The 141095-nt window shown below is 48.5% G+C and overlaps 4 protein-coding genes and 1 pseudogene across 17 annotated transcripts; 1 reads left to right on the top strand and 4 right to left on the bottom strand.

Annotated features, from left to right (window-relative positions):
• Positions 1 to 6088: 6088 nt before the first annotated feature.
• On the bottom strand, positions 6089 to 17713 carry CD40 (CD40 molecule). 10 transcript variants are annotated; one of them, XM_016938026.4, is made up of 9 exons: positions 17225 to 17713; positions 13718 to 13796; positions 13258 to 13383; positions 12860 to 13006; positions 12397 to 12490; positions 8906 to 8967; positions 7379 to 7465; positions 7249 to 7277; positions 6089 to 6728 (listed from the first exon to the last, which is right to left on the bottom strand). In XM_016938026.4, the coding sequence occupies exons 1-9, from the start codon at positions 17273 to 17275 to the stop codon at positions 6570 to 6572; spliced, it is 834 nt and encodes a 277-aa protein (XP_016793515.1). In that variant the 5' UTR covers positions 17276 to 17713; the 3' UTR covers positions 6089 to 6569. The 10 variants fall into 10 exon arrangements, with proteins under 10 accessions (XP_016793515.1, XP_016793517.1, XP_016793516.1 ...); XM_016938028.3 differs by having other exon boundaries at positions 7367 to 7465; positions 8866 to 8967; positions 17225 to 17373; XM_016938027.3 differs by having other exon boundaries at positions 8866 to 8967; positions 17225 to 17373.
• Positions 17714 to 35450: 17737 nt separating this feature from the next.
• Positions 35451 to 36131, bottom strand: LOC469959 (large ribosomal subunit protein eL13-like; annotated as a pseudogene).
• A 9562-nt stretch (positions 36132 to 45693) lies between these two features.
• Positions 45694 to 74809, top strand: NCOA5 (nuclear receptor coactivator 5). 4 transcript variants are annotated; one of them, XM_514691.8, is made up of 8 exons: positions 45771 to 45959; positions 56343 to 56409; positions 65260 to 65586; positions 67155 to 67291; positions 68603 to 68729; positions 70556 to 70755; positions 72104 to 72424; positions 72895 to 74809. In XM_514691.8, the coding sequence occupies exons 2-8, from the start codon at positions 56372 to 56374 to the stop codon at positions 73482 to 73484; spliced, it is 1740 nt and encodes a 579-aa protein (XP_514691.3). In that variant the 5' UTR covers positions 45771 to 45959; positions 56343 to 56371; the 3' UTR covers positions 73485 to 74809. The 4 variants fall into 4 exon arrangements, with proteins under 4 accessions (XP_009435601.1, XP_514691.3, XP_024207936.1 ...); XM_024352168.3 differs by having other exon boundaries at positions 45795 to 45959; positions 72104 to 72447; XM_009437326.5 differs by lacking the exon at positions 56343 to 56409 and having other exon boundaries at positions 45694 to 45959.
• Positions 74810 to 75646: 837 nt separating this feature from the next.
• SLC12A5 (solute carrier family 12 member 5) lies at positions 75647 to 114076 on the bottom strand. 2 transcript variants are annotated; one of them, XM_016938021.2, is made up of 26 exons: positions 113956 to 114076; positions 100781 to 100875; positions 100286 to 100417; positions 99898 to 100044; positions 99026 to 99080; positions 98436 to 98566; positions 95199 to 95440; positions 94272 to 94483; positions 92488 to 92658; positions 92080 to 92178; positions 91878 to 91935; positions 90671 to 90845; positions 89815 to 89933; positions 89375 to 89473; positions 88239 to 88358; positions 87727 to 87831; positions 86021 to 86189; positions 83918 to 84113; positions 82661 to 82830; positions 82078 to 82209; positions 80774 to 80881; positions 79525 to 79647; positions 79233 to 79432; positions 78886 to 78900; positions 78494 to 78627; positions 75647 to 78283 (listed from the first exon to the last, which is right to left on the bottom strand). In XM_016938021.2, exons 1-26 carry the CDS (start codon positions 114074 to 114076, stop codon positions 78192 to 78194), a joined length of 3420 nt encoding a protein of 1139 aa, XP_016793510.2. In that variant the 3' UTR covers positions 75647 to 78191. The 2 variants fall into 2 exon arrangements, with proteins under 2 accessions (XP_016793510.2, XP_016793511.2); XM_016938022.4 differs by lacking the exon at positions 113956 to 114076 and adding an exon at positions 106408 to 106804.
• Positions 114077 to 119232: 5156 nt separating this feature from the next.
• Positions 119233 to 126934, bottom strand: MMP9 (matrix metallopeptidase 9). Its single transcript, XM_003316973.5, has 13 exons — positions 126713 to 126934; positions 125679 to 125911; positions 125158 to 125306; positions 124739 to 124867; positions 124473 to 124646; positions 124042 to 124215; positions 123476 to 123652; positions 123207 to 123362; positions 122255 to 122534; positions 121995 to 122134; positions 121517 to 121667; positions 121317 to 121420; positions 119233 to 119538 (listed from the first exon to the last, which is right to left on the bottom strand). Exons 1-13 carry the CDS (start codon positions 126848 to 126850, stop codon positions 119420 to 119422), a joined length of 2124 nt encoding a protein of 707 aa, XP_003317021.2. The 5' UTR covers positions 126851 to 126934; the 3' UTR covers positions 119233 to 119419.
• Between the last annotated feature and the right edge of the window lie 14161 nt (positions 126935 to 141095).

Genomic DNA, 141095 nt, shown 5'->3' with positions numbered 1-141095 from the left:
GGGCAACCTGGCGAAATGCCATCTCTACAAAGAAACACAAAACTTAGCCAGGTGTGGTGTTGCATCCCTGTAGTCCCAGCTACTCAGGGGCCTGAGGCGGGAGGATCACCTGAGCCCGCGAGGTTGAGGCTGCAGTGAGCCATGATCGTGCCACTCCAGCCTGGGTGACAGAGTGAGACCAAAAAAAAAAAAAAGCCATGCTGTCCATTTCTATGTAATTGGCATGGAGAGACGTCTGCCATACACTGCTAAGCAAAGAAGGCTGCTTACAAAACAATGCATATAATAATAGCCCAAGTTTTTTAAAAAAAATGTTTATCTCAGAGAAAACAAGTCTAGAAGGACCCATATCTTGTGGTTAGCAGGGGGTTGGAGGTTTACAAGTGGTCTTACTTCCCTGGTCCTGTTTATTGCTTGGATGGGGGGTGTGGTGCATGAGCATGACTTTTATAATTAGGCAGAATAATAACACTTGTTCAAAAGAGAACAAGGTGAGTCGGAATAGCTGGAGATGGGAAAGGAGGTAGTTAGAAAGCATTGGAGAAAGCAGGAAGGAGGGTGCGGGCAGATGCTGCAGAGGATGGGAAGGAGCACTGGAGTGAGCGGGAGGCAGGGAACTAGCTGGGCACCAAGGCCCAGAGGGATGTGCCAGTCAGCAGGGAGCCCCAGGGACAGGGAGGGAGGGCGAGCATAGGAAGAGAGAGGCGCCCTCACCCCCTGCCCACTGGCTGTAGCTGGCTGGGCCCAAGCTGCTCATCGACCTTGCTGGGCTTCTCCTGGAGCACCCACGGTAACAATACTGCTCATCCCAGGAGGAGCCCCCTCAGGAGCTTCCTCCATTTCCCCAACTCCAGGACCACAGCATAGATTTCTTTTTTTTCTTTCTTTTTTTTTACAAATTAAAACTGCATCTCCCCACCCCTACAGATGGGTTTGTAATTTGCTGTGCCAGAATCAGTCAGTGGGAGAGAAGTCCTTGGGGGCAGGGTCTTTAATAACTTCTGCTGCCCGAGGAATTGACTGCAGGGCCTGAAGGCTTAAGTGGGAGAGCTGGTGTGTGTTCCTGCCTGTGGCTGGGGCTGCACGGGTGGGAGTGTCGGGGGACTGTTCATAGAATGAGGAGGACATCTACACACAACTAGGCCTCTCCCAAGGGAAGTCCCTCAGTCCCAGAGCATCAATGCCTTAGGCCCTGGTTACCTGGGGTGCACAGGGTGGATCCTAAGCCTTCAGGGGCTCTTCAACTCCTGGCTGGGCGCAGAGAGAGACAAGCTGCCTAGGACATGTTGCCTGAGCCAGCTCTGGACTTTCTCAGTGCCTCTGTTTCCCCACGTATAAAAACAAAAGGATAGGACACAGGGAAGTTTCCAGTCTCTTTTAATCCCAGCCGTCTGTGACATGCTTTCCCGTGCTCTCACCAAGCTTTTGTGGGTTTTTTTGTTTTTTTTTTTTTTTGGTTTTTTTTTAGACAGAGTTTCGCTCTTGTTGCCCAGGCTGGACTGCAGTGGTGCAATCTCGGCTCACTGCAACCTCCACCTCCAGGGTTCAAGCAATTCTCCTGCCTCAGCTTCCTGAGTAGCAGGGATTACAGGCACGCACCACCATGACCACAAATTTTGTTGTATTTTTAGCAGAGATGGGGTTTCACCATGTTGGCCAGGCTGGTCTTGAACTCCTGACCACAGGTGATCTGCCTGCCTCAGCCTCCCAAAGTGCTGGGATTACAAGTGTGAGCACAACGCCCGGCCACTTTTGTAGATTTTTTGACCAATTTTTGGAATTTAAAAATAGTAAGAGTTCACATAAAAATCCAGATTCCAGGCCTGGCATGGTGTCTCATGCCTGTAATCCCAGCACTTTCAGAGGCCGAGGTGGGCAGATCACGAGGTCACGAGATCGAGACCAACCTGGCTAACATGGTGAAACTCCATCGCCACTAAAAATACAAAAAATTAACCAGGCATGGTGGTGGGCGCCTGTAGTCCCAGCTACTCGGGAGGCTGAGGCAGGAGAATGGCATGAACCTGGAAGGCGGAGCTTGCAGTGAGCCGAGATCACGCCACTGCACTCCAGCCTGGGCGACGACACAGCGAGACTCTGTCTCAAAAAAAAAAAAAAAAAAAAAAAAAATCCAGATTCCAGACAATCTGCAACCCTCATTCCTGCTGGGCAACCATTGGAAGGAGCCAATGGAGGCTGTCCCCCAAAGATGGGCAGAGCCTCTCCATTTTGCCTAGCGTCTGCCACCTGACTTGCCTCCCAGCCCTTTCTCCAGCCCCTGCGGGCATGAGTTTATATCACCCCGCAACATGTGCCTACTTTCCTACTCACTGAATGAGCAAAAACCACAGGCTTTTGAGTCAACCTAGTTAGGTCCAAATTCCAGCTCTAACTCTCGAGACTTTAGCGAGTCATTTGACTTCTGCATCTCATCTGTAAAAAGTGTATTGTAAGAGACTACGTCTTACGCAGGGCTGTCATAAAGATTAAGGCAATGCATGCAAAGTCCTTAGCGCTGTGTCTAGCACACAGTGAGCACTCAATCAGTGTCTTAGCAGTGTCACTGTGCACAACCCTAGCTCCGGATGGGGCACACAGTGGGACCGCAGCTGATATTTGTTAAGGAAGGAAGTATTCATGACAAGGATGAGACCTGGGAATGGATGAAGTTGCAGAGTAGAAGCTTCAGGAGGCTTAGGCTGATGGGGCCAAGGGAAGAAAGGTCTCCTCTTCCAAGTGTGGGCGGGTGTGGGGCGAGTCAGCAAACCCAACTTTACTCAGGGCGTCCAAGCCGCCGCCAGGGTCTTCGGGCGTTACCTTGGCGCCACCTTCTGGCTGATGCGCGCCTCACAGCCACCCCCTTCGTCCACGCACCGGGCAGGACCCTACACCCTGAAGAGGTTGGTCCTCTCCGCTATTTTCAGAACTGGAAGGATCCTTAGAACTCCTAGGGACCCATCATGCATCCGGGGACAAAAGCCCAGAACTGAGTAACTTTCCTGAGGCCATATAGAAAGCTCCTGGCCAATCTCTATTTAGAACCAGAACGTGCTAACGCTGCCAAGAATAACCACCTCTTCCCTTCATTAGGGACGCTAAGAAAAACAAAATTGCACATTGTTGTGCATGGGCTCTGCTGATTCTCAGGGGGAACTTCTCCCAGAAGCAGATCCTGAGACTAGGGATGAATGCAGGTCGTTTATTTGGGAGTTGAACCCGGGAAGCACCAGTGGTGGAGAGGGGATGTGAGACAGGGAAAGGATGGGAATCAGTGCAGAGTGCCCACTGGAGGTTCCATAGCTCAGTCCCTCCAGGGAGCCTCGGAGACACTGTAGAACACAGCTCACATTTGTCCCTCCCAAGGGCAAGGAAGCTTGAGTATTTATCCTCCCACTTTCAACCTTGGCTGGCTGAGAGTACTTCGGGGAATTAACTCCCCCATCTACAGCTTACCTGGCCTGCCTCTGCACCAAGCATGTTTTCAAGACCTGGAAAAGCCCTGAGGCAAGTGATCCTCAGTGCTTGCAGTCAGAAACTGGCTGCTTACACAGTATAGGAATATGAATGCTGGCTGGGCGCGGTGGCTCACCCTGTAATCCCAGCATTTTGGGAGGCCGAGGCGGGAGGATCACTTGAGGTGAGGAGTTCAAGACCAGCCTGGACAACATGGTGAAACCCCTGTCTCTACTAAAAATACAAAAAATTAACTAGGCATGGTGGCGCACACCTATAGTCCCAGGTACTTCGGAGGCTGAGGCAGGAGAGTCACTTGAACCTGGGAGATGGAGGTTGCAGTGAGCTGGGGTGGCACCACTGCACTCCAGCCTGGGCAACATAGCAAGACAACACCTCAAAAAACAAAAAAGAAAGAAAGAAAGAAATATGAAGGCAGTAGTTCCCCAAGTATAAACCCTGGGCCAGCAGCATCAATACCACTTGGGAAACTTGTTAGAATGCAAATTCTTGATCTCCATCCCAGACCCACAGAATCAGAAACACAGAAGGTGGGGCCCCATGATCTTTAACAAGAAGAGGTGGTTATTCTTGGCAGCGTTAGCACGTTCTGGTTCTAAATAGAGATTGGCCAGGAGCTTTCTATGTGGCCTCAGGAAAGTTACTCAGTTCTGGGCTTTTGTTCCTGGATGCATGATGGGTCCCTAGGAGTTCTAAGGATCCTTCCAGTTCTGAAAATAGTGGAGAGGACCACCTTGCAGGTGGTCCAGATACACGCTCAAGTTTTGTTGTTGTTGTTGCTATTGTTGTTGTTGTTATTTTAGATGGAGTTTCACTCTGTTGCCCAGGCTGGAGTACAGTGGCATGATCTCGGCTCACTGCAACCTCCGCCTCCCGGGTTCAAGTGATTCTTCTGCCTCAGCCTCCCAAGTAGCTGGGATTACAGGCACCCGCCATCAGGCCTGGCTAATTTTTGTATTTTTAGTAGAGACGGGGTTTTGCCCTGTTGGTCAGGCTGGTCTCGAACTCCTGACCTTAGGTTATCTGCCCACCTAAGCCTCCCAGAGTGCTGGGATTACAGACGTGAGCCACCGCGCCTGACCCACACTCTGAGAAGCTCTGACCTAGAAGAGAACACAGGAGGCATCAATAGCGTCTGCTGCAGATATTGTCACCATTTGTCAGATAGGGAATCTGAGAAGTGAAGCAGTGAAAGTGACTCATCCAAGGCCACACAGATGATCTGTGGCAGGCGTGGGTCTTTGGTCTCTGTCCACCATACCACCAAAGAAGTGAACAACACTCACTCTTAGGCTCTAGATAAGAGACAAGAATTAGGTCCCAAAGTTCCCCTTCCCCGCCACCACCACTTTGCTCCACTTTCTAAACCAAAGGCCTCCACCTGGTGTATCCAAATGGTTCTTGAAGCTCTTCTGGGAAGCCTGCCAAGCCAGGTGCCCCTCTCTTGGCTCCCAGCTGCCCTCACAGCCTCCACTGGGATAAGCCCTCTCCACATCTCCCCTTGCCCCCCATTGCCCCACACCCTCCAGCCAGCAGGATGTGTTGGGGAAATCCAAAGCAGGTTCTTTCCTGGGAAAGGCTGAGACCCCTGGGTTAAACCTCACCTCGAACCTTTGTGCCAGGGTTCTGCATGGCACTTTGCATTGCTCTTCCTTCTCCTCCTTGTCCTCCAACCTTCCTCCCCTCCCCTCCCCTCTGCTCCCACTCCATCTGCCGCTCCTCCTGGCTAGGCTCCCCCTCAGTTGGCTCAGCAGGAAAAGAGAACAGGATGGTTTATTTTTATCCTGAGATACTGCTGGGGGGAAGGGGATACCATCTGACCGAGAAGCAGTAGCTCCTGCAGCCACAGGGAGGTCAGAAGGCGGTGAGAGACCCAGGATCTCCCTGGGAAGGAGCTACAGATGTCGCTTCCAGACAGCAGGCAGATCTGGGAGGAGCTCAGGACCCAGAGTGAGGAGCTCTGAGCATGGCACCACCAGACACCGCTGTGTGACCGCAGGCAAGTCACTTCGCCTCTCTGGACCTCATTTCCACCTCTGTAAAAGAGGGAGGGATGCAGACCCACCCTGCTGGGGAACGCTATTTTTGTGAACATGAATCAAATGGGAAGAGCACTTTGCAATCTCAATACCACATGTGAGCACACATGGAAACCACCCTGGAGGGGCAGCAGCCTGGGGACATTCTTATTTATCTACAGAAAATGCCCTCATTCCGTGAGCCTGACAGCAGGTTAAACAGCTCATGTCACCCAGCATGTTCGCCCCCGTTTTTCTTTTTACATGTTTGATGATTTTTTAATTACATAAGCATTATGTGAATTCACTCTCCTTTTGGGAAAAATGATGAAGCATTATGGGAAAGCCAAATCTCCCTTTAACCAACCCTCCCCCAGACCCTTCTTCCCCACCCCAGACGTCACCACTCTTCGAGCTGTGGGTTTTCTGTGTACCCTTCCAGAACCCTTGTTATACATCAATATATGATGCATATTGTATTTATACATATATCCATAGGCAATATACATACATAAAAGCATGTACTTTTTAAAAAAGTTCCATACCCGTCATTCAGCAGCATGCTTTTTTTTCCTTACTCGACAGTGTTTTTGAGATTCTGTTGTATAAATATATTCTAATTTTATTTAGCCAGTCTCCTGCTGATGGACAGTTAAGCAGCTTCCAGTTGTTCACTATCACAAACAATGCTGCAATGGGCATCTGCGTATATGGCTTCCTGGGTGCAGGGAAGCCACCATGATGCCTCTCTGGGCACCAAACTGCTGGATCGGAAGGTCTGGTGGATATTACTAAACCATACCCCCCAACCACCACCACCAAACTTCTGCCTCTGTCTTTAATACAAGTTGGGAGACTGGATGGGCTCCAGGGTGAAGTGAGAGGTTCTTCAAGGTGAACTGTTCCTGCATCCAGTGCCAGGTCTCCTGTCTCAAACTGCAGGGGTGCAGGCAGAAGCGGGGAGCTATGCCCAGTCAGTGCCAGCCCCTCACCCTCACGCCACAGCAGCAGCAGCACCAGGCTCTCTGGCCAACTGCCTGTTTGCCCACGTGGCCACACTCCTGGGTGGGTGCAGCCTCACTGTCTCTCCTGCACTGAGATGCGACTCTCTTTGCCATCCTCCTGGGTGACCGGTTGGCATCCATGTAAAGTCTCCTGCACTGGAGCGGCAGTGTTGGAGCCAGGAAGATCGTCGGGAAAATTGATCTCCTGGGGTTCCTGCTTGGGGTGGGGGGCCTGGAGAGGCAAGGTGTTAGGTCACCCCCAGCAGCAGGGGCAGCTGTGCCTCTGAGGAGCCCCTCCCTGGGAAGCGGATCCCTTCCCCAAGCACTCGCCCTTCCCAGACGGCGGGTCAGTGCTGATTCCTCGGGTGCCTCCTGCCCCCTGCTGGCCACACCACGGGCGACGAAGAGCTTCCAGAGTGGGAGCCAGTGGGCTTAAGGGGCTGCCACATTTGCTCCCACCCATTTGACCCAGCCCCAAGGCCCAAAGATGCAGCTCCCCACGCGTTGAATGCCAGGAAAGGAGTGAAGAACAGCCAGTGTTAGGCTCTGCCAGTGGTGCCAGGGGCAGTTCTGTGGGGGATTGAGCTCTGGATGGAAGGAGCATGGTGGGTGGGGATGACAGTCCCCGATTCTGCTGCCACCCCACTGGCTGCAGAGACAGACTCTGAATCAGTTTTACTGCCCCATAGGCAACCGTGAGGCCATCTTCCCAGTTTGTCAAAACTCTGTCCCGGTTCTCAGGGGTGACCTACCTTATTGGTTGGCTTCTTGGCCACCTTTTCTAGAGAAAAAAAAAAAAAAAGGATGGGGAGTTGGAGAGGCCAGATAAGAAACAGGTGGTCTCCCCTCCCTCCCCCATCACCTCCCCACCTGAGGACTCACTGATAAAGACCAGCACCAAGAGGATGGCAAACAGGATCCCGAAGATGATGGGGATCACCACCAGGGCTCTCAGCCGATCCTGGGGACCTGGAGAAATCAGGACTTCAGCATGCACCCCTCACCTGCAGTTTCTCCCTACCCTCAACCTGCTGTGACTTGTCAGACTCCAGAATCTTCCAATGTCAGAGCTCATCTACATCAGAAGGTTCAAACCGCGGTCCTTGGGGAAATGTGGCTGGCAGATGTCTTTAAAGGAGCCAGAACATTTTCTTAACGTTTGGAAATATTTGCTGACATTTTTAAACTGGGAGATCACATATTCAAACCTAGACATCTGATTTCTCTTACAAACTGGGAAGACTGGGTTCCAGTTGGCAGCCTCCCCACCTGGGAACCATCTAGAAGCGAGTGGTGGCAGTGGCTGTCACCACCTGCTCACCATGCTCCCCGCCACTCCCTGCTCTCTGCCCAATGCCGAGGTCTAGCATGATTCATGTCTGCATGTTGCTTTTGGTATAGAAGAGTGGAGGGGAAAGGTAAAGTATTTCTCATGCCGAATTTTTTTTTCAAAGTGGGAAAATAAAAGAAAGACCAAAAGGCAAGGCGGAGACTAGCGTGAGGCAAGGGATGAAATTGTTTCAGGACAAAATTGAAAAGGATGTCCAAAACACTCAGTCATCAAGGTAAACATTCTTTTAATGCCATATTTTGAAAATCATCAGGCGGACACCAAGTCAGCAAACTACGGCCTGCAGGCTGGCTGCCTATTCGTTTTACTGGAACCAGGGCCAGGATTAGGGTGAGGTGAGTGAGGCAGGGTCATGCAAACACAGGGTCGGATCCTATTCTTTATTTAAAATGTTGCTATCTTGCTCATCATGGATTTCTTTGCATTAATTTTTATTTTTAAAAATATTGCATCAAAAAAATGAATTTACCTTGATTACTACACTTTTATGGCACCTTCTTAAATATTGCGCCCGAGGGCAAGTGCCTTGCTCACCTCATTCTAGTCCCAGCCCTACAAAGAGGAAAGTACATTTTGAGAAAAAGCAAAGAGAATGTATTTTTCTTTTTTTTTAAATTTTATTATTATTATACTTTAAGCTTTAGGGTACATGTGCATAATGTGCAGGTTTGTTACATATGTATACATGTACCATGTTGGTGTGCTGCACCCATTAACTGGTCATTTAGCATTAGGTAAAGAGAATGTAATTTTCTTACCCCTGACCTTTTTCACTGATTTACATTATCTGATCTTTACTGTAGGCCAACCTTCTCACTCTAAAATCAAAACCTACTAAGGAAGTGCTGTTATCATCCCATTTTACAGATGAAGAAACTGAGGCTAACAGAGGGGAAGTGATTTGCCCAGACTCCCAAGATAAGTGGCAGAGCTGTGATACCACACCCACAAACTGCCTCCCCTCCCCCTTTTCCCATCCAGTGTTCCTGTGTGCCTCATCTCCCCCTTCAGTTCCCACCTTCCTAGGCTTTCTCCAGGGCCCATTGTCCACGACTCACCACAGACAACATCAGTCTTGTTTGTGCCTGCCTGTTGCACAACCAGGTCTTTGGTCTCACAGCTATGCACAGACACGTGCACAAATGCACACACACAGAGAAAGAAAGAGATATTAAGTTTCCCCAAGCATAAGATTTCCAACTCTAGAGTGAGTCAGTCAACAATCAACAAATCCAGGTTCACTGAGCACACAACACGTGCAACGTCCTATGCTGGTTATTATAGGAACGACACAGACTCTTCTTACAGAACTTAAAAGTGCAGAGAAAAGATTCTTGCACATCTTGAAGGAGTAATAAATAGGGGAGTCTATAATGAGTGCCAAGCTTTGTGATCTAGGTAGGCTAAAGTGAGATGGGAATGGTTCAGAGGAGACAGAATCCACCAAGGCTGGAATGGAGAGATGATGAGTTCAGCTTAAGATAGGGTTACTCAACGTCAGCACCAGTGACACTTGGGCTGGATCATTATTTACTGGGGGTGTGGGGGTGGGGGTGGGCTGTCCTATGCATTGCAGATGTTCAGCAGCATCCCTGGCCTCTATCTGCCAGATCCCTGTAGCATCCCCCTCTCCATTTGTGACGAATGAAATGTGTCCAGACATTGGCAAACATTCCACAGGGAGCAAAACTGCCCCCTGTTGAGAACCTCTGCTTTAAGGGTCTTCCAGAAAGACTTCCCTGAGGACATACAACCTGAGTGGGCCCTAAAGGATGTAAAATTTGGATCAGCAGTGCAGTCCCGCTAAGTGGGACGATGTGATGTGGGGAAATAAGGCAGGTGGCATGCAGGATGGTGTTAGGAAACTATGGAAAATTGTGTCTTTAGAACCAGATCACTGCCAAGTGTGAAGTTTTCAACTGGATTCAGCTGGTCAGTCTCATCAGCATCCAACCAGGCGACTTCACTAGTGAGAAGATTCAGCTGCCCAGAGAGCTCAGAGGAGGAGAAATTACAGAAGAGTGGCCAGCCAGGAGACACAGCAAACATATAGATATGAGATGATGAAGACCTGGTCCAGGTGGCCCCAGGAGGAGTGGGGCGGAATGGACACAGGACATTGCAAAGGAAAAATCATCTAAGGTGGGAGAAAGAGAGAGAAGCTTTGAAGAAACCATGTACTTTAGTCTTTTTTTTTTTTTTTTTTTTTTTTTTGAGACAGAGTCTCGCTCTTTCGCCAGACTGGCTGGAATGCAGTGGCGCGATCTCAGCTCACTGCAACCTCCACCTCCCAGGTTCAAGCGATTCTCCTGCCTCCGCCTCCCAAGTAGCTGGGACTAAAGACGTGCGTCACCACGCCCAGCTAATTTTTGTATTTTTAGTAGAGACAGGGTTTTACCATATTAGCCAGGATGGTCTCGATCTCTTGACCTCATGATCCGCCCACCTCGGCCTCCCAAAGTGCTGCAATTACAGGTGTGAGCCACCACGCCCGGCCTACTTTAGTCTTACATGAGTAGAGCATTCAGGAATTTACAATACACTTTACATGTTTTTAGCTCAAGTCTTGTGAAATGAAGGTCATTCCCATTTTTCAGATGAGGAGATTGAGGCTCAGTGAGGGTCACACACTTACTGAGCTGTAATCAGATACGTAAGCTAATGCACTGATTCCATTAATACTATACCACTGGTGGCAGGGCACGGTGGCTCACGCCTGTAATCCCAGCACTTTGGGAGGCCAAGGCAGGCGGATCACAAGGTCAGGAGATCGAGACCATCCTGGCTAACACGGTGAAACGCCGTCTCTACTAAAAATACAAAAAAATTAGCCGGGTGTGTTGGTGGGCGCCTATAGTCCCAGCTACTCAGGAGGCTGAGGCAGGAGAATGGCGTGAACCTGGGAGGCAGAGCTTGCAGTGAGCCGAGATTGCGCCACTGCACTCCAGCCTGGGCGACAGAGCGAGACTCTGTCTCAAAAAAAAAAAAAAAAAACTATACCAGTGGTGCCTCCAGTTATCAGTCAACATTTATCAGTAAAAATGTAAGCACCTACCATGCGTCAGGTACTGTTCCAGGTATAGGGGATGTATCAATGGAAGAAAAAAAAAAGGCCAAGTATCTACATTTAAGGAATTTTCAATCTATTAGGGAAAGGCAGACAGTTAACAAATAAAATGTATATGGTATACTCCTATTTGTGCAAAAGTAAAAGGAGGGAAATTTTGTGTGTGTTTGTGTGTGTGTGTGTGTGTGTGTTGGTTTGTTTATATGTAGAATCTCTGGAAGGATATGCAAGGAACAATGGCTCCCTCCCGAAAGAACTGGGAGGCTAAGGGGCAGGGATGGGAGAAAGACATCGCTTTGGCTCTTTTGTGCCTTCTGTCCCATGTGCCCATCTTGCCCAGTTTTAAAAATCAAATGCAAAAAGTTAATGGGGCAGGTGTTTGTTTTTTGAGACAGAATGTCGCTCTGTTGCCCAGGCTGGAGTGCAGTGGCGCTATCTTGGCTCACTGCAACCTCCACCTTCCGGGTTCAAGTGATTCTCCTGCCTCAGCCTCAGCCTCAGCCTCAGCCTCCCGAGGAGCTGGGATTACAGGCGCCCACCACCACACCCAGCTAATTTTTTGGTAGAGATGGGTTTTCACCATGTTGTGCTGGCTGGTCTTGAACTCCTGACCTCAAGTGATCCACCCGCCTTGGCCTCCAAAGTGCTGGGATTACAGGCAAGAGCCACCGCGCCTGGCCTGGGGCCCATGTTTAAGGTATTCCGGGCAGATGAGTTTGATGGAAGAGAATGAACAGTGTGTTCAGAGGATTGCAAGTAGCATGAAGCTATGCGATGCAGGAAAGAGAGCAGGAAATGCAACAGGAAGGTTGGGTGCCATGCTAAGGAGGCTTAGTTCCAACAGAGAGACAGGAAGCATCTCAAATAGGAGAGTGTCATGATTTGAAAGAAACTGTCGAACGCTCATGTTGGCAAGAGGATAGAGACAGAACCAGCAGGAGGGGAGAGACCAGAGGCAGGGAGGCCAGGAGGCAGAAAAGGCATCACCCAGACCACAGTGATGAGGCCCAAACTAAAGTGACAACAGTGGAGACAGTGAGTAAATTCCCAAAACACGTAGACAGCCAGTGGCAGGACCTGGTGTGGGTTTGGAGTTGGAGGTAAGAGAGGAAGGCCCTCAGAGTGAGCACCCAGAGCCCAGAAAGCCCTAGAAAGCCAGGTAAGGTGAAAGCAAGACGAGGAAAACTGAGGAGAAGCAGGAGGGGCAGAAGGAAAGCTAAAATAAGTGTCCCAATACCCCCAAGATAGGAGGCTCTCATGAAGCGAGAGATCAACAGTGTCTATTACCTCAAAGAGACAGCAGGCAAAAAAAATGTGGAAATGTGCCTGTCTGGTCGGCCATGAGGTCACTCTGCAGATGCTTCACAAGTACATGAGTGTGTGTGGACCTCTGGGAGCAGGGACAGGACAGGTGGCTGGAGAGAATGGAGGCAGCTCCATGCCACTCTTAGAGCAGGAAACACAAGGGATGAGTGCTTATACCTTGTCCAAGGGTGACATTTTTCGAAAGCAGATGACACATTGGAGAAGAAGCCGACTGGGCAGGGCTCGCAGATGGTATCAGAAACCCCTGTAGCTGGGAGTGGGTGGGGAGGGGGACATTAACCATCACAGTGGACCACCTGTCCGGCTCACAAGGCAGCCAGTGGCCAGGCAGGACGGGAAGAGCTCCTGCCTTGAGCACTCTTCCCCCGATGTGGTACTGCCCCCGAGAGCTGCAGTCCCCAGGAGGACTTCTCCCATTGCCCTTCAAAGGCAGATCCCCATGGCAGAAGGCAGAATGAACAAGGTCCCGTCTGCAGCTCACTCCAGTGGGGATACCGACATAGGTTGGAGCCTCTGCTTCCTCTGCCTCTGGGGCTAAGTGCCCACTGCCCAGCCCCTCACCTTGGGCCCTAAGCTCCTCTGTCCCCCTCCAAAACTGATTCCCAGATGAGCCACTTACCAATCTGCTTGACCCCAAAGCCGGGCGAGCATGAGCGGTGCAGGACACAGCTCTCACAGGCCTCACTCGTACAGTGCCGGCCTTCTTCACAGGTGCAGATGGTGTCTGTTTCTGAGGTGCCCTTCTGCTGGACCCGAAGCCCTAGGTCTGAGAAGAGAAGGGCAGGAAGGATGGGAACCCCCTGCTGGGCCATGCTCTGAGCCTCACTCCCCACATTGCCTGCTCTTCCTTCCTCAGACCCTCTTCCAAGTAGAGATGGCAATCAAATCATTTAATGATCAGTACAGCCCGGACTCCAACCAATCAGAGCAGACCCTGGCTACATAAAATTAGAATGGCTGCATTGTCGGGAATATCAGCCCGGTTCCCAAGCGTCCCTTTCCCAACAGCGCACGCACTGGGGTCGCAGTATTTGTGCTGGTGGCAGTGTGTCTCTCTGTTCCAGGTGTCTAGGAATTCGCTTTCACCGCAAGGAAGGCATTCCGTTTCAGTGAACTCTGTGCAGTCACTCACCAGTTTCTGTCCTGGAAAACATCAGGAAATGAGGGAGGGCTCTGGCCAACTCCATGAGTCAGACACTAACCACACAATGATCAGGCCAGGCTTTAGGGTAGGGGATTCAAAGATGAAGGTCTTGGATCCTTCATAGTCAGGCGAGGAAGATGGAGAAGCTGGGATCCCTAGTTCAGGGTAGACAGAGGTTTACCTGGTAGAGAGGGAACCAGAACATTCTGACAGTGAAGCAGGGCTGGGAAGTGGGTCGTTTCAGATTTGAGTTTACAGTTAACATATGGGGTCTGCGTCTGCCACCAAAGCAAAGGGGGACTCCATGATGGGGCTAGAGGGTTGGCATCTCACCTGGCTGGCACAAAGAACAGCACTGACTGTTTATTAGGTACTGTTTTTCTCTGCATGCAGTGGGTGGTTCTGGATGGACCTAAAAACAGAATTGTGCAATTTGAAGGGATCTTGAAATCTCCGTTGCAACTTCTTCAGCAGAAAGGTAAAAGTCATCCAGGACAGAGGCTGCAAACTGAAGTGCAAGTCAAAACAGAAAGTGGAACCTGCATGATATTTGCCATGTCTGTTTTCAAGTAAATTGTCAACTGAGCTGATTATAATCGCACCCAGAGAATCATTCTGGTATTTTTACAAAGCAATGGTACTGTCAACTCACAATATTCTCTGAACTGAACAGAATTCCTTGGGGCTTGATGCCTGAGTCATTCCTCTTCCCAAAGATCCCATAGGATATGGGGACTCCAGCAGCTCCCCTGGAGTCCTGAAGCTGGCTGACTTCAGCTGGTCCCAGTGCTGTTTGGGGCTATGTTTAGCACTTGGCCTCTTCCTCCTATTCTTCTGCTTCCCTTCCTGCTCCTTTCCAAAGCCCATCATGTTTTCTTCCTCCAACTCCTCATCATCTGTTCATCCAGCCCTTCCCTCATAAAATGCTAGAATGTAAAGCTGGAAGGGTAAACTCACACTTTCATTTTACAGATAGTTGAGACTGAGCACCAAAGAGGAGGGTCACTTGCCCAGAGTCTCACAGTGACAGAGTCCAAATGAGAACTCAGGTCTCAATGCTCCCTCTCTCCATCAACTTGTGTTTCATCTTCACCATTTTACTACATCCAGGTACCACCCATGCTATTAATTACTTATTGTTAATTTCAATACTTTTATTTTATTTTTTGAGGCAGAGTCTCGCTCCATCGCCCAGGCTGGAGTGCAGTGGCATCATCTCAGCCCACTGCAACCTCTATCTCCTGGGTTCAAGCAATTCTCCAGCCTCAGCCTCCTGAGTAGCTGGGATTACAGGTGTGTACCACTATGCTCAGCTAATTTATGTATTTTTAGTAGAGACAGGGTTTCACCATGTTGGCCAGGCTGATCTAAAACTCCTGACCTCAAGTGATCTGACTGCCTTGGCCTCCCAAAGTGCTGGGATTACAGGCACGAGCCACCGTGCCTGGCCGGTACATTTACTTTAAATGTAAACCTCACATCATTGCCAAGAGACAAGAACCAGTATCACTTCTCATAAATAAAAGGTAACCCTAAAAATAAATTCTGGGGAAACAAAACAAGGTTATTAAAACCCAGCTGGTTGTTTGCTTGTTGAAGGCCCTCCCAGGCCTGCTCTTGATTTTTGTTTTAAAAGGAGGATTAGCAAGCCTTTGAGAGGCATTAACTCTATTCTAGCTCCAGAGACTTCCTCTTTGAAAAAATGAGAAGGATTTTTAAAAGAACTGTAAAGTAAGTGTATGTTTAATTCTATGTCCATGTGCTCCTTAAAACTGTCCCACAGTTTGGGAACAGCCAGTGAAAAGAACACAAGTTTGAGAGTCAGACAGCTTTAGACTCCAGTCCTGACTTTGTAACACTTACTAGTTATTTTGCTTCTCTTAGCCTCAGTTTCTCTATCTCTAAAATGGGAATAATAATGCCTGCCCTGCAGGTTGGATTGTGAAGATAAGAAAGAATACATGTATATGGCCTAGCACAGTGTCAGGAACATAGTAGGTGCTCATTAAACGGCAATTTTAATTATCATTCATTTGTTTCTGCTTGCATGATATATGGCAAGCAGCCCGGCTACCTGGCTGGCTGTCCAGAATCCTACCTAACTGGTGGCTCTCATTCAACCTGGGTATCTCAGCAAATTACTTACAGAAATGTGTCTTACCCAAAATGGGAAAGGAAGTAGAAAAGGCTACTGCCCCCCAGCAGCTCATTGCAAGACACCATCCTGTGAACGTGGAGCTCCCACACTCCCAAAGATAGGAAAGTCCTTGATACCATCTTCAAACACATGAGAAATAAAACGCTCCCCTAAAAGTCTGTCAATCTCCAGTTCTCACTCCCCATAGTTCTGGTCCTTCTGCCACAAAACAGCTCAGGACCAGAGCTTGGAGACTCTCACTATCTGAGAGGCAGGCTCTGGAATCATGCAGATGTAGATTCACAACCAGGTTCTTCCATTAGCTAGCTATGAGACCTTTGGCAAGACAATCCCCCTTTCTGAGCCTCAATTTGCCCATCTGTATAATGGAGGAGTTGTGAGAAATCAGACAAAGAAAACAGGCAGTGTTTGGCTCAGAGCCTGACACACAAGACGCCCTCAATAGATAGCTTCTGACATTGTTGTCACAGCCCAGCCTCTACCTGGAGCCAAAGTTGGGAGTTATGAGGGCAAACTCTGCTCTTGAGAAGCCTGGATCACACCCTTCACCCCACCTCCTCTGGCTCTTTCTCCACTCCTACCACAAGGGCCCCCCTTTACCTCTTTCCAGCTCCGCCCTCCCCCTGCCTCCCTGTTCCCTAAGAGCCATTGCTTCGGGTGAAAGTGAAAGCTCTGGGACCAAAGCAGCCTCCCCACTCCCTCTCTTCCCTTGCTGCTTCCCTTGCTTTCCTTGATACCATGGGTCATTCCTGCCCAGGCTTCAGGCCGGAATCTACAGCCCTCTAAAGTAGGGGGAGGCCAGAGGGGCTGGGATGAAGGAGCCAGGTACTTGGGGGATTCCCAGCCTCCAGAATGAGGAACTACAAAAATACATTTAAACAAAAAGTGAGTCAAGTGTAGGCTTCTGAAAATCCCGGAGATATGCTTGGTTGGCTCTGAGCCCCTCTGGTGCCTGGAGAAACCCCTGGTTTCTCCAGCCCTCTGATCACCAGCCCTGGTCAGAGCCAACCAGAACTCTGGTCTCCTAACCCTTTATTGTGTCCCATAAACTGTTCATCTCCCCCAGGGGTCTCCTATGTCATCTTAAATTCAGGAGAAAAAGGCAAAGCCCTGGGGATTCCTCCTAGGTTGGAACACCCAAGATACGGTTCGGGGTGGAGGGCGATGTTAAAAGCTCCTTGCCTTCTCACAAAAGTACCTGGGCCTCTGCACCCATCTCTTGTTCCCACAAGATGCCCTGGAAGAAGGCAGCCCCAGCTGGCAAGGAGATGATAACTACTTACAGAGGCTGGCATCTGTCCACAATAAGAAGGGGACAGGAAACGGGCCAGACCCGCCCCTTCCCTTGGTCCGCCTCACTTCCCGCCCTCCGAACCCCCTACCAGTCTCTGTGTGGCCAGCCTCTGAGGCTCCCTAAACCCGTCCAGGCCGTCTAGGCACGCTTGGGCAGCCAGTGCCTTCCCTGAGCGGCCCCTGTAGGCCGCTCCCGGGACCCCAGCCCGGGAGAAGAGAGAGGCAGCCCACCCCATTCAGCCAGGTGCGGGGGCACCTTGCCCAGCTCCTACCCACCCTCCTGCCCCCACAAAAATCAGCCAGGAAGGCCTCTTCCCCGAAGTCTTCCTTCCCTTTCCTTCTCATTCCCCACTCCCAACTCCCGTCTGGTCGGGGCAAAAACAACTCACAGCGGTCAGCAAGCAGCCCCAGAGGACGCACTGCAGAGGCAGACGAACCATGGCGAGGTGAGACCAGGCGGCAGGACCACTGGGCGCCCGAGCGAGGCCTCTGCTGACTCCCCTGCCCCAGCCTTGGCCCCGCCCAGGAAAGGGGCGGGGTCTTCAAAGACCAATCGCGGTCCACCTATCGGGGGGGCGGAGCCCCCAGCAATTCACCGCGCAGGGGTTTCCCCAGAACATTCCCACAAGTCTAATTCCCCCGGGAGTTTAGGGACGCATCTTGCTGGGTACGGGAGGAGGCATGGTCCCAGAGACAGCCCTTCTTCTTTGCCCCCAGGTCCCACAAAGGCCAAGCCGAGGCGGGCTAGGAGCTAGCCTGCTTCCTGCGACCGGAGAGAGATCCCATGGGTGCTGGGGCCTGCCACAGGGACCCTCACGGTTTTCCCCTCCCTGCCCCGCTCTCCGCTGCCTCTAGGTATCCTGGCAGAACCGAAAGAGGCTCCACTGCGGAGAGTCCTGAGGAAGTTCCCCCCACACCACCACGCAGAAAACGGGAAGGCCACAGCTGGGGTATGGGGAGGCGTTTCAAGGAAGAGTTTCCCAACTCAGAATTTCGCTCTCTTTCAAAGGAAATTCCCTCGTGTGGGCGCGTCGTCTCAACTTCCCATCCATTCATCCATGCATCCATGCGTCCTCACCTCATTCCATTCCATCCCACCTCCCACCCAGCACCTGGAGACAGGCATTTATTAAGAGTGGGGCCGGGCGCGGTGGCTCACGCCTGTAATCCAGCACTTTAGGAGGCCGAGGCGGGCAGATCACTTGAGGTCAGGAGTTCGAGACCAACCTGGCCAACATAGTGAAACTCCGTCTCTACTAAAAATACAAAAATTAACCGGATGTAGTGGCGTTCGCCTGTAATCCCAGCTACTCAGGAGGCTGAGGCAGGAGAATCGCTTGAACGGCAGAGGCAGAGATTGCAATGAGCCGACATCATGCCACTGCACTCCAGCCTCGAAGGCAGAGCAAGACTCCGTCTCAAAAAAATAATAATAAATAATAAATAAAAATAAAAATAAAGGTGGGGGCCAGGCGCGGTGGCTTACGCCTGTAATCTAACACTTTGGAAGGCCAAAAAGGGAGATTGCTTGAGGCCAGGAGTTCAAGACCAGCCTGGCAACATGGCAAGACCCCCATCTCTAAAAAAAAAAAAAAAATTTAAAAGTTAGCCAGGCATGGTGGCAAACACCTGTAGTCCCAGCTACTCAGGAGGCTGAGGCAGGAGGATCGCTTGAGCTCAAGAAGTCAAGGTTGCAGTGAGCCATGATTGCAATGATTACATCACTGCACTTCAGCCTGGGCGACAGTGCAAAACCCCATCTCAAAAAAAAAAAAAAGAGCGGGCCAGCCTTTTGTGGCATCATAAAACACTTTAAGTATGTTAGGAAACTCGGGACCCTCTCATTTTGCAGAAACACACACTCACTTGTGCCTACATTTCCTGGGTTCATGAACTCTGAAGACATGCTTTTGTTTTTTTGTTTTTTGTTTCATTTTGTTTTTTGGGTGTTTGTTTGGTTTTTGGTTTTTGGGGTTTTTTTGACAGAGTCTCGCTCTGTCGCCCAGGCTGGAGTGCAGTGGCATGATCTCGGCTCACTGCAACCTCTGCCTCCTGGGTTCAAGCAATTCTCCTGCCTCAGCCTCCCGAGTAGCTGGGATTACAGGCTGGCGCCACCACGCCCAGCTAATTTTTGTATTTTTAGTAGAGACGGGGTTTCTCCACGTTGGCCAGGCTGGTCTCAAACTCCTGACCTCAGGTGATCCACCTGCCTTGGCCTCCCAAAGTGCTGAGATTACAGGCATGAGCCACCGCACCTGGCCCTCAAGATGTTCTTGAACCAGTGTTAACACTCTGCTTTGCAGCATGGAACACCTGGGTTCTGGTGCAGCCTCTGCCTCTGAAGGACTGTGTTGCCTTTGGCCTAAATTTTTCTCCAAGGAAAACTTAGGAGCTTGAACTAGACAACGGTTGAGGTGATGACCCTCCAAGCTCTCAATTTCTGGAACAGGACAAGAGGCCAGACCTCACAGATCAGGGAGGATGGAAGAGGAGGACACTTCTAACCCCATTCTCGTGGCTTCTGCTGTTAAGGGCACATTTGCAAGTCTTGTGGATTCTGCCTCTAGGATCCATCCCTTATTTTCTGTCACCTCTGCCACTGCCCTAATTCAGAGGGTGCCATCTTTCATCTGGACTGTCCCAACAGCCTCCCTCATTCCACAGGATTTATTGAGCACCTACTATGTGCCAGGCAACTCTTTACACTGCTGCGATTCTCTTGATAAACTCCAGATCTGATCGACTGGGACACTTTCCTGCATAAAAGCCTCTTTGGGTTTCCCTGCACCCTCAGGATGATCCAAATTTCTTATCCTGGCAAAGCACACCCTTCCTCACTCAGCCCCAACCTCTCTTTCTATGCTTACTTCCTGCCATGTCCTCCCATGCACACTGGCTTCAGCCTCTCCCCACTTCCCAGGCACACAATCTTTTTTCCTTACGGTTTATCTCATTGCTCTTGATGTTTCCTTCCTTTCCTTCTCCTTTCTTAAACAGTTTAAATGTTGCCTCCTCTTACACCTTCCCCAACTCCCTGAGGCAGAGGTAGGTACTCTATCCCACCCTGCCTCCTCCCCTGTGTTGCCACAGCATTTAGCATGCCAGATCATAACTCCTTCTGCCTGGTCCCGTTTGACTGTGAGCTCCCTGAGGGCAGGACTGGATCTATCCCAGTCCTAGGTACATAATAGGACACCAATATACGGGTGCTGAATGAATGAATAAATGAATGAGTGGGTTCAGCAACTTCTCATCCTAAGTACAGCCTCCAATCATGACAAAGAGTTGGTGGCAGGGGGTGCGAAGCTGGTAATCTCAACACAGACCTCAAGCTGCAGTGGCCTCTTGAGAATGGTGGTCAGATACCAAAAGGCCAGAAACTCTTGAAATCAGGGTCCAGGGAACTTCATTAAAGCCACCCAAACATGCCCAGGATGAAGAGAAGATTAAAATATCTTTTCCCTTTTTAACGTACTTTGAAAAAAACAAGCACGGTTTTAAATCCTTTGAGAGAGGGGTGTTACTATAATGATTTCAGCCATTACTTATTCTTTATTTGCTTGATTCCAAAATTGGGCCTTTCACAAAACTGCCTGGGGAAGCAAGTACACAGAATTAAAACATTAATTATATTATATAAAACATATAGCAGCAATTAAAGCAGCTTAAATTAATGTGTGAAGGAATAAATGTTAGCCTTCGGGTTGCCCCATGGGGCGAAGACCAGATAAGATAAAGGGAAGATATTTTAGTATATACATATCCTGAGGAGGCATGTGCTGGTGGGCACAGGCCCAGAGAAGGCCTAGAATCTTGTTGAGCTGAGAAGAGTGTGCTGGAGGAGGAAAGCGAGAAGATGATTTAAGGGAAAGTGGCAATATTCGGAGGCCAATCAAAAAGGGAACAATGAAGGGTTCTGCAATAGGAATGGAGCAAAGGACATTCAAAAGAGTAGGGAGCCAGGATTTTGGAAACACAGAGATGAAATGGCCTTTGTAGGGAGGTGGGTTCACAGTGCCAGGTGAATGGGTGAGGAGCATGCCTAGAGGTCCAGTGTCCACAGCGCTGCCAGAATCTGGCATCCAGAGTGTTCTGTCTAATATGCAAATCCAATTGTGTTGCTCCAAGGTTTAAAGTGGCTCTCCAGGGCCCTCACCCCTTAAGCTTGCAGAGCTGCAAGGCCATGGGCCTCCTGGTGTACATCTCTAAGCATCCTTCCTGCCTTCCCCTTCATGCTCCAGCCCCACTCCCCAGATGTCCCGTGCTGTCACCTCTGCCTGGAGAGCTCCCTTCCCACTGCCACTCTCCTTTCACCTGGCCAACTCTTTCTCACCCTTCAAGGTCCATCTCAGGCAACCCTCCTCTGGAAATCTCTCTCTAACAACCAACCTATCCCCCTGTGCTCTCTCAGAACCTGGGGCAGCTTTACCCAAGCAAGACTCTAGCCCGACCACACTGTATTTCAATTATTCTGTTTACTTGTGGAGCCAGTGTATTGAGGCGATTCAACTCTGTGGGGCATAATGATGAAGATTTTCTCCCCTAATCTCTGCCTTCAGCCATGCTGTGTTGAATCTCCCTTTTCCATCCCTTAATGACATTTTGGGCAGATTGCATTACTTTTGGATCACTTTCTGTTGTTAAACCTCCATCCTTTAGACCTTTATTCTCAAACTCAATTTAAATCTCATTTTATCTCCTCTCTTACTCATTCAAGAGTTAACTTGAGCCAGGACCCTGCCTGCTAGGAGGAAAAGGACTTGGTGGAGGTGGGGCGGATGGTCTGATTGGGAGACATACCCTACCACCCCCACCCCAACCCCGTGTCCATATATGGTTTCTCATGGGCAAATGAGTAAGTTCCTTAGCGGCTTCTCCACTGCACAATTCTCTGACAGGGTCATCCAGCCCAGGCTTGACCTCGCCTACCCCACCCCACCACCTAGGGCCTACCAGTGTCCTGACCCTCTTGCCCAGCAGTCAACCTGCTTGAGTAGGCCACCAGAAAAGTGCTCCAGCCAGGCTAATTACTGCAACGTCCACTTGACCTAGAGAAGCTCACGCATCCAGTCAGCTACACCACAATGCCCCTCTTCTCACCTCTCCTCTACCCTGCTCAGATAGGCACAGTCCACTGCCCACAGTCCACCACCCATCAGGGAACAGCATCCCAGCACCCCATGCTTGCAGTCACCTCTCAGTCTCCATGAGGGACTTCCTTTGAATTTCCACTACCCCACCCTTAACGGGGAGGGAGGAAATGGCCTTCTCCTATGAACACCTGACTACTCAGTAAAACCAAGGACCTCCTTCCTCCCCAAGATTGCTGTATGGGCAAGGAAGAGGAAATTGGAATTTTTGGCTGTGGGTGTAAAGCGAGTTCTGCCTCCTTTAGTAAACCTGGAGGGAAACTATCTGGCTCCCTAAAATACAGGGTACAGAGGACCTGTTGGCTTTGGCTGTGGGCCAGCCATGTGGCTGATTCCTAAGGAACAAGGAATTTGCACTCAATCGCCTTTGGATCAGGCCATCCCTCACTTCTAACTTGAATTGTGGAGAGGAGGAACAGTGCCTCCTTTATCTTCTTAACCTAACACCCACACAGAGTCTGAACACCTGCCAGATGCTGAACAGGTATTTGTTGAATAAACGCAGAACTATAGAGTAATGAGGCTGAAGGGATCCCTCAGACCCACCTGCCCATTCCCACACCGTCCTGGGTAGCAGCCCATCTCCATAAGATGACAGGGCTCTCTAGCTGGGATTCCCAGGCCTAACCATGGACAAAAAGCTTTCCCTTTAGCTCACCAGTATCGCATGGGAATTTATCAAAGGGAACTAAGAAACTCGGAAAAGAACCCAAGCAGAAATTTGGAAAACCCAAGAGCCGGCAAAACAGATGCGAGAACAAAGCAGAGAATGTCTTGATCCTTATCTGGTTAAAGCCACTTACTCGGCTGATCTGATCCCCGCACAATGAGGCCTGGAGCCTGGTCCTCAGCCCTCCCAGACTCTGATGTTTGGAAGAAGAGATGCTTTGGTTGCAGGGGAAAGGATCCAAGTTTTTACTGTGACCTCAAGAGGCTGCGTGACCTGGCCATTGGCAACCTTGGTTCCCACCGCAGAGCTTTGGCTATGCTGCCCCCTCTGTCTAAAACGCCCCTCCTCCCACCTTTCATCTGCTGACTCTTCCTCACCATTCATGTCTCAGGGTAAGTGGCGCCTCCTCAGAGAGGCCTTCCCTGACCATCTTATCTAAAATGAGTTTCCTCTGCTACCCACCCACCTCCCCCGCCACTGTCCTCTCTTGTAGCACCTGTTCTAATCAGAGTTGTCCTTGCAAACAAGAGAAGACGTAGCAGTGAACTTAAATAAAAGAGGACACTATTGAAAGGGTGTTGGGCAGCCCAGAGAGCCGACAGGAAGGCTCAAGGGAGGCACCCAGGCAAAACCACAGGAGGCAGGGAATAGATGAGACTCTGCCACAGAAAAGTTCTATAAACCATCTCTGTGCCAGCCTACCTCCAAGACAGCCCTCAACAATCCCTACCTCCTGGTCTTCACACCCTTATGTAGTCCCCTTCCTTATTGTACCAGGGTTGGTCTGTGTGACCAACAGAAACCAGCAGAAGTGAGTGTAGGTCACATCAAGGTTAGGTTACAAACCCACTGAGGTCGGGTGCAGTGGCTCATGCCTGTAATTCCAACACTTTCGGAGGTCAAGAAAGGAAGGATCACTTAAAGCAAGGAGTTCTAGACCAGCTGAGCAACACAGCAATAATTCATCTCTACAAAAAAATTAAATAAAAATAAAAGGACTGAGGCCTCCATCTTATGGGTGCACTGTCTCACTCTTCTTTTTCTCTCTTCTCTCTCTTCTTTCTCTCTCCCTTCTCTGTCTCCTCTCTCTCTTCTCTCTCTCTTCTTTTTTCTCTTCTCTCTCTACTTTCTCTGTCTTCTTTCTCTCTCTCTCTCTCTCCTACTTTCTCTCTCTCTTTCTCTTCTCTCTTTTCTTTCTCTCTTCTTTCTCTCTCTCCTTTCTCTCTTCTCTCTCTCCTTCTTCTTTCTCTCTCCTTTCTCTCTCTCTTCTCTTTCTCTCTCTTCTTTCTCTCTCCTTCTCTTCTCTCTCTCCTTTCTCTCTTCTCTCCTCTCTCTCTCTCTCTCTCCCCTCTCCCCCACCCCCTGCACTGTCTCCAGGCCCTCTGGGGAAGCAGCTGTCTGCCATGTCATGAGGACACTCAGCACTCAGGCAGCCTATGGAGAAGTCCATATGGCAAGGATTCAAAGCTTCCAGCCCTCAGCCACATAGGAAGTGAAAGTGGAAGTGGAAGTGGAAGTGGACCCTCCCACAGCAGTCAAGCCTCATATGACTTCAGCCCCAGCTGACACATTGATCCCAGTGGTGATCTAATCAGAACCACCCAGCTAAGTTGCTTCGGGATTCCTGACCCACAGAAACTGTGAGATAATAGATGTTTTCTTGTTTCAAGCCACTAAGTTTCAGGTCAACCTCTTACCCAGCCATAGATAATGAACACAATCTCTAACTACCCCTGAACTTGAGCATCACTCCCTCGAGGTTCAAAGTCTTGGGAAAGGAATCAGAGTGGCCACACTTGGCTTACAACGCACATTCTATGCCTCCTTGGCTTCCTTGTCAAGCCTCCTGCCCTCCTTCCCCTCAAGTAAGAAGGGTACACATCCTGAACATCCAGAACAATCCATCTGCCCTGCAATGTTCCCTCAGAACACTCGGCACAACTTGTTGTTCTCTATGCAGGATGACATTTTTCTCCTTTCCCCTTGCTCTTCCTAATTTTGGGCACACACCAAACGTAAGAACCAGAGAGGGCAGATAGTTTTTGGCCCAATAATGCAGGGAAAACATCCTCAAAGTTCTGATTGCCTTAAAAATGCCAGACCGTGAAGAAAGACCCATTAGAAGGCAACTTCTGCCCAGTGAATTAGCTGGGGAAAAGAAAAAAGCACTTTGAGAATCAGGATCAAGAGATACAATTCTGTATATTTTCATGCAGCCATAGCCCAGTGAGTAATCGAGACTTTCCCACTCAAGATAAATATGAAACAGGCGCTTTATTACAGACCAAAAAATCCATGGTCCCATCTCATAATGAAATCAGCATTTTGGTTTGTACATTTGCGTGTGCCACCTTTTAATCCTTGCCTATAGGGACCTTCAGATTTTTCTTTCCAAGGGATATCATAAATAGATGATCTATTTTACATTTTCCTATAATATTAGACCATGTATATTATTTCCACCTTTATAAACTCCTATTTTTATTTTTTCTTTTCTTTTCCTATTTTTTTTTATTGGAGACAGGGTCTCACTCTGTCACCCAGGCTGCAGTACAGTAGCACTATCATAACTCACTGCAGCCTCAAACCCCTGGACTCAAGTAATCCTCCTGCCTTGGCATGTCTTTTTTTTTTCTTTATCTATCTTTACACCTCTCTCCCCATAATAGCCTGATAAATATCTGTCTACACATTTAAGAATATATTTGTTCATTTAATAAGAAAAGGAATCTCTATCTTTTTTGCAGTCATTTTTGTCACTTAATAATATATCATGGAAATAATTCCAGGTTAGTAGATACAGATCGTACACATTCTTTCTTTAAAATAATTGTGTAAGATTCCATGGTGTGGACTTGTCACAATCAATTTAACCATTTTCCTGTTGATGTACATTCAGGTTGCATCCAGGTTCTCTCTACGGCAAAGCAGGCTGCAACAATGTTTTTACACGTATGGTTAGGCACGTGTGTTTTTATTTCTATACAACAGATTTCTAGAAGGAATTTGTGGGTATTTATATTGTAAATGCTAACAGATATTTTAAAGATACTTTCCAAAAACCTTGGGAAATTCATATGTTTGAAGGGACCTTTACTCTGCCTTCTCCCCAGTACTAAATGTTATCATTCATTTTAGTATTTGACCATTTGATGGTGAAGAGAGAGATCTCTTTGCTGCATTTATTTACATTTCCTCAATTATTAGGGAAGTTGAGTATCCTATCAAATGTTTATCAACCATTTGGATATCCTCCTCTGTGAACTAACTGTATATATCCTTTGTCCATTTTCTATTAAATTGTCTGTTTCATATTAACTTTATTCAATCATGTAGTCACTCAACTAATATGCATTGAGCACTTACTAGGTCACGTGTTGGGGTTATAGTATTGAACTAGACAAAATCCCAGCCCTGAATATTAACCCTTTACTCTGTCATCCATGTTGAAAATCAGCTCAGATGTCTAATTGTATCTCCAGTCTCTCCTCTACAGATAGGCTCTGGTACAGCAGTCCCCAACCTTTTTGGCACCAGGGGCCAGTTTTGTGGAAGACAATATTTCCACGGACAGAGGGGTTGGGAAGGATGGTTCCTGGTTTTGGATAAAACGGTTCCACCTCAGATCATCAGACATTAGATTCTCATAAAAAGCACGCAACCTAGATCCCTCACCTGCGCGGTTCACTATAGAGTTCGCAGTCTCATGAAAATCTAATGCCATCGCTGATCTGACAGGAGGCAGAGCTCAGCCTGTAATGCTCGCTAGCCAGCCGCTCACCTCCTGCTGGGCGCCCGGCTCCTAACAGGCCACAGACTGGTACCGGTCCACAGCCGGGGTGTTGGGGATCCCTGCTCTGGTAGATTGTAGTCATTATGCTTTCAGGTTTTATGATGTAAAAATACCTAATAATACCTAGTACTAGCACCGCTAGCCACTAATTGGTTAGAGCAGAAAGAGGACTTAATCCAATCCCCATGTAGCACCTTGTTGGCACTCCACCCTCAGGCCTTCCATATTCACTGTTCCCACTCTTCCTGTCCCCTATCTCAAGCACCTGTGACCTTCTGCCCCAGAGACTTTTTTGGCCACAAGAGCATGTTTAGCCCTTCAGAGGGCAGGCCAGAAGGGCTGGAGATAATGCAGCCTTCTACCAATGACAGATGAGGAGTTGGTGGATCAATGCCGCAGCTGCCTTTCCCCGCAGCTGGGATAACTAAAAGGTATGTGTTCTACACTGTCTGTCCAGTCAAGGTGAAGCCACAGTTGCCCGCTGTGTAACCTGCTCATTCACCCACCCTGTAATGGCTTCCTTCTCCTCTCTGTCTCAGTTCCCCATTACCCCATCAGTGCTCCCCGGAGTCACCTCTCAAAGAAACAACTTGCTACTTGCACTCAAATCTTTGTCTCAGTTTCTGTTTCTGGGAGAAAACAGCAAAGGCACTTTGATTTACAAATGAGGAACTAGCAGCAGGAGGCAGCATCGATTGATGAGTAAAAGTGTAATTTCTGAAGTCATAGGCCTGGCCCAAAATCTGATTCTGTTACTGACTGTGTGTCCTTGAGCATATTCTTAACTTCTAGTTTCTTCTCTGTGAAATGAGCCTAAGAGCTCACATGGTTATTATAAGGACTAAGTTAACTATGTGATTTTCTCACATAATGTCTAATAAAAAATGGTATTACTCTTTAATATTAGAAAACTGAGTTCTAGAGAACAGAAGTAGCTAGCCTATGGTCACCCAGGAAACTGGGACCCTTATGCCCCATTTCAAAGACTCTATTCTCTGTCATCCTTTGGGCCAGGGATGTTACAGTCATGGGATTTCCCTTGTCCTAGGCTTTAAATACTCCTAAACATCTAGGTGGATTGGAGTGTTTATTTGTGCTGTCCAATAGAACTTTCTGTGATGATGTAAACATTGTATATTTATGCCATTCAATATGGTAGCTACCACTAGCTACATGTGCTTGTTGAACATCTGGAATGTGGCTAGTACCACCAAGAAAGTGGGGGTTTTATTGTATTGACTTTTATCAAATGTAAAGAGCCACATATAGCTGGTAGCTACTATGTTAGATAGCTCAGGTCTAGAGAAAAGGGGTTGGGGCCAGGTGCAGTGGCTCACACGTGTAATCCCAGCACTTTGGGAAGCCAAGGAGGAAGAATCACTTGAGCCTAGGAGTTTGAGACCAGTAAGGACAGCATAGTGAGATCCCATCTCTGTAAAAAAAAAAATTTTTTTTAAGTAAAAAATTAGAGAAAGGGGGTTGGGAAATGGTGGAAAGAATCTCTCTTAGTTCTTTTCTTCTCCCCAGTCTCTCTTACCTCCAGTCTCCCCTCCCAGCCTGAGCTATTCATCCCCCTCATCATAGGTCTCCACCTTTCCCTCCTTTGTACGTGCTAAGTTCCATGGAAGGAAGCAGCAGGGACTGTGACAACTGTTGTATTTTCATACACCCAGCAAGGTGAAACAAACTCCTTTGTGATCCCTGTATTGAAAGACAAGACGAATACCTGCTATAAATAAAGCTGAATAAAGATTCTTTTCTAGATGGCTTCCATTGTTCCCTCTTCTCTTACAGTATTCACGCTGAGATAATTTCCAGCTTCTCAGATCCTCCGTAGTTATAAAACATACCATTACCTCATTTTCATTTCATTAGATTTACAGATCATGAGACTACTTTGATCCTTACCAAGTTCATCATTAATGGTTTCAAAATAATGATTCTTTCTGTTTCAGCATGAGCCAACACAGAACTTCCTACCCATGTATTCTTTTATCTCTTGCTTCCTACTTTTAACTCCCTAGTCTAGACAATAGTGGCTAATGGAGTTTTCCAAATGCTGACGTGAATTTCACATCCATAAAGACATTCCCCGCACAGTTCTGTCACCCCACAGCAAAAACAGTAAAAGTAATAATTTCTTTCCAAACTACTTGATCCTGATGGATGCCATAGAAAGGTATCTGATAAACCACCAGCTCTCCCAGGCTATATTTCCATGGTACCTGTAATTAACCCTGCCAGGTACAGTGGAACATGTGGGCTTAGTAGTCTCACAGAAATGGGTTTAAATCCTGACTATATCACTTAACAGTGAGAAATAAAATGAGTCTACCTTTTTGAGTCTCAGTTTCCTCATCTGTAAAATGAAAGTATGAGGTACTTACTTTGCAAGGTAGTGGCAAAGACTCAAAGGATTTTTTTTTTTTTGAGATGGAATCTCGCTCTGTTGCCCAGGCTGGAGTGTAGTGGCATGATCTCAGCTGACTGCAACCTCCGCCTCCAGGGTTCAAGCAATTCTCCCGCCTCAGCCTCCTGAGCAGCTGGAATTACAGGCGCGCACCACCATGCATGCCTGGCTAATTTTTGTATTTTTAGTAGAGAAGGGGTTTCACCATGTTGGTCAGGATGATCTCGAACTTCTGACCTCGTGATCCACCCGGCCTCCCAAAGTGTTGGGATTACAGCCGTGAGCCACTGCGCCTAACCGACTCAAATGATTTATACGGCTTTGCCATTAACATACTACTCTGTGACCTTGGGTAATATCCCTACTCTTCTGAGCCTCAATTTTCTCGTCTATAAAATGGGAATAAATAATAATACCTACTTCTAAGGGTGTTGAGAGGATTAAATGAAGATATATATAAAGTCCTCAGCACTATGGCTGACTCAAAGAAAGCACTCACCTCTTAATATGCCCTTAAAAGAGCTTTTCACCCAAGTTGTTGGCTACTTTCTTTAAAACAGGATTCTTAAGTTTTCTTTGTGTTGTAGATTTCTCTGGCCATCTGGAGAATCCTACAGACTCTTCTCAGAAAAATCTTTGTAAATGTAAAATATGATAGAGTTATAAAGAAGACCAGTTATATTGAAATATAGTTATCAAAATATTAAGACAAGTATGTGATATAGTATATATATGCCTCTTTAATACTGGATTAAATAACAAGCTCTAGTGGCAAGCCTAAAACCTCCATAATTTCAGAGTAATGATGTGTGCAAACAATAATTCAAGACATCTGCAGCAGCAACTCTAGTGTGATATCAAATAGAAATATCTGTGCCTTCTATTGGTGACAATGTAGCAGGCCCTGCTAACACTACTGTAGTTTATTGCCTACATTCATGATCAAAAGAAATGCTTAATTTAAGTTGGAGGTCAATGAAAATAAAGGAGTAAATTTTTTCCATCCAAGTTCATGAACCCCAGGTTAAGGTTCGTAATATATTTAGCACCCGTTTATCCTCAGCTGTGGGTCTAAAGTCATAGATTAGGAGACAATAGGAAACATCTCCTCACATCCCATTATCTGGCCTCTGATTGAGCAAATGGTAGAAAAGAGAAATGCACCATCCTATAAGAGCATGCAACAAGATGACAAACTACTACCAGCCAAGCTTATTTAGCATTAAGTGGCAGGCGTTTTTCTCAGTGTTTGTCCTATGTTAACTCACCAACATTCACAGCAATCCTTTGAGACAGGTACTGTTACCATCCTTGTTCTACAAAGGAAAAAACTGAGGCACGGAGAGGTTAGGTACGTCCCCAAGGTCACACAGCCAGTAAATGGTAGAGCCAGGATTTAGAGCCAAGAAGTCTGAATCCATAGTCTGTGCTCCTAGCTACCATGCCATACTCCCTCTCTACTCTGAGTGCAGGGGAGTAAGATTTCAATTACATTTCTCTCTTCTTATTAAGGCACCAGCATTGAACTAGCGCCCCCCGCCCCATGCAGTATGACCCCATAATAACTATATCTGCAAAGACTCATTCTTCAGGAGGAGTAGGAGTTAAAGAGGTGAAAGGGAGGAGGGAGCGGGGTGAGGTAGGAAAGGGGCTGGGGAAGTATTTTAAGCAGAGGAAATGGGAGGTACAAAGGCCTTGAGGTGGAAAGAACATGGTGGATGTAGGACCTGAAAGAATACCAATGGGGTTGCAGATTGGAAAGCAAGGGGCACAGTGGGATAAGATAAGTCTGGAAGGCAGAAAGTATACAGATCTCGCAGGGCCTTGAAGGCAGCTTTATTATTGTTCTAAGAACAATGGGGAGTGCAATTAAATTTGTTTTATAAAAATATCACTCTAGCTGCAGAAGAGAAAGAATTGAAGGGAAAGAAAAGTGGAAGTGGGGGCCCTGGTTTGGAGGCAGTCAAAGGGGTCCAAGCTAGGGATGATGATGGCTTGGACTAGTGGTGGGCAGGGGTACATAGAGAAGTGGATAGATTCGAGAAAGATTTGAGAGAAAGGCTCTGGTGCACTGGATGTGGGGGCAACAGATGACTCCACTGTGGCAGACTGCATTTCCCAGTGATGGCCACAACCATATCTCAGAGTGGGACTTTGATATTCTTCCCATTGATAGATGGGGTTCTACGCTCCCTTCCCTTGAATCTGGCCAGGCTTATGTGACTCTTGAAACTGTCATAGAAGGCAATACAGCTCCTGCCTGGTTCTCTTAGCCACTCCCTCAGAGCCCTGAGCTTCATGTGAGCAGCACAACTGCTCTGAGGTCGCCATGAAGTGAGGAAGCCCTCTCTCCACAGCCTGTGCAGAGACCGCGTGGATAGGCCCTAAGACTATGTGAAGAAAAATTGCCTAACCAAGCCCCTCTGGAAACCCTGATTTCCAGAAACTATGAATAAGGATAAAATAGTTACTCAACACCACTAAGTTTTGAATTTGGAAAACTTATTCTTCAAATTCTGTCTCTACTGACTTGGCCAGTTATCTACTTCTAACCCTCATAAGGGAGATTTAACATTCTCAGTTTGGGTTATTTGTGAGGGACCCTGAAAGTTGGTGACATGTGGAAAATGGCTTTTAGGTAGTTTATCTCTGCAGTTTTAATTTGTAAACCAGCCCAGTGGTTTGCAAATCTGAGAGAGCTTTTTTAAAAAATAAATAAATAAATATTCTCAAGTTCTACCCTGGACTCAATGAATAAAAATCTTTAGGAAACAGTGAGCCACCAACTCAGCTGAGCTGCCTGACTCTGACATTTTCCTTTACCTTTCTGTATGATTATTAGAGTTACATTCTATTTATATACCCCAACACTTGTAGGCAAATTGGAAAATGGATCCTTTGAATTTCAAGTGAAGGAGGGCATTAATCAGATTAATCTGGTCATCTGAGTAGCACAAACAAGATTCGCTTACCTACATCAAAGATAATTCTCTTTAAATATTTTCACAAGCATACTTCACATGGCTTCTGGAAACAGAATATCTAAATATTTCCATCTAGAGTAACATAATTGAAACAGTACAGAATGCCTCAAAAAGAGACAGCTATAGAAATAATTGATATCCCTGAACTTGATCCTCCTGTAGAAAATAATGTATGCGGTAAATAAGAAACACAAAAATGGTTAAGCAGTATTATTTGAGGAGAGAGAGAATCTAATTACACTTACCTATGGCTTCATGCATCAAAACTGATTCTGGGTTCAGTGGTTCACACCTGTAATCCTAACACTTTGGGAGGCCAAGCCAGGCAGATTGCTTGAGCTCAGGAGTTCGAGACCAGCCTGGGCATGGTGAAACTTCCATCTTTACTAAAAGAGAAAAAAAATTAGCCAGGTGTGGTGGTGTGTGCCTGTAGTCCCAGCTACTTGGGAGGCTGAGGCAGGAGAATTGCTTGAACCTGGGAGGCAGAGGTTGCAGTGAGCCGATATCTTGCCACTGCACTCCAGCCTGGGCAACAGAGTGAGACTGTCTCAAGAAAAAACAAAACAAAACCAAAAAAATCACCAAAAAAAACCTGATTTTATTTGGATTAAAGATTTAATTATTAAAAGGGAGAAAGAATCTAATTACACCTACTCATGACATCATGCATCAAAAACTGATTTTAATTGGATTAAAGGTTTAATTATTAAAAGGGAAAAAAGTAAGCCATGGTAAAATTAGAAAAAGAAAACATGTATTTATTTAGTCTTCTGGAGAGAAGACAGTCCAAAGTCAAAAATGGGTCAGAAGGACTGGGGGGTCTGGGGGAGAATCTGTTTTCTTGCCTTTTCCAGCTTCTAGAAGCCACCTGCTTTCCTTGGCTTATGGCCCCATCTTCTGTCTTCAAAGCCAGCAGTGTAGCATCTTTCTCTCCTCTGGCCCATGCCTCCTTCCTTCCCGCCCTCTTGTGCTTCTATCATCACATCTTCTCTGATTCTGAGCCTCCTATTTCCCTCTTATAAGAACTCTCGTGATTACATTGAGTGTTCCTAAGTAATCTAGGACTGTCTCCCCATCTCAAGATCAATGACATCTGCAAAGTTCTTGTTGCCGTTTAAGGTGACATATTCACAGGTTCTGGAGGTCAGGGCGTGGACTTCTTCAGGGAGTCATTATTCTGACTAGCACAGTTGTACAGAGCTATGCTGACATGGTAGGTGTCACTGAGGCTGGGCTTCAAGCCAGGTAACCCTGCCAAAGAAGCTCTCTACTGGCCGGGAGAGACTTTAGGGTAGTCTTTCAACAACTCTCTGAGCCACCTCTATCAACATACAACAGAGCTTGTCAAGTGTGTGCAGTTCCATTCTGATTCACTGTGTTTTACAGAATCTCGCTTTGAGAAGCTCTTAGTTCTGTTGGGGCTCACCAGAAACTTGATATGGTCCCAACAAAGTCCCCTCTACCCCCACTCCAATGTCCTAGTGGACCAGAATTCAATGATCACTCAATGATCAGTGAAGTTTATTCCCTCTGTCAACAGAGTAGCCCATGAAAACCCAAGGGCCTCTGCTTTCTAGGAATAGTCTAACAAATAGAACAAGCAAATCTATAAGAAGACACAAAGTGTGATGTCATCAAATGATCCTAGAGAAGGTGAGATCTATGAGCTAATGAGCCCACATGATGAGCCAGGCATGATTCTAAGAGTGATACGTGCTACCTCATTTAACTTAACTTACTTCATCCTGACCTCCTGACTATTCTTACACGGCTTTGACAGATGAAGGAAGTGAGGTGCAGGGAGGTTAAAGGCAAAGTTTGCCCAGCTAGGAAGTGGTGGAGAAAGAAGTGAACACGGACGATGCAGATTCCACAGCTTGTGTTCTGACCCACCAAGACTTCATAAATGGTAAATTCCTTCAATATACTTGGGCCAAGGAACCTGGAGAGTGGGATATCTGTTTGCATGGCACACTAGATATATTCCCTGGGGCAGCATAGGCAGGTCCCAGAAGGCCGTGGAGTCTGTAAAGGATGCAGAAACCTCTTCTCGCCCACTCTCAGTGCCTGTCTCCTAGCCTCTTTCAGACAGCCCTGTTAGCCAAGGACTTCCACCAAGACCTGCAAGGAGAAATGTGGAATGTCTTGGCTTTTTTCTTTTCTTTTTGACAGGGTTTCACTCTTGTTACCCAGGCTGGAGTGCAACGGCGCGATCTCAGCTTGCTGCAACTTCTGCCTCCCGGGTTCAAGCGATTCTCCTGCCTCAGCCTCCCAAGTAGCTGGGATTACAGGCACACGCCAACACGCCTGACTAATTTTTCTATTTTTAATAGAGACAGGGTTTCACCATGTTGGCCAGGCTGGCCTTGAACTCCTGACCTCAAATGATCCACCCGCCTCGGCCTCCCAAAGTGCTAGGATTACAGGTGTGAGCCACCGCACTCGGCCATATGTTGGCTATTAGGTCACGTGAGCCCTCTGAGAATTTTATATAAGAGATTTTAATCCCTTTGCCTGGAAAAAAAAATGCATCTATGCACATAATGCTTCAGGGGGTTCTAGTCAAAAGGGTTTAGAACAAACACTGGCTGAGAAGGACACAACGTCACTTCTGCACATTCCTGCCAAAGATGTATAACCTGAATCTAACAATGAATAAACATCACACAAGCCCCAAAGAGGAACATTCTACAAAATAAATGGCCTGTACTCTTCAAAAATGTCAAGGTCATGAAAGACAAAAAAGACTGAAGAACTGTTGTAGATTAAAGGAGACTCAAGAGACTTGAAAACTAAAGGCAACATGTATCCTAGATTGGATTCTGGACTAGGAAAAAAAAAACAGTGTTTCTTTTGCTCTGAAGAACATTACTGGGACCATTTGTGAAATGCATATGAAGTCTGTAGATTAGACAAGAGTCAGAGAGAGGGGAACAGAAAGAGATGGGTAGAGAAGGAGTTATAGAGCAAACAGTGAAATGTTCATTTGGGGAATCTGTGTGAAGGACATTCAAAAATTCTTTTTTTAAAATGTATTTTACTTTATTTTTAGACGGAGTCTCACTCTGTTGCCCAGGCTGGAGTGCAATGGCAAAATCTCAGCTCAGTGCAACCTCCACCTCCCAGCTTCTAGCAATTCTCCTGCCTCAGCCTCAGAAGTAGCTGGGATTACATGCGCACAGCACCATGCCCAGCTAGTTTTTGTATTTTTTTTTTTTGAGTAGAGATGGGGTTTCACTATGTTGGCCAGGCTGGTCTCAGACTCCTGACCTTGTAATCTGCCCACCTCGGTCTCCCAAAGTGCTGAGATTACAGGCGTGAGCCACTGCGCCTGGCCCAGAAATTCTTTCTTTCTTTTTCTCTCTCTCTTTCTCTCTTTCTTACTTTCTCTCTCTCTCTCTTCCCCTCTCCCTCTCCCTCTCTTTTTCTCTCTCGACAGGGTCTCACTCTGTCACCCCGGCTGGAGTACAGTGGTGCAATCGTGGCTCAGTCCAGCCTCAATTTCCTGGGCTCAAGCAATTCTCCTGCTTCAGCCTCCCCGAGCAGCTGGGACTGCAGGTACGCACCACTAAACTTGGGTAATTTTTTTTTCTCTTTTGTCTCAAGTCCCCAAAAGGGCTTTATTTTTTCTTTTCAACATTCTGTTCTACAGCTTCCTTGGCTCTTTTTGCCCGTATGCCGAAAAGCCGGGCGTTGGCACGGGCCATGCAGAGACTAGCAAAGGCTTTGACATTCTTCTCCTCCTCAGTGACGATTCGAGCTTTCTCCTTCTTATAGACATTCCGGGTGGGCATGACCGGTCCTGTCAGCTGAGTGGCCAGTTTCAGTTCTTCAGCAGAACTGTCTCCCTTCTTGTGGGTCCGAGGGCTTCCTGAGGAAGAAGATGAGTTTGGAGAGGTACTCCTTCAGCCGCTGCACGTTGGCCTGCAGGGACAGCAATGGACTTGTTCCGCCTCCTCGGATCCACAGCAATGCCAACGATCTGGGCCACGTTCTTGTGAATGCCGGCCACCCTGAGCTCCTCCAGGCTGAAGCCGCGGCCGACGGGCGCCTCCGTGTGGTACAGAACCACGGGGGCGGGGAGGGAGGGTGGTGTGCAGCGCACGATGGGCCGGATGGGCCCCGATGCGTGACGCGGGCCGATGCGGTGCGCCTTGGCTTGCAAGGCCCTGAGTCTGCGGATCTTCCGCGTCGGCTGGTTGAACCACGTGGCCACGCGCCGCTGCCAGTCCTTGTGAAAGTGGGGCTTCAAGATCATGCCATTCCGGCTGGGAGCCATGGGTGCCTACGGCCCTCCTGTGCAGGAAAACAGCCAAGCGGAAGCAACACCTGGGTAATTTTTTTGTTTGTTTTGTAGATATGGGGTCTCACTTTGTTGTCCAGTGTGATTTCAAACTCCTGGTTTCAAGTGATCCACCCACCTCCGCCTCCCAAAGTGCTGAAATTACAGGCGTAAGCCAGTATGCTGGGCCGATAATTCTTTATACTATTTTTTGAAACTTTTCTATAAATCTGAAGTTGTTTTAAATAATTTAAATCTTTTTAAAAATCCTAAAGTCTAGAGCCAGGTGCTTCATTATGGAGTAAATAAAAACTGCACCAAACCTGCATCCTTTCTGAGCTCTGCACACCCTCTCTACCTACGGAAAAAGGCTGACAAGAGTTCTCATGAAACAAGCAGCAGAATAGGATGGCAAAAAGTTCTGGAACCGTGGAGTGCAGTGCAACCCAGGGACCAAGAGCTCAAGTCTCTCATCTCCAGTGGTCTGTGACCCTGAGCATGTCATTTAAGCTCTCAGTGCCTCAGTTGACTCATCTACCAAACTGACATCATGGTAGTATTTACCAAGGAGACTATCTACATGACACTGGGAAAGGCGTTCTTCAACAAGACACTACATACGAACCATAAAGGGGAATGTTGAAACATTTCAATTAAAATTTAAAACTTTTGAATGACAAGACACCATTGACAAAGTAAAATGACAAACCACAGAGAGAAGACCCAACCCGGACACAAGATCAGTATCCAGAATACGTAAAGAACTCCTATGAACTAATTTTTTAAAACCATAGGTAAACCTAATAGAAAAATGGGCCAGAAATGTGAACAGGCAATTCACAAAGAAAGAAACCTGGAGAGCTGTAGGATAAGGTGCTGAATATCGCTGAATTCAAGAAAATTAAAATGAAATCCACAAATACATCATTCACAGCCATCATCGTAGTCAAAAATAAATAAATGAATAAAGTCTGAAAATATCAAAAGTTGGCAAGGAAATTTACAAATGGTACTTATACACTGCTGGCAGGAATATACTTCTTTAAATAATACTTCTTTGGCGAGTAATCTTGCTAAATCTTGTAAAGTTTAAAATGTGATCTACTACAAAGATAGCAATTCCACTCCTAAATGAGTATCCTGGAAAGCTCTGAAATGGGTACCCAAGGAGATACACACTAGCAGGTTCAACGCAGCACCATTTGTAAAAAGAAGCAGGGCCGGGCGCAGTGGCTCACACCTGTAATCCTAGCACTTTGGGAGGCCAAGGTGGGCGGATCACTTGAGGTCAGGAATTCGAGACCAGCCTGGCTAACATGGTGAAACCCCACCTCCACTAAAAATAGAAAAATTAGCTTGGCGTGGTGGCAGCTGCCTTTAATCCCAGCTACTCAAGAGGCTGAGGCGGGAGAATCACTTAAACCCAGGAGGCAGAGATTGCAGCTGAGATCGCGTCACTGTACTCCAGCCTGGGCAACGGAGCGAAACTCCATCTCAAAAACAACAACAACAATCACAAAAATCAAAACAAAACAAAAACCTAACTTCCTTAGGTTTATCTAGTACAGATACATAAACTGTGGCTGATTCATACAGTATAATACTAGAAAACAAATAAATAAATTAGATCAGTAGTTCTCAAACTTCAGGGTATATCGAAATCATCAGAAGGGCTTGGTAAAGGACAGATGACTGGGTCCTACCCCTAGGGTTTCTGAGTTATTCAGTGGAAATTTGCATTTCTAACAAATTCTCAGATGTTGCTGATGCTGCTAGTCCAGGGACTACACTTTAAGAACGAGTAAACTAGTTACATGTTTCAACACACTTAAATCTTAAAAACCTAGTACAGTTAAAAAAAGTCATAAAAGGATACATAAACTGTATCTAAACACTATTAAACAATGCTATACAGTTTATGGATATATCTTTTATGATAAAAGTAAAAAATATAGGCTGGGCACTCTATGACTGGGCTCATGCCTGTAATTCCAGTGCTTTGGGAAGTCAAGGTGAGAGGATCCCTTGTGACCAGGAGTTTGAGGCCAGCCTGGGCAACATAGCAAGACCCTGTCTCTACAAAAAAACAATTTTTAAAATTAGCCAGGCATGGTGGTGGTACCTGTAGTCCTAGCTACTTGGGCAGCTGCAGCAGGAGGATTGCTTGAGCCCAGGAGTTTGAGGCTGCAGTGAGCAATAGCACCACTGAACTACCTGAGCAACAGAGTGAGACTCTGTCTGTTAAAAATAAAATAAAATTAAAGTACGAAATATACATGGGAATGTATTTCAGGGGAGTGATTACCTGGAGAGAGATGAGGGTGATAGAAAGATCTTAGCTGTTTTTGTTGTTGTTGTTTGTTTGTTTGAGACAGAGTTTCGCTATTGTTGCCCAGGCTGGAGCACAATGGCACAATCTTGGCTCACTGCAACCTCCACCTCCCGGGTTCAAGCAATTATCCTGCCTCAGCCTCCCGAGTAGCTGGGATTACAGGCAGGTGCCACCATGCCCAGCTAATTTTTGTATTTTTAGTAGAGACAGGGTTTCATCATTTTGGCCAGGCTGGTCTCGAACTCCTGACCTCAGGTGATCTACCTGCCTTGACCTCCCAAACTGCTGGGATTACAGGTGTGAGCCACCGCGCCCAGCCAGCTGTTTTTATATCACTTCATTTCTAAAGCAAGTTAGCAAAAGCATTTACATTTGTTTAATCACAGTGGTGAGTAGAAAGGTATGTATTTTATGTATGTTTGAAATGTTAAGGAACGTTTAAAGTTTAAATCATTTAGCATTCATCACACAGGGTTGCTGTGTAGAGTAAATGAGGTAATGTGAAAGTTCTGGGTAAAGATGGCAAGATGAAGTTGGATCACAGAATCTCTGTCCCTGTATATGTAACCAGAAAAATAATAATTAAAAAATTAAATTAAGAGATACCAGGCCAGGTGCAGTGGCTCACACCTATAATCCCAACATGTTGGGAGGCCAAGGAGGCAGGCTTACTTGAGCCCAGGAGTGTGAGACCAGCCTAGGCAACATGATGAAACTGCGTCTCTACAAAAAATACAAAAATTAGCCAGGACTAGTGGTGTGTGCCTGTGGTCCCAGCTACTTGAGAGGCTGAGATGGGAGGATCGCCTGCGCCCAGGAGGTTGAGGCTGCAGTGAGCCCTGAGCATGTCATTGCATTCCAGCCTGGGTGACAGATGGAGACCCTGACTCAAAAACAAGAAAAAGAAAAGAAAAGAAACAAGCACCTCAACCTCTAAATGTTTTTCAGTCTTTTTCTTTACGTGAATCTTTTAGAAACTAAGATCACTTCTAATGAAGAACCATCTATTTAAAATTCAATGATTCTTTCAGTGTAGAGTTGCCAGATAAAATATAGGACATCCAGTTACATTTTAATTTTAGAAAAACAATGACTAATTTTTTAGTATAAATGTCCAAAATATTGCATGGGGCATACTTTTTAAAAAGCGTAATTTTTGTTTATTTCTTTCTTTTGAGACAGGTTCTCACTCTGTCACTCAGGCTGCAGTGCAGTTGCGCGATCATGGCTCACTGCAGCCCCAACCTCCCAGGCTCAAGCAATCCTCCCATCTCAGCCTCCTGAGTAGCTGGGACTACAGGTGCATACCACCATACCCAGCTAGTTTTTTCATGTTTTGTAGAGCCAGGGGTCCCTCTATCTTGCTCAGGCTGGCCTCAAACTCCTGGCCTTAACCAGTTCTCCTGCCTTGGCCTCCCAAAGTGCTAGAATTAAATGAATGAGGCACCATAGCAGGCCCAAAATGTTTAGTTTATTTTACTCGTATTTATTAAATCTGACAACTCTACCTCAGTGTCATTCAGGGATCTTTGTAAACATTAGCTATAGTACACAAGATGTAAAGTGCTTTCCTTTCACACAAATGAAAGATATAACAGGAAAATGTGGTTGTAATTGAAAAATTATAGGACTTTGAATTAAGACTTGGGTTCTAAGTTCTGGTTTCGACTTGACTTCTTAGTAAATGTATGGCTTTAGATAAGTCACTTAACCTAAGCATCAGGTTCCTCACACTGTATAAAATGTTTGGGTTTATTTGTTTGCTTTTGAGCATCAACTATATTCCAGGAACTTTACATGCATGATTTCAGTTAATCCTTACAATGACCTCATGAGGAAGGTCTTATTATCCCTATTGTCAAGACAGGTACCTGTGGCTTGGTTGAAGCTCTGTGAAAGCACGAACCATCTCTTTCTTGTTCACTGCTGTGTCCTTTGTGTCTAGCATGGTAAACCTAGGAGGTACTCAATACATATCAAATGTATGAAAGAAGACCCAAACTCACAAAGCTAAATTAAGGGACAGAGCCATGATTTGAACCCAAATCATTTTGATTTCAAAATCTTCATTTTGTTCTTTTAATTAAATTTTTATTGATGTATACTTTACATATAGTAAAATGCACAATTTTAAACCCATGACTCTATAAACGTTTACCTGTGTACATATTCCATGTAACCACTATGGGATCAAGATATAGAACATTTCCATCTTCCCGAAAGTTCCTTCAAGCTCCTCCCCAGTCTATGCCCCCAGAGTTAACCTCTATTCTGACTTCTATCACCAAAGCTGCCACTCTTAAGTACTAGGTTTCTCCTCTCCTGGGTTGTGTCAGATGATATGCAAAGTATTCCTGAAAGTGTTTTTGCAAACTCAGGCTGCATCTGAGTGCTGTTGGCGTTTAGAATAGGTCTTCATGGGCCGGGCGCGGTGGCTTACGCCTGTAATCCCAGCACTCTGGGAGGCCAAGGCGGGTGGATCACATGGTCAGGAGTTCCAGACCAGCCTGGCCAATATGGTGAAACCCTGTCTCTACTAAAACTACAAAAATTAGCAGGGTGTGGGGCGGGCGCCTGTACTCCCAGCTACTCGGGAGGCTGAGGCAGGAGAATTGCTTGAAACGTGGAGGTTGCAGTGAGCACAGATTGTGCCACTGCACTCTAGTCTGGGCGACAGAGCGAGACTCGGTCTCAAAAAAAAAAAAAAAAAATAGAATAGGTCTTTAGGCCAGCCGCTCATCACCAATACAAAAGTGAGATTCAGCAGGGTGCAGTGGCTCACACCTGTAATCCCAACACTTTGGGAGGCCGAGAGGGAGGATGACTTGAGCCCAGGAGTTTGAGACCAGCCTGTGCAACATGATGAAACCCTGTCTCTACAAAAATTACCCAAAAGAGCCCGGCATGGTAGCACATGCCTGTAGTCCCAGCTACTCAGGAGGCCGAGGTGGGAGGATCACTTGAGCCCAGGTGGTCAAGGCTTGATCGCCTTGACAGAATGAGACTGTCTCTAAAAAAATTAATTTTTAAAAATCAAAATTTTGAGGCTATATTATGCTCTGCATTGTCAAAATGGAAGGGTTTTACTCAAGATTGCCTTCTGATCCTACTTTCTGATTCTCTGCAGTAATCTTGTACTTAAAAAAAAAAAAAAAAACTACATGTTTTCTTTATCATAGACCCTCTGGTTCTCTCTCCTGGGATATTCCTGAGCCCATTGCTTAGACACTTTTAAATCACCACTTCATTACCCGGAACGTATCTGGCTTCATCCTATAAAGCAGTCTGAAATACTAAGAAAAATACCAGATTAAAATAAAACCAGATTGATATCTCAAAAAAATTCCTCCACTATTGACTATGGTATTGAATTTACTCTTTCTTCTTTTTTTTTCTTCATTCAACAGGTATTTGCTGAGCACCAAATGCTGCCCCCTCCAGTTTGCTGTTTGAGTAGAATTGCTCATTGCCCTGTCTTGGCTGTCCTGTAAACCACAAGGCCTACTCATATGTTCTAGGAAACACACATCGTTCTTTAGTACTGGCCACACATTAAACTATACCTTTCTTCCCTTACAGTAAGGGGTAACCCACTGTACACCAAATTTTAACAGCCAGTGAGCTTAAAGATCCATCTGACAGAAATCAGATGGCCTCCACTGTAGCAGATTTTCAATTTATCTCCTGGTCAAACTTTGGTGCTCATCTCTGAAGGGTTACAGGCTTTTACACCAATCAGGTACCCCCTGATTTGGAAGGGAACCTCTTATCCCAGAAGACAGTATCACTCGTGGTTAAAATAGCATTTTGGGCATCAGGCCGCACAGGTTCAGTGAGTCTGGCCATGCCACATAATCTCTGTGGGACAAGCAAATTAACTGGCCTCAATTGTCTCATTTGTAAAATAGGAATATAGTACACATATTACAGTGTGTCCAGAATTGGTGGGTTCTTGGTCTCACTGACTTCAAGAATGAAGCCGCGGACCCTCATGGTGAGTGTTACAGTTCTTAAAGACGACGTGTCCGGAGTTTGTTCCTTCTGATGTTCACATGTGTTCGGAGTTTTTTCCTTCTGGGGGGTTCGTGGGCTCGCTGGCTCAGGAGTGAAGCTACAGGCCTTCCAGGTGAGTGTTACAGCTCTTAAGGTGGCGCGTCTGGAGTTGTTTGTTTCTCCCGGTGGGTTCGTGGTGTCAATGACTTCAGGAGTGAACCTGCAGACCTTCCCGGTGAGTGTTGCAGCTCAGTGGACCCAAAAAGCAGTAGCAAGATTTATAGCAAAGTGCGGAAGAACACAACTCCCACGGAGTGGAAGGCAACCCGAGTGGGATGCCACTGCTGGCTCAGGCAGCCTGCTTTTATTCTCTTATCTGGCCCCACCCACATCCTGCTGATTGGTCCATTTTACAGAGAGCCGATTGGTCTGTTTTACAGACAGCTGATTGATCCGTTTTGACAGGGTGCTGATTGGGGCGTTTACAATCCCTGAGCTAGACACAAAAGTTCTCCACGTCCCCACTAGATTAGCTAGATACAGAGTGTCCATTGGTGTATTTACAAACCCTGAGCTAGATAGAGTGCTGATTGGTGCATTTACAAACCTTGAGCTAGATACAGAGTGCCAATTGGTGCATTCACAATCCCTTAGCTAGACATAAAGATTCTCCAAGTCCCCGCTAGATACAGAGTGTGGATTGGTGCATCCACAAACCCCGAGCTAGACACAGGGTGCTGATTGGTGTGTTTACAAACCTTGAGCTAGATACAGAGTGCTGATTGGTGTATTCACAATCCCTTAGCTAGACATAAAGATTCTCCAAGTCCCCACCAGATTAGCTAGATACAGAGTGCTGATTGGTGCATCCACAAACCCTGAGCTAGACACAGGGTGCTGATTGGTGTGTTCACAAACCTTGAGCTAGACATAGAGTGCTGATTGGTGCACCCACAATCCCTTAGCTAGACACGAAGGTTCTCCAAGTCCCCGCTAGACTCAGGAGCCCAGCTGGCCTCACCCAGTGGATCTTCCACCGGGCCGCAGGTGGAGCTGCCCGCCAGTCCCGCACCGTGCACCGGCACTCCTCAGCCCTTGGGCGGTCGATGGGACCAGGCACCTTGGAGCAGGGGGCGGCGCTCGTCAGGAAGGCTCAGGCCGCGCAGGAGCCGGAGGGAGGGGGGTTGGTGGGGCGGAGAGACTCGGGCATGGCTGGCTGCAGGTCCCGAGCCCTGCCCCACGGGGAGGCAGCTAAGGCCCGGTGAGAAATCGAGTGCAGCGCCGGTGGGCCAGCACTGCTGGGGGACCTGGCGCACCCTCCGCAGCTGCTGGCCTGGGTGCTAAGCCTCTCACGCCTGGGGCCAGCAGAGTGGGCCGGCCGCTCCGAGTGCGGGGCCCGCCAGGCCCACGCCCACCCGGAACTCTAGCTGGCCCGAAAGCGCCACACGCAGCCCCGGTTCCCGCTCGTGCCTCTCCCTCCACACCTCCCCGCAAGCGGAGGGAGCCGGCTCCAGCCTCAGCCAGCCCAGAGAAGGGCTTCCATGGTGCAGCGGCGGGCTGAAGGGCTCTTCAAGCGCGGCCAGAATGGGCGCCGAGGCCGAGGAGGCACCGAGAGTGAGCAAGGGCTGCGAGGGCTGCCAGCACGCTGTCACCTCTCAATAGGGTTGTGAGGATTAAATGAGATGATATGTGTAAAGGATTCAGCACATGGTAGGCACACAATAGATGTTACCTATTATGTAAAGCAAACATCTAAATAAGAAGTCACCAAGTCCTGAGCACCTGCCTCCCTACAAGAATCTTTCTTCATAAAATTAACTTGCTCCTCTATCAAAAATACTCATCAAACACTATATATTATCGTTTGTTTATTGCTCATATTCCCTAATAGGCCATGAGCTCCCTAAGCACAAGGATTTTGTCTACCTTACTCTCTACTCTCCACAAAATCAAGTGCATAAAAAACACTCATTAAACACTTAATACACAAGTCACTGAATACATCTTTTGGCTAAAGTCCACTACCCACTTGAGGTACTGCCACTCACCTCTAAACCAACATTTTCCCCTAAGCTTGGTTATCTTAATCATCTAATTAATATGATTCTTCTTAAATTTTCATAGTATTAGGATCTATATTGGAGGGAAAGGAATAAGAATGAACATTTGTTGGGTATCCATTATTTGACAGACTTTATGTCTTCATTTCTAATTTCATACAGTCTTATAAAGTGGGAATTGGAATAACCCACTTTGCCTGTGAGTAAACTAAAGTTCTAGTTACAACCATTGAGAATCCCTATTTCTTTCCATCACAGCGTTTATCTCAGTTTGCAATTACACACTCAAGTGTGATTATTCGTCTAATGCTTTCACCAGACTGTAATCTCAAAGATAGCAGAAAAGGGTCTGCATTTGCTCATAACAGCGCCTAACAAGCAGGCATATAATAAGTATAGGGCTACATAGTAGGTATGTAATAAACATTCAGTGAATAAACGAGTGGAGTGAGCATAGGGGTAGATGTCAAAGAAATCTGGCTTCTTGTAGTGTTTAAATTCCACAGGCACCATTTTTTCTTAGTAGGCAATATTCTCAAGGAGAAGAACTAGACCCCATGGAGTCTGAGGCGTTTCCAACACTAATAAAAGAGTACCTGATTAATATAGCTATGGCTGTGATTAATAGAGTGCATTTACTATTGTGTGAGCAAATCCCATTCCCTGTGACAAATGTATTCTATACATGAAATGAACAGTACAACATTTTACAGGCTTCACGGTCAACAGTTACATTCCGGGAAATTTTTGACGTTGAACGAATATTCCAAGAATAAATAACTCAAGAAGAACCTGTGACTATATCTCCAGAAACCTTTTGCCGCTTGTCAGTGAAACTAATAGAGTACAGAGCCTATTTAAATGTAAATTTAAATACAACATTTTCTCCACCTTTGTGCTCTCTTTGTTCCTTCTGATCCGGAGGTTACAGGACTATATATATTCTCCAATACACACGTGTATAGGGATTTGGGGTTTTTGCTTTCAGTTTTATGCAAGACTAAATCAAGGTATTTGGGGATTTGAATGTTCTGTTCCCACAGCTAGGGAGGAGGGAATGTGCTCTGAAAACAGAAGGAAAGTACTCTGGGGCGGGGGCTGAGGCGACCACCGTGGGGCCCATCCTCAGCCTAGGACGCTGTTGCTAGGCAACTCCCTGCGTTCTCAACTCCCGCCCGAGAGCCACTTCCCGGGCCCTCATTGCCAAGGAGATCGACGCCCCAACTCAGCCCTGCCGTAAACACGCGCGGTCTTGCGACAGTGCCGCGCCTGCCGCTACGTGCGCGCCCTCTGCCCCCATCTCCACTCTCCGCCCGGCCGCCATTGCCTCGTGCCCGCGCCGGTCGGTTGGTGGCGCCTTTGTCCTACGGCGGGCAGGTGGGCCGACGCGGAGGCGGCAGCGGCGGGCCTGAGGCGAAGGAGCGGCCGGGAGCCCGCCGCGCTGGTAGCGGTGAGTGCCGGGAAGCGCTGGCCGTCAGCCGAGGCGTGGGGCTGACGGGCAGGCCGTTGGGGGGGGGGCCTGGCCGGACGGGGAGGCTGAGGCGGGAAGGCCCACTCGACGCGCGGCCACGGTCTCGGCTCCTCTCCGGGTGCGCGCGGTGCTGCGCATGCCCGGTGCGGGGCGCGGCCGCCTCCGGCTCCCGTCAGGCCCAGGCCCGGCCGGCCGAGGCGGCCTATGGTCCTCTGTGGTGGACGCAGGTCGGCGGCGTCGCATCGCAGCCGCCTGTCTGTGCACGAACGGTCGGTCACTAGGAGTCCTCAAGGCTTCTCTGGTTGAGCCGCACATCCCGCACCCCCTGTCGAAACGGTGGAGTCGCTCGCCCGCGGGTCCTCAGCGAGTCAGTGGCGCAGTCGGGATTCGAACCGGGCCCAAGGCGTCCCGTGGCACCGGGCGTTCTCCAGGCGTGCAGCGCCGAGCGGTGTACTGAGCGCTGTCCCCCGCCACCGTCTCGCGGCCCCTGACCGCATTCTCGGGGTGTCTCCTTGTGGTGTGACACCCCACGCGTTTTGTAGGCGCGGACCTCGGGCCCAGAGAACGGGGAGAGGAACTGTGCCCGGGTTTACCACGTAGCTCAGCGCCAGCGTCCGATCCGGCCGGCTTTCCAAGCTCCCGGCGCGGGGCACTGTCCGCTCCCCGCCAGCGGGCGAGGGGCTTCTCTTAGGACGGCGTTGCCCACGTTTCAGTCTCGCGTTGCACCTTTATGTCCGTGGACCATCTGTACTGCTATTTACCAAATGTTACATTTTTTAAAAAATTCAAACTGACTCTTTTTTTCTCCTTAAATATATTTAAGGCGGCAACTTCAATCACAAACCGGGTACTGGAAAGCCAGTTATTTTTCTAATGCTTATAAAAAAATAAATATCTGTCTGTTGAAATAAACAGTGCGTCCTTGTTCCTCCTGAAATTATTCTGCGTTCCACACTTTGGGAAACGCTGCCCGAGGAGTAGCTGATTAATTGTGGTTCTTCTGGCTTGCACTCTGTGCACAGAATTTTTCCTGAGGCAAAGCAGATTCTATGAATGCCCTGGGCTCTTCAGGGATAATGTAACAGCTTTCTTGTAAACTGTTCTCATTGTTGACTTAAAAGTGTTAGTCCCAGGGAACTGCAAGAACTGTGTTCACTCAGGTGCACCCGGTGTGCCTGAATTTTCTTACAGCGTTGTGATGTCGTAGCCCCCTGTTGGCTCATAAAAAGATGTTTCTACAAATGCTGGGGAAGCTTTTGTGAGTTTTGACAACTCTTAATTTAATGTTTTCTCTATGAGTCAGTCTGGGTGTGAAAACTAACTTTGTGTCTACTTTTTGCAACCAGTAAAGCCCATGCTTTGCATTGTGGATATTAGAAATCACTTGGCTATTTGTTAACATCCATTTCTTCCTTTATTGTGATTTCTTTGCCTTTCTTTGAGCTCATCTGTCACTCTTCAGATTGCCTTTGAAACCTCTGACACTTCTCTTAACCTAAAACTTAGAAACACTGATTTTCCTTGTAGAATGTCCCAGCGAATCCATATTGCAAGGCTCATTGGAAGGAGTTTTTCTAGATTCAGTTTGCTCAATGTTGCATACCTGTGAACACCACAAGTTTAAAGGAGGCATTGACAGATTAACTTATTTGTAAGTTAATAGTGTGTTCATAAGATCTGTTTATGTGAATGTAAGAGCAGATTTAATTTAAATCATTGACAGGAAAGTCCCATAAGTCAGTTCAGGCTTATTCAAGTTTTCTTCCCCTCCCCTCAAAGGCTGTGTAAAAAAATATATATATATGTATATGTATATATATGTGTGTGTGTGTATGTATCTCTCCCCCTGTTAAAAACATGTTTCTTTGGGGTTACCTTGGTATGATCACAATGTAGAATTTACGTAAGGCTAAGGTCATTTTCTTCACATTTCTGAGAATTTGATTTAAGCCCGGCGTCCGTTTCAGAACTTCAGCAAATGGAAACTCATCTACCAGTGCTTGAGAGCTAAGAAAAAACAACTTGTTTGTTTTGGTTTTGTTTTTGTTTTTTCTGAGACAGAGCTTCACTCTTGTTGCACAGGCTGGAGTGCAGTGGTGCGATCTTGGCCCCCGGGTTCAAGCAATTCTCCTGCCTCAGTCTCCTAAGTAGCTGGGATTACAGGCGTGCGCCACCACGCCCGGCTAATTTTGTATATTTTTAGTGGAGACGGGGTTTCTCCATGTTGGTCAGGCTAGTCTCGAACTCCCAACCTCAGGTGATCTGCCCACCTCTGCCTCCGAAAGTGCTGGGATTACAGGCATGAGCCACCGCGTCCAACCAGAATAAACAATTTTTGGAAAGACTTTCGTAGTCTGATGAGAAAAGATTTATTGGTTTGAAACTTCATTTTAAATAATCATTGCAAGCAGTCCATGTTTATGACCTGCAGATGGCAGTGCCTTTGTGTAATGTTTTACTACTGTGAGGATTAATAAAATTTAGTTGTGCTTTTAAGAGTGGAAAATCTTCACAAGAAATATATTAAACTTTTTCTTCCCTTCAGTTTAGGTTGTTCTCTTGTTTTTGACTCCCCACGTGAAGAATGAAACGTCTATTCCTGAAGTCACTGTTACTCTTAGTGTAGTAATGATAATAACATACAGCCAGTAGTGCATATGGTAAATACTAAATCATTGCTCCTGCCCGTCTTCTTATGAGACTGATAAACTAGTTTGATCTTTTTTATTTATAGGGAAATGATGACTCAAAGAGGTTAGATTTCTTGCCCCAGATCACATAATTAGTAGAATATATTCAAGACATCATTGGAGATCATTGATTTCAGGGTCAAGCAAAATTGGGAAATGTTGAGATATAGTGGTGTCCTTACTCCAAAACTTCTCAGAGGCATTTATGTGCTAAATATGTGCAATGTCAATATCTGAGAGAGGAAGTTATCATGATGCCTTTCTCCTGCTATCCTCTCATGAATATTTTGAAGTAATAGTGTTCCTCAGAACTGACTACTCTTTCTACTACGCTGTATTTCTTCTCTGTACCTTGTGGTTTATTAATGATCACTGCATATCTTTAAGACAGCTGCTTTTAAAGCTCAATATCAGCTTTTTTTGTGCAAAAATAGTTGTCCTGTGAATAGCACATATATTTGTTTAGACCATTCTGCTTAAGCAGAGTTAAACTGTCAAAAAGTTAAAAGAGCAATGACTAACAGAATTATCCTCTGTGTTACTCTCATTAATGAGAGTCATTAATGACAGGATCAGGGTAAAGCCACTGTCTCAAGCAGCAGTACATTAGAGAAATATGAAGTATATTGACAGCTAAATATATAATACCAGCATGCATGCTGCTTTTTAAATGGTGGTTTTGTTACCACCAGATATGAATATTTATGGGAATGGTCATCTTCATTCTTTATCCTTTCACTTAAAAAAAGAGATAATAGGTCATCTGGACCAATTTTATGTTAAGGAAATAGTTCACCTCATAAGAATCAGAACTTTTCCAGACATCCTATGTAAAGACCAGACAACTTTAGGCAAGGATCAGGGCAGCTTAAGTTGCATTAGAAAACAGAGTGTCTTGTCTTATACCTTTAGCTCTGTAAAGTATCTTAAGGCTGGGTACAGTGGCTCACACCTGTAATCCCAACGTTTGGGGAGGCTGAAGTGGAAAGATCCCTTTTGATAGAAGTTTGAGACCAACCTGGGCAACATGGTGAGACCCTGTCTCTACAAAAAAAATTAGCCAGGGTGGTGGTGCATGCACCTGTATTCCTAGCTACATGGGAGCCCTTTATTGAAAGTAAAATCATGACTTTTTCAATTTTTTTCTCCTTCAGTGTCAAACCAATGGTCTTTGAAGAACGTTACTAAAATGGGCAATATTTTGAATGTCTTACATTTAAATACTCCCTCACCACATTTGGGGATAATATACATAAAGTTTCGTTAATTTGGCTTCATTGAGACTCTGTGGTAGTTCAGTTTATAGCCCCCAATAGACCCTCTAGCCACTAGATTCTTCCTTGTCCATAGCAAAGTGTTTTGCAATCTGGATCTAGTCTAACTCTTGCTTCATGTTATTCCTCTCTCTTTTATTCCTCCTATCCCTGTGTTCCCAACACCAAACTTCCTGTAGTTTTTCTAATTTATTATGTCTTTCACACCATTCCTTTACCTTTGTATGTTCTGGGATGACTTTTCTCTTTCTGGTAAACTCCCACTCATTCCTCAGGACCCAGTTTAAATGTTATTTTTAAGCCTTCCCTGCCTTCTCCCATCCCATTCACCCCCACCCCCTCCATACACACATTCTTCCTAGTCTCCTCTCTGCTCTGTTCCTTTCGCCTGCCACACACATACACAAAATTAGGACTCCATTATCTCTGCCATAATCCCACTTTAGATTGTATTGTAATTATCTGCGTACTTGTGCCTCTCCTTTATTAAATAAACAGTGAACTCCAGGCCAGGCATGGTGACTCATGCCTATAATCCCAACACTTTGCGGGGCTGAGGTGGGAGGATCACTTGAGCCCAGAAGTTCAAGACCAGCCTGGGCAACATAGGGAGACAGTATCTCAAAAAAAAAAAAAAAAAAAAAAAAAAAAAAAAAAAAAAATTAGCTGCGTGTGGTGGTGCATGCGTCTTGTCCCAGCTACTCAGGAGGCTGAGGCAGGAAGACCGCTTGAGTTCAGGAGTTTGAGACTGCAGTGAGTTATGATCGAGCCACTGCACTCCAGCCTGGACAACAGAGCTGAGACCCTTTCTTTTTAAAAATGAACTTCTTTAAGGCAAGGACTTTAGCTGTGTCATTTCCACATGTGTAAGGCCTGGGACATGTGTGACACATATTAGGCATTTGACATTATGAATCAATGAAGCATTCAATGTATTAATTATAAGCTATCCTTTTCAAATTCATCACTTGTTCTTCACTTGTACAGTTTAGTTGAAAATTTGCCAGTGTTAAATCTGTATTTTAAAATTTTAAGCAGCTCAGACTCTTTTTTTGTAGTTTAGATTAGCTCAACCTTTGCAAATCCAAAATCATTTTTTCTCAGCTGATTTTTCTCCTTGAGTCAACATAGCTAACACAGGCAGAATATCCATTTTGTCAGAAAGGAAATATAGATTCAGAGAAATCAAATGACTGGAGTAAATTTCCCAAAGTAAGGACCACAGCTCAGATTTGCTATCCCCAGCCAAATGCCCTTTCCTTAAAAGAATAAGAAAGGTAGGAAATTAAATGTTGATAATTTTTGTCGGAAGAGTTGTGGTGAATGTTAATAGCAAACCCCAGAAACACTGTAGTTTGAGGTAATAGAAACTGAAGTCGTCATTGAATAAGTAGGTTCTACCCTGTTGGGTGTCTCTGGGTCATTTAAGCAATGGAGTGTCTAGCATAGACTGGACCTTTTCCAGGTTCCATCAGTATTTGATCAGGGAGTCCTAGCAAGAATATTCTAAATGGAAAGCATGTCTTTCCACTCCGTTGGAGGCAGCATAGCATAATGTTTAAATACTTTGGTGTAAGAAAGACCTGGGTCTGAGTCTCAGCTCTGCCTCCTGATAATTGTGTGGCCTGTCACTTAATTTCTCTAAACTTCAAATTTTCTCATTTGCAAAGTAGAAATTATAGTAGTATTTAATTCCAAGAGTTGTAAAAGGATTGAATGAAATAATACACATAATGTTCTTAGTACACAGGCTCAGGAACAAAATAAGCATTCTGTAAGTATAAACTATTGTTTCCCCCATTTCTGTTCCCAGGAATAATATTCTAATACAGTTAAAGATGTAATAATAATTATTTTAATTGGAGAATAAAGGAGATAATCAAATATATAGGGAAAGTATAGTATTCAAAGTGAACTTAAAGGGTTGATTTAGAAAGAGCAAGCATAACATTCTCTTATCCCTGACTTGTTACAATATAACTCATTACAATATCCCTGATGTTGCAATATATCATCAAAGTTGTCTTCATAAATATAGTTTAGCGAGAAGTCCTGTCATTTCCCCTCCCAATTTGGGGGATTTAATGTGTGATATTCTCTGTCTTGTCAGTATGGTTTTCCAACTGGCATTATCTTTATCAGCATGTAATGCCACTTTAGTAATTCTTGATTGTTAGTTGGTTTTCAACTAAGCCTTTTAGAGAGTTTTATGTCATTTGTAGTCAGTTATTAAAACAGTATAGGCTTCTGGGTTCTTTGAACAGCTAGTGGTGGTACTGTCACTAAGTGTTGTAGTTCATGTGGCTGTCAAAAGACAAAATTACAGCACACTTAGTTTAGAGATCTTAATTGTCTTTTATTTGCAACTCTAGAATAGGGCAACACCTCATTCTATAAAACAGAAGAAGTGTTCCAATGAGCTGAGCAGAGGCGTTTGGCTTTATAAACAGAGAAGGGAGCTGAGGAAAGCAGAGACAAGGAGCAAAAAGCGGATTGGTCATTTCAGAGTTACTTTTCTTGTGAAGGGTAAAGCAGTGCAGACTTCCTTTTCATGCTGGCTGAAACTGGCCTATTTGTGGTTTTGGCCATTATTTATTTCCTGATTTCGCAGAACGTCAGAAAAAGATCTTTGTCTTGGCTTGATAGCGTGGAACTTCATCATGAATTTGGTTTGGTCTTTGGGCCTAGTTCAGGGGCTCAGTCCAAAGCAATGGCCTCCTGGAAATTTTCTTTGACACCGCTCTTGTTATTCCTAGTCCTCATTGTTTTCTGTGGCTGTAGCTTATGAACTATAAAATCTAGTTTTAAGGTGAAAAGAGTTGTTTTATGATTGTACAATTAAAAAATAAGTAGAACAAAGTAGTTTTTGGTACTGTGAGTGAAAGAAACATGCATTTTTATTTATAGCATTATCCAAGGACCATTTTGTGACCCCTGTCTGGCATATTAGTCTAAAATAAAATTGTGGATTAGATAATGTATATTTTGGGAGTTCTTCACCCCATCCTTTTGTAGTTCATAATGGTTCTGCCATTTCCAGCATGTTTTCTAGATTATTTTCCAGTTCTTTTCCTTGTATGTAAAGCTCTTTTTCTTGTCTAAAAATTCTTAACTGAGAAGTGCTTTTAACTGTTTTCAGACCACCACTTGGACACTATAGATATTCAGGCCAAGATAAAGCACTTCATGGTGATGATGATGATTTTGAATGGCATTCACATTGCTAGTATAATTAACAAAGTATAGAAGTATCACCCAAACTGAAGTGGAGAAGACACTGAGAGATGACTTTTGGTCTTAAGGGCAGTTGGCCAGAATAAAGTATAGCAGAAGGGGAAAGAAGTACCGTTTCTTCCCTTTTCTATTCAGAGGAGACATTAGACCTCTCCTTGGAAGAGATTCCCAAGTTGCCACTTCCCTCTTGTTGATTAATTTTTCTCCAATCAGAGTTCCCCATCTGATGTCCAGAAAGATCTCCAAATTGTCTTTCTACCTTTTTTTCCCTTCTTTACATTAACACCATTTCTATTTGCTTGGTGTTGATTATATCTCTCTATAAGGATTTAGGAGAAAATAATCTGATTATTTAATACAAAATAAAACTATAGATTAGATACTGTGTCTTTCTTTGGGAATTCTTCACCCCATTCTTTTGTGGTTTAAAACAGTTCTGTCATTTCCTACATGTTTTCTGGATTATTTTCTGGTTTCTTCCTTTTATGTAAAGCCGTGAGTTGGTGCTTTAGCAGTCTCAATATTTGCATTTTCAAAGAAAATCTTTTTTAAATGAACCCCCTGCTTCCAACTGACAGGTTTTCAAATTCTGTGACAAAAAAAATAGGATGAGGGAAGTTTTTTCTTGACTTCTTAAATCTTTGCTCTCCGTGATTAGTTCCTTAAAGTTATTTATTCTTCTGTATTTCTGAACTCGTGGATTTCCCAAAAGTTCTATGTGCACATGTGTTAGGATTTTTTGGGTGTATGGGGATTGGCAGTAATGTTGGTGGTTGTGTTTTTACAACTCTCACTGGAAACTCCCCAGCCCTACCCTAATCTGAGCAATTCTATTAGATAGAAAAAAAAAAAATCCAGGTCTCATTTTCTCCATACGTCGGCCAAGATGGAAATTTAAGGAACTCTTAAATAGAGATGAATAAACAGATACTTGACATACTACACTAAAAGTTTACTAAACCCTAAAATGAGACAATTATCTGAGAATTCTTGTTTTTGCAGAAGAAACATCCCATGCTGTCAAATATAAATACTTTGGACTACCCAATGAAAATAGATACTAGGAGGCAAATTACAATCAAAATGGTTTAAAGATATAATCTTGAATATTCTTTAATCTTTCAAGTAATTACAAAACGATTCCACCAGCTTCAAAGTAAAATATTTATGTCCTTCATTCTAACTAGAACTGGTTTTGTTCCAAAGATATAGTATACATGACCATGTGATTTCTCCAGTTCTGTATGTAGATGCTCACGAAACTGGCTATAATTATACAGTGTAATATTCCTTTTCATATGTAGAGAGCAAATTATTGGTAATAGAAACCTACGAATTAAAGTAATACTATATGTGTTGTACTCTTAACCTGAATGTTTGCCAGGTCTAGTCAGTGTTTAGATGTGAGTTTCCTTTATTCACAACTCCTGCTGAAGTTATGTTATATATATTTTTTATCTTAATACACACCCAGTGTATTCCAGAGACACCTTGAAAACTACTTAAAATACTCAAAGATATTATATTTCTCTCTGAATCATAGCCAACCTATATAATTAGAAAGTGGTACACAGTAAGTGAACAGACTCAGTAAGTCATAAACCTGAACTAGTATTCTTCACAATTACATATAATAGAACTAGATATTCCCTATAAGGCCTGTCATTATATAATTTGTAATTTAGACCATTATAAACTTCAAGACTTGTAAATTGTGAAAGTACTGCATGCAGTAGCAAAGCTGTGGTCAGATATTACTGGCCAAGTCTTACATAGAAAATATTTTCAGGTTTTTTTTTAAATAGAAGGATTATATCTTGTGTCTGCTTAATTGAAAAGGTAAGAATCAATTTAAGATATACTTCACTATTTAGCTTTATATTATTTTCAGTTTTGTCAGAAGCCATTTTTCTAGACAAATTAGAGACTTCTGATTTAAAATGGAATTGAAGATTACCTTCATTTGATCAGGAACTCAAAAGTTGGCAAAATAGCAGCATAAAATCTCTACCAGACCTCTAAGTTTCTTGTTATTGCTGTGGTCTTTCATGTGATAGGAATCTGGTTGGGATTTTTAAAATACATAATTATTATTTTAAAGCACTCGAATTATGTGAGTACTTAATACCATTTGATGTCATTAGATACACTATTAATTGTTTAATACGGAAAAAGGGGAACAAACTCTACTGCAGCAGAAAGCACTTTTATTTCTTCATTCATCTGAAGTATGAAATTTGTAATGTATTTATTTAGCTTTAAGTCATATGAAAATTGTCAGGTATTATTTTGGGGCATAGATTTCTTAGTACATGGTATTTATTATTCACTTCAATTTTTGTAAAGCAGGTATTCTTTGTTTTTAGCAAAGCAGGCTTTAGCTATACAAATTTGCTTTTCTTTAAGCTTATGTGATTCTACTTTTCTCCCATATCTAGTTCTATACGCCAGCCTTCTCTAATGAAAACAACTTATGAGGAGTGTTTTATTACCTAACCCTACTATACCAAATGCCAGTCCTTATTCTTGGTTATCTGTCTGTGAAGGTTGTAGATGTTAACAGGTCATATTCTTTGTTTATTAAAAATAATAATAATAATTTTGTTTCCTGCATGTTATTCTGGAAGATTCTATCCAGTGGAATTCAACACAAGACACACTAACAGGAGGCCCTGCTTCATGGGATATTGGAAGTTTTAAGACAATGAAATCCAGCTATTACTTCTTAGTAACATAAAATAGAATTATTTGCCTTTGCTCTTTTGTTTTTTAAACTATCCTTATCTTCCCCCCCACTTTCTTCCTCACAAAAAGAATCTTACAGCTGCTTTCTAAGAGTTCAGAAAACAACCTTTTCCTCCTCTTGGAGGGAATGTGTCAGGTCTAGGTCTTGGCAGCGTGTTAAAGCATTGACGTAATTAGTTTAAGACAAATTACGTGTTAACTAGAAAACGAAGGGACATTTCTTACCAAGCCGTGACAATGTACTACCTTAACTCAATAATAAAAATTGCCCAAGTGACAGTGTGTCTCTGCTGAATGGCTTTTCTTACACCATCTGGTTGTCATTGTAGTTTTTGTTGTTGTTGCTTTCATTTGAAATGTGCTGATGATCTTGTTTTTATTCCGTAGCATTGAACAGATGGGTTGATTATTCTTTTCAGATATTAATAAGGCAGCGGAAAGAAGAAATATGAATACGGCTCCATCAAGACCCAGCCCCACACGAAGGTAAAGTACCCTGAAGCCGTGAGTTACCTTGGGAGAGTTGGGCTCTGGGGAGTTAAGCCCAGCTTCGTACACCAAAGGTCTTTTCTTCCCCCCAACAAGTGAAACGCTCAAGCAAACAATAAGAACATGAACCCTGTGTGAAGGGCCTTGCTGCTTTTTTTAAACATACATCAGGAGATACAGAGGAAGCTTTGTGTTTTCGGTGGCAAATCCAGCAAGTTCAGCTTGCAACATGAGTTGCAGGCAATTGGAAGAGGATAAACCTCTGTCTGTCCCCAGCTCACGTGTCATTGGGAGCCTCCAGAGCAGAAGGAGTGCCCCAGAGTCATTGGTGTATGCCATGCTGCACTGCAGTGGGCAGCAGAGATTCGACTCTTCATTCCAAATGGCTGCCGGTCCAGATGTTAACCCAGGTTTACGGAAAGTGCTGCTTGAGAGATTGCCGCTGTGCCTGTGCTGCAGATCCCCTGTTTGCTTACATACTTGGGTTATCTGTTTGAGGGGAAATAAAAAGGGCAAAACACTCCAGCTCTCGAAGGTCTCCCTTTTTCTTAGCTTTCACGGAAATCGAGGGTGTTTTCCCAACGTATTCTTCCTTCCGGTGTATACAAAAGAGATAATCCTGGTGTGTACCCTCAAGATACACATTAAATTGGTCCCTTCTCTCAAAGAAGAGCTTTATTAATGATACCATTTACACCAAAAATAAAGATACTGTATTCAATTGTTCTGGCCCCATAACAGCACACAAGTGGATGCAGTTTTGTGTAGAGGGCAGACAGATATGATATATTTCATACGAATGATATATTTCATATCTGGTGTCTCTTCAAGGCCCAAATGGATTAATTGATTTTGCCTTGCCTCTAAGTAAAAAAGCCAGTTTTCCCCAGAAACATAACTAAACTACGTACCACAGTAAACTGCATTTCCTACAGTGAACTGGACAGTGCTGCATACAGTGAATCCTCGTCTGTACTGGTAGCTCCACTGGTCACCTTGTGAACCCAACTAACTGAGCATTACGCATAACATACAGCTGTCCTGCTTTTGGACAAAAACACCTGTATTTTGTTACCTGCTTATATGAAAGAATGTCCACTGTGTGTTTCATGTATATACTCCTACTTGGATGTGAAGTTCTAGCTACCGGGAATAGATTACGCATGCCCACTCTGCAGTTTAAGCAGACCCTAAGGGCAAAGTAATGCTGCTGGTTTCATTCAGTTGGAGTCTTTGTCCACTCTGCCTGTGCAGCAGAGTTGAATCCAATACCATAGCTACAGCTATATACCACAGCTGTCATGTGTGGATTCCCTGGCCATTCGTTGGTTTCACTGCGGAAGTGGGCATGTAAATTGGTATTCTGTCTGTTCTCTCTAAAGAATGCTTGCAGCTTGCAGGTAAATACTCTGTTGGTTGATTTGTGTGTATGTGTGAGTATCCTGAAGAACATAAACAAATCCTGCAGAACTTCAGCAGTTCCGTATAATGTCTGCTTTCATTAGCCTTCATCTAACCATGCCACAGATCTTGGGCAGTCCTATCTGTATTGCTCCTTATTGTCCCAGCACAGAATGGAATACAGGTGGATAAGAGTTGCATCTAATGGTCAGAAGTACAGGGTTCCCATTGGAATCTTTAGTTGCCAGGTGGCTTGAAAGGAGATAAGGTGTGTATCCAATTTCCAAAGAGCGCTAACGTGTGTGTTTCCTGGTGACTTACCAGGAGTGTGGAATTTGTAACTATAAAAGACACTGACTCCACTAGTAAAATCCTACCCCTCTCTGTTGTCTCCATGATACTTGGTGATCTCTGGATAATGTCTGTGTGTTTCTGCAGGCAAAAACAACAACAACAAACAAGCCACATTGCAGAATAGAGAATAGATCCTGTTTCTGTTATGGATTGAGAAGGGTATTTTATATCATCCTGTTAATAATACTTAACCAAATGCTTTTAACATTTCTAGTTGATTGTAGATATTCAACAAACATTGCAGTGTTGGGGAATGACCAACTTCCCTGGTTGAAACCCAGTAATAGCCATTGCCAGAGCATTAAATTAAAAATATTAATTCACCCCAATCTAGAAATAGTTTTATGCTTTTTTTAAATAATAGTCCCCGCACAAACAAACATACAGACAGCAGTGGAGAGGGCCTCATAAAATGAGCTTCTAGCCAGGCACAGTGGCTCACACCTGTGATCCCAGCACTTTGGGAGGACGAGGTGGGCGGATCACTTGAGCTCAGGAGTTTGAGACTGGCCTGGGCAACATGGCAAAACCCCATCTCTACAAAAAAATAGCTGGGCATCGTGGCTCTTGCCTGTACTCCCAGCTACTGGGGAGGCATTGAAGCGGGAGAATCACTTGAGTGCAGGGGGTTGAGGCTGCAGTGAGCCGTGATCACACCACTGCACTTCAGCCTGGGCAACAGAGTGAGTCCCTGTCTCAAAAAATAAAATGAGCTCCTTACCAACTATATAAATATACAGGTCACCTTTGTATGCCTTTTAAAATATCACCTTCCTCAGAAATCAATTGTAAAATGAGGTCATTTGGTGGTGTGGATAGGGCAGTGACTTCCTGCTTTATTTACAATCAACAGGAGGGACAGCTAGGCTAATTCAAATTCCATTAACAATCCATCTTCCCCTTGGTGATATTTCCCTAGCTGGGTTCCTCAGCATGTTATTTAACATGATGAAGTTCCATACAGTCATGTTTATTTGCTTCAGGGAAGAATGATGGTCACAGTTAGTAACCCCATCTAAAAACCGAACTAAGAGTCCCAGTTTTTTACCTTAAAAAAAAAAAAGACAAATTTAACATTGTATTCAAAATCCCAGTTTTTTACCTTAAAAAAAAAGACAGGTTTAACGTATTCAAAATAGCGAGCACTAACATTTTAATCATTGTCCTGATCATACTTTATCTCTTAAGATATACCAATAGGGCAGACATAAATTGCAAAGAGTAGGTGAGACGGGCAAGTAATTAATCTGGAAGGGGCAAATCATTTAACTGAGGGTGAACACTGGGTACCTCCTTCTTTGGGTGCATGCTTCCAGTCAAAGCCTTGAGATAACTCCAAATGTATCAATAGTTGACAACAACAAACTGCCTTTATTTGGCAGCCCTAATCATTTTGTGTGCCCCCAGCCACAGGGGGTGCATCATTCACAGGGGAAAAAAAACACTACCTATGGCAAATATTTCCTAAAGTTATACCTCTACATTTTTAGCGCTTTCTACGTTTAATAAGAATATTGGTATAAGCATACTGGCAAGACCTTTATAACACCTTGTTTTGCTGGACTTAACGTAGGTATCTTTGGGAGTTTTACAGGATTATCACCTCTTCAGATGTTTCAGTAAACCACAGTTCTGCTGGCTTTGCTCTCTATTCAATAATATGCCTCCCTGATGACTCCAGCTGTCAGTGTGTAATTCTGACAATATTGGCCCAGCCAAGCACAGAACTCTGCATGAGGAATCTCTGCTCTGGATCACATTTCAGCCTGAATTCTTATCATCTAACTCTTGAGGGCCACTTCATTGAACTCCTGTGAGTACCTTGCATAGTTACCATGCAAGTTGTCAAGCATCGATACTAAGCATTAGTCCTTCTTCAAAGACAGGATCATGATTCCAGTTGTGCCTTAGATATCTCAGTTACCATCTTCAGCTCAACACCTTGACAGTCCAGATCTTGTAGCATATCTTTATGCAGATGTGGCCTCTAGGTACAAGAAGTAAAACTGTACTTCTGAATGACTTAAAGAAGAACAAATAGAAGTAACTTGTCTGCATCCAACGCTCTGCAGAGGATTTTTCCCCATATATTTGTGAAAGATGTTAAACCTGGTATCTCTTTGGTGAAAGTCATTGGGTATCGGCTCATCAGAAATAACCTGGCTGTAGACAAGTATCTTATATGACCTGAAATGCTTTCTGCTTATCCACAGGGCCTTAATGCCTTTGATTATTGCTTGCTCCCTGGTTGTGAGACAGCCCTTGCTCTAGGTGGGCCACAAAGAAATTCCAGGTTGTGATTACCTCTGCAGTAACACTTGAAGAAGTCATCAGTTCTCAGCAACTGCCACCTCTACCAATAAGAAAGTTCTGTTTGTGCTGGAGAAGGTTGTCAGTGCTTCCTAAGGAAAAGCATGGACATGTGTAAAATTTGGGTCTGTGAGGTGTGATATCTCATTGCACATCCATATCCTACCTCCACCTAATGGCAATATTCTGGACAAGTCTGTTGTCTCCATTTCTAACAGTAGCATGAAGCCCTCCTGGTGGAGGATCAACATCATAACAGCAGCCAGCCGTTTAGATGATGATATTTGTGGACAGTATATCTGTGACAGAAGTTTGAAGAGCTAATGAAGGATTTTTCAGGGTCAGAAAGAGGCTGGCCCTCCCAAGGAAGACATTCCGGTGAACAGAAAGGAAGAAAGGAGATGCTGACCTTTGCAGAAAAGAAAGAAAAAGACAGGGGTCTTCCTCCCTGACCGTCTGTAGAACCAAAGCCAAAGAAAACCATCCTGGATGTGAAGTTTCAGTCTCTTGCCAAAGAGAAATTCAAAGTCCATCACAGTTTTCCAAGATGATCATCTATCAGTTCTTACTCTGTAGGCTGTCACATGCCTGGTGCTCTGCACACCCCTTTAGTCCTCAGGAAGAGACACATTCTACCAGAAGCTCATCACTTGCCACCAGAGCCATTGTTTTCCCCTTCACCCCTTTCGCCCTTACGTCTCAAATGTTTCCCAGCAGTGTGACTATATTCCCCTCAAGGCAAAGAGTATTTGCCTTTTTCCCCCTCCTGAATAGATGAGGAATTTACAGCAGAATTTTAGTTGTGTTTGCCACCTGCCTTCAGTTTGTGGACTCCTGTGCTGAAATTTAACCACTGTTCAGTTTCTTTTTATCCTCTAGTGATGTAGTACCTGAGGGTATGCTGCATTTGGTTCCTTTAGTAAAACACCTCTGGTGCTGTGGGATGATATTGTTAACCTTATTATGCTCCAGAAACCTGATTCTAACCCACTTATCATCTGAGGTCCAGCATCTCCCACAGGAAGCTTTGTCTTCTTGCACTTTGATTCGTGCATACTACTGCCCTTTTGTTAGCTGTAGTCTTGTTTTGAAAAATATGTTGGGGCCAGCAGCAGGAGCCCTTTTGTTCTGAGGAGTTCTTTGTTTGGGTCCTAAAGCAACCCTAAAGGGTTTTTTGTTTTGTTTTCGTCTCCAGAAGAAGAGCAGTCTACCATAGTGTTTATCTTTTGGAGAAAGGAAAAAAGGCTTTGCCTTTCCTTTTGAGAAAATTATTATCTTCTTTGTCCCTACTTCCACCATGCCTTTGGTTCTTTTTCCTTTTGTGAATATCACCTCTTCTACATTTTTACCCTGAAGGCACTTGAGAGGGAATTAGTAGTTTTGTTGCACATGGACTTCAAATTATTTGAGGGAAAGGGTGGGGCTTGCCCTCTCAGACTGGAAGATTGAACCCAGACTTTGTGAATCTAGAGTTTTAGTCAACTTGCAGGGATGGACTTTGACAGGTAAGTAAGGTTTTTCAATGGATTCAAAAGAATGAGGACCAAACATAGCACTTATAATACTCCGAAGGTGGTAAATAACATGCTATGACATGCCCCACCCCCATTTCCACCAGCCCAAGGCTTTGTGTGTGGTCTGTGGTCTGTCAGGATCATGATATCTCAGCCCTGATTGCCAAGAACACTTGAAATTGGATTCCACCTCTAATGACTACTTCTAACTGCTCCCCAAGGCAGGTTTATCTGCCGATCATTAATCCAAAAATACTTTGCAGTTGTCCTTTCTCTTTGGATCTTGAGTGTTTGCCCACATTACACGCTACATCAGATGTTGCATGTTAGGAAGATTATATGATGTAATAAGGAAAGTTGAAGTAAGAATCTTGGTTAGTCTTTACTTTATTCTAATAAGAAAAATAATGCTTAGCTATTCTCATTTAAAGTCCCTGGTCTATGATATGTTTGCTCTCACAAGTCAGGAATGCTGGTGAACCTTAGAATATATAACAAATATTTTTCATGGAAGCAAAATTGGCATTTAAATTGTTTTTGCTGTGCCCGTGTAGCTGAGGTGAGGTTTTCCACAAGCTGATGACATCATGATGAATACCTAATGTGTGTAACCATGGTAGATGACAAAAGTATGAGCAAAACATGCTGTCTGCTCTTGAGAGGCTTACAGTTTAGTAGAATAATTCAATTCATTAAACATTTACTGAACTCCTATGCTGTATCCTAGAGCTACAAAGCCTTCAAGAGAACTTCTTATTTGGTAGGGAAGCCACGTAAACAAATAATTACAGAACAGTGTGGTAAGTGCGGTTATAGAAGTTTGTACTGGAGCAAGATTCATTCAACATATGTATAGAGCATCTGTCGTATAACAGACATTGTTCTACATAGTGGGTTTGTAGTGCAGAATCAAAGTGACGTAGTTCTTGTCCTTGTGGCACTTGTAGTCTAGTAGGGCAGACAGACATTAAGTAAATATGTAGTGTCAATTTGTGATAAATGACAAAAGTGAAAACAGTGCTATGAGAGAATTTTAGGGGCAGAAAGTAAACTTTGATTGAATCTAACAGTCAGGGAGTAGGGGATATTTATATGCTGAGACCTGGAAGAGGAGTATAGATCTCTTCCTGCTACTCACGTAAAGGGATCAGGAAAGACGTTGGCTAGGCAGAGCTGAAAGGCCGGTGTGGCAAAGAGTGGTGAACTAGGGAGAGGGTGTGACAGGGTTAGAGAAGACAGGAGCCAAGATTATACAGGACCTTCATGGCATTGGTAGAGGTTGTAGATTGAATTCTAAATACTGTGGGAGCCTGGCACAGTGGCACACATCTGTAGTTCCAGCTACTTGGTAGGCTGAGGCAGGAGGATCACTTGAGCCCAGGAGTTCAAGGCTGTAGTGTTCCGTGATCCCACCTGTGAATAGCCACTGCACTCCAGCCTGGGCAGCATAGGTGAGATCTCATCCCTATAAAAATAAATACGTACTGTGGGAAACCAGTGAAGGGCTTTACATACGTAAAAGATCACTGTAGAGTGATCTTTCTGGAGAAAGATTTGGAAAGAGGCAAAAACAGAAATGAGGAGACCGCTTTAGAAGGCTCTTGCTGTGGTTTGAGGGTGAGATGATTATGCGCTGGCCTTCAGTTTTGCCAAAGAAGGTAAAGGAAAGTGGGCAGAACTGAGAAAGAATGGAGAAAATTTGGAAATGTGGTTGGAAGGGAGGATGAGGCTTTAAGGGAAAGATGACATCCAGTTTCGTGGCTTGAGTAACTGAGTAGTTGGATGTGCCATTTACTGAGATGGGAAGGACTGGAGGAGGAGCATGGTTGTTGGGGAAGATCAAGAGTTCAGGGCAGGTTTTACGGAGAAGGTAATCCTTAAAGCGGGTCAGACATAAGACATTGTTGTAAAAGGGTAAATGCCAGATCAAGATGAGTAATACAGATAGAAAGTGCCCTGAGCTGAGCAGAAGAGATCAGCAGTTAGGAAGGGTAGGGAAGGTTTCTTGGAAGACATGGGACACGAACTTGCCTGTGTGGATTGGATGGTACTTGGATTAGTGCAGGAAAAATATTCCAAGTATAGAAATCAAATAAATAAAAATATTGAGATAGATTATATCTTGTGAGTTATAAGAATTAAGTAGAACTGAGGAGGTTGAATTAGAAATGAGAGGGAGATAATAGCTGTCAGATTTATTAGGCTTTCTAACATAGAAGTTGGCATTTTAGGATAGTTAGTGTATTTATGTGTTGAATGAATTGAAAGCAAGTAGGTTGATTTTTAATTTTGTGTTTTGGAAACCTGTTGGTGTCAGAATAGAAATAAGGGCTTGGATTGGACTTACAAATCCAATGGGAATGGAAAGAAAAAGTGAACGGGACACAAGTGACTTTATTGGGATGGGGGAAGAAAAAGCATAGTTAATATTCAAGAACTTAAAACTTGATAAGTAGAAAGATGATTTTGTCAAAAGTGGAAAAGTGGGGAATGGGACTGATGGGGTTGGGGTAAGAAGTTTTTAATTTTAAATATGTTGAAGAGGAGTTTCCAGTGGGTTGAAACGTCTCATGAAGAACATTGAGTCAGAGCAGAAAAGCATATCTGTGACTTCACTGTTCAGGTTGTTTTTTTGTTTTGTTTTGTTCTCTTTTTTTTTTTTTTAAACCATCTTGAGCAAAATGGAATCAGGTTCTACGTAAACCCTCAGATTGAGAGATACCAATACTCAATAGCCCTGACAAAACAGAGAAACAGATTGTTCTTGGTCCTTTACTGTATGTATCTTACAGTAATTTTTCCCCTTATTTTTATTATCCTGCCAAGATACTTCAAGTGCATTTTCCGTACTTTAAGGACAGTTCCTTTGATCACTTTTATAAGATTGTGCCATTCGCTCTTTTTTTCTTCATGAGTCTTGCCTCCTTACTCTGTCACTCCAACTTTTTACCCCTTGTAAAGTCTCTTTCAAGCAAGTCTGGTGGAAAGACACTTTCACTTTGAAAGCCTGATGAATACTGTTATCCAGTCAAAACCTTCAGTTTTTGGTCATGCATTCTTTTGATGTCCTAATCTTTTGAGATTGTGGAACCTCTAGACTATTTGCTGACCAGATGGATGACTGGCCTTAAATGTTGAGTCATGTTCTGTTTGGCTGCCCTGTTTTAGAGAAGAATGCTTGGAGGGTGGGGGTTTTCTCATATGAAGAGCTGATGGGTTGGCTACTTTCAATTTCTTTGTCTTAGCATTTTCTTGCTACCTCCCACAGGGATCCATATGGCTTTGGAGACAGTCGAGATTCAAGGCGTGATCGATCCCCAATTCGAGGAAGTCCAAGGAGAGAGCCCAGGGATGGCAGAAATGGCCGGGATGCCCGGGACAGCAGAGACATTCGAGACCCCCGAGACTTGCGGGACCACAGACATAGTAGAGATTTGCGGGATCACAGAGACAGCAGGAGTGTGCGGGACGTTCGGGACGTGAGGGATCTTAGAGACTTTCGTGATCTAAGAGACTCTAGGGATTTTCGAGATCAGCGAGACCCCATGTACGACAGATACAGAGACATGAGAGACTCCCGAGATCCTATGTACAGGTACATACGTAGTTACTCTGCTTGTTTTTTCCTGAGTTCTTTTTATGTATGTTCTGCTAAACTAATTGAAAGCTCTGTAAGAGCAGTAATTTTATCAGCCTTTTATTTCTGGTGACTGTCAAGTGGTAGATGTGCTGCTGCTCAATAAATTTTGCAAAGTATGAATGATTTTCAACATTTTTAACAGAAAATAACAGTGTTGGAAAGGTATGGAGAAATTGAAACTCTCAGAAATTGTAGGTAGGAATGCAAATTGGTATAGCCACTATGGAAAACAGTTTGGCAGTTCCTTAAAAAGTTAAACATAGAATTACCATATGATCTATCAGTTCCGCTCCTGAGTATACACTCAAAACAATTGAAAAGAGGGACTCAGTTGTACATGAATATGCATAGCAGTACTATTCACAATAACCAAAAGGTAAAAACACTCCAGATGTCTATCAGCAGATTAATGGATTTTTTTTTTTTTTTCTTTGAGACAAGGTGTCATTCTGTTTCCCAGGCTGGAGTGCAGTGGCATGATCACAGCTCACTGCAGCCTTGACCTGCCAGGCTTAAGTACTTCTCCCACCTCAGCCTCTCAAGTAGCTGGGACTACAGGCATATGCCGCCACACCTGGCTAATTTTTTTGTATAGACGTGGAGTCTCACTGTGTTGCCCAGGCTGGTCTTGAACTCCTGAGCTCAAGGTATCCTCCCGCCTTGGCTTCCCAAAGTGCTGAGATTACAGGTGTAAGCCACTGTGTGGATTTGTTTTTAAGTGGTGTATTCATATAATGTGGTATCATTCAGCCATAAAATGAAATGAAATTCTGATCTGTGGTACAGCATGAAGGACGTTGAAAACATTATGCTAAGTGAAATAAGCCAGACATAAGACAAATATTGTATGATTTCACTTTATGTGAAATATCAAGAATAGGCAAATTTATAGAGACAGAAAATAGATTAAAGATTACCAGTGGCTGGGGAGAGGGGAGTTATTTCACGAATACAGAATTTATGTTTGAGGTGATGAAAAATTTTAGATAATGGTGATGGTTGCACAGCATTGTGAATATAATGCCACTGAATTGTATACTTAAAAATTGTTAGGCCAGGCACAGTGGCTCACGCCTGTAATCCCAGCACTTTGGGAGGCTGAGGTGGGCGGATTGGATTGCCTGAGCTCAGGAGTTCAAGACCAACCTAGGCAACATGGCAAAACTCCATCTCTACTAAAAAAAAAAATAATAATAATAATAATTGTTAATATGGCAAATTATTGTTATATGCGTTTAGATATAATTTTTAAAAGCACAAGGGAGGGACATGTAATGTTTCCTCAAAACTAATATCAATAATTCCTGCCAGTTATTTTGCATTTAATATATGCCAAAGACCATGCTAAGTGCTTTCTGTACATCATCTCCATGAGACAGGTTAACTCTATCACAGCCACAGAGCTGATAATGCAGTGAGTCCCAGATATAAACCTCATTTGTCTAATCCCAGAGAATTCTCTAGGTGACATTTGCAGGATAAGACACAGTTTTATCTTTATGAAAATTTCCTTAACTTTTCAGGAGAGAAGGCTCTTATGACCGATACCTACGAATGGATGACTATTGCAGGAGAAAGGATGACTCTTATTTTGACCGTTACAGAGATAGCTTTGATGGACGGGGCCCTCCAGGCCCAGAAAGTCAGTCTCGTGCAAAAGGTAAAGTAGCTGAAACAGTCTATTCCTATTATTGATAGAACACTTTACAAAAGAGAGAGGAAACTAATAACCAGTATCCCATCTGAAAAAGGGCTAGTGCCTTGGCCAAGCAGTGTATAAAAGAAGAAATATAAGTAGCTTATTAGTGGGTAAAGAGCATTTGGCTTGAAAATGATTTTTAAGATGCAAATTAGTACCATCATCTGGTTTAGTCATCCAACAAGAAGAAATAAATATGAAATTCCAGCAATAAGAAATGAACAAAATGCTGGTCACTGTGGCCACCACCTGTAATCCTAGCACTTTGGAAGGCCAAGGCCGGCAGATCACTTGAGCCCAGGAGTTCAAGACCAGCTTAAGCAACATGATAAAATCCCATCTCTATAAAAAAAATACAAAAATTGTCTTGGTGCAGTGGTGCACACCTGTAGTCCCAGCTACTCGGGGGGCTGAGGCAGGAGGATCGCTGGAGCCTAGGATGTTGAGGTCTCAGCAAGCCATGATTGTGCCACTGCACTCCAGCCTGGGTGACAGAGTGAGACCCTGTCTCAAAAAAAAAAAGAGAAAAATGAACAAAAGATTGGAGTTGAAGACATTAAGTGCTTGTTTTTTGCCTACTGACCAAGTAACTATGACTGACTATCTGCATTATCTAGGCAAAATAGGTTTTTGGGTTTTTTTATAACTTTTACCTAACAGCATCTCTTTTTTAGATGAAGACAAACATGTCTTTTTAAAGCCTCGTTTTTCTCAATACATCTTTAAAGGTTCTTAAATTATTTCATACCTGGCCAAGTTGAAATCTTTAAGAATCTCATTTTTAATTTTAATTTTTTAATTTTAAACTTTACCACTTGATTTTTGTCTTTTAAAAAAAGAACTTTAAAATTTTTAATTTTAAACTTTACTACTTGTTTTTTTTTCCCCAAAAAAGCAAAAATGCAGATTAGAATAATAATTCTTATCTGTCAAGTTGGCAAGACTTAAAAAGAATGACAGTACTCACTGTTGACTAAGGTGTGGAGAAATAGGCACTAGATGATCTACCTCTGTGGAGGTATAAATTAGTATCAGCCTTCTCAGGGAGCAGCTTGGCAGTAAGTATCAGATGCAGCATTAAAATGGCCACGTCCTTTAATCCAGCATTACATTTTGGTTAATTTATAATAGTAAAAAATATTAATACTGGCTGTTTTTAGGAGATAGACTAGAGGATTGATTCAGAGTATTATGACCTTTGCCTACAAGTAGCTCAGGATTTAAAATGAGGGTCCAGTCCTTATTTCAGTTTACCCTGGTGGTGTTTTGCAGAGCGTTTGAAACGTGAGGAACGGCGTAGAGAAGAGCTTTATCGTCAATATTTTGAGGAAATCCAGAGACGCTTTGATGCCGAAAGGCCCGTTGATTGTTCTGTGATTGTGGTCAACAAACAGACAAAGTAAGAACCCTTAGATATTTCTCCCCAGTAAGGAGAAGAGTCAGAGAAATTCAGGCTCCTGTTTAGCACCTCTGTCCACTGAATCTGAGCTATGTATTCTTGCATTGCTGTGCTCTGTTAGCCAAGGTTCTTTCAGTTATAGGTGACAGAAAACTCAATTCAAATTGAGGCCAAAAGGGACATTTTTCATTTAAGCAGAAAGTAACTGGGAAATTGAGGCACAGCCACATCCAGGATCAAACCATGTCATCAAAATTGGTCTCTGTGTTAGTCTCTAAGCACTGTTTTCCTCAGATTTGCCTTTGTTCTCAGGCAGGTTTTGTGCTCGAAGAGGCAGAATGGCACTGGCCCTAAACGTGTGTCGTCTTAGCTTAGCAAGCCAAGTGGAAAGAGAGCTTCTCTTTCCCAGTGTTTCCACCTGAAGTTCTGCAGTTCTTTTTAGATTGACCTGACTCACTTTCCCATCCCTGAGCCTGTCACTTTGGCAGGGGTGCTGGATGTTCTGATTGGCCAGGGCTAAGTCATGTTCCCATCCCAAGAGCTAGAGGTGGGATTAGCCCTGTGGAACCATGCAGACTGAGAGTGGAAGAGGGTGTAGGCGCTGGTCAAGCAGAGTAGTATATACTCCCTTCATGGGACAACCCAAATGCCCAATACTTTGGGATACACGCCTCTGCATTTGTCAGCCAAGAACCAAGTCTTTGTGAAGTACCATGGCCTTGCAGAACTGTTACATGACCATGTTACCAAGCTAGGGCTCATAGCATTGTTTCACTGCATCCCTGTTTTACATTTTCTCCTTGAAGAGGCAGAGCAGAGAAGCAGAAAGGAGTATAGCAGCTTGCAGGCTTGGCAGTAGCTATGTTCCCTTTCCCTAGGTGGTACTAAGTAAATAACTTCATGTATTTTCTAGCAGTTTGGGGTTAAAGAGCTAATTTCAAGGCAGTGACTAGGGAAATAGGTGTTGAGACATCAAGCAGTAGGCAGAGTTCACAGGCTCTTGGCTGTCTTGTTCAGTGATAGATGCTGCTTTTAACTCTAGAGAGCTTTTTTTGGACACATGATAATAGCTGTTATTTTCTGAGCACCTACTTTATGTACTACTCCATACTAGGTGCCTTACATAAATTATTTTTAATCTTCACAGTAATCATATAAAATGAGCATTCAGCAAATCTTTTATATGTATGGTGGATGGCGGGTATTGGGGCTGTATAGCCTCATTCCACTGGTGGAGCTTACACCCAATGGGGCAGGTGACAAAAGCATACAGGTGATGAGTCCTATGAGAAGAGAATGTCAGAGATCTAATTTAGATTGGAGGGAAGGTCAAAAAAATGACGTATGAACTGAGCCATGTTACTCCTGTTTTATTAGTAAAGAAACTGATGTTTGTAAGAGGTAAATGGACTTGCTTAAGCTTCACAACTTTGCAAATAAATTTTAAGGGCTGGGATCCAAACACATGTTTCTAGCATTAAACCCATGATCTTCCCACTGTGTTGTGCAGCCTACCCAAAAAGAGATAAGTGCCACAAGTCTTAGGGAGCAGGATGGTCTTAAGGAAGGACCACAGGGCTAGAGAATCAAGAGAAGGACCTGGGTATCATACTGTGCTACTGGCAACTTCTGACGTGATCTCAAGCAAGTCACAACCGTTCTGAGCCAGGGTAGAGAGAGAGTATTGGTCTAGATACTTGGATCCTGAATACGGTACTGGGGTAGACTAAGGTGTGAGTTCTCAGTAGGAACACACACAACTGGCTTGAGACACACGATGCAGATTTGGAGTTGGTCGCTCACCTGGATCTTATTTATTTTTACAGAGACTATGCTGAGTCTGTGGGGCGGAAGGTGCGAGACCTGGGCATGGTAGTGGACTTGATCTTCCTTAACACAGAAGTGTCACTGTCACAAGCCTTGGAGGATGTTAGCAGGGGAGGTTCTCCTTTTGCTATTGTCATCACCCAGCAACACCAGATTCACCGCTCCTGCACAGTCAACATCATGTTTGGAACCCCGCAAGGTACAGAGTCAGAATACCAGAGGTAGTCACTAGTCCATTATTAGTCCTTTATGCCTTACTCAGAAGAAGCAGGTTTTGGGCAAATGACTCTTATATCTCAGTTCATATATGGTAGGGCCCCTCTCTTAAGTACCATGGAAGAGTCTTGCATAGTCACTTACTTATCTGATAGTTTCTTAGTGGATCTCTGTTACACTATACTTAGCCACTAGGTATATACAGTGGTGTGCTGGCACACGTGTAACAACAAGTTCCAGTGTGGGGGGAGGGCGTTTATAGCATTTGCTGATCTCCATGGTGTAAATACTCCCACCATGTTTCAGTTCAAGCCACCAACCTGAAGTCACTGAAGGGAGAGTTGGAAAGAATTGTACACAGTTGGCTCTTGCCACTGAGATCTGGCTCCAGCACACCTCTGCCATGTACTCCACTGAATGTGACAAAATCCTTGCTTCTGCCAGCTTTCTAATGGAGGACAGAGAATATAACAGGCATTTAGGGTCCTTTTTGTAAGTGTGCTGGAGAAGTAACCAGAGGGGCTAAGAGGCCGTGACCCTGTAGAGGCCCAGGCCCAGTTCTCGAAGTCCTCCTCAGAAGTAGCTTTTAATGCATTGAGCCCAGAGGATTAAGAGTCCGCCAGCTGATACCCTGCTCCTCACTCTTACAGCACAGACTTAACCCTTTTCCCACTATACTCAGGATCTCTCTTTGCCTCACCCATTACCCTCATAACCATACAATTACATAAGGATCTCCAGTGGGTCATTTGTCTGAGGAATAGTCCTCAAGATGTGTGAGGACTAAAGTTCTAAGGAGTCCTCTCACTACCCAGTAAACCATGTTGCCCATGGGTGAGGAGAGGAGGTTATTTAGGGTCACAGTTTGATCTTAATCCATGACTTTTGAACTGATGAATTAAAAAATGGTAGGCCAGCTCTGTCCTGAGGAGCACAGTGGAGAGCCCTGCTTTCCAGAGGGGCCTGTTGGCCTCCTGCTGCTGGTCTAGAGGCTGTTGGGCCTGCCTCCCGTGGCTGTTCCCCACGTGGTCTGTTTGAATCTGCGGGAGGATGTCATGTTTCTTTGGTTTTTACTACAAGTCTGTGATCTAGGAATTCCCCCAAAGAACCAGCTGTATATAAAGGTGCATCTCCCCACCAAAAGTGTTCATTCACTTCCCTTCCTGGCCTTCATCTCTCCCCCCACACCACCGCACTCTCAATCTCAAGGCTTTTTGTCACCAAAATGATTTTCTTGCTGGTATGAGGTTAGGAAAGACTTGACAGAGTGCAGCAGGTGGGCACTTAAATATGTCATGGAAGAAAATAACTCATGTCATTTCCTCCTACAGAGCATCGCAACATGCCCCAAGCAGATGCCATGGTGCTGGTGGCCAGAAATTATGAGCGTTACAAGAATGAGTGCCGGGAGAAGGAACGTGAGGAGATTGCCAGACAGGCAGCCAAGATGGCCGATGAAGCCATCCTGCAGGAAAGAGAGAGAGGAGGCCCTGAGGAGGGAGTGCGTGGGGGCCACCCTCCAGCCATCCAGAGCCTCATCAACCTGCTGGCAGACAACAGGTACCTCACTGCTGAAGAGACTGACAAGATCATCAACTACCTGCGAGAGCGGAAGGAGCGGCTGTTGAGGAGCAGCACCGACTCTCTGCCTGGTGAGCTACGTGGCAGGGCCGAGGTGAAGTTCTGACTCTGCATTTCTCTAATCCCCAGGCTCTGTTGGGAGGGTGTCAGGCCCAGGGCTCTTTGGAGTGGGTAAGGGAAATAAGTCCATCCCTTGGGTTCTCCCGTGGGCCACCCATGCTGATATAATGTTAATAATAACTTTATATTTGGGTACTGAATGCTGATCCCTATAGTTAATGTGGTGGATTGACTAGTATTGCTGGCTCCGTGGTAGCCAGGATGGATGCCCTTTTGTTTTTTAGCAGTTCTCTAGGGGAACTAGCCTATTGTTTTCTGTAAACAGCACATATCATGAAGCGGCCTCTTTGGGAAATTGATGTTATCGTCTGTGTACTGTATGATTGATGTGACTCAGTGATTGTTGTTCTTCCTTTGGCTGCTAGGCCTCCTGCCCTTGGGGGGTACTTTGAACCAGATACCTTCCTCTTCTGTCTTCCAGGCCCGATTTCCCGCCAACCACTCGGGGCGACCTCGGGTGCCTCGCTGAAGACACAGCCAAGCTCCCAACCGCTCCAGAGCGGCCAAGTGCTCCCCTCTGCTACACCCACTCCATCTGCACCCCCCACCTCCCAGCAAGAGCTTCAGGCCAAAATCCTCAGCCTCTTCAATAGTGGCACAGTGACGGCCAATAGCAGCTCTGCATCCCCCTCGGTTGCTGCCGGAAACACCCCAAACCAGAATTTTTCCACAGCAGCAAACAGCCAGCCTCAACAAAGATCACAGGCCTCTGGCAATCAGCCTCCAAGCATTTTGGGACAGGGAGGATCTGCTCAGAACATGGGCCCCAGACCTGGGGCTCCTTCCCAAGGGCTTTTTGGCCAGCCTTCCAGTCGCCTGGCACCTGCTAGCAACATGACTAGCCAGAGGCCTGTGTCTTCCACAGGTATCAACTTTGACAATCCAAGTGTACAGAAGGCTCTGGATACCCTGATCCAGAGTGGCCCTGCTCTCTCCCACCTGGTTAGCCAGACCACAGCACAGATGGGGCAGCCACAGGCCCCCATGGGATCTTACCAGAGGCATTACTGAAGCTAAATCTTTCAACTCTCCCCAGTCCCCTCATCCCCTGGCCTCCTCCCACTTACTTGTTCTAAATAGAGCTGTTTGGAGGATGTTCTCTGCGCTCCCAGGCCGGCATCGAGTGTCATCAATTTCTACCACCTGCTCTCTCTTCTGCCCAAGGCTGTGTTGCTTATTCCTTACAAAGTTTATACTGCATTTGGGGCTGTATCTTTTTTTGTTTTGTGTTTTTTGTTTTGTAGAAAATAAATATCTCCGGGGGCAGTACAGGTGTCTGGGCTTATATTTGATGGGGTTTCTCCGGTCCCTGTTTCTACTGGATTTGGAGCCAGGCCCAGCTAGCCAAGTTTGGAATGGCATTTGTCATGTCAGTAGCCACCACCTTTGTTCATTGTGAACCTACCAAGGCTTTCCAGCTTCATACACATTGACCAGAGCTCAAGCTCCTGCCTGCAACTCCTGCCTAGAGTTGAAGAAAAGCAAACTGGCCTTGGCAGGCACAGTGTCATCATACCCTCACCCCATATGTTTGGGGTCTGCTTGAGGATTCATAAATCAGCCACTCTGGATTGTTGAGGAATGGCCATGGCAGCCACAGAAAAAAGAATTTTTCTCTCTGAGCCAAGGTTGTTTTTTGTTTTTTTCTCTTTTCTTTTTTGTTTTCATTTCATTGGAAGATCTCCAATGGACTGAACAGCTCCAGTCAGCAGCAGTTACCACAAACTGTGAATCTGGGCCCCACCACTCTTCCCCGTTAACCAGTTCTGTCAGCATCCCCCTCTCCAGCAGCACTTCCATGAAGTCGGTTCTGAGACTTTGGCCGTGAACACCCGTTTCTTCAGTGATTTGTTTTGGGCTTTTGGCTCAAAACCCCAGGCTCTTGTTTTTGTCTAGACTCTTATTCTGTTTCCTGAGCAGCAGGACATAGGGACCACTTTGATGTCAGACTTCTGGTAGCTGGACATGTTCTCGAGATGGGTGGCTGTTCACGACTTTTGTACCAGAGTGAAATTGTTAGAGGGAGGGTTTCTGGCTGTGGTTCTAAATGGAGCCCCAGGAAGCTGCCCTCTCCCCAGGGTTTGTGCTCAGTAGAGCCCTGTGGATCACAGTCTTGAGGTCCTCTAGCAGGGGTGAGGGAGAGCAGCGACTTCAGCTGAGTCCCTGCCAGTGGTTAAGCAAACAATGGTTTCAAAATTCAAGGTCCCCAAATGGCAGCATTTTATGTTCTGACCTGTTTGTGTTATATAGTGGTTTTTTTTTTTTCCTCTTTGGAACTCTTGTGTTGTTAATAAAATGAAATGATTACTTTTTAATTAAAATGAAAAAAAGTAAAAGCTTTGTTCATCTTTCTTGGGTGTGAATATGCTCTTTGCAGGATGCTTTCCCCAAGTCAGAGGTGAGGGCTCCTGTCTCGAGGACTCTGGTCTGCCCCCTTTTGTCCTCAGCATATGATCCGGCCTCAAACCTCTTTGAACCCTGCCTTCTCTTCATAGGTAGCTCACTTAGTTAGAGGCTTTAATAACAGTTCAGAGCAAAGGCCTGTTGGCTAATTATAGTGCTGTGTTCAACATCCTGCTTCTGGTAGACATTCATTGTGTCAGCAGCCTTGTCCTCTTATTCTAGGAAAGGAAAACAGGATGTGAGGAGGCCATTTGTGGTTAGTGGCCATTGGTAGGGGGGCACTTCCTGTTTTCATTTTGTCTCAGTTGCCACCCTCTGTTCTACCCATTGTGCAGGGAGTTGGCAGAATTCATAGAACCTGAAGGAGCCTTGAAGAGCATTTAATAACTTGGGGTGGGTGTGGTGAAGTGGGTGGCACAGGCCTCCAGTGAGTTAGGGACCAACGTGCCAAGAGCGCTGAGCCTCACCAGTAAGTGCTCACTGCCTCCTGGGGGTATCAGTGCAGCCTGACACCTACACTTAGAAAGTGCTCACTACCTCCTAGAAGATGCCAGTGCAGCCTGACACCTAGTAAGTGCCTGCCAGTCTCTTAGGAGATGATAGTGCTGCTCTCCAGGCCAGGGCCCTGGAGCTATCGGTGGATAAATTAGATCACCAGACCTGGGCCATTAGCCCATCTCTTCTGTCGGTGGTCAGTGTTTCTGATTTACGAGTGTGGGGTCCTCCTGGAGGGCCCTCTGGAGTGTCCAAACAGCACATCTCAGGCCATGAAGGGTATAATAAAATTATTTTTATTGCATTTTGTGCAGACGGGAGTCTAAAAAAGTAATACAGTAAAAGCCATAAAGCATTAAATGGGAGCATTCAACAATAAAGGAAAGAACCAACCCTCTCCTTTTCATATTGGCACAAAGAACACAAGATCAATACTGAGGCAGGATGCGGAATACTGAACACTTACACTGAAAATTAAAGGCAGGCCTAATAATAATAGTAGTAATAGTAATAAATACTCTTGATTTGGTTTGCAACCTCTCCTATTTACAAGGGTTTTCAACTTCATTGCATTGCCCTGCACATAGATCGTCTAAAACAAAAGCAACACTAGTTATCACTACAAGGCTATTGAAATATTGCACTCAGAATAAAAGTCACTTGAATGGACATGAAACATCTAACTACAGTGATTATAAAGATAATTTGATGAATGACTTGTGATAACATTCATAACAAATATTGCACATGTAGCACAGAAAACTTGGGTTTTTGTTGTGGGATGTCTGTTTCATCAACGGAAACTTTGCTCTTGCCAACCAGACAATCTGGGCCCAGATAGTGCAACTTTGGTTCCCTAATTGATGTTAATACAGCCCCCTTCTGCACAGCCCATCACATCAGCTCTGGAATATTCAGGCCCCCAGAAGGCAGGACCTGGCTGTGGTGTTCAGAGGGAGGTCTACTGAAGGATGCAGGGGGCTGGTGTCTAACACCTCCAGCTTCCTGATTGAGTACCTGAAAGAATCTATCCAGTCCCCTGATCGAATCTCAGAGGGGACTTGGCGTAACTGGCAGACCTCCAAACCTACCCCAGCCACACCTGACGCTGTCTGGGTGGCGCCAGCTCCAGCTCTGCCTTGGGCTCAAAGGAAAAGAGGTGGTGAGGTCCGGATTACTCAGTGGCCCCAGCTCTGGGAGGTGGGTGAGATGTCAAACTAGGTGCGCAGGTCAGGGCCCTGGGGCTGGAGGTACTGTACCCAGTCCCAGATGGTGCTGGAACGAGCATGCAGTGCCTGACCCCCTTAGTAACGTGCCCTAGGGGAAGGGAACCCGGCCACCGCGCCTTCTCTAAGGACAGAGCACGCCTCAGACCAGGCTGGTGGAGCGGAAGCGCCAAGGACGAGCTGGGGAAGCCAAAGGCCCTGGGTCCTAGTTAGAGGAGAGCAGACAGGCGCTAAGGACAAAGCGCGTGCGACTCCAGCCCTCCCTCAGGCCCAGGTCCCCGGGAGACGGAGCTAGAGGCCGCTGCTAAGCAGCGAGGCCCGGCCCCAGAGCACGGAGAAGGCGGCTGGGTCCCTCAGGCGAGACAGGAGCTGCCAGATGGGGACGGGGGAGGAACATCACGGGCGGCTCTGGGGCCTCTCAGTGGGTCCGGCCCCTAAACCAGAATCGGCCCCCTCCTCCCTCACTTGTCCCAGGGAGGAAACTCCGGGGAGGGGGCGCCCTCCAGCTCCACAATTTCAGTCTTTGGCGAGGAGCCATGGGATACGGGGAGCAGGCGACAAGCCGACTGAGGAGAGACGCCTGCTCCCCAGCGAAGGCACCGGGGCGGGGCTTCCTCGGTGGGGCGCGGGCCTCTCGGTTTCTTCCTCTTGAGGAGCACCCCTCCCCTATCCTGGCCCCAACTTGCATAAGAGCCGATGAGAAGAGGTTGCTCGCGTCTCTGCAGCCGCAGTGGAAGCTCACGTCCGCTGGGAGGCGAATCCAGGAAAAGTTGGACCCTTGTCTCACCTCATCTCGGAAAACGACTGGAGAGGAGGGTGGGAAGCCAAGGGCGCGCGGAAAGGGCGAAGAGGCGAGAGCAGGACGGAGGTGTCGAGGGAACGAGGCCACGACCCCCGCCTGGGCCTAAAGCACTTTCGCTCTCAAACTCTTGGACGTCAAGGAAAATTCAGCTTCCCAAGGCCTCGCCTCCCCGCAGTGCCCCCAGCGGGAGAGCTCGACTGTGGCGAGAAGTCTGTTGCGCTTCTAGTCACATAAATATGGGGACGTTAAAAATACACGCGATGTCTCCTGTACACTATGTATAGGCTCGGCCGCCCGCGCCCCATGGCTCGGCGAGAAGGGGCGGCGCAGACGGCAAGCGCGGCCTTCCCACCCCGCGGGCCTCCGGGCCGCCGGGAGCCAGGGAGCAGCGCCGGAGGAGCGCAGAGCGAGGACCGCGGCGGGAGTGGGAAGGGGAGGAATGGGCCGCATGGACTACCTGGGGGTCCCCAAGGCCCCAGCTCCTCTCCTTTCCGCGCCTTCTCCCAACCTTTATTGCAGCGTCTCCTCCGGCGAGACGAGGCCGGGCTTAGAAAAAGGGCAGCGAAGACCCACGGGCCAAACCGGCACTGAGGAGCTCTGGTCTCTGCGCGGCGGGGCGCCCTCTCCGAATCAGCCCCAACAGGCGTGGCCTCCGGGCTTCAGGCAGCGGGGTAAGGGGCCAGGACACGGGCACAGGGTCTGTATGTAAACGGTGACAGCGGCGGGGGGCGCGGCGAGGGCTCCGGAGCCGCGGGCCGGGCGCGCTCGGGCCCGGGTGGCAGGTCCTGGTTCTCAGGAGTAGATGGTGATGACCTCGCGGCCGCCGCCGCGGACCAGCATCACCCGGTCCAGGTGCTCTGTGAGGACCTCGAGAAACTCCATGTCTGAGAGCCGGTCAAGGAGAAAGACCCGGTCTCCTTCCCTCCCGACGAAATTGGGGTCGCGCTCGGCTGCCAGGGGACCTCTCGCGCCCGTGTCCCTGTCCGAGGTGCTGATCCGGAGGCAGGAACAGCTCAGCTCTTCCATCCCAGGGACAGGACCCAGATTCCCTGACGTCCACCTCCCTCTTTCCCCCAATTTTAATTCCAGGATACAGTTTTCATCACCATTGCGGTTGCGGGGAGGCCCAGGCATGTTGAGCAAAACAAGCTTGGCGTCCCGGGATTTCTTCACGATGACCTCGTTCAGCCGCACGGCCGTGTGCATGCGCCGCACGTTGGACTGGTTCCTGCGGCAGGAAGGAGGAGTGGAGACCGCGTGAGCCGGGGGGGTAGAGAAGATTGGAGCCAGTCGCCCTTCCAGCCCGAACTGGGCTGCTGGGGACTGGTTCTTGCAAGCCTAGGACCACCAATCCTAAACATCTCCAGGCTAGGCTATTCAGAGATCCCAGAGGTCGTGGCACCAATTAGGGGTTCACAATAGAGTGAGGAGGGTAGGGACCCTGGCCATCCTAGGAGAGAGAGTGAAAAAATGCTGAAGCACTTACAAGTTCTCCCACTCCCTTCAGGAAACACAAGAGATGCAAAGAGAGAAAGAAAAAGAGCAGAGTCAGAAAAAGAGGAAGACACTGGGGGCTTGGGCCATGGTCATCTGCCCTGAGTCCTGCTCTGCCAGCCCCCACACCCTTCACCTTTCCGCTGCCTGCAACTGGGAATTCTGAGCCTTAGCAATGGGGCCCAACCCCCTAAGTCCTCAGATGGGGAAACCAAGACAATGTCTGAGCTGGGTCTGCAGGCTGACAGACCAGGATGCCTTCTGCTCTCTTGCTCTGCCATGGGGAGCAAGACCCTTTAGCTCACCCCAGCCCCCAGCCCTTAGCCCCCAGGCCCGTACGGCTTCATGCTGAAGAAGTCCTTGATGCCCTCAGAGGAGACAGGACTGGGGCCCTTATTCTTCTCTGCCACCGACTTGTCCTTGGTCCAGGTGAGATGCACCTTCTCCGGATCTGTCTCCCCTTCCCCCTCAGGCTCCTCCCCTGGGGACGGGGAGCTGCTGGGGCAGCTGGGAGCACTCTGATCGTGGATCAGCTGCACCTGAGGGATGAATGAAGCGATGGCAGTTGAGTCCTTTGGAGGCCAAGGGCTCTGCTCCCACTGGTTGGGGCCAAACCACCCAAGCTGCACACCTCCTCCTCTGGCTTCTCTTCACTGTCACCAGCCGTCTCTTCTGGGACGTTCAGGCGGAGCCGCGTGTTGGCTGGATTCTTTCTCCGGATTGAGCCTCGTGACTCATCTGTGATACTCTGGATCTAGGGAGTGACATAGGTTGGTGCCAGCTCTGCTGGGAGTCACCACCCATGCCCTGCAAAGAGCTATCACCAGAGATGATGTTCAGCCAGGATGCACTTTCTGGAACTGTACCAGTTGTTAAAATATTGCTATGATTTGAGACCAAATAGCTACTGCACCACTGATCTGCCTGCCCCACCTCCTCTCCAGAACCCCAGACCTCATCTGGCAACAAAAGGGTTAACCTTGGCACAGCAAGGCTCTGCCTAGCACTATGGTCCAATGTCAGTCCTCAGTCCACTGGTCAGTGACCATGCCATGTTTTACCATTTTTACTACCTCCCTTGGATAACACTCCCAGCCTTGGAGGATCCATCCTTCCCATCTCAAAGTGGTACCCATCACTCATCCCCCTGAGAATCCATCAACCACATTCTGATAAATACATTACCCACCCCTGGGAGACTCAAAACCCATGGTTCTATTACCCTCACGTGTAGGATTGCCACCCATTCCCTGGGCAACTTATCACCCACCTCCAGGAGCCCTTCTGTCCCCAGCTGGGGTAACACCACTCATTTTCCCAAGGACTCCACTCCCTTGGGTGGGTCTTTCATCCATACTCTGGTGGTTCTACATCACCCACACCTAGAAGATCTTACACCCACACCCTATGGGGGGGCTTATCACCATTACCCCTGAGATCCCATCAATCACACCCTAGGGGATTTTCCCCTAACTCCCACACATCAGTTATATCTCTAAACACCCATCTGTTACCCACTCTCTAAGGGTTTCTACATGAGCCCTTATCCCTCACACTGGCAGCCCACACCCCTAAGGACTCATCATCCATACGTATTTAGCATCCACTCTTCTCTCTCAGGCTCCAGAAGTCACATACAGAGGAGAAGATCTGTCACCCATACCAAAGTCCCTCTGCCTCCTGGCTGGGAGGTTGGCAGTGAAGCTGCAGTGTATACTCCTGCTGTCTGGGAGATCAGTGTCAGGAGGTGTGGTTGGGGGAATCAGGGAGATGAGGGTGAAGTTGAAATGCCAGGAGTGTCAGCCCTGAGGCATCCTAAACCTGCCACCCAGAACTGGCAGCAGTTTGAGGCTCTCAGGGGCCAGCCAGGGCAACCTCACCTCCCGCTCCCGCTCATTCTTGGTTAAATGCATCTGTTTGAGGATCTGGGAACGCTGCTCCATCACCAACGTCTTCTCATAGGTGTAAGCTGAGATGTCGCTCTCATGCTGTGGGCAGACAGAGGTTGGGGTTGGGGGGTGGGGAGAGGAACACGGAGGAAAGCATGAGGTCTGAGCCCAGGTGAAAGGCCAAGGGAAGGAAGGAAGGCCCCCGTCCTTCTGGCAGCCTAGGGCTTCCCTACCCAATCATTAATTTTGTCAAGGGTTGTAGGAGGCAAGGACGTAGCAGAGAGGGCAATGCTCTTGCAAGGCAGGCAGCTCATTCCCTCCTCAGCCCAGCACAGGACCAGGCATATGAATGGATGAACTAATGAATGAGTGGATTAATTAATCACCTGGGTGAATGGAGAAGGGAAAGAAGAAAAGGAACAAAGCGATGAATGAATACATGCAAGAATGAATGGGAGAGTGAGTGAATGAATACTTCAATGAATACATAGGTAGATTAATGAAATCACAGAGGGATGGGTGGATGGACACATGAATTGAGAGGATGGTTGGACAAGAGGCTCTACAGGATAATCACCAGGGGCACACGCTCTAGAGCCAGCCTGCCTGGGTTTGAATCCTGCCTCCACCAGGTACTCTGTGTTATTGGGCAAATTACAGTCATATGCCAAATAACACCATTGTATGTGCGTCAATGGCAGACTGCACATAAAATGGTGTTCCCTTAAGATTACTGTATTTTTGCTGTATTTTTTCTATGTTTAGACACACAAATACTTCCCACTGTGTTGCCATTGCCTACAGTACTCAGTAGAGTAACATGCTGTATAAGTCTGTAGCGTAAGAGCAATAAGCCTTTGTGTGTAGTAGGCTGTACCAGCTAGGTGTGCATAGATACACTCTATGATGTTCACACAACAAAATCACCTCACAACACATTTCTCAGAACATATGCCTGTTGTTAAGCAATGAATACGTGACTGTACTTCTCTGCACTTCATATTCCTAATCTGTAACATGGAAATGCTGATAATTGTATCTATCTCATTGGTCGTTGTTGGAATTTATGTACATATAAAGTGCATAGAACAGTGCCTGGCATATAATAAGCACTAGACATGGCTACTTTCATAGAGAAGGGAGGGATGGCTGAATATGTGAGAGGCTAAGAGATGGATGAGGGGGAAAGGATCCAGCATCATAAGCTGATGGGTGTTAGAGTTGCCCTACTTGGTGCTGGGGCCAAGAGGAAAGAGGGCTAGGTGGAACCCCAGCGGTGTCTCCTGGGGACTCACCATCTCCACCACCTCGACCTCCGCAGTGATGCGTAAATGATACAGAAATGTGGTCAGATCCTTCTTCATCTGGATGCTATTGTCATCCATCTGGGCCACAGTGAAGATACGCATCTTGCACTTCCGCCAGACCTGCAGGCGGTGAAGGGGATTCAGAAAGGTCCAGCCCAGATGTGATGAGGAGATCCAGGGCCAGGCCCTGTCCCCTCACCCTTCCCCTCTTCCCACCCACTCCTCACACATACATGCAGACCCCAAATCCTCTATCTTTGGGGCCACTCTCTACAAAACCTTCCCTGCTTAGGTCTGAGGGGCCCCCATTAAAGAAAGCATCACTGGCTTGGGCTAAGCATTGCTCTCCTTACAGCAGTGCACCTGCAAGAGGAGAAACCATCAGTTCCTAACATCTCAGAATGAAGTAGGTCAGCAGATCCCTTTCCCAGGAGTTTACAGGGGAGGAAGGACACGGAAGCTGACCCTGGCCAGAGCCCCTGAGTCTGACCTGCAGTTGTGCACATATGCACACAAATGCATACATGCATACACACACTCACACGTGCATACACTCATGCATACAACTCACCTTGTGGTGCCGCAGCAGGAAGGGCAGCAGCATGAGCATGCCTCCATCGTGCACAATCCACCAAACGTCGATGCTGCCCTCAGAGAAGCGCTCAGCGTTCCCAGGAAACATGGAAACGTTCTTGGTGACCAGCAGGGCTAAGTGGCCAGCTGTGGTTTCCCGGACCAGCTCTGAGGGAGGCCAAGGAGAGGGCCAGAGGGGGAAACAGTGACTCTGGTTCTCCCAACACCCAGAAGCAGCCACAAGGGCTCCTGGCAGCCAGCACTCCACCCCACTCCAACTGGCCTTGGCCATGGGCTGAGTGGTCAGAAAACCAGCATCTACTTGGGCCCCATCATATATTTATTGTTTAGATCTAGGAACGTCTCTCAACCTCTCTAGGCCTCAGTTTCCCCACCTGTCAAATGGCAATAACACCACCTGCCCTTTCTGATTACTAAGAGCCCATCATGTATGACCACACTGAATCCTCCCAACACCTTGTAACCATGATCTACCTATAAAGGAGACAGAATAGCTTGGAGCTAACAGTGTAGCCTCCGGGCTGGTTCAAAACCTGGCTCCCCACTTTTGTGACTTGGAGCAAACTTCTTTTTCATTTACTCTGTAGTTTGCCAGGTTGCCCAGCTCAAACTCCTGAGCTCAAGCGATCCACCTGCCTTGGCTTCCCAAAGTGCTGGGATTACAGGCGTGAGCCACTGAACCCAGCTGGAGCAAACTTCTTAATCTCTCTGTGCCTCAGTTTCACACCAAAAAAGATGGAGATAACAATGCGTAGCCCTCCTAGGACTGATGAGAGAATCAGAGAAAGCCTTAACTTGCTGGCACACAGAACTCATTCTAGAAACGTTAGTTATTATATATACTATTACCTACGATTACCAAGAAATCTGATCTCAGAGGGAGTGAGTCACGTGTGCACAGTCACACAGCTAGGAAGGACCAGAGCTGAGATGTGGGCCTAGCCTCTGTGACTTCAGAGCTGTAGCTCTTCCCACTGCCCTTCACTGTGTTCCTCCCAGGGCCTGTGAGCGCTGCAGGAGCCAAGACTGTCTCGTTCACAGCGGAGTCCCCAGCGCCCAGCACAGTGGCTGGCATGTGGCCAGCCTTGACTGCTGTCACCTGCATATGCTGAATCCACACTTGGCACGCAGTGCTTGGGAAACCCCTCAGGCCCAAAGAAGCGGAAATCCAGTTCCACCCCTCTACAGCCCCCAGCCCCACCCCTCTTCCGTCCCCAGCCCCCAATAGCGTTACCAATGAAGTTCCTCCACGTCTGATGATCTTCCTTCTGGCGCCAGTTGCGGGGCCAGCCAACAAGCACAGTGTTGTGCTGCAGCCCCCCGAGGCCCCCGGACTGGATCAGATGGGACACGCCATCACGCAGGTTGGAGGAGATCACCACCTGGCAGAAGCCCTTCACCTTCTCTGCCTCCATCAGGCGCCTGATAGACTAGGGGAGGGGGAAAAGACAAGGACCAGCCTCAGGCCTCCCTGGCCCTGGCTGGGCCCATTGTAGCCTCCTTCCCTCCCATCTCTCCCCTCCTTTCATCCCAATCTTCCTGAAGCTCAGCTCTGATCACGTCAGTCTCTGGCTCCAGAATGGCACATGGCTCCCCATCATCTCTGTGCCCCATTCCTTCTTGATCAATCAAGGCTCTTCATGATCTGACCACACTTTCTGCCACCCTCCCACTGGTCATACAGCCCCCCTGCCCGACATGCTCTCCACCATCACCCTGACACACGCCCCTGCCAAGTTGTACGTGACACCCTGTCTGGCCCAGCTCAAATGTCGCCGTCTTCAGATACCACCCCCACCCAGACCAGAATTAAACTGGGCTTCTCTGCACAGCCAGACAATTTGTTTCAACAATCTTTCTAAGTAGCATAATAAGTATTTTAAGGGCCCCCATGTAAACTGTACTATGAGGGAAATAGTCTTATTACTCCCATTTTATAGATGAGGAAACTGAGGCTTGGAGAAAGGAAGACTTGTTTAAGGACACACAGCTAATGTTACTGTGAGGATTCAAGTCAGGGAAGTCTGACTCCAACCCCCACACTCTTAACCACCACCCCTAAGTCAAACAGATAGAAGTTCAACTCCTATCTCTGCCACCTCCTGGCTGTGTGACCTTGGGTGAGTCACCTAACCACCCAAGGGGTCAGGACAAGCTACCTTGTTTAGGAATAGGGAGAACCACATGTCATCATGCACATAGGGCTTAGTTAGTATCCTGCCTGAGGAATCGAAAACACTCAACACATTGTACGACCCTGATGTTATTAACTCTAACAGCATTTATCGACATCCGGTGGGTCTGAGAGCCTTCTGTGTATGCTCTGCCTTCCCCACCAGCCTGTGAGCACCTCGAGGGCTGGGACTTGGTCTTGAACATCTCCATCTCCCCTGTGCCTCGCCCAATGCCTGGTGCACTGCACATTCTCAGCCACCGCGTGTTGAATGGAACTGACCAGTCAAGGCCTCCAGCTCTGGGCCCTGACAGATCAGTGTGAACAGCCCAGTGAGGCAGAAGCAGCGACTGTCGCAAGCCATCAGGGGTGCCCCTCCCCATCTCACCTCTGCTCCTTCGGGCCTCTTTTTCTCTCTCCACTGCTAGCCAAAGCCCTGATGGGAGAAAGGCCTGACCCTCAGACAGAACCTACTTCCTCTACTACCCTTGGGATCCAATCACCTCTTTGTGTGCTTAAGGCAGACACTGGCCACCACAGCCCACATTGGTTCTGTAGGCTGCTCTGTAAGCATGGACTAGTGGGTGGAACCAAGAGCAGGCGACACAGAGCAGGGGCCTGAGTTCAAATCCTGATGTTGCTTCCCACCAGCTTTCTGACTTTCAGCAAGCAGCCTTCTGACTTTCAGCAAGCAGCTTTCCGACTTTCAGCAAGCAGCTTTCCCTCTCTGGGTCTCAGTTTCTTCCTGTATCAAATGTGGATACTCACCTTGTCAACCCCAGACTGTAGGGATCAAGAGTCCACAGCTGGGAAATCACCTTGAAAGATTTATACTTTGGCAGGAAGGAGTCTAGAGTAGGAGTTCAAGGAGTCCTAATTTGAATCTTCGTTTTCTGTCCTTAGACATATGACCTGACTTGTCTAAGCCTCAGTTTCCTTATCCATAAAATGGGCCTTTCTGCCTCTGATGGTCTTTCATGCTGTGAGTTGAATTCTAAAGAACTCACTGTCTAGGCTCTTAGGCTCTTCCTCTAAGGAAAAGAAAAGAAATGCCTGCACTTCCTTTGATCCTGAAGGTGATGAGGAAGGAAAGTACAAAAGGATAGAGACTGTCTTCCTAAGTGTCCTGACCTTTTCCCAAGCCCAACCAGGGCCTCTGCTCACCTCTTCTGCCCGCTGGGCCTGTGGATGATTTTCCAGAAAGGTGCCCTCAAGGACAGAGCCCACGATGGTCAGGCCCTTCCCTGCCTTCAGCTGGGAGGTCAGTGAGAGCAGCTGGGGGTGCACCACATTCTGGTCTTGGTCCACACGCACCAGCACCAGCAGCTGTGGCCTGAAGAGTGTGCAGAGTCACATAATCCATATACCATGTAACCAACCATCCACACACCATACACCCATCACCAGGTCATCTAGCCATCTCTCCTCTATAACCATCTGTCCCATCCACCTATACCCCTCACCACCCATCCATTCATCTACCCATCAACCCATTTCTCCATTCACCTCACTCACCTATCTACCCATTCAACCACCCACCCACCTATTTTATCCTTCAGTCATCCACTCATATGCATATTTCTTTACTGATACATGCATTATTCATTCAATTATCCACACATCTACCTACCTATCATCCATTCCTACATCCATCGATTCACGCTTTTGCCTGCCCACGTGTACATAAACTTATCCATCTACCCATCTATTTATGCATCCCTTTCCTTAGTCATTTAGCCGTCTTAGTCCTCCAACCACCTATCAACTTCGTAGCATTCTCTAAGCACCTACTCTGGGCTAGACCATGTGCTGAGCATTTGGGAATTCACAGATAAATAATACAGAGCCCCAGGTTCTGGGAGCCCAGTTTAGTCAACTGGGCTCAGCCAAGACAAGTCAACAATGCCCTAACCTAAGTCAGGGTTCCAGGCTCTACTCTTGGCAAGGTGAAACACAGGGAGATGAATGAGGGGTTGGGCATGCAGCACCCAGGGCTAAGAGGTGGGGTGTGAGGATTCGATCTCCAGGTCTGCCTTCTGTGACCTGTGAGATCCTCTCTGACCTCCAATTTCCCCCCTTTTTTTTTTTGAGACAGGGTCTCACTCTGTCACCCAGGCTGGAGTGCAGTGGTACAATCTCGGCTCACTATAACCTCTGCCTCCTGGGTTCAAGCTATTCTGCCTCAGTATCCTGAGTAGCTGGGACTACAGGTGCACGCCACCATGCCTGGCTAATTTTTGTATTTTTAGCACAGATGGGGTCTCGCCATGTTGTCCAGGCTTGTCTCAAACTCCTGGCCTCAAGTGATCCACCTGCCTCAGCCTCCCAAACTGTTGGGTTACAGGCATGAGCCACCGCGCTCGGCATCCCTGATTTTCACGTGAATAAAATGGATGAATTGTCATTAATCTAGAGATGCCTAAGAGCCCCTATAACTCTCAAAGGGAACGATTCCACCTGTCTCAGAGCAAATGCTACATGATCTGATGTTTGTCTGTCCCCGTGTGTGTCTTCTCCACAAAACTGTGAGCTTCCTACATCCCCAGAGACTAGAAGGGGACTTGCCATACATCAGGCATTCATGTTTTATGAAAAAATGATGGAAATGATGAAATGAATGAATGGATGACTGCTCAGGAGGCTAGCATGGTGGGGTATGTGGACATTTACATACCCACATAAATGTCTGGAACTCAGCTCAGCCTCAGTGTTTCAGGTGGGAAGGAATCAGACAAGGCTGGGCTTTTAGGGCACTACTCAGCAAAACAAAGCAAGCAGGATAAGTGAGGCCTTGCTCCCTTCCCCCTATCTCCTGAGCCTTGCACTCATGCATACACACTCTCATGCACACCCGTGCCCTCACCACTTACCTCCAGTTCTTGGTGTGTGGGGGCCCTTCCTCCAGGCGTAAGAGGGCATAGCGAGCCGCACTGAGAGACAGACCTCGTATCCCATCGCCCCACTCCTTCTCTGCCCTGGGAGCCGGGAAGTGGATCACATGAGAGCAGAAAGCCAGGAGGGGGCAGGGAGAACCATCTACACTGCACCAGCTACCCCAGGGCAGAGCCATCTCTCAGGCTCAGAAAGGACATGTGTATCACTCCTGCCAACAGACTCAACCAAGCCTTGGCTAAGTTTCCTTGGAAAATCACTTCTAAATCCATTCTCTCACCATTCCTGTCCATTTCTCAAAGCCTCTGCCTCCACCCCCCATCTTCCAATGTCACCCCATATCACCCTCTCCTTCTACTCCAGCCCCATCCTCTCCTACTCCCTGCTTCATCTCACCCCCACCACCCCAATCCCTCATGACCCCTTCCCTCTCCTTCCCACCACCCTTCAGCCTTCCCCAGCCACCCCAACCTCCACTCCCCACACTCACCCACGGTACTCAATGTACTTGTAGATGAGTCCAGCAATGAGCATGGCTACCAGTGCATAATACCAGGAGCAGATGAACATGAGGGCCAGGCAGAGGCTCATGCCCAGGAAGGAGAGGGTCCTAGACAAGGTGGGGAGACCCAGCCTCTGAGCCCCAGCAGGGCTGTTGCTGAAGCTGGGACTTAGAAAGCAAGAGGGAGATGGGGCAGGGCATGGGCAAGACCTGGGAGGTGACAGCCCGGTCTAGGGGAACTCACACCATCATCCCCATGAGGACTACGGGGATATGGGATCTTCTGGGTGAGGAGAAGCCACAGACAGGGCACTACCCAATGCCCTGCCCAACTCCTGACACCCCACACCACCCTGTCCCTGTTCCTCAGACCCTGCCAGACAGGCCTGGCCAGGTGCATTCTGAGGCCAGGGTCTCAGGGGAGTGGAAACGGGTCCTCCCAGGAGAAGGCCACCAGCAAAGCCGGAGCATCCAGACAGGAGTGGGCAGCCCTGGTTCTAGCCCAGTTGTGTCACAGTCTTGCTGGGGGACCTTGGGCCGGTCCCTTGCCCTCTTTGGGCCTCAGTTTCCTTTTGTAGGACAAGCATGATCATTTCTGCTCCGTCTGCCCCCGAGGGCCTATTGTGAGGATGAAGAGCCATAGAGGAAAATGATAAGAGAACTGCAGCCTCTGTGCAATGAGCATCTGCCATGTACTGTAGTCCTCACAAGAACCCACAGGCAGGTGCAGCTATCATGCCCATTTCACAGCTGAGGAAACTGAGGTTCTGAGAAGCTACATCATCAGCCCAAGGTCTCACAGCTAGGAAGTGCAGAGTCATGATTTGAACTCTGGCCAGCTGACTTCCAGCCTCCCTGCTACATTGTGAGCTATTGGGCATCACGGACAGGAGAGAGATTCCAGCTGAGACCGCTTATGATGCTGCTATGTTATTATTTATGATTGTTAGGAGACCCTCTCCGGGACCTTCCTCATGTGAGTTGGTCAACAAAAGCTGGAGAAAAAAGGATGTCCTCTTCAGGTTTGGGGTCCTTAGACCCAGAGGGAGTGGACTGGAGTAAGGTGAGGATTGGGGTGGAGATGAGCAAGTGGCTCAGTGGAAGTGTGGGGACAGAGCACCCACCAGTGGTAATATCGAAAGCGTGGCCTCCAGTTGGGTGTCCTCAGCAGCGTCTGCACTGCACAGGCCAGATTCACAAACATGTAGCACATCAGGAAGAACCTGGAACACAGGAAGGCCCCAGGGGAGACAGAGATGCAAAGGGAGGCAGAAACAGAAACAACAGCATGGGCAGAGAAAGGGGGAAAGGGGACAAGAAGTCAGGAGGTGGCCAGATCATGCTGTGGTGCTTACGAAGGGGTTTCAAGCCAAATACCCTTACAACACACCCTAATAACACATGTGGATGAATCTCTCTATAACAAACGATGGGCTTCTATGACCAATGGGGAACTTCCTGGGGTTGTTAAAGTGTCTGGGTGGGTTGTCACAGGTAACGGCTGCAGGATTCAGATAGAGAAACACCCTGAACCAGGGGGGAGGGCAAGATGTCAGGCACGCACATAGAGAGGATGGGGGCCACCTCGTCGAGGGATGCGATGAGGATGCCAATCTCGCAGATGCAGGCAGTCAGGAGCAGGGCCCAGGTCGGCTCTCCATTGGCCTTGCCATGGCCAAAGACCTGGGGAAAGAGCAATCATCATGGGACTGAGACCTCAAGGATTTCTCAGCCCTCTCCCCTAGCCTTGGGAACCAGTGGAGTAGAGGCAGGAATCCTATCACCAAAGAGGAGGTAGGGACAGGATGCATTTCTCTTCCTCCAGGAGAATGCAAATGGATAACAGGCTTTCGCTGCATCTTGCCCACCCTGACATCGGCACCCCAGTGCCATGAAGTTCAAATGATCCCTAGAGGGGGAAAGCAGCTGCAGAGGACCAGATGGGAGAGGAGCTGTCAGGAAGCCAGCAAGCCACCACGACCCTGTGCTCCATCTGTCTTTTTTTTTTAGCACCATGGTAAAAGCTACCCTTTTCTTGCCCTTTGACTGCCTCCCCAGGTCTCTGACCAACCACAGTGCCAAAACAGGGCCATTTATTTTTTCCCCAAGAGCAGACAGTGCTCCAAGGGATGCACTGACCATGGGCCAAATCCCAAGTAAGACACACTTATCCTTCCATCTGGGTGAAGGAGAAGCCACAGACAGGGCACCACCCAATGCCCTGCCCAACTCCTGACACCCCACACCACCCTGTCCCTGTGCCTCAGACCCTGCCAGATAGGCCTGGCCAGTGCACTACAGAGCAGAAGTGGCCCAGGAGGTAGTCTAAGGCTGGTTATGGCCCTGGGTCACTGTGTGGTCTCTCTGGGCAGGGGCCTGGCTAGTCTACTGAGGGTGGGCTGTTCTTCTCCCACACTGACCTGCAGGAAGGGCACAATGCCATCCCTCGAGATGGCCTGCAGCAGGCGTGGGGCCCCCGTGAGGCTCTGCAGCCCAGCCCCACAGGTGGAGAAGAAGGATCCGATGACAATTACCCATGGAGATGGCCAGGCCAGAGTGCCCACCACCAGGTTGCCATTCACAGCTTCGCCAAACCTGGAATGATGTGGACAGGAGATGCCAGGTGAGCAGTGCTGCCTGGATTTCCAGGGCAGGTCTCCATACCAACTACAGAACCAACTGTGTGCCTGCCACAGGGCTAAGTTCTGTAAGGGTGACAGGGGAGGCAGAGCCCCAAATGTTCCATTGTTTTTTCCTTGATAAAATAATTCTCTAATTTCCTGATACTGAAAACCAGGCCTCTAGGCCTGTCTCCAGCATAGGTCTCAGCCCCACGTCCCCCACTGCATTCCCTTACAGAAGCCTGGTGGTACCAGTGGAAAGTGATTCTGAGAGGACCTCCTACACCACCCGGCCAGTTGTGTGTGCTCATGCCCTTCAGACGTGAGTGCTCCGGGACAGTGAGCACTCACAGCTGCAGGCATGCGCACACATTTCTCCCCTCCACCCTGGCTCCCCATTGCCTGGAATGCCCTTCCTCCAAGCTGCCTAATCTCTGCTCAACCTTAAAAGCAGGAAGGATAAGTGAGATAAAGTGTATAAGACACTTCTAGCCTCCCCTCCTCTGAGAAGACTTCCCTGGGAAGACCCCTAAGGACTGGACTGAAGCCCCCGGGCTTTCCTGTATGGCCACCCCTACCGACTGCACTTAAAGTCTGTTGGCCAGTATAGACCCACCAAGAAGAGCTCCTTCAGTACAAAAACCATGTGTTATTTATCTGTGCTGCCTCCAGAATCTCGGAGGGAACACAGATAAATACCACTCCTGTCTGTGTGACCAACACATGGACATTCAGTAAATGTTAGACACACTATTGAATTAATCCGTTTTAAAGAAAAGGAAAGTATCATTATCCTAAAGGAAATGAGACACCATCCAAGCTTCTCAAACTGGAGTGACAGAAGGAAGATGAAATATAAGAAGATGACTTTGCAAGCAATCCCCGTGGCCTCCCTCCCACAGGCCCCTCACACAGGTCCCAGCACCTCCTGATGGGTCTGTTTCCCAGAACTCAGCCTTCTATACCCACCCCTCCCCCAGAATAGGATCAACCCCAATTATCTTACTTGTCCCGCAGGACGACCCCCTCAATGCAGGCCCCAAACAGAACAACGGAGCTGATGTCTGCAGCAGAGGATAAAGGAGAATCCCCACGGTTCAGTCCTCCCCCTCCCCACCCCTCCTGCACCAGCAGGTAAGGCAGCAAGTTCAGCTGCCCTCCCTCTTGCCCTCCCCCGAGGGTGGTCCCAGCACAGCTGTGCAGGATACAGACAGCAGAGGTGGTGGCGATGGCCAGGATGGTGCCAGTGGGGATTGACTTCTGGGCATCCCTCAGGTCCCCAGAGCGGTTAGAACCAGCCATGATCCCTGCAAAACAGAAGTGCAGCTAGGACTCAAGCCAGGGCCACAGGAGACCAGACAGATGAGAAAAAAGGGCACCACCCTCAGGGTCAGTGAGTCTGGGATCTAGTCCTAACATACTGGCTTGTGTGAGACCTTGGACATGTTACTTAGCTTCTCCTGGCCTTAATTCCCTCATCTCTCCAATGGGAAGTGAAATGTTGCGGTTGCTTTCATGATGGGGTTTTTGGAGTAAGAAATTCCCAACATCATCATCGACTCTCTCTTCCCCATCCACTCACAGGCAGAGTCTTCCCTCTCTGAGCTCCCCTTCACCTGTGACTGAGGGGAAGTAGATGCCAACCAGCAGGGTGAAGTAGGAGGTCATATCACTGAAGACATAAGGGTGGTCCATGTCGATAGGAGTGCCATCGGCCAGGCCCACCGAGGTCATCCCACTCCTCTCCACAATCACGCCCTTGGTCAGGTAGGAGCTCCAGAGGTTCTCTGTGGGGAGACAGAATGCTCAGGGGGAGGCCAGCCATAAGGGGACCAGAGCTCTGGGACCAGGAGGTGGGAGGGGGCAAAAAGTCAGGGTCAAGATCAACCCCATCTCACTCTCCCCGGCCTTATCTCTATTTCATTTCCACTGACATTTCCTAAGCTCCTGATTTGGGCCAGGCTATGTACAGACCTTTCACAGACTAATCAGACCCAGTCACTACCATGAAACAGTCCAATCTAGTGGAGTAAATGAGCAAATAAAGACCCATCTCAGATTGAGTCTATGTGTCCCAAATTGATCTCACCCTCCACCCACCCCAAACCAGCTGCTTTCCTGCATCCCATATTTCAGTAAATGGCACCATCATCAATTCTGACACCCTGCCCTACACTGCTCCCTCTCCCCTTCCCCAACTTCAATACCACCTCCAACTTCTGTCCTTTAACCCCTCCTTAATATTTCTTAAATATGCCCCTTCTCTCCATTCCAAGGTCTCTCCACTGTGGCACTAGTGACACTCCCGGCCAGATAATTCTTTGCTGTGGAGGACTGCCCTATAGCATTGTAGGATGTTTAGCAGCATCGTGGCCTCTACCTACTAGATGCCAGGTACACCCCTCCAGTTTTGACAACCAAAAACGTCTGCAGACACAGCCAAATGTTTCCTGGGTGGCAAAACAGCCCTGGTTGAGAAGCACTGCAGTAATTCCCACAGACACCATTCCATCACTCTCACTCAGAAAACCACCATCTCTCTCTCCTGGACTCATAGCCTCAGCCCCTTCCTGGGCCCCCTGCCTCTCTCCTCTCACCCCTTTAACCCATCCACATTAGCAGCCAGAATGAACCTTCAAAAAATGGAGATCTGACCACGTCCCTCCCTTTCCCAAAACCCCTTGGTGGCTCCTCATTGCCTTCAGAATGTGGTCCCAACTCTCCAAAACGGCTTCCAAGGCCTGCCATGATCTGGCTCATGCCAGCCTCTCCTACATCGCTTCTTTCTCCACCTTATTTTGCTCTTTATGCCCCAGTCATACCAAATTACTTGTGATTGGAAAGACACAATAAACTCTTCTGCCTCTGCCTGCTTTCAGGCAAGCTGTTCTTCTGGTTGCAATTTCCTTACTCCTCTCATAGAACTGAAGATCTTTCATTTGTCCTTCAAAACCCTCCTCAGGTGAGTCCAGGAAGCCTATTGCCATCTTATACACATGAACTCTCCCACCCCTGGGCATTCTCTGTGCATTGAATGCACATCTACATATGGCATAATGTATTTGCTATTACATCTATTTCTGCCATTAGTCTCCTTGAGGCCAGGAACTGTGGCTTATTTATTTTGTGTTCCTAGCACTCAGCACAATGCTGGGCACTCTGTAGGTGCTCAGTGACCACTTGTTACGTTGATGACTTCTTTTCCTACTAGCGGTGAGATACTTGTCTCCTTTTCACCTTACTCCTCCCTGATGCCAAGGACAGAATGTAACTCAGAGTAGGTGCTCAATTAAAGCTGATTGAATTTAGCTGAATCCCAAGGAGGGCCCCTTAATCCTGACCGCTTAACCTACAATCCCTGCAGCGTTCCCTGGATGCCAGCCCTTGTCCCTCCGCAGACCTTTGATGAGGCCACTGGCAGCACCAGGGATGCCCTGGATCTCTGTGACATTGTTTCGGGTGAAGTATTCATCACAGGTGGCGTTGAGGAAGCGAGAGGAGCAGAAAAGGCCCCACAGCCGTGTGGTCACCGTCTCATTTCCTTCCCAAGCCAGCTTGGCACAGACATCAAAGCCATGGCGAGACAGCGTGCGGTTACCCAGGAGGCAGATCCTAGGGAGAGAAACAAGGGAGGAAGGTGGGGAGCCACATAACCTTGCCCTCGCTGCACAATACAGCCACCGGGAGACCTTTTAAACACACGGACGCCAGGTCCCCATATCCAGAGTTCCTCGTTTAATTTAAATGAAGCCTGGCCATTGGCTTTTTTTTTTTTTTTCTTAAGCTCCCCAAGTGATTCTAATAAGCCGCCAAGGTGGAGAAGCACCGCATTAGTGCAATGCTGTGTTTCAGCACCGTGGACAGCGGTCTCGGGGGCCGCCCTCCACCTCTGAGCAGTGGATGGAGTGGACTTGGATCTGAGTCCCTGGACCCTCTAGACTTCTGTGTCTTTTCCCATCCTGGAGGAGTTGTCCAACACTAGGAGATTGTCCCATTCCAGGAGGTTGTCCCCACCCAGGAAAGGTTTCCCTACCACAGACAGCATTCATTGCTTTGGAACTCATTCCCACTTAATTCTTCCTAAGTCCACCCTACCAGCAAGAAGTTGACTCTTACAAGGTAAATTGTTCCCTCCTCCAGAAAAGTTACCTCACTCTGAAGAGATTGCCCCCAAACTAAGAGAGATTTTCCCTCCCAAGGGAAGCTACTCCCAACCCACACCACTCTGAGATTCTGAGGGGCAGGGAGGGGGAGTTTGGCAGAGACTCTGAAATAGGGCCAGGGAGGTAGGAGGACGATTCCTTGGGCTCAGAGCAGCAGCACTCACGGGAAGTTGGGTGGGTCGAAGGCAGACTTGATGACCCCAGCATAGATGGCCAGGATGGAGAGGATGACACAACCCAGGAAGACAAGGGCAAACTTGTTGACATACTTGACACCCACAAACACCACAGTGGCCATGCAGGTGAGCACACAGGTGCCGTAAACACGCATGTTGTTCAGCATGGCTGCTGCCTCCCCACTGGCATCTTCTGCCTTGAAGATGGCCATGGCTGGGAAGAGGTAAGCCTGTGGGAAAGGGGCAGGAAGAACAGAGACCTAAGTCAGCAGCCCTTTGCACTACAGGCAGCACTTTAGGAAAAAAGATGCTCATCACAGCACAGTCACAGTGGTACCAGACTGGAAAAGACATCCAGTAATAGGAGAATCGCTAAAGAAGGCATGGCCTGTCCTGCAAGGACTATGATGCAGCCATTTAAAAATGACATTATAAGGCCAGGCATGGTGGCTCACACCTGTGATCTCAGTGTTTTGAGAGGCCAAGGTGGGAGGATCACTTGAAGCCAGGATTTCAATACCAGCCTAGGCAACATAACGTGACCCCATCTCAAAAACAAATAAAAATACATTTTTTAAAAAATGACATTGCAAGGATGCTGGAAGCAATTACTTCTGTTATTTTTGTTAATTATAATTCTTAATAATTATTTATCATTTTAATAATTTCTAATAGAAAGGTGGAAATAAATGTTCATCACTAGAGGTTGGGTGAATAAATCATGATATCCCCACAGACTATGGAGCTATTAAAAAAGATGATGTAGTTGGTTTTTTATTGTTGCTGTTGGTTTTTTATTGTGGGGGTGGTTTTTGTTTTTGTTTTTGTTTTTTTTGAAATAAAGTTTTGTTCTTGTTGCCCAGGCTGGAGTGCAGTGGTGCAATCTTGGCTCACTGCAACCTCCACCTCCTGGGTTCAAGTGATTCTCCTGCCTCAGCCTCCCGAGTAGCTGGGATTAGAGGTGCCCATCACCACCCCTGGCTAATTTTTGTATTTTTAGTAGAGACGGGGTTTCACCATATCAGTCAGGCTGGTCTCGAACTCCTGACCTCAGGTGATCCAACTGCCTCGGCCTCCCAAAGTTCTGGGATTACAGGCATGAGCCACTGTGCCCGGCCAGATGACATAGATTTATATGGACTGACTTTAAAAGGTATCCATGGTACATTAGGTGAACACAATCAGGTTTTTGAAAAAGAATATGTCTCATTATCTCATTTTTATAAATGTGTATGTGAAGATATATACGTATATTAGTATACGTCTGTATGTGTTTTCATAAGTACATCAAAATGTTGTCAGTAGTTTTCCCTGAATCATAAAAAATGTGGATAATCTATTCTTTATGCACATCTGTATTTTCTAAAATTCCCATGCTAAATATTAACGTTTACATTCTTCCAAGAGTTATTTTCACTGCAAATAATATATACAAAGAGAATATGAGTTGCTTAGGTATAGGGTTATATTTTACATAGACAGAATACAATACCACATAGAAAAACAAAAACTAGAAGGCAATACACCAAAATGTTAATGGTTATTTTCTTTGGGTGACTTATTTCCTTCTTTACATTTTTTCATGACTTGGATATTCCCCCAATTTTCTGCAATGGGCAGAATTGCATTTACAACAATTTTCAAATATTTTAATTTTTTAAAGTCATGGAGGTCTATTCTCCCTCATCATTTGCCTCCTCAGGCCTTTCATGCCCCATCCATCCTCCCTGTCCTGCCCTCTTCCATCCTGCCGCGACACTAATTGCTGTGACACCTTCTAGTTCTAGGTTTCCAAGGCAGTGTGGTATAGAGGACATGTAAATGTATCAAGAAGTAGGCGTTTGGTGAATATTTGATTTTTTAGAGAGAATGGGAAGAATTCAGTTACAATGCTGTTTGTGACATGTAATCTCATTTTTTGTGAGTCTGGACCTACCATATGTTAACTATTGTAAGATTATAGGTGAATTTTATTTTCTTCTCTACCCTTATCATTTTCATCAATGAAGCTGCATCACTTGTGTAAGGCTCTGGAAGTCAGAAAGACCAAGGTTCATATTCCTTCCATTCGTTCCTTAAACTCTGAGCCTTGCTTTCCTCATCTGTAAAATGGCCACCTTTTAGCCAGGTGCAGTGGCTCACGCCTGTCATCCCAACACTTTGGGAGGCTGAGGTGGGAGGATCATTTTAAACTCAGGAGTTTGAGACCAGCCTGAGCAACATAGTGAGACCCCTATCTACAAAAAAATACAAAAATTAGCTGGGCATGGTGGTGCTTACCAGCTACTTGGGAGGCTGAACTGGTGGGGGGGATCATTTGAACCTGGGAAGTCGAGGCTGCCAGTGATTGCACCACTGCCCTCCAACCTGGGCAACAGAGTGAGACTCTGTCTCAAAAGAAATAAAAAATAAAATAAAATAAAATGGCCACCTTTAACTCATGAGAGAGTCATGACAATAAAATAAAATGATATACTTCAAGCCTTGGGGCCTGCACAGAGTAGGGGCTTGGGACATGTCAGCTCTACTTCCTATCCACCAGGGACACCTCTTCAGCACCCATGCCCTACAGGAAGGGGATGAAGGATGGAGACCTAAGTCACCAGTCCTGACTTCAAGCACTGCCCAGCAACCTGGTTTCTCTCCATCAGTCACTATTCCCAACAGATGTCTTTATACGGGTCCCTCCCCTGGTTCTTCTCTTTTGCAATCCAATAGCCACCAGCCATCTACCATTAACATCATAGAGTACCTAGCACAGTCCGTGCCCCTTGGGAGGCAATCACACAATGGTAGCTGCTGCATAACATTACTGTTTTTATTTCTACCATATTTTAACTCATCAACCCACCTCTGCCGCCTATCTGAGAGCTGAGTGACCTTGAGGAAGTTATCTCACCTCTCTGAGCTTCTCATTTGTAAAATGGGCATCGTAATACTTAAACCTCGTAAGGATACAAGAGAATGGCTGGAAAGCACTTGGAAAGATGCTGAGAGCTCAGTGGGGGCCTGATAAACGACAGCTGTGTATGTTACATAATTATTGTATCTTGTCTCCCCAACTAGACTGTGAACTCTTTAGAAACAGAACCACATCTGACTTTGGCCTTACTGAACCACATTTTTGGCCTCACTGAATGGCCTGGCCTATAGGAGGTGTCCAGGGAGCACTGATTAACTGACTGACAACCTGGGGTTCCACACCTCCTCCTCAGCCCCTCTTACCAGCAGGATTTCGATGGTGCCCAGGATGTACATGGCTCCTGCAAAGGTAGTGCCCAGGTAGAAGCAGAGGCCCACGGCGCCCCCAAACTCTGGGCCCAGAGACCTGGAAATCATGTAGTAGGAGCCACCAGCTGCAGGGAGAATCTGGTATCAGCGAGAGGGTCGGGGGCACTGGGCTGCCGTAAGGGGTGAGGGGTGTTCAGTGACAGAGGCAGAAGGGGGTTGCTCCAGGCCTCACAGGCTTATGGGCTGCAGCCCTAGAAAGGGGACTGGTGAGAGACCCAAGCAACCACTCTGCATGGATTTTGCAGCACTAATTACCATGTTGCTAATTACCCCTTTAAGGAAGTCATGGCTCAGAAAATCGGATGGTGGAGAGGAGGGTCTCAGGATGAGTGGGGGGAGGGCTGCCCTATTCAACACCTAGAGCTGCCTCCTCCTCTGCCCCCAGTAGGGCTGAAAACAGATACAGCCCAGCCCCCTAGTCTAGAATATTACCTCTCTTGGGCCTTGATGTCCCCCAAAGCCCAGGGCACTATCCCTCCTTCCACCCAGCCATCCTCCCTCCCCACAAAGCCCCAGTCACCTACCAGGCACAACACCATTCGTTGCAATTGCACTCATGGAGATGGCCGTGAGCATCGTCTGTGAGGAAAGAGATCATCAGAGCGGTGGCTGGGGTAGGGGCCGCAGTGGCCTGGGTGGGGGCCAAGCCTTATACCCCATAAACACCAGCCAAACCCACAGGTTCTCTTCTGCTGAGCTGCTCCCTGGACCTGTTCCAACTTCTACTCCTGCCAAGTCCTTCTTCTCAAGAAAACCTTATTCACCATGCGAACGGAAGGAGCCCAAGCAAGCCACGGCATCAGAGAGCTCTGGAAATCCCAGCCTGGTCTCAGACCAGCTGCCTGACCTGAGACAACTCACTTCACTTCTCCAAGCCTCAGTTTCTCCATCTATAGAATAGGAGTAACAGCTCCGACACTGCGTACCTCACATGCAGAGCTGTCTCAAGGTTATGTACGAGGACACGTAAATGTATCAAGAAGTAGGTGTTTGGCGAATATTTGATTTTTTTAGAGAGAATGGGAAGAATTTGGTTACAATGCTGTTTGTGACATGTAATCTCATTTTTGTGAGTCTGGACCTGCCAAAATGTTAACTATTGTAAGATTATAGGTGAATTTTATTTTCTTCCCTACCCTTATCATTTCCATCAATGAGCTGCATCACTTGTGTAATTACACACAGAGAGATCCAGGTGAAACCTGGTTAACAGCCATCAAGGACAAGCCTGTGAGATGCAGGAAGGACCAGTCAGGCCTAATTTACTCTCAAAGATCATAAGCAGTGGTTCCTATAAAAAGCTCAGGTCTCATGCTTCCATCCTCCCACCTCCCACCCCCAGGCCTCTGCCAAGCCCCAGCTGTCAGGGGGTGGTGAGGGGAGGGGTGTCACTCACACAGGAGCAGCAGATGAACACCATGCAGAAGGACTCCATGATGCCTGCAATGCCCACCACCCAGGTGAGCCGCAGGAAGAGGATGACGCCAAAGATGTTCTGCAGGCACGGCAGGTACACGCCCATGAAGGTGCCCATGCGTGGGGCCTGCCAGGGAGGCCAGCATCAGTCTCTGCAGTCCTCATCATTACGAACACCCCAGGTGTGCTCCTCCTCCATGTTTCTCTGCCCCCACCTTCCTCTTCTCTCTATCCTCAACCCTTCATCCCTCTTCTTTCTGATTTGTATCCCCTTTCCCTCCCTCCATTCAAATCCATTTTCCTCCCCCATCCTCCCCCACCCCCCATCCGTCTCTTTTCTTCCATTTCTCATCCCCCGAGGTCCTCACCTGCACCGGCTTCTTTTTTCCACCCTCATTGTTTTCTGCCTCTTCATGCTCCCTACTTCCCTGGGGCAGGTTGGTGTAGTTGGCCAGGCCACTGAGCAAGGAGGACACCATAGGGCTGGTGTCCATCTCCTCCTGTGGAGGGAGGGTGTCAGTGCTAGGAGGCTGGGGGAGCAAGTGGAGTGAGCTGGGTGGCGAGGGGCAGAGGAAGAGATGGGGACAAGGAGCACGAAACTATTCAGGTTGGGATGAGATGGGAAAGGAGGAGGAACAGGTGAGGAGAACGGGGTAAGAATGGTAGGATGAGGAGAGGAGGGCAGGGAGCAGAGGGAGTAAATCCCAGGAGGGAAAAGGAGGGATGGGGAGGCTCAAGGAAGAAGGTAGACTCAAGGGAGGGGTGGAGATGAGGGTATTGCTCCCTAGGGAGGGAGGGAGAGAGCAGCTGATGAATCAGGATAATGAATTGTAGGTGGGGGCCCAACAGCCCTAGCAGCCCACCTCAAACAAGGCCATGTTCTTGCCGTCATACTCCTTTCCCTTCTCTGTGTCAGTGCTGTTGATGAAGGGACTGCTTTCCTTGGGGTTGCCATCACCTGAGAAGGGAGAGGGGTCAGGGATCTGGAACCAATCAGTTGTTGTCCAACCACCTGGGCATACAGTGGTGTAGCCACAGTAGCCCTCTGAATCTCAGTTCGCGCATTGGGAAAATGGGGCTAATACCACCTTCCTTGCAGGGTTGCAGTTGACAGCATGTATACAGAGCCTAATGCACTAGCTGGTATGCACTGCGTATTAACAGATGTGTGAGTGCTTCCTTGCTCTTGGGGGTCCTATTCCATTTACCAGGACACCCCAAGACTCTCCAGAGTTTCCTTCTTAACTATAGCTGGGCTCATACCGGTGTTTGGGGTGGAGGCATGTTCTTTCCCAGTGGAGAAGGTCTGCCTTCCAGGAGCACTACAGATCAAGGCCCCAAGGATGTGCCACTTCTTGAAGAAGTGACCCCCTCTGACATCTCCTATGCCCTTTATTCATCTTCATTCACAATGTGTTTACCAAGTGTCTACCGTGTGCCAATACAGGCATGGGGGAAGCAGGGTAAGACACAGAAGACATCATCCTTGTTCTCAGGAAAGCAACCCAAGTGCAGGGAGACAAACCAGTAGCCAGGAATTTCCAATCTGGCATGGTCAATTCTAGGATAGAAGATCAAGGGACTGGGACACAGGAGAGGCATCCAGCCCAGCTTGGGAGGTCATGGGAGGCTTCCCAGAGGAAGTGACGTGTCCGCTGAAAGCTGAAGAATGAGTAAGAGCTAGCCTGGGAGGGAGGAAGGGAGGGTGTTCCAGGCAGACAGAATAGCAGAACAGCATGTTCAGTGGCCCAGAGGTGACAGTGAATAGAGTGGGTTAGAGGAATGAAGTATGATCTGGCTGGAGTCTGTGGAAGGGGCAGTGAAAAGTGAAAAGGTGAGCCTGGGAAGGGAAGCGCGGGCTGGTCCCTTAAATGATTAGCAGGTCGTGTTCAAGAATGTGAACCTCATCCAGAGGGCAATGGGGAGTCATTGAAGAGTTTCAGGCAAAAAAAAAAATACCATGAATAAACCCATGTTTTAGAGCCATCACTCTGGCTTTTAGGTGAAGAAAACAGAGTACCGTAGTTAGAGACTTTCAGTAACCCAGGTAAGGGCTGATGATGTGCCTGACCAGAGCAATGTAGAGCAACAGACAGAATTATTGGCATATTTCCATGCCAGATGTTTGGGGAGGGGGAGAGGAAGAACCTAGGATAATGTCTGCGGTTTCTAGCACGGGTGAATGGTTGGATGATGGTGCTATTTGATAAATGGGAAGACTAGAAGAGAAGGAGTTTGGAGGTGGGGAAGATACTGAATTTAGCTGAGGGTGAGGCACTGTAGGGCACTCAAGTGGATACATGCAGAAGCCACCTGGATATACGAATCAGGATACATGCAGCAAAGAGGCTAGGCAGGAGAAAGAGATGGGGGTAAGCTATGTAAACATGTGTAGTATGCGTGTGAAGCCATGTGCCTAGATGAGATCACTCGAGGAGAAAGTATCTTGGGCACCAGGGGGGAAGGTCCCTTCAGAAAGATATAAGAGGCCCCATAGGTACATTTCCTTGGCTTCAGCCATGACCCTTCCTCAATTCCGGGGCTGAATTCCAGCAGTTGACATCTCTCTGGACACCGGAGAAACTCCCCGCTGATCAAATTCCAAGTGAAATTGAGGCCCTAGGCACCTAGATTCTCCTGTCCCCTCGATGGCTGACATCCCTTTCTCCCCATCTCCATCCATCTGCGTCTTCCCCATCCTCCTCTCTACCTCCGGGAAACCTTCCTCAGTCACCCAGCCAGAGCATGGCCTGTCTCTGTTATAAAACCAATCTCTTCCTGACTAAAAATTGGGCCAGGAGGAGTGATGCCTCGCCTGCTCCAAAGAAACCCACCACCCAGTCTTCTGCCACCACCTCCACCTCATCCATCAAGGCAGAAACTCCCGGTTGTCAAATAGGGTGCAATCGTCAGCTCTTTCTTCTCACATATGTGAGTTCCTGGGAATAAGAGACCCACCTCCCAGCACATAATAGGTGCTCAGGAAAAGTCTTTGGTGCTAAGTTCTCCAGGGCTCCCTTCTGGACCCCAGGGTCTCAGAAGAGCTCTCTGGGACCAGAGAACAGGAGAAACAAGGAAGAGTTCCTTTTAAAATGCTGATAGTATGCCTCCTGTTCTCAGCACATCATGGTGTGGACTAGAGACTGAGGGGACCTGAGGTGAAAGGATGTTTCCTAACGGTTAAAAAAGGGGGCTGGAGTTATGGAAACTGACATTCCAGTCCCAGCTTCACTGGCTGCGTCGTCACTTTCAGCAAGTCACAAATTCTCTACGCCTCAGTTTCCTCCTTTGCAAAGGGATACTAACCAAGCTTAACTCATAGGGCTGTTGCTAGGATTAAATTAAATCATGCATATTAGGTGTGCCCGCCACGAGTGTGGCTATTGCTATCATTACAATTGCGATTATTATTAACATACTTGGTGCCCACCCAGCCGGGGCTCCCCATCCCACATCTCCAGCCGCATATCCAGCCGCAAGATTTTGGGGTCCTGTCTCCTATGGAGCTGGGTCCGTTTCCCCGCAGCATCCCCTCTTAGGGCCAGGACAACCAGACAGGAGAACCCCTCCCCTCTGCCTTTCACACCCCCTCCCAAGCGCCTCCTCCTTCGCGGAGGCGGGTGGCGCTCAGGGGACAGGAATAGGGGCTTCCTGGCCCGAGACCCTGCAACTAGGTGGCCCCGCGCCGGTCTCCATGGCGACCGCGCAGGCCGAGAGCGCAGCGCCGAGCCTAGCCGGCCGCGCGCCCGCAGCCGCTTATGTAACGCGGCGCGCAGCGCGGAGCCAGACTCCAGGCCGGATCCGGGCCAGGAGATGAGGGCAGGGGAGAGGGCGGCTAGGTAGGCTCGTTCTGGGTCCCGCCTTTCCAGTAGCTGCCTGGGCGGGACGCCAGGCTCCCGGGACTTGTCAGCCAGGGCTGATTTCGTCCCCTCCCTGAACGCCAGGCGCACTGGTTGAGGGGGATGGGGAATGAGCTTCCGAGTTCTCAAAGGACCAGAACAGCTAAGGGGAAACTCGCCCTGATTCCCCGGAGCCAAGAGTAAGGGTGATGCGGGAGCGCCGATCGGCGCGCGCGCGAGAGGCAGGGCCAGACTGAGGCTGAGCCCTCCCCGCCCCCGCCCCCTGGGAGCTCTCAACCCGAATCGGCTTTCAATTAAGCTGCGGCGGCCAGAGCTCCCGGGGAGGAAACAGGCGAGCGGCGCAGGCTAAGAAGCCTCCCCGGGGCCTGGGGCTGGGCCTGGGGGAATCCCTAGGCCAGCTCCGAGAGGGAGACGGGGCGTCAGACCCCAAGGGGAATGAAGACCGGGACACATCCCTGGGCTCTTCTTTAGTCCAGAAGTGCCCTCTTGCTCGGGCCATCCCCACCTGCCCGAGGTCAGCAACCAGTTCCTTCCCGTACATCCCCAAGAATCTAGAATCAGAGATGTCAGGGGCTCTTGGCCTGATGGTCCTCTCTCAAGCCCAGAAGGTCCTTAGCACCTCCTACCACCATCTCCAAGCACCGCTTGGAGGAGGGGGGACTTCTCTCTCTGGGACCCACAGCACATGACCCAGGTTCTGGCCATTTGAGTTCCAGGTCCTGGACCCTATGTATAGAAAGAAGGTCTCCAGATGGGTCCGCTGCACTCAGTGTCTAGAAACTAACGGAGAGGGGATAGAACTGAAGCGAGTTCCTAGTTCAACTCTTGCCTCACACACACTGATGCCTCTTTTCTAGGCCTCCTGAGCCCCTGTGGAAACCCCAAGGCCTGGTGAAACCTTGGCAGAGAAAGCGGGTGCTGGGAAATGGGACCATACCTGGTGTCTGAGGGAACAGAGAGATGCTCTCCATCTGAGTCCCCCTCTCAGAGTGGAGGCATCTGAAGGGGATCCCGGATGGAAAGATCCGCGTCGGGATGCCTGGCGCTGCCTCAGACTCAACTTTGCCAAACCCCCTCCCCCTCCGGCCAGAAGCCCGCGGGGGAGGGGGCGGACGCTGGATGAGGTGATCCCAGGGTCACTGGGGAGGTGGATGAGAGGGCCAGCTAGAAGTTCTGGCACCTGTATACCACTCAGCCCCCAGGAGGAATGAGGAGTTGCGGGAAGCGGCGGGGGGTGGGGGGGAGTCAGACAAAGGATCAGGGACCCTGGTGTCCCCAGCCTTTCCAAGCGACCACTTGGCCCTGAGATCCAGGATCCGGAGGACCTCAGAGTCAAGGTTGCCAATCCCTAGAAGACCCTGCTCTTTCAGCCCTAGGCGCCATCCGCCAGAGGGATCTGCTGGAGTCTAGGCTCATAGGGTCAAGCAGTGCCCAGGGGAACGTTTGAAGGCGCTGAGCGCAGACAGCAGGCGCGGGAGGCGCGCTAGTGCGCAGGGGACGCAGCGCCGCTGGAGAGTGGGGGGTGGGGGTGGCTGACAGCCGTGATAGATGGCTGAGACCGCTCGGGGGCGGCGGGGGGCCTGGGAGCCTGAGGGGGTGGCTGGCCCCAAGACCTCGGAGCAAGGAAGCCGCGGAGGAGGGCGGGGGAGAGCGGGAGCAGCGAAAGGACTTGTCGCAAGCCCCTCGGCTCCTTGCGAGTCTCCGCACCCACCGCAGCGCGTCCGCAGTGTCCGCGTCGCGGCGCTGAGGAATCAGCCACTGGGACCCCATTTCTGAGGCCTCACTGGGGAAGCTAGCAGAGCTAACTAAAAAGACTCCCCCCCGCCCCGCCCTGGACCGCCCCAGGGAACTGAGAGGAGGGGGAAAGAGGGAAGAAAGGAGGGTGATCTTGCTTCCCGTCCTGAATAGGAACCCACGGGAAAGCGAGAGAGAGATTCTGCAAAGTAGAGCTGAAAATCTATGGAGGAAGTACGCTTCAGTCTGAGGTCGGACCTTGGGAAGCCTTGGGGGAGGGGTCCCAGATTGCACCAAGGGGACAATCTGGGTGTCTTAAGGAGACACCACAGCCCGGACGGGGGGCTGTCATATGGCTCCAACCCCCTCCCCCCCCCACACACACACGCACACACACACATACGCACACACACACACACACACACACACACACAGCCACCTCTTCCCCCATCTTCCAGATGGAAGTCTTAGAACGAGGGACTGCAGCAGACTGCGCCCCCCGGCTCCACGGGTGCCTGCTCTGCGCCAGGACGCCGGGGTCCCCTGTCGGGGAAAGGAGCCCTCCTCCCGCCGTCGAGCTCCACATCAGCCCATTCTAGGTCTTCTATCCCCTTCCCACCGCCTCCTCGGTTTAGCGAACCCAAGTCAGCCCGAAGCCGTGGGCAGCGATAATCCCCCGGCCCGCAGCTCTGCCCCCGGGCGCGGCGCATTCCAGCACCTTGGACAGCGCCCGGAGCATTCCAATGGAGCTGAGCTCCAGGCTGCAACTGGCGCCCACCGCCCGGGTCAGTCCCAGCCTCCTCTCTGAAGGAGGTGGCCCCCGCTCCGCCTCTAACCCCAGAGCTGCCTCCTCTCCTCGCTGCCCCCTCCCCCGCCGCCCCCGGACCACAGCTTACCCGGGTTGGCTCCCCCATCGCCGTCCTCGCAGTCCGTCAGGTTGTTTAGCATGGTGGCGGCGCGGCCCCTGGTCCGGGGATGGCTGCGCCGCCTCGCCCGCGCCCCTCTACCCGCCTTCGCCGCTCTCTCGTTCGCTGTAGCTCTCTCTCGCTCTCCGCTCCACGGAGGAAGAAGCTGCAGTGCCCGCCCGCCCGGCGCACACACACTCGCACACGGACACACGCTCACACCCGCGCGCGCCCCCTCTCAGCAGCGGCGCTGCTCACCTCATCCCGTATGCAGGAGGCGTGAGCCACTGGCGGGGTTTTGGGGGGAGAGCGGGAGGGAGAGAGAAGAGAAGATGAGGGGCGGGCAGAGCGCGACTAGTGGCCCCCTTGCACGAAAACTGGGGGATTGCGTGGGTGGGATGAAGGGGGTGCTTCAGGGGACAGGGCCTCGCCTCCCTTGAGCAGACGCAGCTCCCCCCACCCACTCTCCGGGCGGGGCCCGGCACGTGGGCAGGTGCCATCCCGCGCCCTAAAAATAACGGCAGGGAACTAGGTCGCGGCCGCGGGGAGGCGGCCCCGCAGCGGCTGCCTGACTGGGGGTCTGGGGTAACCCCCAGGGGGAAGATAAAGGGCACTGAAGTGGCCGTGGAGGTGCGCCATGGAACATGGGGCCCTTGGGAAGCCTCTCTGCAAGACTGGAGAGGCCAGCCCTGAAGTGGGGGAGGAGAACCAGACCCTCTTTCATACCACTGCTCAAGAGATTGGAGCTGGAGGCATGTAGAGCCCAGGGCCCATAATTAAGCAATGTGCTACCCCCAGGGGCGTTCAGGTCACTGGGCTGACTGACCCAATCTGTCTTAAAATGGGTGGGGTAGCGCCTGAGAAGTTCCAAGGAACTCTGTCATTGTGCTTAGACTGACAAGAGTCCCAGCGTCCCACCCCCAAGACAAGTCCCTGGAGCCCACAGCCAGGGACCTTCTGACTGCGGACTGATCTAGAGATAAGACCTGGTGAGGAGGAGCAGAAGAGGCAGCAGTCAGGTTCCAGGGACCACTGACTTTCCACCAGGGATGGTGCAGCCTCTAGGGAGGACAGGCCGGTCCTGAGGCTGGCCAGGGACAAATTGGGGGAGGGCGGAATGAGGCCGCCTGTCGGTTTGAGACCAGATTTTCTCCTGGGGCAGAAGTGTCTAATCCCCTAATCCAGGATTGCTTTCTGAGGCTTCCAGAGCCGACATGCTCTCTGTCCTCCTCCCCTCTTCCCTTAGGCCAATCCCCCAGAAGCTTGATCATCCTGGGACCCCTCAGAGCCCCTAGAGTCCAGGTTTGAGCCAGTGGTGCAGACATCTCAGGAAGTGGCATCAGAGGTTTGAAAGCTTTGAGTCTCTAGAAGATCTAAACATCTGAGGGTAGGAGCAGATCGGGGTAAACAATCTTCACACTGGTACTAGCTCTCTCCCTGGCTCTCTAAGTTCCAGAAAAGTTCTTCGGTTGGGAAAAGATCAGTCATTGTATCTTACACACAGCTTTCATTTCACAGATGAAAAAACTAAGGCCCATAGAGGGAAAATGACTGCCTGTGGACATAATGCCGGTGGATGGCAGAATTTGGTCTAGCATCCAGTTTGCTTTACTCCAGTTTAGGACTCTCTTCATTGATAGAACTTATAAAAGTGGTCTTGCCTCCATAGAAGAGACAAGGATGCAGTCATATCCATGCCCCTCAGCAGCCTCTGATTATTAGCTCCTGAAAAACAAACAAACAAACAAACAAACAGGCACTACATCTGAGATGTGCTTTCTTCCTTTTCTTGTGCTCAGGCTTCAGAGGTGCAGGGCTAGAATGGACTCTTGGCTTGCAACTGAAGGGGAAGCCTCCAGAAAACCTGCAAAAATCCTAAAGAGCCATTCATATCCCTGGAGACCGGGGTATAGGACAGCACTTTTTTCAGGACCATGGACAGGATCCAGGGCTCAGCTTTACTCGTATTAATACAATTTGTCAGTGGCTTCAGATTGGGTCAACCGTGGAGTTTTCAGCAGCTGACTCAAAAGTGCCTCTGAGGGACCTACCAATCAAGTATCGCTGCCACTTGGTTTTTTGGACACCCAAAGGACCCTTCAGGGTGGAGAGTTAGCTATTCAGACAAGTTGTGGGCACTGGTATTCTTGGCTCTCCCAGAGAAAAAAACCACCAAAAGGGTGAGATGAGTTTGAATTAGTGACAGAGGTTAAAAGAAGCCAGTGTTCAAAAATTTTTAAGCATGCCACTCCACTCTACACACACACACACACACACACAGCACTAGCAGCAGCAGCAGCACTGTGTTCTACTACTCTGCAGAGATGCATAACAGTAAAACACGTGTAGCATGTTTGTCAGAGAAGTGCTGTAGAATGAAGGAGATGCTAAGGTTTTTCAGTAATCCCAGGTCTGGCATGTTCCCCTGGGGTTATTTTCCTTCATTTGTGGTCCAGCTTTGGCCACTCAGAGACTAAGCCCATGCATGGGGAAACCTAGATTCTAGGGAGTACGGGTGAAGGCAGGAGTGATTCCTCTTTCCCTGGGGAACCCATCTGTCCACCTTCACTAGAGTTCCCATCTCAAGAGCCATCTGAGATTCAGGAGATAGTGGTTCTGTCGTATCCTCTGCCCCCAAATTCTCTGTGTATCTCTGGGCAAAATCAGGTTCCTCTCTGTGGGCCTCAGTATCCCGTCTGTAAAAATGAGTTAGGTCGTATAATCCATGGCACTTCTTCCTGCTCTGAAAACTCTTAGTGCTCTATTAATCTCAGACCAAAGCCACATATCCCTTCCTAAGGAGCCCCGACCAAGTGAGCAGACAGTCCCAAGGGGGGGCCCCAGCCCCTCCACTGACACCCCTCACCTCTCAGGAAGACTGTGCCCTATTCTGGCCTCCAGCCAACTCTCTGTGGTGAGGTTTAGAGAAAACACATGGCAGGCACCCACTACACTGCCAGCCTGGCACTGGCCAGTAAAAAGTGACCCACAGCTCAGAGCCCCAGGAACCTGGCTGCCAGCACAGCATCCCCTCCACACCAAGAACCCTGGGGAGATCTGGGGCCAGGGAAACCCTCTCACTAAAGCAGCACAAGATGCAGAGCTAGGGAGGGTCCTATTTCTAAACTCTGAGTCTCTCAAACTCATACCCCCTCCCACCATATGTCTCAGAGAGAAAAAAGCTCAGAGAAGCTGCCTCCTGAGTGTCAGGATTTGGGAACTGGAAGAGATATTATAAATTATTTTCCACTCTCCACTTATTGTGAAATTGGAGTCTGAAAATGGAAAGGTTCATATTTTCTTCATGGGGTGAACTTGTAACAGACTAGGGACTAGAACCCAGCCCCTTGACCTCCTGTTCGGGACTCCATCCACTGAACCAGGACAAGGGGCTGTTTGGAGGAAGCTAGAGCCACCGGACTGGGTCCTCTTTTCACAGGAGGCAGGCATAGCATTCCTCCTTATGGCTCAATCCCTCTCCCTCCGCATCTCCACTGCATTACCCCCACAACCTAACCCACCCACCACTGGCTGTGGCCTTATGGGCCCAGGGTCCTGAATGCCCTCCTTCACTCTTCTTCTTCCCCACCCACATGCCCCATCCTCGGACCCAAAACCGTAGCAGTGAATTGATGAGTCCAGCGCAAAGCACACCCCACACACACAGGGCTCACTGCGGAGCACGTCAACCACCACTGTCTCCGTGGCAACCGGGGGTTTAATTAACAGGCTGCAGCCCCATCACCATAGCAACAGCACCCCAACAGCCCCTCATTCCTCTGCAGACTCAGTCCATCTTCCCTCTTTCCCAATCCGGACCCCTTTCTCACTGCACTCACCCCCCGATCCCCACCCCACCTGGAGAACTGAGGCCTAAAGATCGCTCTGGTTCATTGAGAAAACGGGAGGGGAGAGGAGGGGGATGAGAGAGAAAGAGAGAGCAGCCTGTCACCATGGCAACTGCAGCCCCGTTCATAACCAGTTTGTTGCCATGGAGATTCCTAGGGCTCACCTTGGGCTGAGGTACCGGGCAGTGAGGTTCTGAGTTCTGGCTTGGGGATGAGATGACTGGAGATCTCCAGATCCAACATATATACCAATAACAGCATTATTCTTCCCAATTTACAGATGGAGAGACTGAAACATGAGGTTTGTGTCTAGAGAAGGCAGACAGCTTCATCCTTCCAAATCATCCAAAATCTTAGCATTTTTATGGTTAGAAGGACCCTTAGATAGCTTCCTGTTCAACTCCTTTATACTACAGATGGGTATATTAAGGCCCAGAGAGGGGAAGAAGTGTGCCCAAGGTCACACCACAGAGCCTGAGCTAGAACACAGATGGGCTATATTGTGGTCTTGCTCCATCCTCCCAGCATAAGTTAGCTCCCTCTCCCTCCATGGGGACACATCCCAACTCCTGTTAGTCCTACCAGGCCCAGGGCTCTTTTCAGGGCCCTGACTCCTCCCTGAGAAATGGAGGCACAGTAGAGGATCAGATAAAGGAATAGGGGAGCATCTCAGAGTTGTAACAACTGTCACCAGGTCTACTTCTGTTCATCCAAGTCACCATCAATCTCCCATGACACAGGTGAAGCAAGTGAGGTGTGTGGCCCGCAATCCAGGGTTAGTGGCAGATTTGAGGCTTGGCCTTGCCTTGCTTCTTTAACTCCCTGTAAGTCATGTTCTCACCTATGGTTCATCCTCTGGCAGCAGAAAGCCCCTCAAGTGGCAAACCCCACTCATTTGGCCCAGAGTAAAAGATAATACACACCCACGCCATCTCCCCCAACCTTTCCCAATCTTAGACATGCTGCTATCCCTCCCTTTGGGTGAGGACAAGAGGTGGAAAGAGAATCTATCAGGGGCTAGAGGGCTGACACAAGAACAGCTATGGGAAAGATACCACCAGATGCTGGGTTCCCCTAAGTAGCCCTTGTCTACTTCCCCATACAGTGATCTGCCAGAGAGGAGGTGCTTGAGACTGTTTCAGGCTTAAAAGGTTAAAAGTCACCCAAATCATTGTCCAGATGGAACTTCCAATACACTCCTGCACACAGGTACCCACCCCTCAGATAGACACAGAAATGTACACATCAGCACACCCTTCAACGTGCTGGCAATATAGTGACACACAGAAGCACTGAGTGAGTCACTGACCACCCCACAGGTCATCAAAACTAATGGGGGATGCTCCTCCCACAAGACACACACACACACACACACACACACACACACACACAGCCTCTGCCACAGCACACAGCATTCCAGGCTCATACACACCTGCACACCCAAAGTTTGGGGGCTGTGTTTCACTTCGACCCCAGCGAAGTAGTGTGAGTACCGGCATCTGAGAGTGTGAATGGGAAAACAGCAATCACCTTGGGACATAAGAGAGGGCCGTCTTATTCCTAAGCCAGGGGATGAGAAGCGAGAGAAGAGAAGGCAAGGGTAGAGAAGCAGGATCCCACAGCCACCCTCCTCTCATCTTAGAGCATTACACACCTACTAAGTGCCAGGCTCTGGGTCTGGAACTCAGAACACAAAGATAAAGGAGATGGTCCCTGTCCTTGAGATGTTCCAATGGAGGATACCCATAAGTAAAGAAAACGACTGCCATCCACCGGGACGTGTGCACTAAGGGTGCAGTGGGTGGGCCGAAGAGGAAACTGAAAAGGTTTTTGGAAAAGGTTAAATGAGCTATAACTTACAGAACGAATAGGAGTTTTCCTGGCTGATGGAGGTGGGAGAATGAATGTGGACAAGAACACCAGAAGCAAATGAGGAAAGAGAATGACAGACTTAAGGCTTTGGCCTTTATTTTGCAAGTGATGGGGGGCTTCTGTGGAGGAGGGCTAGGGCAGGACTGGAGGCAGAGAGGCCAGTGGAGAGGATGTGGTCGTGGCCATGTGAGGCTCGGAGCAGGGCGATGATGACAGAGGGGGGACCGATGCTGCCAGATTCAGGATAAGTTTCAGAGGTGAATGGCCAAGACGTGGGGATCAGTTGGATTTGCTGGAAAGAAAAAAGGAAGGGTTGAGAATGGCTCCAGAATTTCTGACTTTCAAACCTGGGAGGCTGGTAAGGTCATTCATGAAAATGAGAAAAGAGATTATGAGAAAGATGAAGAGTGGAAGGAGCCCAAGAAATCCAAGTGGCCACAACCAGGAGGCGTTCGGTTCCCGGGACTGGGGCCATTCGGAATTCCAGGCCTCAATTTGGTCATCTGTACAATGAGGAGGTCCGCCAGATAACCCCCTAAGGGTTACTCTAGGGGGTTCGGCGCTTGGGTTTGCTTCGGGGCGAGCTCACCTGCGGCTCGGCAGCGACCCCTGGCGGTCTGGGGAGGCTTCTTCTCCTCCTCCTCCTCCTCCTCCTCCTCCTCCTCCTCCTCCTCCTCCTCCTCCTCTTCCTCCTCCTCCTCCTCCTCCTCTTCCTCCTCCTCCTCCTCCTCCTCTTCCTCCTCCTCCTCCTCCTCCTCCTCCCCTCGCTGGGGCCACTACAAGCCGATTCGCCTTGTTCCTTCCAGACCCGAGGGCCTCAGAGCCAGGGAGAGGACCCCTGATGAGTGCCCCCTGAGGGGAGACTGTGCACGCACCCAGGATGCTACTTCTCCACCGAAGGCCAGAAGGATCTTTCCCCTCCCCTATACTCTGTGCCCTGCGTGTAACTTCCATTACAAGACCCTGCACAGGGCCCGCGAGGAAGACGCCCCCAACCCCACCTGAGCTGGCTCCTCCCAACCCTTACGGAGCTCGAGCAGACAAGGAGCTAAGTGGGTCCCCAAGAGTCGGGATCAGCGACCCTACGGCATCCTCCCTGAATCTCGCTGCCCAGGATCCATACTAACTTCCCTGCCTCCCGTCTCCTTCCCGGGATCCCCAGTCGCTGTCCGCTAAGCCTCCAGGGAGCTAGAGGATTGGAGGATCCGCCAGGCACCGAGGACCCGCTGACCTGGCACCTGCCTCGGCAAACCTGACTCAGTTTTCCTCCCGCCCTCGACCCCACCCCCCTCCCAGGCCCCACTCCCATCCTCCTGGCCCAACTCATTCCCTACTGGTCCCGCCCTTTCCTGACCCCAAACCAACCTAGTCCCGCCGCCTCCCCTTTAGGGGCTCCTGACCATCCCCCTTCAACACACAGCCCCCTTTTTCCCTAGTTCCACCTCCTCACTCTGGTCCCGCTCCCTACTCGAGATGTCCCCGCCCCTTTAGTGCCCTACGGCCTACTCTCCACCTTGACCCCGGCCCTTCCATCACCAGACCCGCCCCCTTCGCCTCCGTCCAAACCCCTTCCCTGGCCCCACCCCTTTCCCTTGTGGCCACGCCCACCTCGCGTTTGGCCCCTCCCCCTCCACACTTTGCGTTACGCGGCCCCGGCCCCTTGGTTTCCTAGTCCTGGCTCCATTCCCCTCTCAGGCCTAGGGCTGGGACCCCTCCCCGCCCCCGGTCTTGGCCCTGCCCCCTTCAACAGACGGTCCGCCCCGGCCCCTCCCCCTCGTCCCGCCCGGCCCTGGCAGGCCCCGCCCCCTGCGGCCTCTACCTTTGACGTCTTCCCCCGGGAGGTGGCGGGGGTCTGCGACCGAATGCCGGCGGGACTCTGGGTCAGGGCTTCTGGCGGGCCCTGCGGGGGGCAGCGAGGTGACCGTGAACCTGCGGCTCATGGCGCGGAAAGGAGCCAGGCGGCCGCGGCAAGGGCCGGGATCGCACAAGTGGCTGCAACCAGGCTCTAGGAGGGAGAAAGAGCGGATCCCCCAACCCCCTCCGCCCGCCCGCCCCCCGCGAGACGCGGCGCCGCGCAGGGTCCTAGTGCCCGCTGTGCGAAGGGTTCCTGAATCTGGCCACTTCGCTGGGAGGCCCTGGGCTCCCCAATGCCACCCGAAGGGCCTGAGGAGGCCATCTGCAGGTGAGAGTCGTCCCTACAACGGGGGCACCTCTGTTAGGGTCTCCTAAACACCTGGGGCTCATTCATTCATTCATTCATTCGGCACATGTCGATAGCGCTCCTGTGTTTCGGTCAATGGTGCGAGGGATACGTCGGTGGATGAGATCAACTGGCTTCTTGCCCTCAAGTGGCTTAAATTCTAATAAGGAGAAAAAGATTATAAGTGAGCAAATGCATAGATGAGATCATTTGAGATTGGGTGTATGTTTAAAACTAGGGCCATGGGATAATGGGTAAGAGGGAGGACTACTTTAGGGGTGGCCTGAGAAGGCCTCCTAGAAGATGTGGTATTTGAGCTGAGACCTCACTGATGAGAAGGGCCAGCTATGCAAAGATCTAGGGGGAAGAGTTCTCTAGAAGAAGAAACAGCAAATGCAGAGCCTTGGAGTGAGAAGGAGTCCCGACTGTCCAAGAAACAGCAAGGCCATTGTGTCTGGAAGAGAGTGAGTGGAGAAGAGAGTGACTGGAGATGAGGGAGGAGAGAAGGGCAGATCATGTGGTCTTCTGAAGGCTTTGGGGAGGAGCCTGGATTTTTTGAGCAGGGGAATGATGTGATCCAATTTATAATTTAACAGGATCATTCTGGCTGCTGGGCGAAGGTTCAACTAAAGAATGGCAAGAGTAGAAGCTGGAAATCTAATTAGGAGGCTCCTGCAGACCCCAAGCTGGGGGGTGATGACAGCCAGACTAGAGTGGTGGCAGTTGTCTGATTCCAGTTAGGTTTTGAAAGTGAAACCATCAGGACCCACTGATGGATCGGATGTGACACGTGACCATAAGAGTGAAGTCAAGGAGAAATCCTGGCAATTCACACACTGCTGGTGGGAGTGTAGTTAGGCAAAAACTACTTTGGGAAACTATTTGGAAACATCTACTGAAGGTGAACATACACATATCCTTCAACCCAGCAGTTTTTCTCCTAGGTATATACCCGAAAGAAATGACTACTTGTGATCACCAAAAGACATTTACCATGAATGTTCATAGGGGCATTGTTCATAATAGCCCCAAATTGGAATCTACCAAATGCTTGTCAACAGTAAAATAGAGAAATAAGTCGTAGTACCTTCACACAATGGAATACCATCTACAATTCTCAGAACAATATGGATGAATCTCACAAATAGAACCTTGATAAAAAAGAGTCCAGACACAAAAGAATACATACCCTATAACACTATTTAAATACAGTAAAAAATAGTCAAAGTCTATCTAAGCTGTTAGAAGTAATGATAGTGGCACTGGGCGCAGTGGCTCACACCTGTAATCCCAGCACTTTGGGAGGCCAAGGCTGGTGGATCATGAGGTCACGAGTTCAAGACCAGCCTGGCCAAGATGGTGAAACCCCATCTCTACTAAAAATACAAAAATTAACCATGTGTAGTGGTGGGTGCCTGTAATCCTAGGTATTTGGGAGACTGAGGCAGAGAATTGCTTGAACCTGGGAGGCGGAGGTTGCTGTGAGCAGAGATCATGCCACTGCACTCCAGCCTGGGCGACAGAAAAAAAAAAGTAATGATAGTGGTACCCCTTGGGGAGAAGAGGTAGTGATTGCAAGCAGGCTTCTAGGGTGCTGATAATGTTTTGTTTCTTTTTTTTTTTTTTTTTTTGTCTCTTGAGACAGAATCTCACTCTGTCGCCCAGGCTGGAGTACAGTGTCATGATCTTGGCTCACTGCAACCTCCACCTCCCAGTTCAAGCAATTCTCCTACCTCAGCCTCCCAAGTAGCTGGGATTACAAGGTGCCCATGACCGTGCCCAGCTAATTTTTGTATTTTTAGTGGAGAGAGTTATTCACCATGTTGGCCAGGCTGGTTTTGAACTCCTGATCTCAGATGATCCACCCGCCTTGGCCTTCCAAAGTGCTGGGATTATAGGCATGAGCCACCATGCCCAGCCTCTTGTTTCTTGACCTGGTGCTGGTTACACACTTGTGTTCCATTTGTGAAAATGTCTTCAAATGTACACTTATGATAGATACATTTGTATATTTATTATATTATGGCAATGGTTCTCAACTGGGAGCAATGTTGACCACCAGGGAATGTTTGGCAATATTCAGAGACATTTTTGGTTATCACAACTGGAGCAGGGGCTAGTACCAGCATCTAGGGGCTAAAGGCCTCTTGGGCCCTCTAGGTTTGTACCAGGGCTGCCTGGCCATGAGTCACAGTTCAACATTACCCTGCTGTACCCCATCCCCACACTGGGGCCTTCCTTAGCAGAGAGGGCTGACCCTGAATGGGCCTGGCATCTGGCCGTGGATCCTGTCACCTCCTAGAGGAAGACACCAAACATGCTAGAAGGTACAGTGTAGATGTACAGTGTAAGACAATCCCCCACAACAAAGTATCCAGCCCAAAATGTCAATAGTGTAGAGGCTGAGAAACCCAGTACTAGAAAAGAAGTTTAAATAACTGATTACTAGATTTTAGGACTGATTAGGTGTTCAGTTTGATTGAGGGTGGATGATGCTGTCTCTTATTAAAGTGGTAACAACAGAGGAGCACGTTTGGAAGGTGAAACCCAGGAGTCAGTTTGGACCCGTTAGGTTGAGAGGTCTGTTTGCCAGCTAAGGAGCCATGTAGAGTAGGCAGTTGAACATGAGTCTGGAGCTCGGGGCAGGGGAGAGGAGGTTACGGTAGGAAACATAAATTTCACGGTCTTTAGCAGAGAGATGCTATTTAAGGCTGTGGGCTACCAGACATCACAGGGAATGAGTATACACAGAGCAGAGGATTCCCACGATTGAGCACAAGGGTGCCTCTGTCACCAGAAGAGGAAAATCCACCCAGTGAGGTAGGAGGAGACCCAGAAGTAAGGTTCCAGAGGCCGAGAGTTTCAGGAAGAAGGGCAGGATCCACTATGTCAATGTGGGGAGAGTTGGTGTGGGATGAGCAGAGAGGAGCTCCTGTCACATCTGGCTACAAGAAGGTCATAAATGGCTTTGAAGAGGGTGACTTTGGTGGTGTAGTGGGGTGGGAGCCAGGCTGGAAATGGCTGAGGAGAGAATGGGAATTGAGGAAGTGGAGACAGTGAGTAGAGACCATGCTTTTGGGAAGTTTTATTGTGAATAGGGATAGGAAGGTAGAGAAATAGACTAGTATCTAGTGGGAGGCAGGGGTTAAGACAGATTGTAAACAATCCATGGCGGGGAATGTTTGTACGCCAAGTGGGAGTGGGTCATTTGAGCAAGAAACAGATGAAAGAGGAAGCTCAGGAGGGCAGTTTTCTGGACTCCTACTTAAATTCCCACGTGGGCCCTGATCAAACCCATCATCTCCACTCACAGGCCCCAATCTTTCAGTCAAGTCCCTTTGCTAACCTGTAAGGTCAAATTCATATTCAGCTTGGCATTCAGGACTTCTCTCATCTAGCCCAAACTAGCACTGCTATCTTAACCATTCTGGAATCCTCTCCATTCCCTCTTAGCCACCTGCTACTACCCCATGCTGGAGTTCTGAGCCATTTGAAGTTCTCCAGACACCCACTGCTTTTTCTCTTCTTTTTCTCTTCGTGCACTTGTACCAAGAACCCACATTCAAATCCCACTCTTATCACTCACTAGCTATGAGACTTTGGGTGAGTTGTATAACTCTCTGTGCCTTAGTTTCCTTATCTGTAAAACAAGGGATTGGTGATGGCAGTAATAATAGTACATACAAAGTAATAGGAGTACCTATCTCCTCTGGTTGTTTTATCACACAAAATGCACATAGAACAGTGCCTGGCACATAGTGCTATACCGTGGGTAGCTACTAACGTCAGGTATATGATCCATATTTTATTTATCCACTGACTTACTCCTGGGCAGCTAGGTTATTGCCAGTTTTTCACTAACAAACAATGCTGCAATCAACATCCTTCTATGTGTTGTCTTGTGCACACATGTGAGGGTCAGAAAATAGTTACATTTTTAGGTTTAGTGGTTCTTGGTAAATTACCCTGTAAGAAGATTGTCCCTTGCACAGGAAGAAGCTCGTTCATCCTTTCTGATTCAGTTCCGGTTCAGATGTCATCTTGACTGAGAAACGTTCCTGGACCTCAACCACAACACAGACACACACACATGTGCACACACACACACCATTATTGTAGAATAAAAGATCATGCACTGCACACTCCCCAAGTGTGATCCCACCGCCACCAGCCATAGAATCACCCTTGTAAATAGGTCAGACTCTCTGGAGGTGGAGCCTGGAGTTGCATTTTAAGCAAGTTCCAAGGGGAATCTTATGCATTCTAAAGTCTAACTCATTTCTCTATCCCCATTGCCCAGTACAGGGCCTGGCTCCATGTAGGGGCTCAATAAATGTTTAATGAATGAATAAACAGGTTGATCATTTCCTTGACTGTAAAATAGAAATAATCACATCATACTTTCCTAACAGGAATGATTGAATATGTTAACATTTACAAAGTGCCTAGAACACTATTTTTTTTTTTTTTTTTGAGACGGAGTCTTGCTCAGTCACCCAGGCTGGAGTGCAGTGGCGTGATCTCGGCTCACTGCAAGCTCCACCTCCCAGGTTCAAGCCATTCTCCTGCCTTAGCCTCCCAAGTAGCTGGGACTACAGGCGCCCGCCACCACGCCCGGCTAATTTTTTCTATTTTTTTTTAGTAGAGACAGGGTTTCACCGTGTTAGCCAGGGTAGTCTCAATCTCCTGACCTCGTGATCCACCTGCCTCGGCCTCCCAAAGTGCTAGGAGTGAGCTACTGTGCCTGGCCTAGAACACTTTCTGGCACGTAGAAAGCACTCTATCAGTTATTTGTTTTTCCTTTTTTTTTTTTTTTTTTTTTTTGCACTCTATCAGTTAAATACATACATGCATACATACGTGCATACATATATAAATAAAGTCTGCTTCTAAAGGTTAGAGAATCCAAGTTTATTAGAAACACTCCAACAAAAAACGAAGGTGAGAAGAGAGGGCCCAGCCCACCTCCACTCCTCCCTTTCCTCCAGAACAGAATACCAGTTTGTATCCGGCAAACTGGCTCCTTCCCCAGGGTTGGTCCCAGTGGGGATTTACATGGCACTGCCAAAGCAGGACGGGAGCCCTAGTCCTCAGGGCACTGCAGGATGTCATAGGTCACGTAGCCCACTTGGTCCACCTGGTTCAACTCATTCCGGGAACTCACGCGCCAGTAGAAGCGGTCCTGGCAGAAATAGGCTTTCTCTGCAGGAGACAGGCAGGCATAAGAGGAGTGATTCTAATTCTCCCACATATACAGAAATAGGAACAAGATCTTGACAACCATCTCTTCTGCCATTTCTAGAACTTTCTAAGGTTTTCACATATCACCTCCATCCCCCCCACCTGTGAGATGCTGTGAGGTTCTGTGAGATGCTGGAAGGCACAGACCTCAGTGCCCAAAGCACTGCCACAGAGCCTAGCACACAGTAGGTACACCATACACATTTTGTGAATGAACTAACAAATGAATAGACCAACTATCTTAATGCTCAGAACAATTCATTCAATGCTCATTCATTGAACAAATCTGTTCATTCATCATTTATTGAGCACCTACTATGTGCTTTGTTCAAGATACTGGGGATAAGCAGAAAAAATGCAGGCATGATCTCAATTATCTTGGTGCTTACACTCTAGTGAGGCAAGAGACAATTAAGCAAACACATAAATAAATGAGATTGGTTTTGAAAATATAGAAAGCGGCTGGGTGCGGTGGCTCATGCCTGTAATCCCAGCACTTTGGGAGGCTGAGGCAGGTGGATCACGAGGTCAGGAGTTCAAGACCAGCCTGGCCAAGATGGTGAAACCCCGTCTCTACTAAAAAATACAAAAAATTAGCCAAGCGTGGTGGCAGGCACCTGTAATCCCAGCTACTTGGGAGGCTGAGGCAGGAGAATCGCTTGAACCCGAGAGGCGGAGGTTGCAGTGAGCTGAGATCGTGCCACTGCACTCCTCCAGCCTGGGCGACAGAGCAAGACTCCATCTCAAAAAAAAAAAAAAAAAAAAGAAAAAAGAAAAAAATATATAGAAAGCTATGGAGAAAATAAAAACAAGTAAATAGATAATAAGCATCAGAGAAGGCCTCATTGAAGCAATGGCCTTAGCACTGAAACCTGAAGGAAGACAGTGGGATGGCCCAGTGACAATCTGGAGGGGAAGCTTTCCAGACAGAGGGAACAACTGGCACAAAGGCTGTAAGCTAGGAATGACCTTGATCTGTTCAAAGAGCAGCCAGTGTGGGTGGAGCAGAGTAAATAACAGGAGGAGTGGGAAGAGATGAGAACACGGGGGTGGAGTGTCAGATCCTCTTAATTTCTTTGACCTTGGAATTCATCTGGGGTCACTCCCAAGACCATTGCCCTCCACTCCTACCCCCTCCCTAATCTCATGGAATTTGTTAAAGGTCCTGGACAGCCAGTATGGTTTGGGCTGGGGTGTTTATAAAGAAGATGGCAAAAAAAATGACAGACTCGAAAAAGATTTTGGTGGCAGAAAATCTTGTTCACCTTGTCAACTGTTTGGATGTGAGTGGTAAGAAAGGGAAGTCAAGTGTAATTCCAGCTATAGTCCCCATATTACAGATGGGGAAACTGAGGCTCGAAGAGTAGAGAAGCAGTGACTTGCCCAAAGTCACAGAGCTGTGAATTGTCTTATCTCTCCCTGTAGCACAGTGCCTGGCACATTATCGGCACTTGATGACTGTTGTCTAATAACTGAGCTTCCATACAAACCACCTGCCGTCCTGTACTGAAGGAGAAAGAGCTTCCAGCCGGGGAGGCAGGAAATCTGGGTCCTGGTCTTGGTTGCATCCCTGACTTCCTAAATGACCTGGAGAAGGCCTCTGCCTCTGCTGGGATCTTGTCTGTGCTGGGGCATTTGTTTCCATTTCCAAGGGCTTTTTCTTCCTCGCTCAGAATTTGACCACTCACTAAGAGGAGCTTAGTGTGGTGTCTCACGAAGGGACCCTCCTCAGCCCTCACCTCGGTACTGGAAGACGTCGTGCGTGTCCAAAGGCACCCCGGGGAACATCCGGTCCACCTCGCTGGCGCTCCGGGGATCCACCATCTGCGCCTTCACGTCGAACCTGCGGGCAGGCGCGGAGGAGACAGGTGCTGAGCCGGCTAGCGGGCGGACCGACGGCGCCCGGGCTCCCCCTGCCGGCGGCCGCGGCGGCGCTCACCTCCAGAGGCGCCGCCCGCTGAACAGCAGCATCTTCCCCCTGCCACTCCGGAGGGCCCCGGTCACCTGGGCCACGTCGGCGCCCAGGCCCAGCTTGTCCAAACGCCTCGGGCCCAGCACCGACGCGCCTGTGTACACCCACACCTGGCGCCCTGCAGGGGAGGAGGGTCACGTCGGTTTGGGGGCGCGGAAGGAGCACGTACTCCTAGAACGCGAGGAGGGAGATTCCGGCGAGGCCTTTCCTAGCCCGCGTGCCCGCAGTCCCTGCAACCCAGGGGCAGAGGCGCTGGGTAGAGCGACGCGAGGGCGTGGAGAGGAGGGGGCAGAAACTCAGCCGCCCCTACGTTTGCTAAACTGCGTCCGCCAGGGGGCGTATTTTTCTAAAACGCACAAGACGTTTCGTGGGTTATCGATGGTCTCTTGAGCCTCCTTGACTGATGGGGATTGACCGGGCGGGGGAGGGAAAGTAGGTAACTAACCAGAGAAGAAGAAAAGCTTCTTGGAGAGCGGCTCCTCAAAGACCGAGTCCAGCTTGCGGGGCAGCGCGGGCCACTTGTCGGCGATAAGGAAGGGGCCCTGCGGCCGGCTCCCCCTGCCCTCAGAGAATCGCCAGTACTTCCTGAGAAAGAGGAGGGAAAGGACGGGCTCCAAGCCTTGGACACAGGGCCAGTGGGCGGGAAGGGATGGGCAGCCCCTCCGCAAAGCCCCCTCCCGCATCCACACAACCCCGCCTCCTCACCCATCCTTGAACAAATACAGCTGGTTCCCAATCTCCGCGATGGCGTCGAAGATGTTCACGTTGCAGGCATCGTCCACCGGACTCAAAGGCACAGTAGTGGCCGTAGAAGGGCCAGCAGTGGGGGGACCTGTGGGGCCAGCTGAGGGGGGACCTGTGGGGCCAGCTGTGGGGCGCTCTGAGGGGCGGACAGTGGGGGGTCCGGTGGGGCAGACCGTCGGGGGAGCCGTGGGCTGCGGTGTGGTGGTGGTTGGAGGCCGTGGCTCAGGTTCAGGGCGAGGACCTAAAAAGAGACACGGGGTGAGACTCTTCCTATTCCTGCATACCTCTGTACCCCTAGAACATCTGCTCCCCTAAGCCTCTCAGTGAAGCCTCCTCTGGCACACAGGCCCCTCCTCACTCAGCCTCCCTTCCCAAACCACAGGACTTTCTTCTTCTTCTTTTTCGTTTTAAGCGACATCCTCTATGGCCCAGGATGGAATGCAGTGGTGCAATCATAGCTCACTACAGCCTCGAACTCCTGGGCTCAAGGGATCCTCCCGCCTCAGCCTCCAGAGTAGCTAGGACTACAGACATGTGCCTTCACGCCTTGCTCATTTATTTTTTGTAGAGATGGGAGTCTGGCTATGTTGCCGAGGCTGGTCTGGAACTCCTGGGCTTAAGCAATCCTCCCGCCTTGGGTCTCCCAAAGCCCTGGGATTAGAGGCGTGAGCCACCATGCCCAGCGTAGACTGGCTTTTGAAGTCACACCTATCTCTCTCTAGAGTCTCTTTATCACCACCTCTAAGCACTGACATGGCAGCGACTGGGCCCAGGCTCTGCTTCCAGATAGACGTTGAGGTCCCACCTCTCCTGCACGCCCCGTTCCTCCCCCGACCCCCAACCCCCAATTCTTTGGTACTGTGGCACAGCCACGCCCTTTCCCCTCCTCCTCCCATCCCTGCCCCTGCCTCACCATAGAGGTGCCGGATGCCATTCACGTCGTCCTTATGCAAGGGGGGCCCCTCAGTGAAGCGGTACATAGGGTACATGAGCGCCTCCGGCACTGAGGAATGATCTAAGCCCAGCGCGTGGCCGAACTCATGCGCCGCCACGAGGAACAAACTGTATCCTGGAGGGAGAGGGAGCCTGAGACGTGAGCGCCGGGCCGAGCCCCCAGCCCTGGCCACCCCACCACCACCACTGCCGGGAACCCCAGCCCCGGAGCCTCGGGACCACGCCTACCTTGGTCCGGGCAGAAGCCCCACTTCTTGTCGCTGTCAAAGTTCGAGGTGGTAGCGCACCAGAGGCGCCCATCTCCGCGGCCCTCGCTGGTACAGGTCGAGTACTCCTTACCCAGGAAAGTGAAGGGGAAGACGCACAGCTCCCCCGCCGAGTTGCCCCCCATCACCGTCGAGTCAGCTGGAGAGACCCAAGGCCTTGGATGAGCCAGGTGGATGAGTCCAATAAGGAGTCAGGGGCCGACCCGACAGGGAGCTAAACAATCTTGGTGGCCTAGGGGGCGCTGTAGAGCACTCCTGAGAAGAGGCTAGACCCGTGGGCGGTGCCTGGGACACCAGACCAAGGAAGAGGCGGCCAGCTGGGCAGAAAAGGCCGAACCTTAGTGGCTGGGGCGGGGCCATTGGAAGTCAGGGATAGGGGTGGAAATGTGGCGTAGGTGGGCGGAGTCACGGTCGTCCTGAGGACCAATGAGAGTGGAAAGACAAACTGATGGGAGGGAAGAGCCGCGTTTTGGGGGCCAATACATGATGAGAGGGCGGGGCTGAACCTGGTAGACAGGGCGGAGGTACCTCGGGTCGGGCAGAAGCCGAAGAGCTTGTCCCGGTCGTAGTTGGCGGTGGTGGCGCACCAGCGGTAGCCGTCGGAGCGACCGTCCGTGGTGCAGGCGGAGTAGGATTGGCCTTGGAAGATGAATGGAAACTGGCAGGGTTTCCCATCAGCATTGCCATCCTGGGTGTAAAGTCCTGGGGCGAGGAGGATGTGTGAAAGGGGGAGAAGGCGGAGACAGCACATTATAACCCCCAAGTGTGTCCTGTTCTTTGACCCATGGATGGTCTGCAGTTCATCCCATCTCTCATCATTTCTCAGATGAGAAAATTGGGCCCAGAGTGCGGGAGGGTGAATTGCAGGCCACACAGCACTAGTGGCAGAGCTGGAATTAGAACCCAGGACCGTCAAGGGTGGTGGGCGCCCCCAGCCCTCGGCGAGCCCCCACGCTCACTCTCGCTGGGGCAGAAGCCAAACCGGTCGTCGGTGTCGTAGTTGGCCGTGGTACTGCACCAGGGCAAGCCGTCGGAGCGACCGTCGGTGGTGCAGGCAGAGTAGGAGCGGCCCTCGAAGATGAAGGGGAAGTGGCAGGCCGCGCCATCTGCGTTTCCAAACCGAGTTGGAACCACTGCAGGAGGAGGGGGGACCGGAGTTAGGGCGGCGGGTGATGAGTGGGAGAGAATGAAGGGAATCAGGGGCCAGGAGGACTCAGAATCTCACCGACGCCCTTGCCCAGGGACCACAACTCGTCATCGTCGAAATGGGCGTCTCCCTGAATGCCGGGGCCAGGAGGAAAGGCGTGTGCCAGGAGCCCGTCCTTCCCGTCGAAGGGATACCCGTCTCCGTGCTCTGAAGAAACAGGTCGAGAGGAAGAGGGTTAGCCGAGTACTGCTGCGCAGATTGTGCGCTGCCCAAGGCAAGGGCTCCGAAATAAGTGCGGGCTGAAATCCCGCCTGCGCGAAGCTCTCCCAGCCTGGCGCCCTGGCCCTGTGCACTGTCTGGCAGGAGGGGCCGTATAAGCCAGGGCAGCGCGGGCAGGCAAGAGGAAGCCGGGGCCACTGCTGCCTCCACGGTCTCCGTGGTCCTCCCTTCCCTGACCCCGCCCAGGTCTCTTGGATTTTCCCTCCTCACGTTCTCACCCGCGACACCAAACTGGATGACGATGTCTGCGTCCCGGCTGTACACGCGAGTGAAGGTGAGCGGCGTCACCGCGCTCCACAGTGCGAAGGCGCGGGCAAAGGCGTCGTCAATCACCGCCCGCGGCAAGTCTTCCGAGTAGTTTTGGATCCTGTAGCGTAAGAGCCAGAGGAAGGAGGTCAGAAGTGAAAGGCTGGAGCGGGGCAGCAGGGACACCCCATATCGCAGAGACTTCAACATACACAATGCTCTCTACCGTCCACGCTCTCATCTATAAATTGCTTCCAGACTGTTTTTTTTGTCTACTTAGACCCTCACAATGGCCCTGGCAGGAGGACTTGGATTGCAAGAGCCATTTCCCTGAAGGAAAAACAGAGGCTCAGAGGTGGGGACACTCCCCAAGGGCCACACATTAAATAGTGAAACCCAGGGACGCGTCCAAGACAGGACATGTTCACCGCTGGCCCAAGAGCCAGACCCGCCCTCCCCGCCCCACCCCGCTGCCCCCACGGCCCCGGCTCACCAATAGGTGATGTTGTGGTGGTGCCACTTGAGGTCGCCCTCAAAGGTTTGGAATTTGCCCAGGTCTGGGACCCCGCACCGTGGGGTTCGCATGGCCTTCAGCGTGGCGCTGTCCAGCTCACCGGTCTCGGGCAGGGACAGTTGCTTCTGGAGAAGCAGCAGCGCAGGCCCCAGAGATTTCGACTCTCCACGCATCTCTGCCACCCGAGTGTAACCATAGCGGTACAGGTATTCCTGTGGATGAAGGGACACACACATGCCAGATCTCTGACCCCTTTCTCTGCCCAGCTGGGGCCAAAGGACTCCCTCCAGACACTCATGGAGGGAGTCTTTTTTCTTTTTCTTTTTCGGAGAGACGGTATCAGCCTACTGCAGCCTGGACCTCCTGGACTCAAGCGATCCTCCCATCTCAGCCTTCTGCATAGCTGGAACTACAGGTGCACATCACTGTGCCTGGCTATTTCTTTAATTTTTTTGTAGAGACAGGATCTTACTATGTTGCCTAGGCTGGGCTCAAACTCCTGAGCTTGAGCGATCCTACCACCTCAGCCTCCCAAAGTGCTGGGATTACAAGTGTGAGCCGTCATGCCCAGCAGGGACTAGCATTTAATAAAGCATTAAATGCTTTCCAGACACCAGTGCTTTCTGACCACCCAGGGATCTCCCCTCCTTAGACATCCTCAGCTCCTTCTCACCCCTGGATGCCTCTAGCCCATTTCTACCCCACAGCTGCATAAGGTTTGCCCCTGTTCACTCCCAGCCTATGCTTACCCCAGAACCCTCCAATGCCTCCCCCACCCCAAACCATTTCCCATTTCCCACCTAGGAAAGCCCCATTGCCCATTTCTGGCCATCACTGCTCAAAGCCTCCACAAGACCCCCCACTGCCTAACCCTGGACACCTCTGTTCTTCAGATATGCCCATCACCACCAACACACCCCTAAAGCATCTCCTCTGAGGCCCTGCGTCCTCTCTGGGACACTCAACACCCTCCCGGACAGGCCTCCCCAACTCTAGACTAGGTGTTTGCCCACCTCTGCCAGCTGCCTGTCGGTGAGATTGGTTCTCAGGTCTCCAGGGAAGAGCACAAGGGTGGACTGGCGCTGTCTGGGGGCAGCAAAGCAGCAGCCCAGCACCAGGAGCACCAGGACCAGGGGCTGCCAGAGGCTCATGGTGAGGGCAGAGGTGTCTGACTGCAGCTGCTGTTGTGGGGGCTTTAAGGAGGCGCTCCTGTGACCCCACCCCTCCTTGACAGGCAAGTGCTGACTCAGGGGTCAGGGTGTGTGTGTGTGTGTGTGTGTGTGTGTGTGTGGCAGCACCAGCATGAGAAAGGGCTTACACCACCTCCTCCTCTCTCCACTGCCCGCAGTCTCCACTGCCAAGTCAGGCAAGACCCCAGACCCGCAGGAAACCGCAGGCCCTCAGGGGAGGGGTAGGGTTTTGCAAACTGCAGAGCTTGTGGGAACTGTATGAAAGGGAGGGAGGGGGATGAAGCTGGAGGGATCCCCCATCCCTTGGTCTGAAAGCCTCCAGTGGTCAGCCAAGGGAAAGTGATGGAAGACTCCCTGAGACTTCTTTCTGAATCTAATGATCCCCCTGGCCCATCCTTGGCCTTTTGCAACACCCCCTCCCAGGTCAGATCTCCTCCCCAAACCCCTCCCCACACTCCAGGCTCTGTCCTCTTTTTCCCTCCCTGACAGCCTTCTTTGACTCAGCTTCCTCTCCCTGCTTCATCTGGGGGCGGAAGGAATGGGCTCTGCTAGGCAGGGCTGGGGAATTCCACTGGGGCAACCCCCTGTCTTCCGCAGGCTGAATCTTCAGGGCAGTAAAGGGGACAGTAGCAGCCTCTAGAAAACAGCAGACATGGCTTTACTCTCTTCCTTCAGGACCTCGGGCAAATGTCTTACCACTTTGAAGTGTTTCCTCAGCTGTAAAAAAAAAAAAACGGGGGGTGGGGGGCTCTTTGTCCCTAAATTGATGTGAGGATTAAATGAGATCAAACATATAAAATGTTTAGAACACTGTAGGTTGTAAGTCCGCAACGGATGGTGGTGATTGGTTTTAATTACTAAGGCCAAGACCCAAGATTCAGGGCCAGGTATGGTGGCTCATTCCTGTAATCTTAGCACTTTGGGAGGCCAAGGTGGGAGGATTGCTTGAGCCCAGAAAGAAGGTCAAGGATACAGTGAGCCATGATTATGTCACTGCACTCTAGCCCGGGCAACAGAGCGAGACCCTGCCAAAAGACCATGATTCTAACTTGGAATCAGCAGACCAGGTTATTGGGCTCTAAGCTGCAGTGTAACCTGGAGTAAATGCCTTCCCCTTTGTCAGCTTAGGATTCTTCAACTGCAAATTGGGGCAGGATATGGGGGAAAATAATCTATAGGAGCCCTTTCAGTTCTCCAGCCCTGCTCCATGCAGCCAAATCTCCAGCCCCAATTATCACACTTATGCCAAGCCTCCCTCCCAAGCCTCCCACACCAGCAGCCTCCCTCACTCCTTTCTTCCTAGCCAGCCGGTGTCGGGCAGGGTCTATATTCACCTTCTTCAAAGCCCTATTTGGGAAAAACCTGCTAACAACTCAAAAAGTTGTATTTATTTATTTTATTTTATTTTTGGGGGGTGTAGTATCACTCTGTCACCCAGGCTGGAGTGCAGTGGTGTGATCTCGGCTCACTGCAACATCTGCCTCCCGGGTTCAAGCAATTCTCCTGCCTCAGCCTCCCGAGTAGCTGGTATTATAGGCGTGCGCCACCACGCCTGGCTAAATTTTTTGTATTTTTAGTAGAGATGGGGTTTCACTACGTTGACCAGGCTGGTTTCGAACTTCTGACTCAAGTGATCTGCCCACCTGGCCTCCCAAAGTGCTAGGATTAAGGGCATGAGCCATGGCGCCCGGCCCAATAAGCTGTATTTAAAGGGCCTACTATGTGCCAGGCATTTTATATGCTTATCTAATAAATGAGACTGTGAGATGGAGATAATTAACTTCCTTTACAGAAAAGTTGAAGTTCTAAAGTTCACTAACCAATGAACATCTGCTTTGCAGTCACGAAGTCCTGGATTTCCATCCCGGCTCTGCCATTTCCCAGCTATGTGACCTTGGGCAAGTCACTTTACCTCTGAACCATAATAATAATAATGCATTTTTTGAGATTTACTGTGTCAAGCACTGTAATAAGTTCTCTATAAGCCTCTCGTTTCATCCTCACCACCTGTAAGGTAAGTTTAATGAGTATCCCTCCTGTTTTCAGAGGGGGAAACTAAGGCTCAGAGAGTTAAGGAATTTGCCTGTGATCACAGAGCGAGTTAATCCACAGAACTAGTGTTCAAGCCCAGAACTGCCTGGTTCTGAAGCTTTTCATCTTTATTACCATTTACAGGGAACTGTGATGACCCAGGTATAGAAGTGGGTAGGTGGATGCGGTGACAGGGGCAGCACATAAAACCTGGATGCTTCTCCTCTGGTCCCCTGCTACCCACTGAAGGTAAGAGAGGAGGCCCAGGCATTTAGGGAATCAGAGGCTAGGACCGGGGACCCAGGAGGAACTAGATTCTAGACTCGGGAATGTGAGGTCATAGAGTAATATGAGTTTAGAGGAACAGATCTTCCAATCTGGAGGATCTTCATCTGGGTGGCAGACACGGGCTTTTAGGAAAATCCATTAACTACCCCCGACTTGCCATCAATGGTACCAAATATGACATACAATACATATCTATGTATGTATGTCACATAGCTCAAACTTAGAACCATTGACACTTGGGGCTGTCGTGTGCATTGTAGGATGTTTAGCAGCATCCCTGACCTCTACCCACTGGATGCCAGTAGCACCTCCCCCTGCCAGTTGTGACAACCAGAAATGTTACCAAACATTGCCAAATGTACCCTGGGTGAGTGGGAGGGGCAGACTCACCCCCAGCTACTGGTATATGTTGATTTTTCTATGTAAAGGGTCTAAAACTTTTATCAGATACTCAAACCATTGTTGATGATCTTCAAACCTTTTAAAGACCATATTTACTCAACACATTCTAGTTGAGTTTTTCTAGGCCAATCATTATGCTAAGAATTGGGAATACAAGTAGTGACCAAGATAGCCTTTGTCTCATTGTTCATGGATCTGAGAGTTCAGCATGGGGAGAAATTGAATGAATAATTAATTACCAGAGAGTCAGGCATCACGAAAGGAAAGTGTATTTATGTATTCCAATTACCCTCATCATGCAATGAGGAAACTGAGGCTCAGAGTGGTCACAGAGCAAGAGCCTGCACTCTGGAGCCAGGCTGCCTAAGTTCAAATCTCAGCTCTGCCACTGACTTGCTGTGTGACAGGGGCAACTGACACAACATTTCAGTGCCTCAGTTTCCCCATCTGTAAAATTGGAGTAATAATAGTGCTTCCTTCATGGGGTGGTTGTAAGGCTCAAAGTGTTAGCAAATATAAAGTGCCTGGCACATGATAATAAGTGTTCACTGCTATGCTAATTAGGACCACCTTCAGGACAGCCGCTGTTTTTTACCAAATGGGAGCAGGGAGAGAGCAGCCAGGAAACCCAGATCTTGATTCCTGGAGTCAATCCAAATAAGAATCCTCCTTTTTTTAACATCCCCCCCAACTCCCATCAACTTCCTCCTTTACCTCCTGGCTCCCCAACCCCCATCAAGGGGAACTTGGACAGAGCTTGGCTTTCAACACTGCAGTGGCAGGAAGTGGTTCTGGTTACCACATCCCCTTCCCCACTTCCCCCAGCCTCTCTTTTTAATACCACAACAGAGTTTAGCCAAGACCCTGGGAGTGCAGGCAGAGAACAGGATATACCCTCACTAGAGTCATAGCTTAGACTCTAAGCCCCTCACTGAGGTAGCTCCATCAGGATGGGGAGGGTGCTGACCCTGGAGCCCTGAATCACTAGCTGGATGACACAGCCCTGCAGGCCATTATTAATAACAGGCCCCCAGACCAGGGTCAGCCTCACGAGATGAGGAATCTGTCCCACTATCTAGGATGGGGGAACTCCAAGCCTCTTTCTCCCAAACCTGCCAGAGAGGGGAGGGGCAGCCAGGCCAGAGAGGCTCTGGCAGGATGTGGAGGAGACACTGAAATCTGAGATGAAGTAGAAAGGTGTGTATCCTGCAAGACATTGCCTCAGGGGAGAGCATCACTCAAGTATCCCACCCCCAACCCACAAACACGCCTGCCATCCCTAGCTTCAGGGGAATGGCAATTCCCACACTGACTCTTAGAGTCCCTATTAACACCAAGTCACACCTCCCACTTATCTGTACTGAGCACCGTTAGTAAGGAAGCCATAGGGCATAAATTTTGGAATCAGACCTCCTGGGTTCATATTCTACTACCTATCATTTATGGGCTGTGGGACTTTAGGCAAATCACTTTACCTCTCTGTGCCTCCATTTTCTCATTTGTAAAGTGGGTAAAGAAGCAGACCTCATTTGGAGGTGTTGTAGTGGGGATTAAATGTGATTATACATGGCAAATTCTCAGCACAGTGCCTGGCTCTTAGCAGGTACACACACACACACACACACAGTTTAGCTATTATGATTCTATTACTCTAATGCTCTCATCTCAACTTTGCAAATTAACATTCATACCCATGGCTCAGAGAAGTGCTTTAAGTTGCTCACGGTCACACAGCTGGTGAGTGACCAGCTGCCTAGGCCTTCTGACTCCCAATCCCGTGCTAAGATCGGGTCACTGGCTCTCGCAAAAAGGAAGTCCATGGGGGCAGCAGTCTAGGGGCAGGGAGGGGTGATTGCCCAGAAGCCAGGCTGGAGGAGTTATGTTTAGGAACCAACAGAGGGAACAGATGTGAGTTATTTGGCTGAAATCTGTAGGAAAGAAAAGTTGGAGATAAAAAAGGAAAATAAGAGTGAGGTAGCTGGTAGGGCAGAGAACAGTCAAGTGGAGGTTTTTTTGTTTTTTGGGGTTTTTTTTTTTGAGTCAGGGTCTCACTCTGTCACCCAGGCTGGAGTGCAATGATGTGATCTAGGCTCACTGCAGCCTCCGCCTCCGGGTTCAAGCCATCCTTCAACCTCAGCCTTCTGAGTATCTGGGACTACAGGTGTGCTCCATCAAGCTCAGCTAATTTTTGTTTTTTTGTAGAGACAGGGTTTCACCACGTTGCCCAGGCTGGTCTTAAACTCCTGGCCTCAAACAGTCCACCCGCCTCGGCCTCCCAAAGTGCTGAGATTACATGCGTAAGCCACTGTGCCCAGCCTCAAGTGGAGTTTTATTTAAGGTGAGAAGTTCTTGTCTACAAGAAGGGATGGTGCTGTGCAGGGAGAGATGTGAAAATGGAGGTGAAAGACCTGGGACCTGTTCCCAGGTCCGGGTCCTGGGAGCCGGTTCCTTTGACATTGGGTTGCCCACTGGCAGGTAAGAATATGCTTGGGGTCCCAGCAAAGCAGGCGCAGTCCCCAAATACACATTTAAAATATTGATTTTGACCGGGTGCGGTGGCTCACACCTGTAATCCCAGCACTTTAGGAGGCAGAGGCAGTTGGATCACCTATGATCGGGAGTTGAAGACCAGCCTGGCCAACATGGTGAAACCCCGTCTCTACTAAAAACACAAAAACAAGCTGGGCATGGTGGTGCATGCCTGTAATCCCAGCTACTCAGGAGACTGAGGCAGGAGAATCACTTGAACCCAGGAGGCAGAGGTTGCGGTGAGCTGAGATCGCGCTACTGCACTCCAACCTGGGCGACAGAGCGAGACTCCGGAGACTGTGTCTCAAAATAAATAAATAAAATAAAATATTGTTTTTGATATTTGGAAAAAATCCTCAAAGTAGCCAGCCTGGGGAAAAAAATCAGTTCTCTATTGTTCTTTTTATGAAGTCATTTCAGGGTTTAGTGTTGTTTTACTTCGGACGACAGATGGGAGGGGCACCGTATTTTCAGTAATCACAGCCACTAAAGGTGTAAATCTGGTCCTGCTCACAATGGGGAAGAGGTGGGAAGAGGACTTAATCTTTGAGAAATCCAAGGTTAAGCATTCAGCGGGGGCTCAGTCCCTGCTGGACAAATGGATGGAGAGAGCCCTGGGGAATGGCTCAGGAGGGAGAAGTCCATGTGGCGCACAGGGAAACCGGCACATATTTTGACTCTTTTCCAAGCCTGGGTTGAGCCTCTACTCTCGGCCCAGCCCACTTTCTCATACATCTTCCAGTTCAATGGTTCTCAAACTGTAGTCCCAGGACCAGAAGCCCCTGCAGCACCTGAGAACTTAGAAACACAAATCCTCCCCGCCCCAGAACGATTGAATCAGCAACTCCAGGGTGGGGCCCAGAAATCTTTGACCTAACAAGCCAAAGTTTTTGTTTGTTTGTTTGTTTGTTTTTGACACAGAGTCTCACTCTGTCTCCCAGGCTGGAGTGCAGTGGCACGATCTCGACTCACTGCAACCTCCACCTCCCGGGTTCAAGCGATTCTTCTGCCTCAGCCTCTTGAGTAGCTGGGACTACAGGGGCCCGCCACCATGCCCGGCTAATTTTTGTATTTTTTAGTAGAGACGGGGTTTCACCATATTGGCCAGGCTGGTCTTGAACTCCTGACCTCGTGATCTGCCCACCTCAGCCTCCCAAAGTGTTGGGATTACAGGCGTGAGACACCACACCTGGCCCTTTTTTTTTTTTTTTTTTTTTTTTTTTTTGGAGATAGAGTCTTGTTCTGTCACCCGGGCTGGAGGGCAGTGGCATGATCTCAGCTCACTGCAACCTCCACCTCCCAGGTTCAAGCAATTCTCCTGCTTCAGCCTTTTGAGCAACTGGGACTACAGGTGCTTGTGGCCATGTCTGGCTAATTTCTGTAATTTCAGTAGAGACAGGGTCTCACTATGTTGGCCAGGCTGGTCTCGAACTCCTGACCTCAGGTGATCCACTGGCCTTGGCCTCCCAAAGTGCTGGAATTACAAGCATGAGCTACTGTGCCCAGCCCAGCCAAGTGATTCTGATGCATGCTCAGTTTGCCACCTCTGCTGTAGTGCAGCTTCATCCCTACGCTGATAGGGAGGGCATTTGACCCCATTTCCAGATGAGGAAACTGACGTTCAGAGAGATGAAGCTACTTGTCCAAAAGCCACACAACTCATACCAAAATCAAGTGGGAATCTAGGCCTTTCTGACTATATAAAGTGGGTGCTTCTCACTACAACATTATAGCGGGGGGTGATGTTCAAGTATTTAACAACCAGGTCCTCAGGAGCCCTAACTAATGAGAATGATTATGTCCAGGGTCTGGGGAGATGGGGAGGGTGATGCTTTGAACTTAGAAAGTTCAAAGCAGCCCCAGTTACAAGTGGATGGGGAAATATGTCAGTATTTTATTTTTGAGACAGGGTCTTGCTCTGTTGCCCAAGCTGGAGTGCAGTGGCACAATCACGGCTCACTGCAACCTGTGCCTCCCAGGCTCAGGCGATCCTCCCACCTCTGCCTCCCAAGTAGTTGGGACCACAGGCACGCTCCACCACGCCTGGCTAGTTTTTGCAATTTTTGTAGAGATGGGTTTACCATGTTGCCCAGGCTGGTCTCAAAATCTTGAGCTCAAGGGATCCATCTGCCTCGGCTTCCCAAAGTACTGGGATTACAGGCATGAGCCACCGCACCCAGCCATATTTCAGTATTTTTACAACCAATGCTGCTATACCAGTGCATACTGGCTGCACACCAATCCTCCAGTCCCCTTCCTAGAAGGAGGGTCTCCTGAAGCTGGCACTGGGTGGTGGGCCTGCAGCTAACGATAGCCCCAAAGCAAGCACAGGTATAACAAGTGTCTCGTGGGAATCCTGTTCAGCAATGCTTCTCAAATTTGATTGCACATTGGAATCACTCAGGATTTTCTCTTGAATACTGATGCCTGACTTTCACCTCCCCTCCTGTAGATTCTGACTTAATTGGTCTAGGGTACAGCCTGAGCGTTGGGAAATTTTTTAAGCCTCGGTGATTCTAATATGCAGGAAGGGTTAATAACATTGCTATACCGGGCCCCGGAACCTGTAAGAGTCTCCAGATTAAGAACGCCTGGTTAGTGTCAGTATTTCCTAAGGCCGGGGAATTTTAAAAAACAAAGGTTCTCAAGAGATTCTGGTTTAGTAATCAGTGTGATCTGGAAGTAGATGTTAGCAAGCTCCTTCGGTTTAGAAATCACTGATAGGGACAGCCGCTGCTGGCTGTGTTCACTGAGAGGTTCAGAGATTCTACCCCCTCTCTCCCACCCACCCCCAACATAGTTGAAGCAATTGAGAACACTTTGCCAGGAAGTATCCAGAACCAATTTCTGCAGCTCTTCCTTCCCCTGTGCTGCGGAGACATTGCTTCAAAGAACACGCTCTGTAAAAGAGCCCAAGACACCCTCCCGGGAGAGTCATTTCTGACTGTGCTGCTGCAGAGCCCCAGGGCTGCAGGCTGGGCTGGGCCTGCTCTGATTGCCTGTTCTTCCCATTAATCCTGGGACACCCTCATTTAGATGCGATCTGCATACATTTGCATATTAAATTCCAGTGCCCCCTCCCATTCCTCCCACCCCTGTGGCATGTTAGGGGAAAACAAAAACTAATGTATTCACAAAGCCTGCTGAGATGTGTTCAAACCTGAACTTCACGCAGCGCTGGGACTTTGATACACCTGAAGCCGGGGGTGCTGGGATGCAGGGAAGATGGCACAGTCTCTGCATGGATGCAAGGAAGGCCAGCGGAAGGGAAGCACTCGAAGCTTCCCAGGGTCTGGAAGTAGCAGTTCCAGCCCAGCTCCTGATGAGAGGCGATGCGGGATTTCTCCAATGGGAAAACACGGGGAGCACGTGGGGAGGGCGCGGGTGAGATTCATGGGGGGCCTGGTTTGGAGACCATCCATAAGGCTCTCTCAGCTCCAACCATGGGCTCCATAAAGAGGCCAACTAGGTGACAGCTGGTACAGTGGAAGGGGCTGGATGCTGGAATCTGGCATACCTGGATTTGGATTTGCACTGTGTGACCTTGGGTAAATGACTTTCCCTCCCTGAACCTCAGTTTCTTCATCTTTGTAATGGGAGTTAAAATTAAGCTGATTATATGGTCATGGGAGTCATGTCTTTAACCAATCATGGAATTATCTTTCCCAAGTCCCTTCTGAGATTGGGAAGGAATCTGCTAATGAGTGAGTCTTGGAGGGTGGAGGGGCTCCAGAAATCTACACCTGCATGACAAACGGCCTCGAAATTTAAAGGCTCTGAAACAATTTATTGTGACTGTATCTCACTATTCTGTGGGTCAGAAATTTGGACAGAACACAGCAGGGCTGCTCCTTCTGCTCTATGATGCCTGAGGCCTCAGCTGAGGGAGTCAGCTGGTGGCTCAGTGTGGACTGGAAAGTCCAAGGTGTTTTACTCCCATTCCTGGATGGATTCATCATGTTTTTATTTTTTATTTTTTGAGTCAGAGTCTCACTTTTTCTCCCAGACTGGAGTGCAGTGGCACGAACATAGCTCATGGCAGCCCCTAACTCCTGGGCTTAAGTGATCCTCCCGCCCCAGCCTCCTGAGTAGCTGCTACTACAGGCATGCGCCACCACACCCAGCAAATTTTTTGTTTGTTTTTGGCAGGGATGGAGTCTCACTATGTTGCTCAGGTTTGTGTCAAACTCCTGGGCTCAAGTGATACTCCTGCCTCAGCCTCCAAAAGTGCTGGGATTGCAGGTGTGAGCCACCACGCCTGGCCTATTAATCATGTTTTTTCTTTTCTGTATTTTATGATGCTTTGACATCCAGGGGCCTTATGGACACGAAAAGGGACTGCCCCTCCTAGGGATAGCTAATTCCTAGAGATGGCAATCTTGCCTGGGAGCACCTCTTAATGTGCAAACCAACCAATCTTGATTCCATAACCCCCATCCACCTCCTACCTCCTTTTATCAGCTCCTGCAGTTCGGGATGCTATCCCCCATTCTAGATCATCCTGCTTAGGTACTAGACAACTAGGGACCACCCCTATAGCCCAGAACCCAAGGGAATTGTTCAAGCTAGCCAGTCCTAAACCCATCCAGCTCATCTACCCTGCCTTGCCTATTCCTTCCCACCAAAATCACAATGAAGACTCTGGCCCACACTTCCCCCTTCCTCCTTCTGCCTCCTGACTGATGCTGGTACTTCCCCATGTGGCCCTGTGTGACATGGCATGCCCCCTCCTCTTGAGAACTGTGGTTAACCAACTGTCTTTCAATGACAATCATCTCCTGATCTGTTGGCCTCGCCATACCTGAATAAAAACAAAATCCCAGGTACAATTTAAAACATGGGGGTCAGCCGGTGCGGTGACTCATGCCTGTGATCCCAGCACTTTGGGAGGGCGAGGTGGGAGGATTGTTTGAGCCCAGGAGTTTGAGACCAGCCTGGGCAACATAGCAAGACCACCATCTCTAAAGTAAAAAAGAAAAATATGTATATAAAACACTGGGGTCTTGGCAGAGCTAGCTGGAAGGCTGGGCTGTAGTGTGCCCTTCTCCCTTCCCCATGTAATCTCCATGTGGTCTCTCCAGTCAGTCTTCTTACGGAGTGAGTGACTCAGGGCTCCCAGAGACCAAGGCAGAGCCACTTCCCTTAAAGTCTGGGCCTGAAGCTGGCATAGTGTCACATCCACTGTATTCTATTGGCCAAAGCAGTCACAGGCCAGGAGAGGAAGATAGAGCCCAATTCTCTATCTCCTGTGATATGAAAGGAGTATCACAGAGCGTGCAGCCATCTTTAATCTTCCAGGGATGGAGAGGTATCCTCCCACTGGAAACCTCCCCCGGGCATCAGGGATGCAGACGTGTGACTGGGTTTGGGCCATAGGATGCTCCCCCCAGATCTCTGAATCTTAGGAGACTGCTGGATTGATGTATGAGCAGAGCCCAGCAGTCCTGAGGGTCCTCCAGGGTCAGTCCAGGCTGACCTTGCTACGCGTTCCTGATCATGCCCACTGTGGGCCAGTCTCCCTCGACACCAGCTCACCTTCCAAGCTTGGCCTTGAGCCTTCACATCGCTGCTGTGAGCCTCCAGAAATCTGTTTAGTACATTCCTTTTTGCTTAAGTTAGCCTGAGCCAGTTTTGCTTATTTAAAACCCAGGGCCCCCACTAATACAGGACCATTCTCTTCCTTCTCCTCACTCCCTGAGTGCCTGGCTTTAATGGAAAGCACCACTGGCCTCATTTCCTAAAGCCCCCTGGGTAGCACCTGCCGAGGTCCCAGTGGCACCTCCAATGTAACCTGGTCCGAATCCAGTCCTCCCCAGCCCTGCTCCTCCCTCTGGGCCCCTCCTCCAGCTTCCTATTCATTCCCAGGCCTTCCCAATTTCCAAATCACCTGTATGGCATCCGATAGCCCCCCACAATGACATTCAAGTAACTGACAACCTGGACAGTCCTCTTTAATCCAGCCCCTCTGTATTTATTTGCTTGCATGGGCTGCCATAACAAAGTCCCACAGATGGGTGGCTTAAACAACAGAAATGTATTTTCTCATAGTTCTGGAGGCAGAAGTCCTAGATCAAGGTGCTGGCAGGGCTGGTTTCTTCTGAGCCCCCCTTCCTGGGTCTGTAGATGGCCGTCTACTTTCCTTGTCTTCGCATGGTCTCCCCTCTGTGCGTGTCTGTGTCCTAATTTCCTCTTCTTAAGGACGCCAGTCATATTGGATTAAGGCCCATTCCCATGACCTCATTTTAACTTAATTACCTCTTTAAATACCCTATCTCCAGATACAGTCACCTTCTGAAGTGCTAGGGGTTAAGGTTTCAACACTGAATTTTTTGAGGGGAACACAGTTCAGCCCAGGACACCACCATCCTCTGCATTCCCACTGCCTCTGCCTGAGCTTCAGCCTTGCCACCTCTCTCTCCTGTTTTTGCAATAGCTCAGCCCCTCTAGCACCCAGCACCCAGCTCCTTATTGCCTCCAGAATAAACACTGAACTCCTTAGCCTGGCATCCAAGGCCCTGCTGAGCCTGACTCCAACCTGCTTTTAAAGTCATCATTGCAGTGAGGGCCAGGAAAGATGTGAATGTTGTCTAACGGCTTGCTACTCAAAGTGTAATCCACGGACTGGCAGCATTGGCATCACCTGGGAGCCAGTCAGAAATGCAGAATCTCGGGCCAGACCACAGACATACTGAATCAGAATCTGCCTCACCTGCATAAGATCCCCAGGTGACCTGATACAAGGCAAAGTTTGAAAGTTTACAGATGACCAGGCATGATGGCTCATGCCTGTAATCCCAGCACTTTGGGAGGCCAAGGTGAGAGGCCTGCTTGAGTCCAGGAGTTTAAGACTAGCCTGGGCAAGATAATGAGACTCCCCTCTCCCTCCTCCTTTCTCCACAACAGTAAAAAAAATTAGCCACATGTGGTGGCATGCACCTGTGGTCCTAGCTACTCAGGAGGCTGAGGTGGGAGGATAACTTGAGCCTAGGAGGTCGAGGCTGCAGCGAACCGTGATCACACGACTGCACTCCAGCCTGGGCGACAGAGCGAGCCCTTTTCTCAAAAAAAAAAGAAAGTTTGGCCAGGTGCGGTGGCTCATGCCTGTAATCCTAGCACTTTGGGAGGCCGAGGCAGGCTGACCACCTGAGGTCGAGACCAGCCTGGCCAACATGGTGAAACCCCATCTCTACTAAAAACACACACACACACACAAATTAGCTGGGCGTGGTGGCGGGCGCTTGTAATACCAGCTACTGGGGAGGCTGAGGCAGGAGAATCACTTGAACCTGGGAGGCAGAGGTTGCAGTGAGCCTAGATGGCGCCACTGCTCTCCAGCCTGGGCGACAGAGCAAGACTTCATCTCAAAAAAAAAAAAAAATTGCTGGGCGCGGTGGCTCACACCTGTAATCCCAGCACTTTGGGAGGCCGAGGTGGGTGGATCACCTGAGGTCAGGAGTTCAAAACCAGCCTGGCCAACATGGTGAAACCCCGTCTCTAATAAAAACACAAAAATTAGGCAGGCATGGTAGTGTGCACCTGTAATCTCAACTACTCGGGAGGCTGAGACAGGAGAATCGCTTGAACCCAGGAGGTGGAGGTTGCAGTGAGCCAAGATCGCGCCATTGCACTCCAGTCTGGGTGACAGAGTGAGACTGTCTCAAAAAGAAAGAAAGAAGGAAGGAAGGAAGGAAGGAAAGAAAGAAAGAAAGTTTACAGATGGTAAGAAAGAAAGTTTACAGAATGGCATCCAGAGAGGGACTCAAAGGATCAGGTTTCACCTTGTTGGGCCAGAAACTTGACTTTGCCCGGACAGAACCACCTCATTCACAGGAGTCTGGGACGCACAGCAGATGACAATTCTGAACAAACAAATAAACTTGGCTATTAAGAATAGCCCAAGGCTAACAAGAATTCCAAATTCACAGGTTAAGCAAATGAAAAGGTTGCCCAAGATGGCTCCCTGATGGGTTCTCAAATTTCTCATTTCCATTCAGCAAACATTTATTGAATCCCTGCTGAGTGCTGAGCTGGGTGCTGGGCACAGGAATTCAAGATGTGAGCTTTGTCCTGCAGGAGCTCACACACTAGGAAGGAAGACAGATCACAAAGAGACGCAGTGAATAACTGGTGTACATGCCAAGGGCACCCACCCACCCACGCTCCGGGATCCACGCTCCATCTTGAGCTTCGGTTCTTGAAATACATCAAGAACTCTGGCTTCTGAGCCTTTGCACTATCCATCCCTCCTGCCTCAAACCCTTCCCACGCTTCCCCTCTCTGCCCTCCCTCTTTGCCTGGCTAAATCTTATTCATCTTTTATATTTCAGCTGAGTTGTCATTTATTCCAGGAAAATGCTGCTGACCACCCCAACCTGGGAAGGGGGCTTTTTCTGTGCTCCCATGACTCCCCTCAGCCCACCACTTCCCTTACTGAGACATTTTTCATCATTCAGAGTGAATTTCCTGTTTATTTGTCTATCTGTCCACACAGGCTGAGAACATATCATGGGTACAGGAAACTTATGTGCTGTGTTCACTATATTCTCAGGTATTTCTTCTCTTTCTTTGACAGACAGGATCCTGCTCTATTGCCCAGGCTGGAGTGCAGTGGCACGATCATGTCTCATTGTAACCTTAAACTCCTAGGCTGAAGCAATCCTCCTGCCTCAGCCTCTGGAGTAGCTGAGACTTCAGGCATGAGCCACCACGCTCAGCCTTAGGTATTTCTTAAATACAAACATAAGAGTGGCCGGACGCAGTGGCTTACACCTGTAATCCCAATATTTTGGGAGGCCAAGGTGAGAGGATCACTTGAGGCCAGGAATTCAAGACCAGCCTGGCCAACATGGTGAAACCCCCATCTCTACTAAAAATACAAAATACCCCATCTCAGCTGGGCGCGGTGGCTCACGCCTGTAATCCTAGCACTTTGGGAGGCCGAGGCGGGCGGATCACC

This window comes from Pan troglodytes, chromosome 21 (genome assembly GCF_028858775.2).
Source record: "Pan troglodytes isolate AG18354 chromosome 21, NHGRI_mPanTro3-v2.0_pri, whole genome shotgun sequence".
NCBI lineage: Eukaryota > Metazoa > Chordata > Mammalia > Primates > Hominidae > Pan > Pan troglodytes.
This window is presented reverse-complemented; position numbering and strand designations above follow the sequence as displayed.

Bases quoted from the DNA above. Each gene is read 5' to 3' on its own strand.
- CD40 (XM_016938023.3), bottom strand. From the start codon at position 17,275: ATGGTTCGTCTGCCTCTGCAGTGCGTCCTCTGGGGCTGCTTGCTGACC. The intron at 13,797-17,224 runs GTGAGTTGTTTT...TTCTGTTTTTAG, and splicing joins GGGGCTGCTTGCTGACCGCT to GTCCATCCAGAACCACCCAC. The intron at 7,273-7,378 runs GTGAGTCCTCAG...TCTCTAGAAAAG, and splicing joins CTTGGTGCTGGTCTTTATCA to GTGGCCAAGAAGCCAACCAA.
- NCOA5 (XM_514691.8), top strand. From the start codon at position 56,372: ATGAATACGGCTCCATCAAGACCCAGCCCCACACGAAG. The intron at 70,756-72,103 runs GTACAGAGTCAG...TTCCTCCTACAG, and splicing joins CATGTTTGGAACCCCGCAAG to AGCATCGCAACATGCCCCAA. The intron at 72,425-72,894 runs GTGAGCTACGTG...TCTGTCTTCCAG, and splicing joins CAGCACCGACTCTCTGCCTG to GCCCGATTTCCCGCCAACCA.
- SLC12A5 (XM_016938021.2), bottom strand. From the start codon at position 114,076: ATGAGCCGCAGGTTCACGGTCACCTCGCTGCCCCCCGCAGGGCCCGCC. The intron at 100,876-113,955 runs GTAGAGGCCGCA...CTCCCTTCTCAG, and splicing joins CCCGGGGGAAGACGTCAAAG to GTGATGGCAACCCCAAGGAA. The intron at 84,114-86,020 runs GTGAGCAGAGGC...CCCCTCCCCTAG, and splicing joins AGGCCCAGCGGGCAGAAGAG to TCTATCAGGCGCCTGATGGA.
- MMP9 (XM_003316973.5), bottom strand. From the start codon at position 126,850: ATGAGCCTCTGGCAGCCCCTGGTCCTGGTGCTCCTGGTGCTGGGCTGC. The intron at 122,535-123,206 runs GTGAGGCAGGGG...GTCTCTTTTTAG, and splicing joins TGGCATCCGGCACCTCTATG to GTCCTCGCCCTGAACCTGAG. The intron at 122,135-122,254 runs GTGAGGAGGCGG...CCTCTTTCTCAG, and splicing joins CTGTATTTGTTCAAGGATGG to GAAGTACTGGCGATTCTCTG.